The sequence below is a fragment of the Mustelus asterias genome, chromosome 5, assembly GCF_964213995.1.
Source record: "Mustelus asterias chromosome 5, sMusAst1.hap1.1, whole genome shotgun sequence".
Taxonomy (NCBI): domain Eukaryota; kingdom Metazoa; phylum Chordata; class Chondrichthyes; order Carcharhiniformes; family Triakidae; genus Mustelus; species Mustelus asterias.
Window position 1 is genome coordinate 115,726,757 of NC_135805.1, and position 144,179 is coordinate 115,870,935.

General features: G+C 42.5%; 1 protein-coding gene across 1 annotated transcript; it reads left to right on the plus strand.

The window, feature by feature from the left end:
* Window positions 1-858: 858 nt before the first annotated feature.
* dlgap2a (discs, large (Drosophila) homolog-associated protein 2a) lies at window positions 859-119,650 on the plus strand. The gene is made up of 11 exons (XM_078213757.1): window positions 859-1,875; window positions 26,613-26,818; window positions 43,665-43,812; window positions 53,559-53,778; window positions 54,370-54,372; window positions 92,961-93,319; window positions 96,830-96,924; window positions 98,120-98,535; window positions 103,691-103,782; window positions 113,541-113,693; window positions 119,424-119,650. Exons 1-11 carry the CDS (start codon window positions 874-876, stop codon window positions 119,640-119,642), a joined length of 2,913 nt encoding a protein of 970 aa, XP_078069883.1. The 5' UTR covers window positions 859-873; the 3' UTR covers window positions 119,643-119,650.
* Window positions 119,651-144,179: the final 24,529 nt, after the last annotated feature.

Below are 144,179 nucleotides of genomic sequence, written 5' to 3' on the forward strand. Positions count from 1 at the left end.
GGTTTTGCACTGCAGTGAAGAAAGGGGCAGGGGTGTTGCATCTTTGGGGGAAAGCCACCAATGCAGAAAGGGCAGCCCCAATAAAGTCAGTAGCCCCTTTCCTTCCTGTCCTTTTAAAAGCTTGTTGAAAGAACAAGATGCCTGCTTCCATCTCCCTGTCCATATCAACCATTTCATGGCATGGGCTGCATGATATTGAGGGTCTACTGGCTTGTAAACAAGCTCCATTGACTCTTAATTACTGAGCTACATATGGCTGTCCATTCCACACCTACCCATTCCCGTATTATAAGGACAACTTGGAGGTGACCGAGAGGGTAGTGGGTAAGCCATCCCTCCTACTTTACATAGTCCTCTGTCGAATACACGCTGTGGGGGGGTGGGGCCTTTGAAATCCAGACCAGGGTATCTTGATCACTATGTACTTTAAGTAGATGATTTTCAGATATATGAAAAATTGATTGTTATTTGTGACACCAAAGATGTGCATATTTTGAGACCTGCTATTTACGAATTACAATCATTTGGACATTTATTGATAACAAGACCTTCTTTAAAATATCTAGGCCAATATTTTTGTTGAAACAAATGAGACATAATTCCCATACTTCAATGAACTGCTGAAATAAAATCATGCATACAGCATGCATTAATTTTTATTAGAGTATTGTAGGATATTAAATCAATGGCTTTGTCCAGGTTGCATTGATTTATTTGCATTCACTGGTGTTTAATAAAATGCAAGGCCATCAAATCCTTTAATGTTGTTTATATTAACTCGGTTTTTGTTGTCTTTTGTTGACAGACCAGCAGTTCTCATGGTCACCTTCACAGCACTTCAATGAAGACATATATTCGCCTTCATCAAGGACCATGAAAGGATTAACTAGTAGCCGTACTCATCCCCAGCTCAGCTCAGCACACACTTGTGGCCTGTTGTCTGATGACTGTGAGCATTCTCATGACCATATGCACCATGGCTTGGATTCTAGGCAGTCATACTTGCTCAGTCCAACTGACAGCTGCCAAATGGACCATCACCGTTGTTCGCCTAGAAGTTCAATACATTCTGAATGTATGATCCCCATGATGGTAGGGGAGCACATGTCAAGCAGTACTTTCCCAAGAATGCACTACACCTCACATTACGATTCCAGGGATGACTGCACCAGTGTCTCGCACACGGGCAGCAAGATCAACCGCATTCCGGCTAACCTGCTGGACCAGTTTGAAAAGCAATTGCCTCTGCACCGTGATGGCTTTCATACACTGCAGTACCAACGAACATCCACTGCCACCGAACAGCGGAGTGAAAGTCCTGGCAGAATACGGCACCTCGTGCATTCTGTCCAAAAACTTTTCACCAAATCGCACTCTTTGGAAGGGACCTCAAAAGGAAACATGAATGGCACGAAAGGCGAAGGGCGCCATTCGGATGATCACCATCATTCCCACCATCCCAAACACGGCAAGAGGAGTAAAAGCAAGGAACGGAAGCCAGAGCCCAAGCATAAGTCTTCGATGTCTGCCTGGTGGAGCTCAGATGACAACTTAGACAGTGATAGTACTTACCGTACGGCAAGTGCGATGAGCAGACACCACATCGACCATATCTCTCAGTACTATCCAGAAAACATTCAGGGGGCCTTCAGTGATCTTACTTTGAAGACGTCAAAAAGCAACAATGATGTTAAATGTTCTGCTTGTGAGGGGTTGCCCATGACACCCGAGGGGAAATATATGAAAAGAAGCTCCTGGTCCACACTGACTGTCAGCCAGGCCAAAGAAGCTTACCGGAAGTCATCACTTAATTTGGAGAAACCCCTCATCCATCAGGAAATAAAATCATCTCTAAGGCCGTGTCATTACCTACAAGTAAGTAGCAGTCTTCTAATATTGGCAATAGAGTCATAATTTCCATTATGTTATTGATGTCTCTGATAAGAAATTTTAGCTTATAATAGACGTTAATTACTGCACCAACTTCATTACAAGCCACACATCTACTACACCCGAAATGTTCCATGTACTTACTGGGCATTTTATTGATCCTATAATACATTTTTTGACTACTAGTAAGCTGTTGTAACATCCAATTTTAATATCGAGCATCCAGCAGATCAAACCGTGTAGTATAAAGAGATTGGCAATTCCATTCGAAAAGTGCACACACACAGGGACCTAGCAGAGACGCTAACCAATTCACTGAAAGCAGTGCACAGAATAAATTAGATTCCCAGGTTAGCACAAGATATATTGGAACTTGAAGTTGTCAGTTGGCATTTACAGCGTTACCCACTAGAGGTAAACAGTGTTCCTGTTAAAATTTGAAGAGTTTTCGTTTAATGCTGTCACCACCACTCTCTGTTCCCATGAAGTAATGTACTTTTAGTAACAAAATGTACTTGAACAATGTCTTATACCCATAATGCTGGACTTCAATGAGCATGTTTGCTAAACAGTGCTGATCTAAGTGGTGGGTGGAGATAAAATGGATAAATGGATGGAACTCACTGTTGGAGTTTAACTAAATAAATGGCAGGTGCTGACAGAGGTTTGCAGTGGGATGGGATCATTTCTGGAATAGTTATCATTTAGAAAGGAAATGGTGGCAATGGAGATTGGGAGACACTTGTAAAGTGAACCAACAGTGGCAACTCTAGAAGAGGAACAGAAGGAATCAGACTTGAAGGGAAATAATGTAAAGCAGCAATAACTCTGGAGGCAAGTTTTTGAAACCTTGAATATTTAAGATTGGGAAATTAATCTGTGGTGTGCTGAAGGTGGTTGCAGGGGAACAATGATTTATAGATGAAGATGAGAGTACTTAATGTGATGCTTAATGGAAGAGAAAGCACGTTAGGGTTGGCAAGGACAGAGATGATTGGTGAATGGAACCAAGCATGAACCTAACAAGATGCGAGTGAAAAAGGTTTAGATTGGTTGGGTAATGTTTGTGACTTGAAGCCTGCAAGTGAGAAGCAGCTTGCTGATTTTGAATTAACCTGTGCTGGGATTACAAATGGTTATAAATACTTTGATGCCAACAGGGTATACTTGAGCAGTGGCCTTAAAGGAACAGAGGAGGCAAGAAGCTGAATGTCACATTCATCCGACAAAGTACCCAGGGACAATGCCAAAAGAAATAAACTAATGATGAAAATGATCAAAATCTTTCTGAATCAGATTATTTGTGTTATATGGCATCAATCTCTGTCTATTGTTTGAAACATTGAGTCATCCCTCCCAATTAACATGGGAAAGTGATAGCCCACAGGAATTACAGGAAATAAATAATTACTTACCTGCCCTCTGTTCGGGGTTAGAGGTTAGGGAGTGGATAGTGGAGGTCAGAGGTCAGCTGTTATCAGGTCAGGCCGATGGTTTGGGGCACATCAGGGGGTTCGGGTCGGGTCCACAGCTGGATAAGGTGATGGTTAGGTCAACAGGGCGATTGGAGTTTTGGGGGAAGGGATCAGGTCCAAGGGAGGGTCGGGCCTGCACTGCCAGGGTGGTGGAGAGGGTGTAGTTGAGGGTGTGGTGGGAGACCCGTTGGTGCAGTCTGGTGTTTACAATAGAATGTAGAAGAGGTTTTAATTCTTCTAACTTTATCTGGATAATTATTGGTGTAAGCCTGGTAGAACCATTTGAAATTTGCAATTTAAGTCACATTTTCGGATGGTTCCCCGCGCAGGACAACTTTCCAGAGGAAGTTAGCACTTCTGGGCAATTGCCAATGCTTACCTGGGAACTTCCGAGAGGGATTCTCCAGCACATCTTTGGGGTCCTCACCAACACTGGGGAACTCGAAAGTTGCCGCCAATTATTCTTTCAAATGCATATATTTTTATTTATACCAACTGAAAAGCATGGGGCCCGATTTTACCATCACATTGCTGGTTCCCCCTTTACCAAGGCCCGAAAATGGCTGCGATCGGGACAGCGCCCGAAACAGGCACGACGGCCATTTAATTGCATTTGCACACATTTAAAGTGACTTCCCCCTTTACTACTGCATTCGCCCATCCGCTATCGGTGTGAAACAGACATGCTCCATATCAATCCGATTCGGGCACTCCATCAATGAGGGTTAGTGAGGAGGTAAGTGCCTAGCGTCTGACAGCTCTCTGCTTGAGATTGGCGGGGCGGGGGGCAAGGTGGGTTGGCTGCCACTCTGCCTGTGATCAGTGAGGGGGGGAAAGGGGGGGTCTGTTACAACTCTGCCTGTGATCATTGGGGGTAACGTGGGGTCTGCTGCCACTCTGCCTGTGATCACTGGGGGGGGGGGAGGGAAAGGGGGTCCACCGCCACTCTGCCTGTGATCAGTGGTGAAAGGGGATCTGCTGCCACACTACCTGCGATCAGTGGGGGTGAAATGGGGTCCGCTGCCACTCTGCTTGTGATCAGTGGGGGGGGAGGGGAAGGGGGGTCTGCTGACACTCTGCCTGAGATCAGTGGGGGGGTGAAAGGGGATCCACTGCCACTCTACCTGTGATCGGTGGGGGGGAAAGGGGGGAGGGGGTCCACTGCCACTCTGTCTGTGATCAGTGGTGAAAGGGGGTCCACTGCCACTCTACCTGTGATCAGTGGGGGGGAAAGGGGGGAGGGGCCTGCGATCGGTCTGGGTGGCAGGGGTGGGGTGGATAAGGGGGTCATTAATGTTGTGGGGATGAGGTAATGTCTGTGGGGGCCAGGAGGAGGCATTATCCGGCCCGGGAGGGATGAGGCAGGAGAGCAACATTCTATCATTTTTTTTTCTGTGCATGCACAGTTGGAGGCGCCAATCGGAGCTGCAGGGTTTCGGGCAGGTTAAGCCCCGCCCACAGGCTTGTACAGCGCAAATCGGACCCGCTGATATTTTTTCAGGCAGAGTGAGTATGGAGGCCCCTCAAAACAGATCTAAAAGTCGATCTGAAACACTCCCAGTTTCAAGTCCGCCCAGCACTTAGAATCAAAGTGGTAAAATAGGCCCCATGGTGTTCAGCTTGATAATTCACAGTTCCAAAAACCAAAATACTCGCACAGATCTATAATGATTTGAGTTTGTTCAGTAGCTCACAATAACAGTACCAGCCTTGAGTTGATTTGAAGAAAGTGTTAACAAGCCATGAGATAAATAGCAGCAAATATAAGAACTTAAGGAATAGGATCAGAACACAACCCAGCAAAATGATGAGAATGCCACCTCAGTTCAGCTATTTATACCACTTGCTTCCTTGGCACTTTGACACTTTCTAATATTCTCATAGCTCAGTCACTCTTTCTGATACAAAGATGTGATTTTCTTTTGCATATCCGGTCAATTTAAAGCACTTGATGATAAATATGCAGATTTATGACCAAGTAGACCAGAGCAAAAAGCGCAAGTAAATATTTCAAATGGGTTCCACACAATGTGGAAGATAGATTCGAAGAACAACTATAAAATAACTTCATAAAGTTACCTTGTCAATTGCCAAGTACAGTTTCAAGGTTTGGATGGATGCAGATGATAAAGTCACAGTCATTGTCATTGAGCTCAGACACTGGTGTTACTTTCATGCTGTTTCACAGCTGTTTGCTTTGCCATATGTCAGGAATATGTTCTTCCACTTGTACCTCTGATGACTCAACTGATGAAAACAGTGATGAGCTTTTGAGACTAGAAAGATCTCAGGTTTGATCTCCCGGTATTTGCTATCTTAGTTTGTCGCTGCCTCCTTAGCAGCGACCCCAACTACCTCATTGTACTTTCAAGTTGACCTTTCTCCCTAGCACGTGTGCTGGAGAATAACCTCATAACCTCCTTCCAATCCAGCTCACCTGATCTACTGCTGCCTCCTGGGACAGCCAGCATGTTATTAATCAACATCTGCTCTGCATTTCCCTTCAAAATGTCCATTTGTACGTTCACAAGGCCCTAAATCACCCATGGTTGTATTTTGGATGATTGCATTGACATCCTAACTTTGACTGAAACATGGCTCACAAATGGCAATATACTTGTCCTTACCAAGCGTTTTATCTGGCTACCGTTTCTGCCATTGCCCTGTAAAAAAGCCACAATGACATTGGTGTGCCATAAAATAAAATCATCTCCTCAACCTTGGTATCTCCTGCAGCCCCTCTACGTCTGCAGTCTCTGTCACGGGGGAAGCCATCTCCAATGAGATTCTCGTATCCCTCGCCTACCCACTTCATCTTGTATCTCTTCCAATGCCACTTTATTCTGCATCCACAGTTGGAAGGAACACTTCCCAAGTAACTTACAATTGCATAAATTAGCCTTCCATCGTCAGTTCTGGTTGAACCATGTGGGCGCTATTGAGCCTCAATTCCCTTTGCCGAAACCAACTATGTGCCCCAGGATCATCCCAAAAAGCAAAGGAAATCCCCGATTTCTCTCTGTTAACAACCGTCTCAATAACCACTGCTTCCTCGAACACCGAGCCAATACTTAAATAGTCAACATTATTCTATCCCATAAATTAAAAGATGAATATTAGCAGTTCCTTCTTTGGCTTGACATCAAATTGTTCATCATACCTCCATATATATTTCAATAAATAATGGTTCCAATTTCTCACTGAGTGGCTTATTACATAAATGCATCAATCAGAATAAAACTGAGCTGGGAAGGAGTTCACTACCTAATATATAATTTAGTGGATCGTGGTTAGAGCAGCATGGTTGAGAGAAAAAAGTCAGAAATGATAACCTGAATCACTGCCCCATAAGCCCATCTGTAAAAAGCATGCGTGGATGAAGCTCGCTTCCAGTGTCTTCATAAATTACAGTGTCCGTCCTCTCAAATAGCACCTTCTCAGATAAAATCTGTCGCACTGTCCGTCTTCACCATTCACACTTACTGTCCTTCTTCCCAAATAGCACACGCTGTTTACCTTCTAAAAGGACACTTAGGGTCAATCTTACTGCATTAGTCTCAGGCACAGTGGCAGGACCATGCTCTGGACACAAGCCTGACCTCCAATTAGCGAGCCTTCCAGTTGCCCTCCCTGATGAATTAGTGGAGTGGGCAGGATGACATGGTCCATTCTGTCAGAGGTAGGATTTAAAGGGACCATGGCATATTTCAGGCAGCAAAGCTAACGGGAATGGAGAGGAGAACTGGAAAGGCTGTTCCCCAAGTTTCTCACTCTAACCCTCTTATCTTTAAGTCCAGCTGAGGGACTCCAGTGGGTTCTCCCAAGGATAGGAATAAACGGGCAACCTTTCCTATAAAGCAGCCTTTGTTGGAAGTGGCTGAGGAAGTCAGCAGCTGGAATATGCTCCCTCCAACCTGGAGACAGAACAATAAGAGGAGCCACGATGTCAGAAGGGCAGGAGGAGTGAGTGGCATAACAGTTCCAGGTGCCAAGCTCACATTCTACCTTACCCATCACCATTCTCCTGCCAACACTCCTCAGGTCAACACACCTTGCAGATCCACTCATTCCTATCTCTCTACGCACCCCAAATGCCCATCTGAGTAGCCAACACACATGCTCACCCATAGTCTATTGTTCCTTCTCTTCCAGGCCTCATACTCACCCTCCACAAATGGTATCCTTCTCCCCTCTGTACACAAACCATTATGGGCAATCAAACCCTTTTGTTTTCTTTCCTCACAGGAGAAGAGGGCACTCAAATTGTTGAGAAACAGAGACTTGAGGACGGGGTAGGTGATGACTGGGGAGTCTGGGGGTGCAGGTGACGATCCTACTATGGCAGGCACTTTACTGACCGTTGGCAATTCATGCCCACCCAGCCCACTGGAGGAAAGGTCTTGTCCAAGAGGCTGCAGATGTCAGCCTGAGCCTCCTGAGGCACTGGTGCTCAGACATGCTGTGAGAGCTGATCTTTTGCCTGTTAACCCTGTGTTGGAGGACACCTCTTTCCAGCTGGATCTCAGTTTCTATCCCCGGCACCCTACGAAATGGCTGAAGGGAGGACATCTGGTGCTGCTGTTGGTGTGGCTTCTGCTGCTACTGGAGTAGTTGGTAATGCTTCTTGCCCTTGGCCCTTGTCAGAGATGGAAGGTGGAGCTACATCAGCTGCTCCCATACCCTCTTGATGGCTGGCAAGAGGGATGTGCAACTGAGAATGAGTGAAGTGCTCAGTGGGAGACGTGCCTTCCAAAAAGTTGGTAATGCCCAGGAAGAAGCATTTTGAATAGCAGTCTTTCAATGGCCATGGCTGGAGCTCTTCAGAGTAACTGTTCAAAGCTTTCCCAACTTGTCAGTTTCACTCAAAAATTTCTTGTGGCTGTGCACTTGCCTTCTCCAGCCTGCTAGGTCGCAGACAGAGTGTGGGACTTTTACACTATTTAGAAAGAGAGAATCCATGCACAAAATTGCTCCAATTGCCTTTTTAAGTATCTCAAATGGTTCCATAGGTGACCCGAGGGATTCCCCGCCACAGTCATAACTCATCCCTGCGAAAGCCAGAAGAGGACAGAATCACATGGGTGTCATACATGCATAGAAACATACCCAGAAAATAGAAGCAGGAATAGGCCATTCAGCCCTTCAAGCCTGCTCTGCTATTCATTATGATCATGGCTGATCATCAAATTCAATACCTTGACTCCACCCTCTCCCCCCCCCCCCCCCCCCCCCCCATGTCCCTTGATCCCTATAGCTTTATCTAATTACTCCTTGAAATCACACAATGTTTTGGCCTCAACTACTTCCTGTGGTAGTGAATTCTATAGGTTCACCACTCTCTGGGTGAAGAAATTTCTCCTCACTTCAGTCCTAAAAGGTTTACCTCTTATCCTCGAGCTATGACCTGTAGTTCTGGACTCCTCCACCATTGAGAACATTCTTTCTGAATCTACCCTGTCTAATCCTGTTAGAATTTTATAAGTTTCTATGAGATCTCCTCTCACTCTTCTAAATTCCAATAAATATAACCTAACCGACTTAGTCTCTCTTCATGTGACAGACCTGCCATTCCAGGAATCAGCCTGGTAAACCTTTACTGTAGTCCCTCTATAGCAAGCACATCCTTCCTCAGATAAGGACACCAAAACGGCACACAATACTCCATTTGTGGCCTCACCAACGCCCTATACAATTGCAGTAAAACATCCCTCTTGCTATAAAGGCCAACATACCAGTTGCCTTCTTTACTGCCTGCTGTACGTGCACACTTACTTTCAGCAACTGATGCACGAGGACACTAAGACCTTCCTGAGCTACCGAAGTGGATAACCTCACATTTATCCACATTGTACTACATCTGCCATTCATATGCCCACTCACTCTGTCAAAAATCAGTGTCAAAATCACACTGATGCATCTCTGCATCCTCTTCACAGCTCACTTTCCCACCAATCTTTGTATCATCTGCAAATTTGGAGACAATACATTTAGTTCTCTCATCCAAATCATTAATGTATAATGTGAATAGTTGGGGTCCTGAGCTATCTTTTTTGTTACTTTCTCACTGTTTTGTTACCTCCCTCTTGTTGTCTGGGAAAATCCCACTCGTGGTATCCATCTGATAAAAAAACACACAGTTTTTATTCTCTCAATTGGCACTTACTATCCAGATTCTCAAACAAAGTCCACTGTCCATCTTCTAAAATGACACTTTCTGTCTTGTCAAATAACACTCACTGAGAATCTTCTCAAATGCCACCCACTGTTGATTTCTCAAGAGGCAAACACTGTCCAACCTCTTAAGTAAACCACTTTGTTGATGCTTTCCAAAGACACACTGTCTAAATTCTGAAATAACACACATTGTCCATCTCCTCATATAAGACACATTGTGTAGCTTCTCAAAGGTCACACACTTTTATGCATTCTTGGGATATGGGCATCGCTGGCAATTCATTGCCCATCCCTAATTACCTTTTGATCAGCTGGTTGTGAGTCACCTTCTTGAACTGCTGCAGTGCAGTCCATGTGCTGTCCGGGAAGATGTTCCAGGATTTTGATCTAGTGATAGTGAAGGAACAGTTCCAAATCAGAATGCAAAGTGACTTGGATGAAAACTTGCAGGCAGTGGTGTTCCCATTTTTCTGCTACTCTTTTTATTCTGTGTGGTAGAAGTCATGGGTTTGGAAGATGTTGTCGAAGGAGCCTTGGTGAGCTGATGCTGTGTGTTTTGTAGAAGGTGCACACTGTTTCCACTGTATACCAGTGGGGAGGGAGTGATGTTTAAGGTGGTGGATAAAGTGCCTTGTTTTTGGATGGTGCTGAGTTTCTTGAGTGTTGTTTGAGCTGTACTCATCTGGACAACTGGAAAATATACTAACTCACTTCTAACTTGTGCGTTGTAGTTGGTGGATAGGTTTTGAGGAGTCAGAAAATGAGTTATTCACCACACAATTCCCAATTTCTCTTGTAGCCACAGTACTTATATGACTGGTCCAGTTCAGTTTGTGATCAATGGTAACCCCCAGGATGTTGAAGGTTGGGGAATCAATGATGATCATGTCATTGAACGTCAGAGAGGTGGTTAGATTCTGCCTTTTTGGAGCTAGTCATTGCCTGACACTTGTGTGGCACAAATGTCATTTGTCACATCACATCCCAAGTCAGAATATTGTATGCAGGTGCAGACTGCCTCAGTATCTGAGGATAAGCAAGGAAACATGCCTATTAGGATTTCCATCCTTTCATCTAACGCATACTGTCCATGTCCTCAAATGGCACTTACTGCCCAATCTCAAATGATACTCATTGTCTATATACTGTAACATAACATACAGTATTCCTCCTCTAAGATTACACTCCCTGTTCATTTCCTCCAATATAATATTCACTGTGCATCATATCCAATGACCCTTACAGTGGAGCCTCACTGCACAGGCTGTCAAATGAACTAAAGCTGCTGGTATGGAAGAACTGTCCTCCCAGTTTCAATCACAGGCTTCAGCTGAGGAAGGGAGTAGAAAAGAACAAAAAGTCCCACTGCTCTCTGTTCGGAAGCACTGTTGGGTAAATTGGAATCTAAAGAGACTCTTTGAGCAGTACATCTTAGATGTTATATGGTTTCATCAAGTTTTAGATTAAAGGTGTTTTAGATTGAAGGTGTTTACCTTCCAGAAATGTTGTTTTCCTGTGGTATAAATCTATTCATTCAAATCATATTTGAGCTTAGTTCACAACATTAGATTGGACATGGTCCAATTGCCAAGATAATCTGTGGATTCTGAGAATGCTCTTTTAGTTTTGGCTATGATTTTACATCAGAGTTACATCCTTTATTAGTAAACCACACACTGCATTACTTGCTTATCTAAAGAATGTACAGCATAAATCATGCCTTGCATTTATGAATACAATAATGCCACTTTGGATTGACTTTTAAAGTGAATAAATATTTAGTGAGGTGGTGGAGCTTCCTTTGATGTGTAATTCTGTGCCCCACAACAAACCGGTGGTTATATGCATGTTCTTTATCTTTGAAAGATTTGCACAGAAGGCCAGCTGTCAAATCAAAATGATGTTGCATGGGTTCGTTAACAAATTTTTGTACATCAATTGGTTAGATTTTATTTAAATAGTTAGTTCTTATAAATTAATTTTCTCTTTTAAAATAGAGATTTGTTAATAGAAACATTTGCTGCGATTTTGCACCTTTGTCGCCAACAGCAACACGGGCACAAAATCTCATGCGATGCAGAAGACAGAATTTTAATATAATTAGTGGGCTTCCCCAACATGTCGTACATTTAGAATTCCCCCATCACGTCATGCTTTTTAAAAATGCAAATCAGGCAAAGGGAACCCACCAGGGGCACACGGGTAAGTATAGCCCCGAGAGGAGTGGGGCATGGCCGGGTTGTACCCTGACACTGCTCCTGGAACCTAGAGGGGGCCCTATGGGGAAGCCCCTTTTGCAGGGGGGGGTTCCCCTTATCAGTTGGGGCAGGATTCCCCTTGTGCATGTGATGTGGGGGGTAGTAGTCCCTGTGTCCATGCAGGGGAGGCGGGGGGGAACAGTCTCTTAAAGTGTGTGTATCCAGATCGTGGAGGGGGTTCCTGTGTCCATGAGGGATGGAAGGAAGTGTGTGTGCGTGCGTGAGTGTCCATCCATCCGGAGTAGGTGGGTATCCTATGTTTTCTATTGCAGATCAGAAGGATGCCCAGATCTTAAGATTCTTGGGTTATTCCAGCCCGCCAGTGTGTTTCCAGTTTTTTTTTTGTGCACAGTGCTGGTTCACCTGGAGAGAAAGTCCTGCAAGCTGCACACTTGTTTTCTCACCTCAGCCTGCACTCTGTGCTGAGAATGTAAAATTCTGCCCACTGGCAATAAAATCTACCCACGCCCAAAAGTATCCCAACAGACGTGTTTCTCTGCATATTTATCTGTAATATTGTGAGGACCAAGATTGAGAGAACAACACTCATTTTGACATCATGACTAGCACGGGGCGGCACGGTAGCACAGTGGTTAGCACTGCTGCTTCACAGTGCCAGGGACCTGGGTTCGATTCCTGGCTTGGGTCACTGTCTATGTGGAGTTTGCACGTTCTCCCCGTGTCTGCATGGGTTTTCTCTGGGCACTCCGGTTTCCTCCCACATTCTGAAAGACGTGCTGGTTAGGTGAATTGACCTGAACAGGCGCCAGAGTGTGACGACTAGGGGAATTTCACTTCATTGCAGTGTTAATGTGATTAATAAATAAACGTTAATAAAATAAACTTTTCAAAGCTCCCGAGCAAGGTTTGAGATTCCATTTCCTAGACAGTGCTTGAATAGACATGTCCACTCATGAAACAATCCTCGTCCCACATCCCCCATTTTGCCTTGACCCCAGCAATTTGTTTTCTCTTCAGAAAAGTATCCAATTCTCTTTTAAATTTCACAGTTGAATCTGCCTCCTTCACACTCTCAGGCAGAGCATTCCAGATTCGAACCGTGTCTGCATCAACCTCAGGTCACGGTTACCTCATTTACCAATCACCTTAAATCAATGTCCTCTGGTTCTCCACCCTTCAGCCAACAGGAACAGTTTTTCCCCTAATGACTCTGAAAAGCTCTGTCAAATCAAGGAAAAACAGATAAACTTTCCCCCCTCCCCCATGCCCCGCATGCTCGCCAATCTTTATCTCTCAAGAGTTATCACTGAAACAGAATTATGTTGACCATTTCACTTTTTGCTGTTTCTAACATATTACTGTGCAAAAAATGGCTGCTCCTTAAACACTTCAAAAGTATCTCATTGGTTGCAAAGTTGTGACAACTGGGTGCTATATAAATGAAGGCATTCACTTTCTGTAATATTTTAAAGGTTTATTATTGATTGCACATTTCCCTTAAGCATGATACTTACTTCCTGTTCAAGTTTAACATATGCACTGATTCGCTTGTAAAAAATGACATCTATCTGGTAAGTAAATCAAAATACAATGAAGCATAAAGCAATAAAGATCTATTAGGCACAAAAGAATCAGACCTTCCACAGATTATATGTAATCTATTCAAACACTATCTGTTTAATATTGATTTTTAAAAAGTTCCGCAGAAAAGTTCACTGCTCCTCAAATGTAATTGAGCACTCCTGCAAACAAAACCTAGATCCACACTACAATAACTCTTGTTGCATTGAAGATTTGATCCTCTCAGTCTATACCTAATCCTTTATATTATTTTCAAAAGGAGTTGGCCATTACACCCTCAAGCATTCTTGTTGGATTCTGTTCCACAAGGAATAATTGTTATAGAAACCTCACATAATACTTCCCCTGACTATGAGTGTGTCTCATAACAAGTATTAGCATCTTGAACACTGTCAGACATGTGTTGTCTTTATAATTGCCTTTACACTTATCCATTGTTGCCCCATTTAATACCTCTGGCAGTTCTGAGCATTGAACACATGGTGAGAATGATACAACCACATGTTAATTTCTCAAATATTCCCAATGAAATTTATTTTAATCTATGTGAGTAGAATTTTTATCAATCTAATTCAGCTATCTACTTGATTGAATAAATTCACATATTAAGCGACAAATTATTTACAAGTGGAAATTCAAGCTTCAAACAATCTAAATTGGAATAAAAATAAAACTTCACTGTTACAACAAAGTTTTAATTTACTTAGAAACATGGGAACAATAATAGATTTGTTGAATAACAATAGCAATCAATCTCTGTCAATTAGCCCACAACAAACCCTGGTATGAGATGAGAAAAACTCTAGTGGTGAAAAGGTAGATAGGCTTCACATATATGTCCTGTATCAAATTGTTTGGGCGAGGGTGGGAGGAGACAGTACATTTAAAATATCAATATTGCCCAACTTTATCCCATTTCTGGCCACTGTAATATTTGCTAGATGTGCCAGACTCTAGTTAAGGTTCTACTAAAAACAGCAAGAACCAACTGAAAATAGACCAGTTGCAACATGGTGATGCAATTTATTCCAACCACACCGCTCAGGACTCTATCTGTGGCGGGTGGGAGGAATCGATTAGTCAGGGAAGAGCCAGGTAATTTTTGCATTGTTGCCTGGTTTTAAGTTACTTGTGGACTAAGAGGAGCAGGAACACACTCCTCAATCATCACAAAGATGTTTGCAGCCTCTCCACACCTGACATCCCCATCACTGCCACAGTTGCATCCACTCGCATCCACCAACCCCCTCCACTGATTCCCCCAAAACCTTCTTTCCCTGCTTCTCACTCTGTCCTATCTTAATAGTGATTTGAGACTTGCCTCGATGACTGCGATCGATTCCTATAGGTGTGCACAGGCTGTGCAGCTGAATGCTCATTTCCCTCCAGGAGCCGGATAGTCACTCCAATCGGCCATCAGGAATCTGCACAGAATTAGTTCTGTGAGGCTCTGCTGTTAAGATACTGGGTTCCTTGTCTTGTCTTCTCTTGGCTCCCCTACACATTTTCCATTAACATTAGTGCATTTTTGAAGATTAGAATCTTAGAAGAATCTTAGAAACCCTACAGCACCGAAAGAGGCCATTTGGCCCATCAAGTCTGCACCGACCACAATCCCACCCAGGCCCTACCCCCATATCCCTAGATATTTTACCCACGAATCCCTCTAACCTACGCATCCCAGGACACTAAGGGCAATTTTTAACCTGGCCAATCAACCTAACCCGCACATCTTTGGACTGTGGGAGGAAACCGGAGCACCCGGAGGAAACCCACGCAGACACGAGGAGAATGTGCAAACTCCACACAGACAGTGACCCAAGCCGGGAATCGAACCCAGGTCCCTGGAGCTGTGAAGCAGCAGTGCTAACCACTGTGCTACCGTGCCGCCGTGCTGCCATTAGTTTTGAATTTACTCTTGCCTCACCTCGCCACCTGTACCACATCCCAACCCACCCCCCTTTCAGTATGGGTCCTCTCGCTCTGCTATTCGGGACAAGGTGAAAAAAATTGTTTAGCACTTGGGTGAAATATTTTCCACTCATCGTGAGACACTGCAATTCATAATATGGTCTCCTATATGAGCACCTCTGATGAATAAAAAATAATATATTATTGGAGTCATGAATCAATATGTTCTTTTTATTGTGTGATTAATTATAGGTGTGCAATCTAGGAAATGAACTGACTTGTAACCAAACTCATGTGGTAGCACTGCTGCCTCACAGCACCAGGGACCTGGGTTCAATTCCGGCCTCGGGTGACTGTGTGAAGTTTGCATGTTCTCCCATGTGGATTTCCTCCGGGTGCTCTTGTTTCCTTCCACACTCCAAAGATGTGTGGGTTAGGTTGATTAGCCATGCTAAATTGCCTCTTGGTATTAGAGGGATTAGGAGGGTAATTCATGAGGTTACAGTAGTAGGGCCTAGGTGGGATTTTTGTCAGTGCAGGCTTAATGGGCCGAATAGCCTGTTCTGTAGGGATTTTGTGATTCATGCTAAACTCAAGCCAATGCTCAAGTTGTCTCCAACATGGTTTGTTTCTGTGCTGCACAGTTGAGGAGTGACATGAGAAGAAATTGTACTCCATTTTAGTGAAGATCTGAAGATATTGTACAGCCCTATATGAAGCAACAGCAGAAATAGGAAAACAGTCATTATATATCGGAGTCGTTCAAGTGGCCATTCAATGCATGATTGGAAAATCTGCATCTTTTCTCACTGGCCACATTACGGCAGATTTTCAACTCTTGATTGTTGTCAAGCACGAAAAGAATTTCTGAATGTCGTTTACAGAGTGTGTTCATAAACTGCATTAAGGTGCAATTGTCCATAAATCTCAATTCTGTACAGTAAGTCTAAATCAAATCATACTTGAGTTGATTGGAATGATGCCTAATCCTCAAAAGAGATTTGAAAGGCAATTTTTGCTATCTCCAATTCTTATGATGGGATCAACCTTTAGAAATATAAACGTTTTTACTCCAACTTATTATAAATATTTTGAAAGGTTTGTATTTGGCTTTTTTTTCCTGTCTCCGATTTCAAAGCAGTTACGATGTTTGCAGTTCAGAATATGCTTCTCCTCTGAACAAACCCAGGCATAAGCCGAAAGGTCAAATCATGGTTTAGAAAATTTGCTGATGCAGATACAATGGGGATTTGATTAAGTAGAACTGCAGTTTATGACCATGGGTTAATTGGGCATTTAAATTACAATAGAACTTTAATTATTCACCATAAAGGAGGGACATAGATTTTGCCAGCAAATCATGGCAATCAGTGAATCAAAGGTGCCCAATGTTTTGTGTAAAACAAAGTTTATCTTTGGTTTGATCTACCTAGATTCCTTGTTGAAATCTCCAGCAAAAAAGTCCCGTATTTAGAAGGAAGTATTTTTAGGGGGACTACTGGTAGTCCATTTCCACTAGCCCTTTGCACCTGGTGACCTCTTAGAACAAAGCTGAAAAGTTTTTCAAAGTTTATTTACTGGTGTCACAAGTGGGCTTACATTAACACTGCAATGAAGTTACTGTGAAAATCCCCTCGTCGCCACTCTCCAGTGCCTGTTTCGGCACACTAAGGAAAAAATTTAGCATGGTCAATGCACCTAACCAGCATGTCTTTCAGACTGTGGGAGGAAACCGGAGCATCCAGAGGAAACCCATGCAGACATGGGGAGAATGTGCAGGATCCGCACAGACAGTAACCCAAGCCGGGAATCGAACCCTGGTCCTTGTGAGGCATGATGTGGAGATGCCGGCGTTGGACTACAGTGCTAACCACTGGAGACACATGGATAGTTAACCCTAACCATTGGACATTACACAATGACTGACCTGTCACTGCCCCCACTGATTTCATCAATACCAGAGATATAAGTAAAAACATTCAAAGCATAAAAATACAGAAAAAAAAGAGGATTGTTACTGTGCGTTCTTTTTTTAAAGCTCTTCATATTTTAAACGATACAGTGAAAGCAGTGGCAGCCTGGCTGCATTGTAAACCGAAAAATTTCCTTAGTGTCAAACCTCATCCATTGCTCAATTCACTGCACCCTTATCACCCACCTCCTCTGCGAATGGCTCCATCGCTCTTGTCAGAGACCTGGCTGAAAGTGAGGTTGCCTCTAATCACAGTAACATGAAAGCATCATCTTACTGAAGGAAGCGGAACATACTTTATATCAATAAATAATGTCAAATTGCTGACGTGGGGAAAAGTGAAGCTGAATGGAGCACACTAATTATTTATATCAAATGCGTGACTCGAGTAGTATTGCTGTATTCCCGTGGTTCATTTCTCATTCAAGATTGTTTTCCAGGCAATTATTCACGTTACTGAACCATCAACGGTAGCAGTGTGAGCGGAATAAAAGAGATTAATTCTCAGAAACGAGGATTTTAATCAGACTGAATAAGATTCAAGGTTTGAGCTGTGATTTATTGACCAGGAGTCTCTTGCCACTGCATTATGTCGACTGCTGTCTTACTCTGTCTTTCTGCACTCACGTGATATGATTCTGGTCATTGATACATTTCCTAGTTTTGGAAATTACAGTCACATTGTAGTTATTGTTTAGTATGGATTTGTGAATTAGAAATTCAACTGAATTAACAGTATTCAAGCTGCTCTACATCATTTTAGGATGTTACTTGCACTCTTTCATTTGCACAATGGATAGGTAAAAATTTGTAATCATTAATTACTTTTTGTAGCCATATTTTATTTATCTGCTAAGTTACTTTTCCATTTTTTTTCAAATGAAGAGCCACGTTGTTTAGCTCTTGGTTTGGCACTTCTGAGGTTTGTCCTACATTGCTCCTGAATATGGAAATGGCTGTTAGCAAAAACCTTTGGACCATGCACGTTATTATACTCTCATTACTGATTATTGCTGTGAAGAGAATGGCTTCTCGGTCCACAGGAGTGTGATGGAAGGAAGCCACAGATCAATTCAAAGCAACAGTAAAGGGGCATCTTATTGCAGTGAATAATACTATATCAGAGGTTTCACACCGATGAGATTCATGCAGTTCAGGCTTGAATTCTAAACTCAATTTCAAGCTTTGTATTCCGGGCCCTTGTGCATTTTTAATCAGATCTGAGTACTGAACATTATAATCACCCAGTGTCAGCACTTGGCAGGTCTAAGTCAGGTAAAGCATAAGCTGTTCCAGTAATGAACATGGCAGATTACATCGACCGTACCTGCATTTCTTCACTTCCCCTGACAACAATGCTTTTTAGTTTGTCCCAGAATAATAATTTAACTTTTGTGCTAGGTTAACAATCATTTGGGACATAGGCTTGGCATTAACTCTTACTCTCAATTCAAAGGACTGTTCGAGGCCAAAGTTAAGTTCTTCTTTGGAATCATCCATAGCTTCCAGTGATGGGGCACATGCGCTGAGGACTGTAGCACACTGGTTCTGGGTTAGGGTGAGCTGAAGGGTTATGAGGCATCCACTTAACCTACAGGGGCAGTCTCTGAGACAGCCAACTCACTCATCTTTAATGGTGAAGCCAATCCCTTGGAGATGGCGGAGAAAGTGTAACCACAAGAAAGTGCAACAAAGCACCAGGAAGATCCACACTGATAAGAGAAGCATATTCAGCTAGTGTCTTATTGCCAACCTGATGACGTCCAGTGACCCAAAGATGCAGGATGTTCATTGCCTCGTCTATCCTCCAGGTTTCCACGATCGATACCTGTGGAGAGACATTTGGCCACTCGACCAGGAAACACCAAGATTTGTTCAATAAGAATGACCAGATGATCCACGAGCTGATGAACTGCAAGCATAAGGCTTTTTTGAAGCTGAAGCAGCAAACCAACATGAGCAAGAAAGCAGCACTACAGAAGGCTGAAGGCTCAGATCCAGAAAAGAATCTGCAACCTAAACACCAGATATTGGGTGGTGGAAGTGCAGGAGGTCCAGCAATTAGCCGACAACCATGTTGCACAAGGCTTCTTCAGCACAGTCAAGACCACCTAATGCCCAAACACCCAAGGCCCCACCCCACTGTTGGCCAACAAAGGAAAAGTGTACATCAAGGATAGAGAGGCAGTCAGCATTCACTGGAAGGAGCATTTTGAAGATCTCCTTAACAGAGACTCTATTTTCAACACAAGTGTGCTACCCACCACCAACTCAGCACAATGCCAACATGGCATGAGGGAGAAAAGCCCATGAGACCACTGAAAGAAACAAGGCATCAGGAGCAGATAGAATCTCTGCCAAAGCACTAAACATGGCAGCACAGCACTACTGGTGCAAATGCATGACCTCATTTCCCTTTCTGGAAGAAGGAGAACATGCCTGGAGATCTCAGAAATACCATAATCATGACTGTCTTCAGGAAAGGTGACCAGTCCAACTGCAGTAACTGCAGAGGAAGTTCGCTGTAGTTGGCCACAGGGAAGGTCATCACAAGAGTCCTCCTTAATTGTGTTCCCCTGTGACTGAAGAGTTCCTCCCAGAGTCCCAGTGTGGATTCTGCCCACTCAGCGGCACAACGGACATGATCTACCCTGCGCAGCAACCACAAAACCCTCGGTGACACCGTTCTCCAATCCATTTAAAGAGTCTGCTGGGTATGGGCACCACTTCAACAGCAGCATTAGATATTGTTCAATCCACAATCCTTTGTTCTTCCTGTCTTAAGTGTCTTGTCCTTTCCAACTGTAACACACACACAGTAACACAGTCTCTTCTATCAGAGATCTGGTTCAACATCAGGTTCTGTACAACAACTGCCATACAGAAAACAGTTCCACTTGGAGAGAGCTTTGCATGTTTTCTCCATGCATAAATTCCCAGTGTTCTGAACTGCCAAACAGGAAAAAAAACAGGCTGACTGCACCCCACTGCAATTAGCTTTCTATTTACCCATTGCTTCTTAGTGGTTCATCCCCATGGCAACCGAAAGCATTTTTTTTAACCTAATGGTGTCATAATCAGAAATTCAATAAACCCTCCTTAAAATGTCCCCCAGCCTATTTGGCTCTTAAAGGGACATGGCACAAAAGAAAATCTAGGCTTATTCCATCTGATGTGTGATTACATAATAACGAATATTGGATTAATCAAGTAATCAAAACCACCAGAAACACATGTAGATTGGATAATTGAAGCAAATACCTAAAAATAGAAAAGATCTGAAAGCCTCTTATTTTATGTTAAACATTGATCGGGAAAAGTTATGCTTGCACTCAGAATCACACTATAAATTCTAAAAAGAACAGACGTCAAAAGTGTAGCTCTTTATTAAATTCAGATCTGAACCTTACTTTATCTTTAGCAATATAATACGTAAAAATAATAGATGCTTTGTTGCTATAGTGACAAAATTATTTTGAATGATATCGCTACCATCAGCAGCCCTGAGTTGCCTTGCCTTGATGGGTAATTAGTTCTTCAAGGTTGATACTGATTGCAATGCCTTGAGAAAAAAAAATCATGTTGTCACTATTATTATCAATCAAAAGTTTGATAAATACTGCAGTGTGGCATTCCCTGTGGTGCTCTTGTCAAAAGGTTTGGGACATTCCTATGAAGTTATCACCAGTCCAGTCATAATCTTTTTAGTGCTGAGTCACTTGTTCATGCATATCAGGTCTGAGGAATAAATGCATGGTTGAACTTTGAGTTCATTTGGCTGCTCTTAACTGAATTGCTGGCTTTGTACTTTTTGTTCATGCCTGGATAAGCCTTCGTTTAGTCACATCGAATAATAATATATGTACTTTTTAGAATCTTCCTCTGCCAAGGAAATGACAACTCCTTTTCCCTAGAGTTAAAATATGCAGATATTCATAGCCTACAGTCAGAAGCCCAGCTATCTATAAATAATAACTTGCATTCAAAGTAATGGATATTTCTAGCACTTTGTGTGAAAAGTCTTCTTGCTTGTCTCAGTTCGAATGCTCACCAATCAAAATATTGACTAGCAGTGATGGTTTCTGGGAGGTCAGAGGGTTGGGCGGTGTGTTAGAGGGCCATGGAGGTTGAAAAGTCATGGGGTTGGAGGAGAGTCAAGAGAATGGGGGAGTCGTGGTGGGGACCAGGAGGATGCAGTGAGCATTTGGGAGTGGAAGGGAAATCAATTATGCAGTTACCCAGGAATTAGATGTCTTTTATTCCTGTCAAATATTTCCTGGATAGCTGTGCATATATGTGAGTCGGAACCCTCCAATATCTGCAACTTTGTGGCAGTCTTTTTAGGATGTCCCAGAGCACAAGGAAATTGCCCATCAGAGGTTGAAGGCTGGCATGGTGGCACAGTGGTTAGCGCCAGGAACCCAGGTTCAATTTTGGCCTCGGGTGACTATCTGTGGTGAGTTTATTCTCCCCATGTCTGCATGGGTTTCCTCCAGGTGCTCCAGTTTCCTCCCACAGTCCAAAGAAGTGCAGGTTAAGTTGATTGGACATGCTAAATTACCTCTTACTGTCAGAGTAAATACGTGGGGTTACAGGGGTCAGGGCTGGGTGGGATTATTGTTAGTGTAGGCTCGATGGGTGAATGGCTCCCTTCTATACTGTAGGGATTCTATGGATTCTATTGAAACTTTGGTTCAGTCCTTGCACTGGGACTTTTGAGTGGTCCTGTAGTGCATCTTATTGGGTACTTCTGAGGTACGACCATCCGGAGACCTGAAGATCTGGCCCAGCGTTTCAGTTCAAATACCTTTCTTCGATAGTGGAATGGCACATAACTAGACCACCAACCTTGATACCCATGTTATAATGTTCATTTTATGTTCCACAGGCATTGAAACCACCTGTTGATTGGTTTGAAATGTAGAAGGCTTCATGAGTTGCTGTGATATGTCCAGGAGAGAGCTTTTGATTGTTTGCTATCTAAATGTAGTATTCTCAATTTACAGATCAGTGGATATCTTGCAATATTAGATGGTGTTGTGGAAAGCTGTAGTCGTACTAACCAATAGACTCATCAATTTCCATGATTGACGAATACCTTCCTTTCGTTATATAGCATTAAAGTCTTTTTCAGGAGATACCTTTAAATGTTCTTGGCAAAATGACTAAGTATATACAACACCAAATGAATAAATGAATTTCCATATCTAACAAAGCCCTATATTTTTATATGGAAACGGAGGAGACATGTGCACTGTATATTCAGCGGATAATTGTTTCACGTTTTAGACAAGTTGAACCCAAACTTAATGGCTAGCCAGAAAATAATTGAACTGATTCTCGTAAATGCATGAACTTCAACTAACAAAGCAGTGTTCTTAATTCTGGGACCGGAACTACAAAACCAATCCAAAAATCTGATAGGGGCATGTTTGTGCTTATAAATTTCAAACTGCAAACATTGCAAATCTCAAATACAGACAGGAATTACAGAAATACACAACAGATCTACATCTGTAAACAAATAATATAAATTATCATTATGGGTGTTGATAGACTATCGCCAAAGTCTTCCAACCTTTACTCTTTTCAGAACTCTTATGCATTCTCTCTATTCTCTCTTTTCATATTGTTCTCCATGCCATAATAAGTAATGGATAACACCCTACCAGCTGCTTGATTGCTTATGAAGGGAGGAAGTTATTTTTAAACTATCATTTAACTGGTAATTATCTTGAAGTTGGTGAAACCTAGAAGATAATGTATGCCATTGTGCTTCAAGCTAATCTTTTCTGAGCAAGTTCACTTACCTCTTAAGGCTCATTGTTGGCTAAAGGTGAGTTGCTGAAAGTTGACTCAAGACTGAGCATAAATTGAGAAATGGTCTACATTGGATTATTTGTTTTTATTCCATATAATCCATCCTCATATAATGCCTCTATGGAAACTGTATGGCCAACATCTAAAATTATACCATGACACCAGGCTAAAGGAACATTGCACAAAATCTGCTACTATTAGAATAAGAACATAAGAACTAGGAGCAGGAGTAGGCCATCTGGCCCCTCAAACCTGCTCTGCCATTCAATAAGATCATAGCTGATCTTTTCGTGGACTCAGCTCCACTTACCCGCCCACTCACCATCATCCTTAATTCCTTTACTGTTCAAAAATTTAACTATCCTTGCCTTAAAAACATTCAATGAGGTAACCTCAACTGCTTCACTGGACAAGGAATTCCACAGATTCACAACCCTTTGGGTGAAGAAGTTCCTTCTCAGCTCAGTCCTAAATCTGCTCCCCCTTATTTTGAGGCCGTGCCCCCTGGTTCTAATTTCATCCGCCAGTGGCAACAACCGCTCGGCTTCTATCTTATCTATTCCCCTCATAATCTTATGTTTCTATAAGATCTCCCCTCATTCATCTAAATTCCAATGAGTATAGTCCCAGTTTACTCAGTCTCTCCCCATAAGCCAACCCTCTCAACTCCAGAATCAACCCAGTGAATCTCCTCTGCACCCCCTCCAGTGCCAGTATATCCTTTCTCAAGTAAGAAGACCAAAACTGTACACAGTACTCCAGGTGTGGCCTCACCAGCACCTTATACAGCTGCAACATAACCTCACTGTTTTTAAACTCCATCCCTCTAGCAATGAAGGACAAAATTCCATTTGCCTTCGTAATTACTGCTGCACCTGCAAACCAACTTTTTGTGATTCATGCACAAGCTCACCCAGGTCCCTCTGCACAGCAGCATGCTGCAATTTTTTTACCATTTAAATAATAGTCTATTTTGCTGTTATTCCTACCAAAATGGATTACCTCATATTTACCAACATTGTACTCCATCTGCCAGACCCTTGCCCACCCACTTAGATTATCTATATCCCTTTGCAGACTTTCACTGTCCTCTGCACACTTTGCTCTGCCACACATCTTAGCGTCATTTGCGAATTTTGACTCGACACTTGGTCCCCAACTCCAAATCATCTGTGTAAATTGTAGAATGTCCCGTGGCTCTGTGATTCATTGCTCCTCATGATATATTTTCCATGTCAGCAATGTTCTTTGACTTTCTTGGGGTTTAGAGGTCATATATGATGGTACATCACAGTTTGTGCAATTTGGTTTTTCCACTTTTTCAGGTTGTGGGCCAGTAATCAGTTGTTTCTGAACAAAAATGCTCATCCCAAGTTCTGTAATTGAGTTTAAACAATGGCAAATGCAGCAATCCATTCACTAATGTCAATTGCTGCTTTAAAAACTTGCAATTTAAAAATACCACTTACGTTTTCAGATTTTAATAAGATATTTTTGTTTGCCCCAAGTCAAATATCACTCATAAATATGACTTCATTCCCTATGAACTGGATTGTGACCAGAGTACATAATATTGAGTCATGGACAGAGTGGATAGTCAGAAGCTTTTTCCCAGGGTGGAAGAGTCAATTACTAGGGGGCATAGGTTTAAGGTGCGAGGGGCAACATTTAAAGGAGATGTACGAGGCAGATTTTTTACACTGAGAGTAATGGGTGCCTGGAACTCATTGCCGGGAGAGGTAGTGGAAGCGGATACGATACTGACCTTTAAGGGGCGTCTTGACAAGTACATGAATAGGATGGGAATAGAGGGATATGGTCCCCGGAAGGGTAGGGGGTTTTAGTTAAGTCGGGCAGCATGGTCAGTGCAGGCATGGAGGGCCGAAGGGCCTGTTCCTGTGCTGTAATTTTCTTTGTTCTTTGTATACCCGAGTCAAACATACTGGACAAGGCATCAATCTTCAGAAGAGGTAAAGTTAACATTCTATCTCTTGGCTTGGGCTACAAAATATGAAAAATGTTTATTCGAAGTACCAGTACTAATTACAGAGTACTGTGGTCTGCATAACTTAATTATTCTCGTTTTGATTTAGGAAGTAACAGGGGCAATACTTTACTAATTCTGTCACTCAATACTTAGACAATAGGTTCCTTTAACAATAGTCTACAAAGTTTGTGTTGAGCATGATTGCAGGAGTAATGCAGCTCAAAGGTGGAAAGGGTTGAGCGCAAAGGTGGAGAAGAGTTAAACCCCAAAGAGGGCAGGTTCAGATTTGTGGCCAGCATGAATAGGTTTGACTGGATTATCTCTTTAGGTTCTGACAGATTTTGACCCAAATCAAACCCACTGTCAGAAAAATTTCCAGACAGCTTTCTGCTGCATTGATTGGAACTGAGTTAACAGCAGAATCTAGTTGACACAAGGCTGTTGAATAGAGTTTAAAAATATTCAAGTGCAACACCGAAAGGAATAAATAGTGATGGAGAACACAAAAACCCCATGCACAAAATCAGCTTCCTTGCTTTCTAACAGTTTTGTAATATAATCCTAAAACAACAATACTCAAAAATTACAGAGGATGAAACAAATAAAACGTGTTATTGATTCCTACTTACAAATGTTATTGCATTTTCTTTAAATTGGCAATTTGACTCGTGTCTAATTTCAAACTATTGCTGTGTATGGAATGTATTTTTTCTTCATTTCAGCTGTTGACGCATCTGTGGTTTCCGAAGTTTACTGTTTATTCTTCAAATTTCCAACAATCACAGTTCTTTTACAAATCATATGTATCACTAACTGGTGCCACATAAGACAATTTAGGGTTTATTTTTGGGTAGTAATCCAGATGGTCTTTTTTCTTCATTTAGAATTTTACAGCACAAAAGGAATCCCTTCGGTCCATTGTGTCTGCCCTGGCCTCAAGCACCTATCTAATCCAATCCCATTTTCCAGCACTTGGTCTGCAGCCTTGTATGCTATGGTGTTTTAAATGCTCATCTAAATGCTTCTTAAATGTTGAGAGTGTTCCCACCTTTACCAACCTTTCAGGCAGTAAGTGCCAGCTTCCCACCACTCTCTGGGTGAATATGTTTTCCCTCCAATACCCTCTAAATCTCCTGCTCCTTACCTTAAATCTATGCCCCCTGGTTATTGACCTCTCTACTAAAAGGAAAAGCTCCTTCATATCTAGCCTTTCTGTGTCCCTCATAATGTTGCATACTTCGATTAGGTCCCCCCTCAGACTTCTCTGGTCAAAGGAAAACAGCCTCCACTTAACCAGAAAATTGTTAAATATTTTGTTTCATTTTGCACCAGTTCAGCTTTTTTAGGTTTAATATTAATATAGTGTCTCATTTCCTCTTCATGTCGCAACATTAAGAACCATTTTCATCTTTGAATTTATTGAAGCTAGAGCTGTCAAACCTCTGATGAAGGGTCAAGCCCCATGATGAGCGATGAGCTGCTCTGTTGGAAATGACCAGAGAGTTCCCAAGTTCAAAGGATCCTGCATCCGAATGAACTTACAACGATTATTAACTGTTGTTATTGCATTTTTAATGTTCCAGGTCCCCCAGGATGAATGGGGAGGATATCCACTGGGAGGCAAAGATGACGAGATCCCTTGCCGAAGGATGAGAAGTGGCAGCTATATCAAAGCAATGGGAGATGAAGAAAGTGGCGAATCTGACACCAGCCCCAAAGGTTCCCCCAAAGCTACTAGTCTGCATGAAACGCTAATGAAAGCTGCTGGTCAGAAAATAGATCATCAGAAGTAAGCATTCCTTTTATTCTCAGTTGCGTGCGCATGTGTGTGTGTCAAGTAGTTATTGCATCCCATGCTTCTTGTTACGTTGAATCGCTGAAGTACTTTAGGTGCAATATATGTAACTTATAACTAAGAAGGTAGAGTGAGGAAAGAAAACTTTGAAATTTACATGACATTGTAAAATTGCAACAAAAAAAGGATCAGAATACAAACTGAGCTAATTGTAGCTGAAACACACTTTGTGTATGGGTGTGAACAGTGATGTACTGTATTCAGTTGTGGGCAGCATGCCTCAGGAATGATATATATTGGACTTGGAGAGGTTGCAGCCCACATTCACCAGAATATTAAAACTAACAGAATTAAGTTATGAAGGCAGATTGCATAGACTGTCCTGATTTATTTGACTATTCAAGGTTTAAGGGTGCAACCTCTCCAAAGTGTTTAAGCTGATGAAAGATTTGAAAGGGTAAATAGGAACTATTTCCCTGGGTGAAATAGTCCAGAATGAGTGGGCATAACCTGAAAATTAGAGCTAGTCTGTTCAGGGTGATGGCAGGGGGAAATCCGGAACATTCTCTCCCAAAATGCTATTGAGGCAAAGTCAGGATTGAAAATTTCAAAGCTGAAATCGATGGCTTTTTCTTAGGCAATGGTGTCAAGCGATATGGAACTAATGCGTGTAAAATGGAGCTCTGATACAAATCCACCATAATCGAATTGAGTGACCAAGCAGGCTCAAGAGCATAATAACTTATTCCTGTTCTTACATTCCGATGTTCCTATTTATTAGTGGAATTGAGCATTAGGTTTACTGATAGAGACACTTGAAACCATCACATGATTCATAAAATGCTGCATGATGGAGGGTGTGTGGCACATGGTCCACTAAACGTTGAATTTGGTTGGTGGAAGGTGGTGCTCCTGAATGATAGGTGGTAAGTGGTACACAGTGGCTGGAGGGGAAACGATAACAAATGATAATGCAGAAAGTGATTTTTTTTTTCAAATCCAGTACTTTTTTCCCATTTTCCTGAAGTGTTACTGAGTTTGTGAAAGAGGGTGAGTTACATCGAGTGACAGCAATAACTGATCCGAAGCTAAAATAAATCCACTTCCACCCAGATTGCCAAATGAATAGTCTAAGCAAAATATCAATTGAGGAAGTTCTGATATTTCTGCCTAACACTGAAACAGTGAGCACAGGATATAAGATCCAATTAATATTTCAGTGCTGCAAACCTGAACTATGACGGTGCAGTGATTGAATTTTTTGAGTTGTCCTCATTTAACACTTCAGTGAGTTCAACATGGCATATAATTAGTGAGAGAAAATGTGGTGTTTATTTTAATGAAAATATGTGATAAATACTCCATGTATATTTATGCATTTTGTCAAAAACAGCAACAACTCGAGTATAGAAACAAGAATTAGAGGCAATGCATGTCAGCATTTGAAAGGAGAAACGCAAGTTTTGGGTAGGATCTGTTAAAAAAATTGACCTGCTGTGCATTTTGGACTCTCTTTTTATTTGAAACTGAACTTACACAAGGTATGTTTAACACACTGAAAAATGCTAATGTTAAACTTTGCTGTTATTGCATCCATAGATATCAAGAAATCATAGTTTTTCTTTTTATATCTACAAGAGCCAGTGCACATTGTTTGTGATAGGCTGCTTATCTGCTATCAAAAGATTCAATATCATCCATTTATTTGTTTTTCATAGAGAAGATATGTCATAGTCAGAACTGAAAGATGCTAAATATCTCAAGGCAGCAGCTCACCAGAAAATTCAGCAACAACAAGATTGTAAGTTAGTTATGGGCAGTCATTTAAGTGGCGCAGTTCACTATTAGACATAAGTTGTTGGCGGCCTAGAAATTGGTCCATAATGCACCCATTTCCAGGATGTTACTAAGGCCTTAATATGGTGGGCGGGAATTTCATGTGCACTCCTGACCAGAAATTGTCAGACCACAATTTTGGATAAAGGCAAAGATATGTGGCCTTTACCCAAACCAGAAGCAGATATTATTCCTACTGCCCCAGGGGGTGAGGTTCCTTAAAAGTTACTGATCTGGGCGATGCACCCTGATTTGTCACCATTCTGCAAGGACGCCCCCCACCCAAGGTTTACAAACCTAGATGTGGAGAAAAGACTAGCTCCATGTCTTTATTCAACCCACACTCCGTTGATAGCAACAAAAGTTTCATCTAATAAGGTTCCCTTTCTCTTGGATAGTTTTTCGTACTCAATAGTTACGCTTAAAAAGGAACCAATTTAACCATGCCTTCTTAAGTTAAGATGTATATAAACTATTAAAAGAGGAGAAATGATAAAACACATGTGGCTGCATTCATCAGGTTAGAGATGAGAATTGTGCTCAATAGTAAGTAAATATTTTTAAAAAGTTGCAATGAACAATCCTTGAGTTGCCAGGAATAGATGATCATGTGTTGCAGCTGTTATGATTGTTTTCAGGGATTGTTTACTTCTATTGATGAATAGTTAATTATTTGGTTCCAGTGTCCTGTCGTTTAGTAGAGATTTCAGTTCTTTTCCAGCTGCAATGCTTCTGTTGGCTTGTCGGATTTCATAGAGAGAAAGTTTTAGATGTTCCTGCAAAAGCTGGCTATCTTTGCAGGGGCCCTGCCTGTGTTATGGTATTCCCTTTAGTGTTGCAGCTTTTCTCACATCAGAGACATAAGTCAACAGACAGACAGAGCAGTGCAGGCTGGTAAAAAGTAGGCTTTTAACCCCCAGTATGTGTATTCCAAGAGGAGTGGATTGTTCTAATCTGTCTAGGCCATTAGACCCATGGTCTTGGAGATGAGGGGCTAGTATGAATCTTTGTCCTTCCCGAAAATGGATGGTTTTACCCATACCTTGTTTGAAAGCACAGAGATGGGGTCCATTGTTCCAAAGAGAAACCCCCGGAGCCATTCACGTCAGTGACTAATTATAAATTGTTAGCCATTTTCGGTGCCTATGTCCATTTTTAATAATAGAAACTCGCGTCTTTTGTTTTAATGTCCAATATTTCCTTGTATAATTCCAGGGTTTTTATCCATCATCGTAACAATGTATTGAAAAAAGGGGCCTGTCACCATATGCACTCTTAAATAAAAATGTTAAAAGCATTGCTCTGCAAAAAACAGCTCTTATCTGTGGTGTAAAAATGGAAATTGTTCATTTGCTTTTCAGCAATCATCATGCACATGAAGTGGGTCCTTCTATTGTAAGGTAGAAACACCCCTCACACATTGCATCGAGAATGTTTGGATAGCTTTTGTCTTCTGAATATGTTGTTATTTGACAGGAGTGTTGTTGAAGCAGTGGAATCAGTTAGGTCAATGCTAGCAGATACAGAAACCACCAAGTGGTGATTGCGACCTCCTTTGGCCCAAAAGTGGTACTACAGCACTATTATGATCTGCACTTTTGAATTTTTCCAATTTAATCAAATCAAATCCAATTCAGAGTCTCAACAAGTTGAGACATTTCCGATCCAGGCTGACAAGACAGGGTATGCGATCCTCTACCCTGTCTTGGGCCTGATCTACATGAGCCAAGCTGATTGTAGTAGGCAGACGTCTCCGCCCCCCCCCAGGCTTGATCTTATTTGCATCTTAGCCAAAAGGCCGAGATACCGCTTTTAAAAATTGCTTCATATGAAACATATGAAGCTTAAATGCAACCCAATGGCCACTACCAAGTGCAGCATCCGCATAACTAGACTTGATCTTAGCCAAAAGGCTGAGAAGCATGGAGGAGTGAAACATCAACATGGGAACAGGCTAGTCAGCCCCTCAAGACTATTCTTCATGAGATCATGACTGACCTCCATCCTAACTCCAAGCAGCTGCATGGTTCCATATCTTTTAATACCCCTGGGCTAAGAAAAGTCCATCAATCTCAGATTTAAAAATTAATTTAAAAAGCTATCATTTATTGCTTTTTGTCAGAGAGACTCCCCCACTTCTACCAAAGCTCTCATCTGAATGGTCTGGCCCTGATTTTAAGGTTATGCTCCTCCAATCTCTCTATCCTTTCAATTTCTTTCAAAATCTTTGATTTGATTTATCATTGTCACGTGTGTTGGGATACAGTGAAAAGTATTGTTTCTTGTGGGCTATGCAGACAAAACATACTGTTCATAGAGTACATAGTGGAGAAGGAAAGGAAAGGGTGCAGCATATAGTATTACAGTCACATATAAGGTGTAGAGAAAGATCGGCTTAATATATGGTAGATCTATTCAAAACTCTGATGGCAGCAGGAAAGAAGCTGTTCTTGAGTCGGTTGGTACATGTTCTCAGATTTTTGTACCTTTCTTCTGCCGGAAGAAGGTGGAAGAGAGTATGTCCGGGTACTTGATTATGCTGGCTACTTTTCCAAGACAGCGGGAAGTTTAGACAGTCAATGGATGGGAGGCTGGTTTGCATGATGGACTGGGCTACGTTTACAACCCTTTGTAGTTTCTTGCAGTCTTGGTCAGAGCAGGAGCTATCCCAAGCTGTGATATGTCTGGAAAGGATGCTTTTTATGGTGCATCTGTAAAAATTGGTGAGAGTCGTAGCAGACATGCCAAATTTCCTTAGCCTCCTGAGAAAGTAGAGGCATTGGTGGGCCTTCTTAACTAAAGCGTTGGCATGGAGAGACCAGAAAAGATTGCTGGTTACCTGGACACCGAGAAATTTGAAGCTTTCGACCATTTCCACTTCATCACCGTTGATGTAGACAAGGGCATGTCATAGAATCATAGAAACCCTACAGTGCAGAAGGAGGCCATTCGACCCGTCGAGTCTGCACGGACAACAATCCCACCCAGGCCCCATCCCCGTAACCCCACATACTGGCCCTGCTAATCCCTCTAACCTATGCATCCTAAGAGGCAATTTAGCATGGCCAATGCACCTAACCCGCACATCTTTGGACTGTGGGAGGAAACCGGAGCACTGGAGGAATACAGAGAGAGTAGGAAAGAACTCAAACGGGGAGTTAGAAGGGCAAAACGAGGTCACAAAATGTTCTTGGCAGACAGGAGTAAGGAGAATCCTAAGGCATTTTATTCATATGTTAGGAACAAAACAGTTGTCAGGGAAAAAGTCGGACCTCTCGGGGACAAAGGAGGGGAATTATGCTTCGAACCCAAGGGAATAGGGGAGATCCTAAATGAATACTTTGCATCGGTATTCACAAAGGAAAGGGACTTGTTGGCTGGGAGTGTCTCAGAGGGAGCTGTTGACTCGTTAGAGAGAATCTCCATTACAAGGGAGGAAGTATTAGGTTTTTTAGGTAACATGAAAACTGACAAATCCCCAGGGCCTGATGGCATCTATCTTAGACTGCTAAGGGAGACAAGAGATGTAATTGCTGGGCCTCTGATGGAAACCTTTGTCTCTTCATTGGACACAGGTGAGGTCCCTGAGGATTGGAGGATAGCGAATGTGGTACCGTTATTTAAGAAGGGTAGCAGGGATAACCCAGGTAATTATAGGCCACTGAGCTTGACGTCTGTGGTAGGGAAGTTATTGGAGAGGATTCTTAAAGACAGGATGTATGCGCATTTAGAACGGAACAATCTCATTAGTGACAGACAGCATGGTTTTGTAAGAGGGAGGTCGTGCCTTACAAATTTGGTGGAGATTTTTGAGGAAGTGACAAAAACGATTGAGGAAGGAAGGGCCGTGGATGTCGTCTATATGCCTTTTCAGTAAGGCATTTGACAAAGTCCCTCATGGCAGGTTGGTTAAGAAGGTTAAGGCTCATGGGATACAAGGAGAGGTCACTAGAGGGGTAGAAAACTGGCTTGGCTACAGGAGACAGAGGGTAGCAGTCGAAGGGTCTTTTTCCGGCTGGAGGTCTGTGACCAGTGGTGTTCCACAGGGCTTTGTACTGGGACCTCTGCTATTTTGATATATATAAATGATTTGGAAGAAGGTGTAACTGGTGTTATCAGCAAGTTTGCGGATGACACGAAGATGGCTGGACTTGCGGATAGTGATGAACATTGTCGGAGAATACAGCAGGATATAGATAGGCTGGAAAATTGGGCGGAGAAATGGCAGATGGAATTTAATCCAGATAAATGCAAAGTGATGCATTTTGGAAGAAATAATGTAGGGGGGAGTTATACAATAAATGGCAGAGTCATCAGGAGTATAGAAACACAGAGGGACCTAGGTGTGCAAGTCCACAAATCCTTGAAGGTGGCAGCACAGGTGGAGAAGGTGGTGAAGAAGGCATATGGTATGCTTGCCTTTATAGGATGGGGTATAGAGTATAAAAGCTGGAGTCTGATGTTGCAGCTGTATAGAACGCTGGTTCATCCACATTTGGAGTACTGCATCCAGTTCTGGTCGCCGCACTACCAGAAGGACGTGGAGGCTTTAGAGAGAGTGCAAAGAAGGTTTACCAGGATGTTGCCTGATATAGAGGGTCTTAGCTATGAGGAGAGATTGGGTAAACTGGGCTTGTTCTCCCTGGAAAGACGGAGAATGAGGGGAGACCTAATAGAGGTGTACAAAATTATGAAGGGTTATAGATAAGGTGAACAGTGGGAAGCTTTTTCCCAGGTCAGAGGTGACGATCACGAGGGGTCACGGGGCGAGGTATAACTCAGATATCAGAGGGACGTATTTTACACAGAGAGTGGTGGGGGCCTGGAATGCGTTGCCAAGTAGGGTGGTGGAGGCAGACACGTTGGCATCGTTTAAGACTTACCTGGATAGTCACATGAGCAGTCTGGGAATGGAGGGATACAAACGAATGGTCTAGTTGGACCAATGAGTGGCACAGGCTTGGAGGGCCGAAGGGTCTGTTTCCTGTGCTGTACTGTTCTTTGTTCTTTTGTTCTTTGTTCACCCAGCAGAAACCCACGCAGACACGGGTAGAACGTGCAAACTCCACACAAACAGTGACCCAAGCCGGTGTCCTTGGAGCTGTGAGACAGCAGTACTAACCACTGTGCCACCACGCCGCCCCACTATGTCCTCCACTATATTGTCTAAAGTCGATGACTATCTCCTTCGTTTTACTTGACATTGAGGGAGAAATTATTGTCATCGCACCATTTCACCAGATTCTTTTTCTCTTTCCTGTACTCTGTCTCATCATTGTTTGAGATCCGACCCACTACGGTGGTGTCATCAGCAAACTTGAAAATCAAGTTTTCCCACGCAGTCATAAATATATAAGGAGCATAGTGGGGGGTTAGGATACAGCCTTGTGGGGCACCGGTTGAGAATAATCATGGAGGAGGTGTTGTTGCTTCTCCTTACTGATTGTGGTCTGTGGGTTAGGAAGTCTAGGACCCAGTCACAGAGGGAGGAGCCAAACCATGGGCCACGGAGTTTGGCGATGAGTTTAGTTGGGATAATGGTGTTGAAGGGTGAGCTGTAGTCAATAAATAGGAGTCTGACATAGGTGTCCTTGTTATCCAGGTGTTCCAGGATTGAGGGCAGCTGATCTATGCAATGAAATCAATATTGGGTCCCATGCCTCCCTACCAAACACATAAATTCTGGAGGGGCTAATTGGACCCAGTTATTGTGAGGGTGGGAGAGTAGTCTTGCCTCTCTGGACTCCTCAGGGTGTTTTTTTGTTAAAACATGATAAATCATTAATTTTCCCATGGCAGCTGCAGGGAATTCAGAAGGGAGCAGGTTCATCAGCGACTAATTTCTGAATGGGATCCTTCATAAGGCTCCTAATTTCTATATTTAAGGGGGCTATTGCTTGTTTTCATGAGCCGGTGAGCTCAGTTGACTAAATGGTGACCGTGTGGCTCAGAATAACATCAAAGGCAATGGTTCGATTTCCATTCTAGCTGAGGTAGATTTGGTACCTGCCGCCTGGCCCTGCCCCTGATAAGGGAAGACACTGACACACCACCACTGACAAAACCAGCCAAGAAAACAGCTCAGGCTGAAACATCAGCAGGCAACAAGCCAAGGACCTGAAGCTACTTAATCATGAAATTGGTGCTACATGAATTTGCGAATCTGGAAGTAAAAAAAAATTCTTCCTTTCTTTGTGACCACACATGACATGACACGAACGTTTGTTTTAGATGTCCAGAAAGCCAGGCGCAATGTACACCAATTTCTGTCCTGCTGCATTGTAATCCACCTCCACTGTACAACAAAAATAGAGTTGTGCCTTTGTTAAATTAGCAGGTAAAAGAATTCCTAACAGATCTGCTAACTCACTTGTTACTAATGCTACGCCGCCCCACTTCAACTCAATTATATCATCTTGATTTACAGAATTTCTTTACAACAGATTACAGCTAATTTTTTTATTGTAGCTTCAGCGTTAAAATAATAATATTTAATTGACCTACAATTTAAAAGGAATATCAGTGCTCATCAGATTGAGGTCCAATGAAGCAGGCATGTTTTGAAGTTGTTTTTGAATCTCACTGTGGTACTTGGGGAAGGCAGGTACAGGTTACTGAATTGGTTGAGCAGCCGGATCATAATGAATGGCGGAGCAGGCTCAAAGGGCCAAATGGCCTACTCCTGTTTTCTCTGTTTGGATGTTTTAGTCCACTGTTATTTTTCTGTGTTTCTCTAATTCGATTTAAACTTGAGATGTCTTCTCATGTTATTGTCAAGTAACGCCTGAAGTTATCAAATAATGAATTTGGTGCAAGCAAAACAGTTAAAAGATTATGAATTTGTGAGTCTCGAACCTTTCTCCATGACTCCACTTTCTCTGTAACAGTACTTTCTCTATTCCTCATTTGTGTTCTCACCAGAAAGCTCTTGGGAAATTAGAATAAAAGCTATCCGTGTGATAGGACAATGTGATTTCTTCTTACAGATGTTCTGAATCAGATACTACCTGTTACATATCTTTGTGCCATTTATGAGTGGCTGTAACAATAGCCCAGAATTCGTAGGCTTTAGAGTAAATGAGGTCAGGACATCAGTAAAGGGCAATCCTGGCTTTGGAATTTAGACAAGTAATTGATAAAGCTGAAAGGATAAAGAGAAAAGTCAAAAGAGAAGTAAACACACAATTGCCTTGAGAACAAAATTCAAATTTAAATAAACCTTTTCAGTATTAATCTCTCCCAAACATCCATTAAACCTCATTGTAAATTGCATACTGAAGAAAGGGCAGCTTAAATAAGGACTATATGATAGATAGGAGAGCATTAATCTTTGTGCTAGTGATGCTCCTCTCTTTGGCCATTAGAATAGAAAAGTAGAATGTTTTTAAAAGGCATGAAACTTATAAATGATGATGTTGAGAGAGAGTTGGGTATGCTCATACAAGGAACACAGAAAGTTAGCATGCAGGTACAGCAAGCAATTAGGAAAGCAAACTTCTGGTCACCCATATTATAGAAAGAATATTATTAAACTAGAAAGAGTGCAGAAGAGATTTACTAGGATGCTACCAGGACTTGGTGGTTTGAGTTATAAGGAGAGGCTGGATAGACTGGGACTTTTTCCTCTGGAGCATAGAAGGCTGAGGGCTGATCTTATAGAGGTCTATAAAATAATGTTTGGCATAGATCAGCTAGATAGTCAATATCTTTCCCCAAAGGTAGGGGAGCCTATAAAACTAGAGGGCATAGGTTTAACATGAGAGGGGAGAGATACAAAAGGGTCCAGAGGGGCAATTTTTTCACACACAGGGTGGTGAGTGTCTGGAACAAGCTGCCAGAGAAAGTAGTAGAGGTGGGTACAATTTGGTCTTTTAAAAAGCATTTGGACAGTTACGTGGGTAAGATGGGTATAGAGGAATATGGGCCAAATGTGGGCAATTGAGGCTAGCTTAGGGGTTTAAAAAAAAAAGGCAGCATGGACAAGTTGGGCCGAAGGGCCTGTTTCCATGCTGCAAACATCTATGACTCTATGACTCTGTGTTGAACTTTATTGTGAGGTGATTGGAATACAAAAATAAAGAAGTATTGTTACAGTTGTATGTGGCTTTGGTCAGAACACACCAGAAATACTGTGTACAATTTTGAGCCTTATATTCAATATATAGTTTAATTGGCAGCAGTAAAAATAAGGTTCATTAGATTGGTCCCTGGGAAAAGAAGGCTGTTCTATCATGAAAGGTTGAAAAAATTAGGTCTCTGTTCTCTGGAGTTTAGACGAATGGGAGGTGATCTCATAGAAACATTCACAATTATGAAGAGGCTTGGCAAGGTAGATGCTGAGACATTGGGTGGAATCTTTTTCCAGTGACTGAGACCTGTACATCAATTCTTTCTGGGAATGTCCACATGGCAGAACTTTCCCCGGAATCAGGACCCCATGGCAGACGATATTGGCTGATTTCCTGGATACTTGTAGCTGGTAGTTACCTCAATGTCCACACCATAAATTCTCACAGGAACAATTTCATTAAAAGAGCTTTTCTCCAGAGTCAGCAACTGGTTATCTTGTGTTATTTTCGTCCAGTTTGAGAATTGTGATCACACCATTTTACAAATTTCATCGCTGAGTTCCTACCGTTTACTTTGGTATTCCTTATAAGATCCACAAGCACTATATCATCAGCATATTTCGGGATCATGAAGTCATCATGTTCTGATTGACAATTATCTGTATAGAGGGTGAAAAGTAAAGACGGAAGTACACAGCCCTGAGGAGATTCCATATTCATTAACATGGGCTCTGTGTAAATCCCAGAGGAAAACATCCTTTGGATCCTGTTGGGAGGAAATCACTGATCCAGAATGATCAGTGAGGGATTGATGTCAAGGTTTTTCAACTTCTCAATAAGTTTGAATAATTGCATGGCATTAAAAGCTGAAGAGAAATCAACAAAGTTATCATGTGCAGAATTGCCTAAACTATCCGCTGTTACATCAAATGAAGGCCAGAACAGCTTCAGACACTGACTTACGAGGTTAAGAGGCAAACTGTACCATCAATATGAGGAAGAAGAGGATCAACAAGACACTTTGACACAATGCTGTCAAAATATTTTGATTATTGATGGAAGGGCAACTGGTCAGCAATCATGCAGCTCAACAGGCCACGACTTCACACGACCAGAATGATATTGGCTGATTTCCAACAGCCAAGTACAGTAAACCTGTCAAACAATTTCTCAAAGACCTGAGAGAAGGGAGCTGTCAACTGATCAGCACATTCCTTAAGAATTTTCCACTGGGCGGCATACCGCTTGAATTGCTTCTCTGTTTCCCATTTGTTGATGATAACACAAGATCCTTCTCATTCAGCAAGCGAAGCATGCTGTCAAATCACATGTTCCTCAAAGTCGTCATTTTCAAACCAACCAAAAAATCAGTTTAATGCATTTGCAACATCACGAGGATTATCTGCAGACAAATATGGTTAATTTATCTATTTTGATGTGAAGCCTGACATTTTTTGCACACGCTTTCATGGACCTCTAGGATTCAAGGACGTGTGCCGCCATTGGAAATTCATGGCCAATCCTCAGTATTTCCTGACGGTATCTCAGATGGGACTACCTACTGGACCACTGTCTACTCTTCATGACAGATAGGTGAAGAGTTTCATTTCCTCATCAAAGCCTCGTTCTTTAAATACTAGCTCTCCGAACTTCCTAAGCTTCAGCTTCAGTCTCGGACATCAGTGCTAATTTTTTTAACACTGGGTCAGCTTGCTGAACCTCGACCAGTGAAGATCTGCTTAACATTTCCTTTGACTCATCTGCATTATGACAGCAGTTTTGGTTAGCCAGGCTGAAGTTATCCATCTGCATCTTGTTCAACCTCCTCTGACCGAGGCTATTTTTGGCCAGGAAATGGCCCAAATGCCAGCAACCTTCTCTTTTAATTGCTTTGTTTCCTTGGCCTCATTTGGCTTCTCTAAAACCACTGGGAACCTAGCTGCCACCTGGTCAGTATGTAAGAGCAGGTTGATTCCTTCCACAGGTCACCCTAGGGACAACTCCTACAGTGACTGGAGCCCTGAAATAAAGTTTCACTTCAGGTGCATATGATATCAAGTGACAACATATATCCTTTCAATATCTTTACTACAACCTTTGCATTCACTGTGTTTTCGGGTGAGATGTCTTTTCCCAGTAGGAGTGATTGGATGGGCTCCATATCGCTAAGTAGGACACAAGGCTTACTTATCTCATTTGAGTGGTGTGGGGTCACTTATCCTGGCAACCTTGAAGAATACTGTACTCACAGCGGTACATTTCAAGGGTTAACTGCTGTAATTAGAGACACAAAATCTATGGATTTATCCTTGATTTTCCAACTGTCAGCTTGGAGATGACTTGCTTTGTTGCAGTGAAAAGACGTAGGTTTTTGGACATCACTCCGGTTCTCAGCAACTTCCTCTTTCATCTGAGAAGGGCTGCTCGAGCTTACATTTTTACTTTCCCATCCATGACTGCTTACTCTCACTCCGGTCTCTGATGGTGCTAACCTCGGATGTGGACATGTTAAATATTCAAGGACCGTCAACCAGAAAAAAATCCAAAATGGAAGTTTTAAATAATAATTCTTGGGATGAATTGCACGCTTCAATTTTTTTGTTGTCTTAGGGTCCTATCTCAGAGCTGAGCCCCCAGATTTCTGTTACAACCAAGTGAAGATGGGTAAATTGACTTCCTTCTCTTTCTACCTCGGTTTAAATGCTGTGAGTATAAAAGGCACACACAGACAGCTTTTCTTATAAATTGTACTTCACACCTTGCCTATAAAAAACTATTTTTAAAAATTCTCCAATTCTCACTCATATGCTTTCAAAAGAGTCACACGCGCACGCACGCACACACATAGAATATGTTACACAGAATTAAATTGTATGAATATCCAAAAATAAAGTTAATCATATATGGATTTTACAGGTTGATGTGTTTTAGGCCTTGTTTAATGAATTCTTTTCCAGATTCTGTACAAGACAATTTAAAGGCTTGATGGATGAGTCAGTAGCTACTTGGTTTACATTGAAGATGCTGCCTGTGGTGCTTTGGCTGGTTCAGTACAGACGGGGCATAGGCTTGCAGTATGGCTGGAGAGAGAGAGAGGGACTGTGAGTTCTTGGCCTGCTGTCACCAACTCATGGGCTTTCTGGCCCTGATTCACTGACCCTGGAAAAACAGTTTCTTTAAACAGAAAGCGTTAGCTTGCTCATCACATGACCTTCATTCACAAATGGCCAGTTACCAAATATAGTTGCAGCAAGCTGGGGAACCCTCATTCCAAGTCCATCATTTAAAGTAATTAGGTTATGTAGCCAGTGGAGTCCCCTTCTCAGCCAGGATCCATCATCCAAAGTAATTGAATCTGATGGCTTAGTCCACACCCACCGGAATAACAGATTATGTCTGGATGACTGTATGGTTCAGGGATGGACCATTTACACTTGTTTAAATTGATTGTCTCTGGCGGGTTATTTCCAGACAGCCCAGCTCCTTTCTGATAGCTTTTTAATTTGCAGGATGAAGTTATGTAAAAGTTTGGCCATTTTGGAGATGTTGTTTTTATGGTCACTTAAAATGTTGTTGGCAGACTTTTTAAACTTACCCTGGGGTTTCAGCTCTCTCAATAAATAGTCATTTTCAACATAAAACATAATTTTATAACAATGGGATTTTATTGTCCAGTGTGAAGCTTACATTTTTGGTACTTTTAGTTATTTATTGGGCCGTATGGCACGCATATACACATTTCATATATTGAGAGGAGTTATGATGCATACTGTTTAAGATCGCACAGGACTCACTGATTCAGCATGATAGATAGTTACATGTACCATGACTCATTTGGATGTGCAAAGTAAATACATTTCAGTGAGTAGGTCATAGAGGTGAACAGTATGGATTTAACATCATCTGGTCACAGGGTATACTTTTCCCTTCAAGATGACACCAGGAGGAGGAGGATCATGTAAGCACAGTTTTGCGCACAGTGCAAGTTGTTTATGGTTGCACCTTTTAGTTCCATTATCATGAACGTTATTACAGATATTCAGGCATATCTCATACTGCATCAACAGACCTTGGGAATGAATCCATGAGAGATGACCACCGCTGAACAGATGACACAGGAGAAGCTCTCACAATAGAAAGGTTCACCCCGTGGCAACAATATGCTGTGGGTGGCAACAACAAGAAAAGTGTGGGATTTCCACTCCTCACAGGGAGAAGATCCTATCTTTAGGAGATACCAGCCAATCAGATTGATTGGCACCTCTTGCAGTCCCGGCAGTGACAAAGCTCAGTATTGGGCATTACTGAACTGCAAGCAGGCCAAAGATGAAGGGCCCAATGGACTCTGCATTCAGGTAAGTTGGGGTATTGTAAACAAATTCAAATGACCCTTAACTATTTCTTCATATATGGTGGGGCGGACTGCCGATTTCGGCTTCCTTGCACCTCCCCTACATATTATGGGGACAGTTTGGAGTGGGCAAGAAGTTGGTGGATGTGCCCACCTCCCCACCACCATACCAAATGGCGCATGGCATAAAATCCAAGTTCAAGATGGAAAGGCAAGGAGTGGGAAATAGAATGTCTGCACTTCAGATTCCCATGAATCCTGTTTTGTCCGTAACTTAGGCAGAAGACAATTGCAACAACATTTTTGCCGACCAAACTGGAGAGGGAGTCACTGTTCTATAACCTTTGTTTAGCTAATTATAATAAAGGCTATGTGGATCCAGAGCAGGCAGCTTGCCCTGACTGGCCAGAAAATCTCATCTCATGAAGAAGGATAAAGGGAATATTTAACAAGATATAGCCACTTGTAGGTAAGTGTTTCTGAGTCTTGGAGTTGGATTTACCCATCCTGACACAAGGCCAAATCGCAAATTGGGCAGGATTTTAAAATTGCAGATGGGACCCGGTTTTGGGATTCTTGTCCCCGTTTCCAACATCTGCAGTTTTCATAGGCGTGGGAAAGGGGGCTGGTCACGAGCTGCATCCAGTTGTCTTGGCATTGCCAGCTCCATTGCAGAAGTGGGCATTTCAGATCTTCCATAATTTTCAAGGAGTTGGGTCTGTTTCCAAAGACAATGGGTGGGATTTTCCGGCCGCGCTCGCCCCCAAACCGGAAAATACCACCTGAGGTCAATGGACCTTTCAATGGTCTGCCCCTCACCCGCTATGAATCCCGCAGCAGGCAGATTGGGAAAATTCACCCCAATGCTTTTCACACCAGCCTAAAGGTATCCTGAACCATAGGAAAAGTAAGTTCGAAAGATATTGTCAACTTCACGTCATAATGAAATATTGTATCTTAAGTTATATGCATTTTCTATAGCAAGTGATGATAGAGCTTTGTTTTAAAAGACTAATGACCATTAAATGGAGAAGTCTTCAGATGCATTTGAGTACATTATTAATTGACTGAAGTGCTACTCTGCATTTTATGATAGTGAAATTTGGATTTGATTGTGTGAAATGTACCCCTTGCTTTCATGGTTTCCTTGAAGTTCAACTCAGTCATCTGCTTGTCTGTTTCAAAGCTTTAACCTTTGGCTGAACTTTCACTATCCTAGAAGTTCAGCTCAGCCATCCATTTGACTGTTCCATCAAAGGCTTTAATGTATTCAACTTGGGAGGGTTTGTTAACAGAATTGTTAATGGAAGCTTATTATGAATGCTTGGCTGAGATACAAACCTATTAATGATTCATTTCAGCAAGGAATATTGTCAAGGGGAATGTGAGTTATTGTTGACAGATTTATGGCTGGTGTGATGAAAGTCAGGGATGCGCAAGATATCCACATTGGAGGAACACAGAGATCTTGGACGGTTGGAGATGTTCACAGTGATTGGGAGGGGCCAAGGAAGAGTTTGAAGAAAAGTTAAAGAATTTTAAAGTTGGGTTATTACTGTCAATCACAGCCAGATTATAATTGCCTAACAGTATAAATGAAAATTTCAGGGTGGGATTTTCTGGCTTTTTCTGCTGGCTGGATTTTTTGGTTCCACTGAAGTCGACCCCTACCTTGAGTACCCCACGCAGCGATGGGACCGATGAGACATGCAAATTACCGTTAACTTCGGCAGGACAAGAAAATCCCACCGTCGGCTAATGGTGAGCCACCCCTGCCGCCGGGAAACTGTGCTGTGGGGGTGGGCAGTGAGGTGCTGGTAAATTCCAGCCAAATTGCTGAACGGTTATCAACTCAAAGCTTCACTTCCTGCCCAGAGATGTTTTCTCCAATATCATACATTTGTGCTTGCCACCAGGGCAAGTTCATGCTGCAGCTAGCCAGCTACATCTCTCCACGTACAAACTCTGAATGTGGTTATTATTCATATGAACAACTTCTGCTATTACAGTTAACTTTGTAAATAATGGAATTACATCAATAATGATCATTCAGAAGAAACAAGCAGATGCAATCAGAGTTCTTGGTAATGGTTTAATTTTTCCACAGGATGTTGATGCATCCAAAAATGGTGTAATGATTTCTTAAAGCAGCAGAATAAAGGAAATAAGCATTTTATTAATTAGATAATATAATATTTAAGGCAGTGAAAATGTAAAGAAAATGAACAGATCCAGTATAGCTGTTTTTTTAATATAAAACTACATAAACCTGCAAAGCAAGAAATCTGATAGTGTTTCTATTTTTCCACTTTGAGTTTGAATCTGGATTTATTGAGATTATTGTTTTCATTCAGTGTTATATTACAAATGTATGGATTTCATTTTTGATGAGACTTTGTAGAAATGGAATTGTTATTTTACAATCCTGCATTACCATTGTGACTACATTTCAGAAGTCATTGGCTATAAAGCACTTTGAAGCTTACTGCAGAGGTCAAGAAAAATGCGATGCCAATGCAAATCTCTATTTTTCTCTTTTCCTTCTCTGACTTTGTGGTTCTACATGTTTTCTTTTTACTTGCAGCCAGAACTACCTACAATCTGCAATTGAAGTGACCATCAACCACAGTTTAGATCCTACCGGCAATGAGAACTCTCCCAAGTTCCGCTCGAGAAATCAGAGCTATATGCGAGCTGTGAGCACACTGAGCCAAGCTAGCTGTGTCAGTCAGGTGAGATCCAGCCCTCGGAGAAAAAATAAATCCCCACATTCTCAACATCTTTACGTGATGTAACATCAGAAGTAATTTTCTGCCCTGATCTGTCTCAACAAACATTAAACATGGACAGAATTAAGACTGTGAAGGGAAAGCTTTGAACAATACAACAATATGTAATTGTGTGCATTCAAAATCAGCTATTAGCAGCAAAGTGAAAGTTATCATCTGTCATTTTAAAATACGTCAGTGCTTCCTCATCTAAATAGTCGTAAGCAAAAATCCATTTATTATCACTTGTAATTACATACTGTTGCATTAACCTCTACACTTGTACTAAAAGAATCTGCAGCTTCTAACGAGGGATGAGATCAGACCAAGGCTGATTTCAATTAATCCGGATTAGCTAGTTTTATTGAATTAAATTCAAACCATGTTTTGATTTTAATAAATCAGTTTTGTTCCTTTTTTTTTAAAACAATACTAACAACCTTGCGAGACCTTTTGTACTTTATTAACTAAATAGTGAAATCTTAAAAGATTCCCTTTTATTTTGAGTGATTGTGGAAATGAGAACATCATGTTATCCACCTGGAAGAAAATGGCAGTCAAGAAGTATAAAGAAAATTGATTATCTGTCAGGCCCACGATCTTAACATTCATGCGGGACAACCAACAAGATTGGAAAGCTTTTAGCCCATTCAATAAACCTGGAGACTGGACTGCCAGCGAATTTCTTCATTATTTCGAGAAGCCTAGATTAAATCATAGAATCCCTACAGTGCAGAAGGAGGCCACTCGGCCCACCGAGTCTGCACCCAGGCCCTAATCCCATAACCCCACATATTTACCTGCTAATCTCCCTGACACTCGGGTCAATTTAGCATGGCCAATCCACCTAGCCCGCACATCCTTGGACTGTGGGAGGAAACCCACGCAGACACGGGGAGAACATGCAAACTCCACACAGACAGTGACCCGAGGCCGGAATTGAACCTGGATCCCTGGCGCTGTGAGGCAGCAGTGCTAACCACTATGCCACTGTGCCACCCCTAGATTTGAGATAACTTTCAGTTTTCTCATGAAGCCTGAAAACATTCTCAGAGGTGTGCTATCAAATATTCATCTTATTACCTTTCAATGAAATAAAGGCCCAAATCTGCCAGTTTCCAAATCGCTGGAGATTGGACGTACTACCCAAGATGCCATTCAGACCCATTGGAGTCACAGCGTGCTGACCTCCATGGGAATTAGCCAGGAAGTTTGAACTTCTGCTAAGAAGTTCTCCTGCTCCCGGGGCCCTCCAAGACTATCTCCGATTCTGACTGAATGGAGCCGATGAAGAGTTCTGTGGGGCTTGCCCAAATTGTTACCCAGAAAATACTAGACAGAAAAATCCTAGTTTAACACATAGGTAATTACAGGTATAGCCCCCAATCACTCATACTGACCCCCTGGCCTGCCCAACCCAACTCAACTGCCCACTTGACAACTCCCAGTCCTTCCAAACAATGCCGTCAAACCCCCGACTACTTCCAACCAGACATGATTATACCCCACAACCCAACCTGACCAGCCCCTGACCATACTACCTCTTCAAACCTGACTACCCACTGAACCACTTGCCCATCCACTCATCATACCCATCAGCTATCCTACTCGCCTGCCACGTTATCCATCTGCCACCCTTCTTACCTGCCCCCTACCCAGCTACCTCACCTACTCTACCCACCCACCTATTTACCTCAACCACTCTACCCATTCACTGACTCACATACACACTGGGACCGGGATTCTCCCCAACAAATTCTAAGTGTTAAATTTGCGTGAAAACTGGAGTAAATCACGCTTTTTTTTCAGTGGGAGTTTCAAAAGGTATCTCCCGCACCCCGTGCACTACAGCGTGCACTAGCGTGAATCCCATTGAAAATCAGTGGGAGGGGCCCATTCCCCATGGGAGAGGCCGGCAGAATAGTGCTGAGCGGGCCACTGTGCATGCGCTGATCTGTGGCCCCACACTGCAGGCCTCTCGATTGCTGGCCAGCCCCACAACCCAGCAACACCGGCTCATCGACCGCACACAGCCCGTTGCTGGCCCCCTGACCATGTCCAGGCCCAGCCACGAACCCGCCTACCCCCATCCCAGGTGACCCCAATTAACAGCACCACCCCAAGCCTCGCCCTGACAGTTCCGTCACAGCCCCTGCAGTGCCAGCCCAACTGCCTCGACCGCACCCCTGCACTGCCCCGACTCCCCCAGCAGGCTGACTGCCCTTCCCCCCACCCCTCCCCAGTGGCCAGCCCCAATCGCTGATCTCCCTCCCTCTCCCACCGATCTCTATGCAGAGTGGCAGTGGGACCCCCACCTCCACTGATCACCCCACCAGATCCTGCCCCCATTAGGCTTGGCCACCATCAGGCCCCGCCCCCCCCCTTGGCACTGCCCCTTGCCTGGTGGGCAGTGCCAAAGGGCCCCCTGAGCTTTGGCACTGCCCCTTGGGCACTGCCAGGGGGACCAGGCTGGCACTGCCGAGGTGCCAATGCCCAGGAGGCATCCCCCTGCTCCCTGACCCTTTGGGGGGCCCCGATTGTTCCCCCCCCCTTCACTCCAGCTTGCTCCCCGAAAGTGAGGAGCCACTGTGGACCCCACTGGAATGAAATACCCTCAGCGGGGTGAGAAAGGCTAGCAGGCCCCGAGATTTCAGTCCCGAGCCCGCTAATCACATTCAAACAATATTTAAATCAGCCCCTGAATGTGTAATGCAGCTCCGCGCCTATTTCCAGTGTGTAGCTGACAGCACCAGAAATCTGGCATTGAGAGAGGCTCCCGGGGCCGGACACCGAGTGCGGATTACGCTAATCCGGCCCCGCTGAAACCTCCCGGCCTACTGCGCTAATGTTTTAGCGCAGCGAGATGGAGAATCACTGGCTGGATATTTTAAACTTGCCTTTTGGTGGCTCGTGTCATAAAAAGAGGTTGTGTGCACTCTTCTCCGATACTATTTCACCGCAACGGCTTTCTCCGAGGACTGCTGTGCTCTGTATTTCTGGAGAGGCTGGGTCTGGAAGACTCAGCCAGATGTGGAGCTGCGTCAGGGTACAGTAAAACATGGTCAGAGCGGCAATCCATTGGTGAAATCTGGGCCTATAGAGTGCTGTCTCTCGAGGAATGTCTCAATTCAGCAAGTGTGGAAGACTAAACGCAGTCGGGGCAATTTTAGTCTGTCTGAGACCCTATCAATGTTGATCAGAAAAGAAGTCTATAACAAAAGCCCACTATATGTGAGGAATCATTGATGTGAGACATTTCCAGTGCAAGTGTCAAGTGAAGTTTACCCAGGTGCCCTGTCATAGAGTCATAGAGGTCTACAGCATGGAAACAGGCCCTTCGGCCCAACATGTCCATGCCTCCTTTTTTTTTTAAACATCTAAACTAATCCCAATTGCCCGCATTTGGCCCATATCCCTCTATACCCATTATACCCATGTAACTATCTAAATGCTTTTTAAAAGATAAAATTGTACCCGCCTCTACTACTATCTCTGGCAGCTTGTTCCGGACACTCACCACCCTCTGTGTGAAAAAATTGCCCCTCTGGACACTTGTATCTCTCCCCTCTCATCTTAAACCTATGCCCTCTAGTTTTAGACTCCCCTACCTTTGGGAAAAGATATTGACTATCTAGCTGATCTGTGTCCCCCATTATTTTAGAGACCTCTATAAGATCACCCCTCAGCCTCCTACGTTCCAGAGAAAAAGGTCCCAGTCTATCCAGCCTCCCCTTATAACTCAATCCATCAAGTCCCGGTAGTATCCTAGTAAATCTTTTCTGCATTCTTTCTAGTTTAATAATATCCTTTCTATAATAGGGTGACCAGAACTGCACACAGTATTCCAAGTGTGGCCTTACCAATGTCTCGTACAACTTCAACAAGACGTCCCAACTCCTGTATTCAATGTTCTGACCGATGAAACCAAGCATGTTGAATGCCTTCTTCACCACTCTGTCCACCTGTGACTCCACTTTCAAGGAGCTATGAACATGTACCCCTAGATCTCTTTGTTCTGTAACTCTCCCCAACGCCCTACCATTAACTGAGTAAGTCCTGCCCTGGTTCAATTTACCAAAATGCATCACCTCGCATTTGTCTAAATTAAACTCCATCTGCCATTCGTCAGCCCACTGGCCCAATTGATCAAGATCCCATTGCAATTGGAGATAACTTTCTTCACTGTCCACTATGCCACCAATCTTGGTGTCATCTGCAAACTTACTAATCATGCTTCCTATATTCTCATCCAAATCATAAATATATATTGACAAATAACAGTGGACCCAGCACTGATCCCTGAGGCACACCGCTGGTCACAGGCCTCCAGTTTGAAAAACAACCCTCTGACAGAAGCCAATTTTGTATCCATTTAGATACCTCACCCTGGATCCCATGAGATTTAACCTTATGCAACAACCTACCATACGGTACTTTGTCAAAATACAGATGCCCTGTATTGGAGGTAACTGTAGATAGTGGGACCATTCCAGGGAGAGTTGTACCTCAAATGTCTAGAGTGTTTTATGGCTTAAGTTGGTTTCAGCTGTACCAAACTAAGTCATCCAATAAATCACAGCCACCATAACTAATGCTACAACGTGTGGCGTTATGGGGATAGGGTAAGATACTCTGTCACAAAATTGGTGCAGACTTGATGGGCTGAATGGCCTTCTTCTGCACTGTGGTGGAGTTTCTGTGACCAGTTTGAAGGACAAACCAGTCGGAGTTTTATCTGGTGAAAAAGCAAGTTTATGTTTTTTTTAAATTAAGATGCTACAGCGAACTCTGTTGGAGCAAATATTTTTCTTTACCATGACACAATGGTTAATAGAGGACTTTAAACTTTCAAACCATTAAAAATAATTTCATCTATCACCTCGAGTTTCTGCTAATGAGTTTGACTTCAGCTGTGAAAACATAATGAATGATTATTGCATAATGCAATCTGACTTAAGGATCATGTGGTTGATGTTGTTAATGTGAACTATCAAAAGATGTTTCACAAAGTAGTTTTTCTATGTTTCTATGGGACTTAATAGGATGGAGAGTTATAGGTAGGCCTCAAAGGTAGGGATATGTTCGGCACAACTTGTGGGGCCGAAGGGCCTGTTTTGTGCTGTAGTTTTTCTATGTTTCTATGTTTCTAAAGTGCTACATAATAGATTTATTAGCAGAGTTAAAGTCCGCCGTGTTAAAGAGACAGTGGTATCATGGATACAAAGCTGGCTAAATGACAGGACGGAACAAACTGGAAATACTCAGCAGGTCAGGTAGCATGTGTGGAGAGTGAAACAGACTTAAAGGATGGATCATGCAAAGGTCTGTTGACCTCAGGCGGGATTTTCCAGTCTCGGGGTGAGCATGGCCAGAAAATCCCACCCAAAGTTTCAGATCTATGCCATCGTCCTGAAAGATTGGGCAAAAGTTTCCTAGTTTTGTGTCAATTTGGACAGCAAAAGCGGTGTGTAGCCAACCAGCTGTGCTGCTGGCTTTTCCCATCAAACTTCAAAACACTCTGGGAAAGAAAAACAGAAGGTAGATCACGATACCATGTTGGCGGGGCAGGTCCAACTTAAGCTCCCCAGAGATCAGATGTAAAAAAAATAAAGAAATGAATCAGCCCATGGACAAGGAAACCCCACCCCCATGGACATGGACTCTCCCCCACCCCCCACCCAACTCCACAGACATGGAACCTCCAATATTGTCCCCTGGCACTGGTCTCTGCCAGTTTCCCCTCACACTGTCCCCATCATCAGTTCCTGATACAGCCCAGGCACTGGAACCTAGCATGACCCCCCCATCATTGCATGACAGGAACCCCATTTTTTCATGGGGTGGGCAGAGACAATTGAGCGGGTGAATTCCTGTCAGCACAACAGCTGTTTCAGGATTCCCCCTCGATTCTCTGCCCCACCGCCATTCCCGCCCACCAAAAATGGGGGTGTAAAATCTTCCCCCGCTAATTCTGTTTCTCATTCCACAGATGCTTCCTGACCTGCAGAATATTTCCAGTTTTTTCTGCTTTTATTTCAGGTTTCCAGCATCCACAGTTTTCTGCTTTTCGAATAGTGGGCTCGGTTGTTTGTCAGGCTGCAGGGAAGTATGCATTTTTATTCCCCAGAGGTTGGCTTTAGGACCACTGTGCTGTTTGACATATATTAATGATCTGGACCTGGATATGTGTTAGGAATGGGTTATCTGCAACCTTCCACTTTAGACCTAATCCGTATGTTAAATGTTTTAATAGTACTCACTGGGATATATAAACGGGTTACAGGTGGCACTGGGTGTTGGGTGTGTATGTGGAGTTGTAATAGAGAATGAAGTGAGTTTATGAAGAAGCTGGACTTGCACCATCTTTTATTACTGGACTGCAGCTGAGAGGCTTAACAATATACAGAGCATCGTATCAAAGTTTGTAGATTATACAAAACTTAGAAAGGCATTAAGCAATGAGGAGGTTAGAACATAAGAACATAAGAAATAGGAGTAGGAGTAGGCCATCTAGCCCCTCGAGCCTGCCCCGCCATTCAATAAGATCATAGCTGATCTGAAGTGGATCAGTTCCACTTACCCGCCTGATCCCTATAACCCCTAATTCCCTTACCGATCAGGAATCCATCTATCCGTGATTTAAACATATTCAACGAGGTAGCCTCCACCACTTCAGTGGGCAGAGAATTCCAGAGATTCACCACCCTCTGAGAGAAGAAGTTCCTCCTCAACTCTGTCCTAAACCGACCCCCCTTTATTTTGAGGCTGTGCCCTCTAGTTCTAGCTTCCTTTCTAAGTGGAAAGAATCTCTCCACCTCTACCCTATCTAGCCCCTTCATTATCTTATAGGTCTCTATAAGATCCCCCCTCAGCCTTCTAAATTCCAACGAGTACAAACCCAATCTGCTCAGTCTCATAATCAACACCCCTCATCTCTGGTATCAACCTGGTGAACCTTCTCTGCACTCCCTCCAAGGCCAGTATATCCTTCCATAAATAAGGGGACCAATACTGCACACAGTATTCCAGCTGCGGCCTCACCAATGCCCTGTACAGATGCAGCAAGACATCTCTGCTTTTATATTCTATCCCCCTTGCGATAAAGGCCAACATCCCATTTGCCTTCTTGATCACCTGTTGCACTTGCAGACTGTGTTTTTGCGTCTCATGCACAAGGACCCCCAGGTCCCTTTGCACAGTAGCATGTTGTAATTTCTTTCCATTTAGATAATAATTGTTAGCAACCAATGCTGAAGTGCATAGACAAATAGGAGTTGAAATTACTGCCTGAAGGAGTAGTTCAGCCAGATTAAGGAAAGATAATTGGATAAACATGTGAAAGGAGAAAATAAAATGACAGGGTTGCAGGAAAGAGCGGGGGTTGGGGGCGGGGGTTGGGGGCGGGGGTTGGGGGCGGGGGTTGGGGGCGGGGGCAGGGCAGGGGCAGGGAGGAGGTCAGGTTGATTGGAATGCCAGCGTAGGTACAATGGGCCAAATGACCTCCATCTGTGCCACATCATTTTATTGATTCCAATTGGATCAATTCCCATTGAACTTAAGTGGTACTGTCTTAAACTACTGAAATTCCTTTTCCCTTCACTAATTAAGTATCAGAATAAAACATCCAAATTTTCATCTTGCTGTGGAAGAAGGAACTTTGAATCCAAATGCAGTAACTTTAAATCTAATGAAGCATCTTTGACTTGATTAGGTTAAGCCAACCATATCAAAATAAAACCAAGTTTGTGCTGCACCTCTCAGCATGTCAGAATGTGCATGCACTTGTAGACATACATGTGGTGGAACATTTTACCCTGTGTTTGTATAAAGGAGCTAAAAATCTTTTCTTTGTAAAACTGGAAAAAGTTAACAACGGGCTTTTCTGTCCAGGTTTCCAATGTCACCGCACCCCTTTACCCACTCCACCTTCTCAAACATGCAGGTAAATGTTACAGTTCCACTCGCCACGGGAATCGTCGGAGGTGGGATGGAAAGTTTGGTGGACCATTTAAAGGTCTATTGACTTCGGGCAGGAATTTACGGTCTCGGGGCTGGCAAGAACAGATAATACAACTCATGGTTTGAGGCTTGAAATCACATGTGGACGTTTGTCACATATTCAGCGTCTTACTAATGAGGCAGTTAGTTTTCTCAAATTTTAACAGAAATTCCCACATCCTCTATTTCCATTGCTTCATCAATCAGTAATGCCCAAGTGTCTTGTGGCAACAAATTAACTGCAACAGTCGCATGTTTGGTAATCATCTTGATTGAAATTGAATTAGCACTCACACTTTGGGGCCACTAGGAAGTTAAATCTTTAATTTAAAGTTGTTTAATGTTCATTAGCATGTTAGCAATAAGAGCTCTGAAATGCCTGAGGAGGCTTTGGGGACAGAGATGTGAGGTAGAACAGAAGTTCCCAATGTCCACACTGGAGAGAAAACTAATTCTAATGCCAGGGTCAAAAAAGTTTAAAGTTTATTTATTAGTCACAAGTAAGGATGACATTAACACCGCAATGAAGTTGTTGTGAAATTCCCCTAGTCGCCACACTTCGGTGCCTGTTCAGATCAGTGCACCTAACCAGCATGTTTTTCAGACCGTGGGAGGAAACCGGAGCACCCAAAGGAAATCCACGCAGATACAGGGAGAACGTGCAAACTCCAAACAGACAGTGACCCGAGGCCGGGAATCAAACCCGGTACCTGGCGCTGTGAGGCAGCAGTGCTATAACCACTGTGCCACCCCCTACTGCTTAGAGTGGGATTTTCCAGCCCTTCCCATCAGTGGGATTTTCCAGTCCCACCAGAGATGATTCCTTGCAGTGGGTTCCTCGGCGGTGGGACAGGCGAGCCACGCAAAACGCCATAGACATTGGTGGGACTGGAAGATCTCACCAGCGGCCAATAATAAGCTGCCTCTGATGCCAGAAAACATATCAGGGAGAGCGGGAAAATCCCACGCTTAGTATAACTTGAGCAGACGCCTGTTCTGTTTCTGATACAACTGGGTAGAGGGAGGAGTTTCACTTGTAGCATCTTGTTGCAGTATCAGTACTTCCCAGAGTTTAATTTAGAAAGTGGACATACTGTTTGTATTGCTTTTTGTCTGTTAAACAATTCTGTCAATTGCAGAGCAGACTCAACCTGGAAATTTCAGAACTCCACTGGACCACCTTCCCAGCCCTAGCAACACTTAATTACAGGGACTCAAAGATGTCCACTGCTGCTGTGGAAGTAAATAAGCACATTGATAAAGCAATTTTCTCTTTGCCTTCTGTTTAAAGGTGGAAAATAAACTTATCCGTAACTTAATTATCCTCAAATGTGCTGAGCTTTAAGATGGCACTAAAGGGGACAGAAGCTCAGCAAACTTTCTTTTTGACACAATTTCCAACACGGGCGGGATTTTCTGGCCTTGCTCGTCCCAAAATCAGAAAATCCCGCCCGAGATCAAGGGACCTTTCCATGGTCTGTCCCTCACCCGCTCCAACTCCCGTGGCAGGCGGGATGGTAAAATTCACTCTGATGTCAAGTATCTATTAAAATCCATTTAATGTACTTGGAGACAGCACAGCTTTCATTGAACCAAGGCAGGTATTTAACTGGGGTAATAGTGGTCCTGATGTCCACCTTGTATATTTCCAAAGCAAGGAGAAGAGGCTTTGAATTGATGGCTTCTATTTAATCATTGATTTTGTTCCTCAGGTCAGTGAAGCAGAGGTCAACGGGCAGTTTGAATCAGTTTGCGAGTCTGTTTTCGGAGAAATTGAATCACAGGCAGTGGATGCCTTGGATCTTCCTGGCTGCTTCCGCACACGAAGTCACAGTTACCTGCGTGCCATTCAAGCTGGCTACTCACAGGATGATGACTGCATCCCTGCGATGTCGTCTGCAATAATGGCCTCCTCCATCAGATCCACGACAGGTAACTCAAATCATCTTTCACTTCTGTTGCACCTGATTTGTTCCCTCGTTTTAGAAGGGAAGATCTTGGTCATTCCAGAACACATCCGGCAGCAAGACCACCCGGCTAAGATACATTTATGCTAGGTCCAATCTTAAGACAGAGTTTTATGTATGGTCTGGGAACAGAGCCTCTACCGACCTCTGCAAGGCCATTGATGTCAGGGGACAAGGAATATCCATCCCTAAGTTGGCAGTTTGTGTGCCCCAGTTCGAGATTGAGTTTGAATTGTGGGCATTCTAATGTCACCTTGCATCGACCCTATAGACCTGGGTCCCACCTGCTGGTTCAGGCTGGAGGTGGGAAATGCCTGGAAGGCCCCTTCGCACCCGATTTAGGGAAGGGCAGAATTTAAAAAAAATTTAAAACAGCTCCCTTTGTAAGCAGGGAAAAAAGCAGTTAAGTTATTTTTTGCGAAGGGAGATGGGGGAATCCTGCACCAACCCTGCCAGCCAGCTGGCTTCGAGTGGCATTTCCAGTGTCTTTAGCAGGAGGGCACACCCAACACCAGTGAAGGTTCGAACTAGAGACCTAACTCCTCCTCCTTCTGAGCAGGTCTGCGGTTTAATTCTGAAACAGATAATATCCGGAATTGCGCCTTTCGGAATGTATTCACCTATTTTCTATGATAGCTGTGATTAAGAAACTTGACCACACTGGTTCTTCTTTCTGTTCTATGTTTAGCTAACTTTCTTGCTAACATTTTTAGCATATGATGACCCAAGAAATTGTACGTAGCACAAATTTTGGGAGATTTCCTTTAGGTCCAGGTCTTTGTTAAACTGGGAAATCTGAATAAAAACCCTTGCATTCCCGAACCGTTTCTGGTTGGTCAGTTTTCCGATGAAAAGTCATCAGCCTGAAACATTGGGTGGAATTTTTCCCTCCTGCCCACCATGGAATCATATAGGGCGGGATAGGACCATGCAAAGATCCGTTGACCTCTGATTTTCCGGCCTTGGGGTGAGTGCGGCTGGAAAATCCCACCTATTGACTCTGTTTCTCTCTGCTCGGATCCTGCCAGACCGGCTGAGTATTTCCAGCTTTTTCAGTTTGTATATTAAAAGATTACTTTGTTCACCTGCAGTAATATATTGAGCTAACAACTAGAACTTTCCTATTTATTGAAATCCTTACCTCTTGTGTTCATAACTGCACTCTGTGCCAACTAATAACTATAATTACATAAATAGATAATTTTATTGTTTGAGGTTTTTGTACTCCATTCTAGTCCTCTCTTGCAACTGATCTTTTGCTCCCTATATCCGAGTTATTTTCTTATTACCCGGAATCCAGGTAAATATAGCAAGCTTCACTGTACTCCATATACCAGGATGTTTCCTCCTCAGCTTTGGAAAAGTTGAAGAGAAACTGACTTTGGGCTACAATTATATCAACCTGTGATGATGTCAATCAGAATGAGTGAATGCTCATCACTCATTGACTGCACAAATATGGCAGATAACTCACCCATAAGATACCCCCAGAGTGTTCATCAACTCTATCAATGTGCAGCTGGTGTCCAACCACGTAAAGATCTGAATGCAAGTATACTTAGAATTCCTGGGCAGCTGCCATGATGCATTCACCCTGCAGCAGTGCACCTTCCCAGCCATCTTTGCACCTGGAATCAGAGTTACTGGCTGGCTGGAGACAGGAGATACCCATTCAAAATATGACTGATGGCACCTCTCTGAAAGCTGTTGTGTGAGGCATACTGGTGCTACAATAAATTCCACGTTATCACCGGATGCATCATGGAACAAGCCATTTACCTGTTGAAGATGAGTTTCTTGAAACATGAAAGGGATTAGAATAGATAGTTGTTTGATGGCTGGCACAGACACAGTGGGCTGAAGGTCCTTTTTTGTGCTGTAAAACTCTATGACTCCATGGTCTTTTCAGTCATTTGAATACAAATGTGGAAGAGGATTATCATTGCACTGGCCTGCGACAAGGTGCCAGTCATGTTGGAGGTAGATTCTGCCAATCTCTTTATGTGCCAGGACATTGCACAATCTCTGCTGTTGCTCGATGACTCTGCTCTTCATAGAGTGCCCTCAGTTACAGCATCTACATCCAGATGAATGGAACTCGGAGAGTCGTGTGTGCTCCTAATGCGGACTGTCCACTACTGTCATTGACTCTACCATCTGCTCCTTCTCCCATGTAATGTGCGAGACACCAAATGAAAACCCAACTCTCTCTGTAACTGGTTCCACTGGAGTACTATTGTCTGAGTTGGTGCATGTATTACCTAGGTCCTGTGATGGTACACCCTCATCATCTCAGCAACGTCAAGCAACCCCTACTGGACACGTGAGAACCTTGTGGGACTTTAAAAGATTTGAATGAGTGTTGGCAAGGCCAGAATGTTGGAAGTTGTCATGATGAAATGACAGCAAGCTAACATGACTGCTGAGTATTGTATGCCATCTAGCTGGCTAATATTTGATTCTGTCATCAGATAGTTGGAGCTCTCCAAATCTCCCCACCTCTGATTACCAGGCTTCTTGAGACACCATTGGTCTGCTGTGCCTCCTCCTCTGCAGCTGCTAATTTCAAGATGGTTGGAGGGGCAACTCCAGTATTCTGTCTCTCCTGGTGCTCCAGCGACACTATCCTGCAAAGAGGGAAAGAAGAAATATATGAAGGAGAGAAAAGGATTTTGTTCCCTGATCGATGGAAACCATTTGTTGAGAGTGACAATGATGGAGGGGCATAATGTTAGTGTGAGTGTCAGCGGTGGAAGGATAGATGGAGATTGTGGAAGTGTCTCGACAGAAAAGGATGGTTGTACCTGCTAAGTGGGTGTGAGGAGTGATACGCTGGAGATATCTTCAGATTCTGAGATGCTGGAGTGAGCTTGGGAGGGCGTTTGAAGGGGGTTGGGATGATGTGAGGATATAGGTGAACGTGCCGTTGCTCTCCTCATTCCTGCCTGCTTTGGTCATTGAAGTGCTTCTTGCATTAGATCCAGCCACCTAGCAGCGTGCTCCTGCTGCAGACCTCCTCAGCAAACTCCATCATCTTGATTTCTCCACTGGGTTTCTTTCTCCAGTTGCTAGAGAACAGTACCTCCTTCTCGGTCTTCACAGCCCCCAGCAGCACACCAAGAGGGGTATCCATGGAGTGGGATGCAGACTTTGACCATCTATCTTCCATAGCAACATTTCTTTCTCTCAACTACTAAGCTTCGATTGCTTCAACTTGCATGTTTGGAGTGTTCCTTGAAATATGGAAGTTGAGACCTTCTGATGCTAATTGGATAGGAAACCTGGAATCAAACAATAATGATGTAGCTGCATTAAAAATTCACTGACAGGCGCAATTAACATATTTCTAGCTTCCCTGCACTAATACAGTACCGACGCCCCCCCTCCTACCCGACCCCCCCCAACCCAACCCGAGCTCCCCCAACCGAGCCCCCGAACCTAACCTGAGTGCCCCCAACCCACCCACCTGACCCATCCTCCCCAACCCGACCCATCCTCCCCAACCCGACCCATCCCCCCCAACCCGACCAATCCCCCCCAACCCGACCCATCCCCCCCAACCCGACCCATCCCCCCCAACCCGACCCATCCTCCCCAACCCGACCCATCCCCCCAACCCGACCCATCCCTCCCAACCCGACCCATCCCCCACCAACCCGACCCATCCCCCACCAACCCGACCCATCCCCCCCGACCCAACCCACCCAATCCGACCCATCCCCCCCAATCCGACCCATCCCCCTTAACCTGACCCATCCCCCTTAACCTGACCCATCCCCCTCAACCCGACCCATCCCCCCCCGACCCGACCCATCCCCCACCAACCCGACCCATCCCCCACCAACCCGACCCATCCCCCCCAACCCAACCCCCCCGACCCAACCCACCCAATCCGACCCATCCCCCCTAATCCGACCCATCCCCCTTAACCTGACCCATCCCCCTTAACCTGACCCATCCCCCTCAACCCGACCCATCCCCCCCCGACCCGACCCATCCCCCCCCGACCCGACCCGACCTCTCCAACCTGACCCATCCCCCCCAGCCCGACCCATCCCCCCCCCCGACCCGACCCGACCCATCCCACCCCATCCCACCCCGACCCATCCCATCCCACCCCGACCCGACCCATCCCCCCACGACCCGACCGACCCATCCCCCCCCGACCCGACCCATCCCCCCCCCGACCCGACCCGACCTCCCCAACCCGACCCATCCCCCCCCGACCCGACCCATCCTCCCCCCCGACCCGACCCATCCCCCCCCCCGACCCGACCCATCCCCCCACAAACCGACCCATCCCCCCCCGACCCGACCCATCCCCCCCCCGACCCGACCCATCCCCCCCCGACCCGACCCATGCCCCACGACCCGACCCATCCCCCCCGACCCGACCCATCCCCCCCCCGACCCGACCCATCCCCCCCCGACCCGACCCATGCCCCACGACCCGACCCATTCCCCCCCCGACCCCCCCACCCCCCTCCCCAGCTCCCATCTGTCAACACATCAAACCCCAGGCCAACATTTCAGGCTGGTGACCTTTCTAATAATTGCAGCTTGTTGTGATCCTTGCAAACAGCATGATGTAAACAGGTAGCAGTTCATCACTCGCGTACCTAACAGAATACAGCTGTTTTACAGTGAAATACTGGGTTATTTACTCATCGTGTTATGATCCAGTTTTTGCCCTTTTTTTTATTATCCCTGAAATAGATCAGTGTGAACCTTTGTGAAAATAGATGTGTGGTTTCGATTTCTTTTCTACTTATCACTGAAGTACCAGGTTTTATTGATGAGGTTGACTGGTGAGCATTGAGAACTAAATTGACAAATGTGACAAGCTGAAAACAACACAGTCTACTTGACAAAGTCCCCCGATCGTTCCTTAGATCTGTTTGTTGGGGGAACCAATCGTTAGACAAAGTGGGTTTTTTTCGGAATTGGAGAACCCTGCAGATTTTGAAGTAAAAAAGTTTAACAACACCAGGTTAAAGTCCAACAGGTTTATTTGGTAGCAAAAGCCACACAAGCTTTCGAGGCTCTAAGCCCCTTCTTCAGGTGAGTGGGAATTCTGTTCACAAACAGAACTTATAAAGACACAGACTCAATTTACATGAATAATGGTTGGAATGCGAATACTTACAACTAATCCAGTCTTTAAGAAACAAAACAATGGGAGTGGAGAGAGCACCAAGACAGGCTAAAAAGATGTGTATTGTCTCCAGACAAGACAGCCAGTGAAACTCTGCAGGTCCACGCAACTGTGGGAGTTACGATTTTGAAGTAAGCAGCTGACTCCATTTCATGCTTGGTGTTCACTTCGTCTTCTCAGAAACCGTTTCATGCCATAAATTAAACCTGCTGCTTTATTACTTTCATTATTGTTTCATCCTCTAAAATTGTCAGAATAAAACAAAATGAATCAGAAGTTACAGCATTATAAGCTGCTGGACCATTATGTGAATAGCGTAGGGAAGAGGCAAAACAATTTTAAAACGTGAATTCACTTGCAATCTGCTTCTATCTGACCATCCAAAGCTGAAGTGGATGACAGACATCATTTAACATTGTAAACCAAAATCTGATTTCTATCTTAAATGGTCAGGGAAATGACCCGATATTATTCTTAAATACAGCCAGGTTGAAATACATTCAGTTTGTAGTAGGAATAATCAAATTCCTGTGGCACAGACTATAGATGCGAGAATCAATGCCATTGTTTTCTGCAGATTACAATCACTGTTGGCAATTAAGACAATTAGCTCACTTGATGACATGGTTAACTTCTGCAAACACAATGTTTTCTGCTCTTGAAGGTTTCAGCAGTTCCTATGCAGTAGAGTTTTCACTTGGTTGCGCTGTTTGTGTTGACATAATTTGCTCAAAACCAAAAACCAGTTTGTTTCGGAGATTTCAGAAGTTGAAACACAAATTGCATTCAGCACAAATTGAGTTTCCACGATCTTCTGCGCTAGTCTCAAAAAATATTGTGCTAGAAGCCCGTTGGGCTGTGGGCCGGGTGCAGGAAGGTGGGATTAGCAAGGGTGACTGTGTGTCCTGGGGCTGGCATAGACAAGATGGGCTGAATGGTCTCCTCCTTTCTATGGTTCTAAGTCAGCTCATAAACCTAGCCAGAACCGCAGATCGAATTAATCACCATTGGAAGTTTCCACTAATTGTGTCTGCTTGCAAGCCTCCCCACTCCAGGAGGCTCGTAACATATAAGCTGGTTCTTTGGGGCACTTAATGGGCACATGTTAAAAGCTTTTGATTTTTGTTTAATTTTCTGAGAAACTGACTGCTGTACACCAGTGTAACTAGCAAATGTCCAGTATAGTTTTTAAAAGCCATTGTCAGTCATTTCAAATCAAGTTGGTGGATTGGTGTTGTGACTGAACATGAGATATACCCATTTTCAGCTATATTAATCAAACTGGACAAAGTTATCATTCTTAAGTATATCAAGGAATATTTTTAAAGATAATTCTATTTTTAAGTTTTAAAAAAACTGTGCCCAGAACAAAAGAAATAGTAAAAATGGGGAAATCTTTTATTTATTTGTGAGTCATGGCCGTCATTGGCTGGCCAGCGTTTATTGCCCATCTAGTTGCTCGAGGGCAGTTGAAAGTCAACCACATTGCTGTAACTCTGGAGTCACATGTAGGCCAGACCAGGTAAGGACGGCAGATTTCCTTCCCTAAGGGACATTAGTGAACCCGATGGGTTTTTCTGACAATCGACAATGGTTTCATGGTCATCAGTAGATTCTTATTTCCAGATTTTTTTTATTGTGTTCAAATTCCACCATCTGTCATGGTGGGATTTGAACCCAGGTCCCCAGAATATTAGCTGAGTTTCTGGATTAATAGTCTAGCGATTATACCACTAGGCCGTTGCCTTGCCCTGGTCCGAACTGCTCTTGTATGCCCTAAAATGCAGCACCAGTACAAACTGGAAAATAAGAGCACTGGTCTGGATTATTTTTCATATTGGATGGTTCATGGCAACATTTGTTTTTGGTGCCATATAAATGAGTTTGAGCAGAAATGTGGGAGAAAAAAAAGCACTTCTCAAAAATGGTGCGAATTTAGGCTCAGTTTGCACCCAAATGGTCAATCACACTTAAAGTGGAAACTATCCCCATATTCTTAAGTTCCTAGTTCACCTGCAGAGAGCAGTTGTCATGATGCAATGCTGTGCCAAGGAACTGGTTAAAGTCACCTGATGAAGGGGCAGCGCTCCGAAAGCTAGTGGCTTTTGCTACCAAATAAACCTGTTGGACTTTAACCCGGTGTTGTGAGACTTCTTACTGTGTTTACCCCAGTCCAACGCCGGCATCTCCACACCAAGGAACTGGGCCAGTGGGCTGTCCAAAATGGTCATGACCACAGATTAAATTAATCATCCTTGGAAGCTTCTACTAATTGGGCCGCTTTGTAGACCTTTGAGGAGATTCACAAAATCAAGTTGGTCTTTAAGAGTGCAAGAGACTGAAAGGCACATTTTAAAAGCTTTTGATTTTTTTAATTTACTAAGGAACTGTAAAATGTTATAACCAACAAATAGTATACTCACCTGCATAACATTCTGCATGTGGGAATGCCCAAAGGAGGTCGATCTGCTGGGAGAGACAGTGGAATAGCGGTAAAAGTGTGAGAGAATGCTCCACGCCAGCACCGCAAAAGTTGCTCATCGGAAAATGGCAGCTGATCTTTCAACGCACCAGTTTTTATTTGTTCATTGGCTTGGAAAATATTTTAATTTTTAATTTCAAGCCAAGGTGACAATGTGACTTGGGAATGAGTCTCCAAAAAAGAGGTTTGAACTGTAGTTACATGAAGTTCAGTAAAGAAAAGATCAGGCTTTGTTAAAAAAAATCTACTACCCATTTCATACTGTTGGCATAGACCAATTTCAGCCCTCTCATTCCTGTGTTTAGTCAACTTCCAAGCAATGCCTTAGCTGCTGCCTAGCAATGTATTTTTTGTAAATATTAATTGATGACAGCAGGCCAGAGAGAGGAAAGCATTCCTAAGTTAACAGAATGAGTTAACCAGCAAAATATCCAGTTCCAATGTTTGAAGGGAAACATTTTTTGTTTTCAATCAGTTAGAATAAGCTATTTAGAACGATCCAACCTGAAAACATTGGCCAGCGAAATCGATAGCTTGTTTCGCATGGGTACTAATTAGATAGATTGGCTGGGTGGGAAAGTTGCTGATGAACAGTTAAACCACAAGATGATACATGTTGTCAGGTCAAAGAACACAATACAGAATAGGCTGTGAAACAACAATCAATATTAAATTGAAGGAACGCATAGAAGGATATGAATTAATTCTGCCAGATTATCTTCTCAATTTCAGAAATGTGAACTTTATGTTCTTTAATTCGATGACTTCCTGCATTGTGTTTTATTTAATTTGATCCCCTTGTTAAAAAAATGACTTTTTTCCCCTTTATTTAGCATTTCCCCTCTACGGCATGCAGTATTCCTCGCCGAGAAATCGGGAATTCAGCGCGTGGGGAGTTTCAGGCATGGCAACACGTCCTAACACTCCGCAGCATATTGGTACACCAGCACTGAGCGCTAGCTCAGTGCTTTATTCTCTCTCTGTCTCCGTCTGTCAAATCGTGGCGTGATTTATTTCTGTCTCTGGGTGTTAGTGATGTGGTTCTGTGTCGTTTCCCTAATCAGACAGGAAAAAGGGGGTGAAAATGAAACTGGAACCAGGTTGGGCAGGTCATAGATTAGAATAGGAGACACTGGGGGGGAAGTAACAACAATAACAACAACTTGCATTATATAGCACATGTAGTGTAGGAAAGCATCCTTCACAGGAGCGCAACCCTTGACACTGAACCAAAGAAGGAGATATTAAAAGAGATAAAGAAAAGTTTGGTAAAAAAGATAGGTTTGAAGGAGAGGTGAGCATATAAGTGGCCAAGAAAATGACAGAATCTGTGATAAGGGAACAGAGTTTATGGCAATGGCCAAACACAATGACTTCAGCCTTTCCAATAATGAATTGGAGGAAAATTGGCTCTGTCAAGACTGGACATTAGGCAAGTAGGCTGACATCTCCATGGCAGCTCATACAGGGGTAAAGAGCTGCATTGCTGAGCGTTGAGTGGTTGTGTAAGATGGTAGTTTTGAAGGCACTGAAGAAGAATCATGAATTTAAAGTGAACAAACATGAACATATCGCATTTGGAGGATGGGAATACTATTAATAAGGAATGATGTAAGCTAGGTAGGCAAAGGCAAGTATGTGACAACCATGCAAATGCAGATTGAAACGGAAAACTACAAATAATTCTGTTAGGTAGAAATGGAATAAAACAAGAAAAGAGAGAGAATTAACTCCACACAAAGAAACATCATTTGTCAGTATTGTCACAGACATTAGTGCCAATATCAATATTCATTGTGCACCACAGCACAAGATATTTACCTGCTGGGTTATTGCACACGACTTCTCCTACCTTTCACATTCATAAACCCTTGTTTGAATTTACTTCCTTTACTACTTCAGCTGATGTTGGTGTCCTGCACTGAAGGGGCCACAGAACAATCCTGGCTACAGAACAAGTTCAAAAATAATCAAAAGATATCTCTTGGTTACTTTATCTTCCAACAATGGTCTTTCTGACCGTTCACTTCACAAATCCTTGTCAAGCTACTTCCTCATTTCCTCAATTTCTTAAATGTGTCTTCAATGTAGTTTATTCCATATAATCACCAACCTCTACCTTAAGTTCTGTTGGCTTAGTCTGTGAAACTACTGTGAATTTTCATTGTGAGACTGACTTTACTCATGCTTAATTTGGTGTCTGGCTATGAGTTTGAAAAGTGATTGCTGGATATGGGGATTTACAGGTTTAAAATCTGTGATCTAAAACTTGAATCCACGTGAGTACCAACACACCGCACCATGCTTTTTCTGTATCTTACTGTAGATGTGGTGAATATTATTTTTTAATATTCTCAATTCAGAAACTACTAACCCTGAATTGATCAATTTCTTGGTTGAAAAGTTGGCACTTGTTTTAGCAGAAAGAGACAAAATTCATTTAAACTTATTCAAAATACTTATGCTGAATGTATTAAAATGATGACACAGTTCAGTGTCACTAGGTATAATACAGCACATTAAGCTGGGAGGAGCAGAAGGATGCCAACTGAGATACAATGACGTATAACACACACTGTTTTCATAGCACAGGTAGCTCTTGCAGCCAAAACAGATCTTTTTTGAGGAACCCCACAGCTAACAAAGTGGAAATGCTTATTAAGAGGCTGAAGAACAGAGTAAGCTGGCACACAATATAAGATTGCAAAGCTGTTAAATACTGTACTGATGTTGCACATGATCTGCTATTGTAACTTCTTCAATCGCTGACATTTCATGGCTGTTACACTGTTAGACAGAAAAGCTTTTCAGGACTTAGAGAGTTCCAGGACTTTGGTTCGCATTGTGGTTTCATGGAAACATTACAAAATAAAACATTTGAATCTCAGAAGCAACATAATAGAAGAGAAATGATTATGAGCTCATTTACCCTCTGGTTTGTTGGGCTTTGTACCTATAATGACACCAAAGCTCACATTGGCGAATCTGTGTGCCCGTCAAGACAATGGTTAACGTTGCTAGAAACTGGGACTTTTGCTGCCATCCAGCTTTCACGTCTAGCATTCCGAGGTCAGGTGCAGCGCTTTTAGAGGGTATTCACACTGCAGTTACTGGTCTTGAGGCTGACAGCAGGAGTCAACATCTCTGTTGACATTGCTTGTAATTTTCCTATCTGGTGCTCTGGGCTGAATTCTGCCAGCCCTCAGATGGTAGAAATGGAGCCAGTGAGGGTACCAATAAAATAGTGAGGAGCTGTGCCAGGACAGCAACCCAGTTCTCTCCCACCACCAGGGTATTTACCAGCTGCGGGCTGTGAGGAGGATCCGTTTCCCACTCCACAGAGGCAGACAGCTGATTTTTACAATTAATGCCCCAGTTAAGGGCCATTATGCAAGGCCGCCAGCACTTTGCCAATCCTGAGGCTGTCTCACATGTCCCCTCGCTCACGTGGTGATGGTCTCCCTGTGGCAGCCTGGGGGGGCATCAGAGTCTGAGACCCCATGGCACAAAGGTAGGGCTGCAGAAAAGATTAGTCACCTCAATGACCCCATTCTTCAGGGCCTCTCACACTTGGGCCCTGCAAATTTTAATTGTACACAGCTGTCTGAGGGTGTCTCATTGTTGGACATTTATTAGGAAGCTGCTGGTGGTTAAATCACTGAGCCAGCCCCACTGTCGACAAGTGCGACTTTAGGATCTGATTTCCAGGTCTCAGAGCCAATTGTAAAATTCTATCTCTTAACTTCCTATTCGACAAGGTTGGAAGCATGTAATTTTGCAGCATGAACTCAGAATGTGCATCATTGATGCAAAAGAAGAGCTTTTATTCCATAATGTCTAAATTCCTTCCTTTCAAAAAAGAAAATTAGAAATAATGGAGCTGCAAGAACAGCAGGGCTCTGACGAAGGGTTATCCAGACTTGAAACATTTGCTCTGTTCTTTCTCCTCAGATGCTGAGGTTTTCCAACATTTTCTGTTTTTGGTTCAGATTCCAATGTATACCCTCACTTGAGACCCAACTGCTGGTCCAGGTGGACTGCATTGGTCACTAGATGGGTCCTTAATTTAAATAAACCAGGTGGACGCTCGTAACATATAGGGTGCATCTGGCTTCTCCCAAAGGAGACCTGGAACCTCAACTGAGGTAGCTGGGTTTGAATGGGGAGGGAGTTGTAGGGCACCCAACCTATGAAGATAGGATAAGCAGAGATAAATCTTTTATCCTTTGGGGGTTTGTGCTTCAACTACATTGCATGGTGAGATTCATTTCTTCCCCATGGCTATTAATACCCCTAATCTTACTCAGTGTAACACCTAGTCACCAATGCTGCTCCTGGTGTATCCCTGACCAGGCCACAAAATCCTCTGGCCTGAACTGGCAACCCTGAGCCACCAACTTCCATCAATGCCATGGGCCCTATTTGGAGTGGACAGAGGCTCCATCCTCAGTAAAGTAACATTGGAAATGTTATAACAGGAGCAGGGTGTAGTGTATCCAGGTCCGCGCCTAATTTCCAACTAATCTGTCATAAATGTACTGGAGATACAACTGGAGATTGTGAATAGAACTGCACAATTTGTCTTCTAGGGTAAATACATTAAATAAAAAATACATTAAAGTTTTGAGTATGACTTCTATGAATAGTTACATATTATTGAGATAAGTAACTTTTCACTTTTAACTGAAGTATTTAGTGTACTGCCAGCATAACACACACCTTCCATTGCAATATTTTATAGACTGGTGAGAGATGTAAAAGGATTTGGGTGTCCTAGTGCATGAATCAGAAAAGCTAGTATGCAGGTACAGCAAGTAATTAGGAAAGCCAATAGAATGTTATCACTTATTGCAAGGGGAATTGAATGTAAAAGTCAGGAGCATACCCTTCAGTTATACATTGGTAAGACCACATTTGGAGTATTGTATACAGTATTGGTCTCCTTATTAAGGAAGGATGCAAATGCATTGGAAGCAGTTCAGAGGAAGTTTACCAGACAAATACCTGGAACAGGTGGGTGTCTTATGAAAAAGGTTGGAAGAACAGGCTTGTATCCAGTGGAATTGGCAACTTAATTGAAACATAAAATCCTGAGGTGTCTTGACAGAATGTGGAGAAAATGTTTCTTCTTGTCAGGAATCTAGAACTGGGGCCATTGTTTAAAAACAAGGGTTGCCCATTTAGGACAGAGATGAAGAGAATTTTGTTCTCTCTGAGGGTTGAGTCTTTGGAGCTCTCTTCCTCAAATGGTGATGAAAGCAGAGTCTTTGGATATTTTTAAGGCAGAAGTAGATCGATTCTTGATAAGCAGCAGGTGAAAGATTATAAGACTTTGACGAGAATGCAGAGGTTACAGTCAGATCAGCCATGATCTTAATGAATGGTGGAGTAGGCTTGAAGGGCTGAGTGACCTGCTCCTGCTCCTTGTTCGTCTGTTCGTATGACTGATGTCGAAGGAAGATTTTTGCTACATCATGTAGCATGCTTTTAGCCTCGCAATTTAGTTTTATTTAAAAGAACATTGTCAAAGTGTTTGCATGAATGGCAACTTGAGGAGAATATCACATCTGCTTCTCGTAATATATTTTCAATGTTTATGTTTCACATGTGTGGAGCAGACAAATCAGCTGAAGATATTAAGTCTTAATCAGTCAGCAAATTTTGGTTACATTTTGTGTAATGTGATGGTTAATTTAAAGAGATAGAAAATTGAGTATGCTGTGTAAGAGGCAAACAGTCTTCCTGGTGCAATTGTGTAAAAATGCACTTGCCAGCGATGCTCTGTATATCAACACGTCAAATGTCCTCTTGAGCATAGCATACATGTGCTCCTGTTAACATTGGTTTCCTCTAATTGCTAAAATATTTAAGGAGAGCCTATATGAACTATATTGTAGCCCATATAAATTAGTTTGGAATAATGCTAATTATTAGAACTTTACATAGTAAATCAGTGCTGTGAATCCATTTCACTGCAATCTATAAGTGCAGTTACATCGATCCCAGAAAATGTAGTCAATGAGCTCGAGGGTGCATTTACATTGATAGGTGAGGGGGAACAAATGGCCGTGCCAAAGGAGAGGTGACTTGGCTGGCAAAATGACTGCTTTTTTGACCTTACAAATTGCAACACTACGGGAGATGGTAGCCTAATGCATCTTGCGCCTGTTAATATCTAGTGGTAATGCAGATGAAAGTGCTTTCATTGCTAACCAATGTGAAGCTCACCTCTTAATACATCTCTGAACAGCGCGTTAACTGGCACTGCAGATGATTGCAATGATGATTTGGAAGGAGTTGGAAAATGATGCATTTGAGAGTGACGGGAGTCTTCAATGATTCATAACATCACCTCTATGTTGCAGGTATTCTTGCAACAGTTAAGAAATTTCTGCAGCTTGCTCTCTGTGTTGTGGAGTTTGACGAGGAAATTAGTGGTCATTGTCAAGAATGTGTGCCAGGGTCTGGCGGCATATTGATGAATGTGGGCATTCAAGCTCCAGAGTCAAATTAACTCTCTGGCTGGTATCCTATTATCTTGCACCACATCGACCATAAAATAGTGGGGATAATTTTAAGTTTTGGAAATAATCTAAAACGGGTGATATCAGATCAGACACTGATTAAGCAATGCTTCCCTGTGAAGGGAAAGGAAAGTAGTGGAAATGTATGATCGATCTCATTTTGTCCATTATGCACAACACTGAAAAATTGAAGTTGACCAGCCACATCTGCACCTTCTTCAACACTGCCTTTGTCACTTATTTTACTTTGCCAACTACCACAAGATTCTACGGCTTGCAATTATTTGTTTGAGTGCCCGAGCTACCACAGAAGTTATATTCTAAGAAATCCATCTTGATAAACCCATTCCTTTAACAATCTTCTTGTCCTCTCAATCTCTGTCAATTATTCCACTTGACCTTTCAATGATTTTTCAGCAAATATTTTGTGGCATTTAATTCTACATAACAATCTTTCAACATATTCTCGTGTTAAAAAATACATTAAAAAGCCTTTGGAAGAAAAATGAAATGATATTCTTTGCCCCGTTATTTTTTTTTACGAACGATATATACCCTTGGGCTTACTCTAGATGGTTGAACAAAATATAATTTCATCCGACCTGCACCACTGCACAGTGTTAGGGCTGATCTTGCTAGCTTGAAAATACATAACAATACATCAATTAACGTTAAAACTTCAGTTAAGCTCCGTTGAGGCATTTGTACTGCACAATGCTTACTGATGAAGATTTTTTAACATTCCCTTCATTCAAATGACCGAATGCAATAAATTATTTTCTCAGCATCTGAGTGAACATAATTGCTGCAGAGATTCATTGCAACCTCTCAACTACTTCTTGGAAATTTACTTTGGTAAGCTGCTCATTTGCACCAGGTGACCCAAACTTGATGAATGGAGCCGCTATCACTCCAGAGCCAATGTGTCTTTGTCTCCCTTCTCCGCTTTTTAATATTTAATATTGTGGATCTTCATTTTTAATTGCTGGCCTCTTCTAATGGCTCCTGCATGCAATCAGTTTACTTCTGTCAAGCGAGATAACAGTCCACTCCTCATGGGCAATGCCAAACAGAGATACATTGATTCATAAGAAAAAGCCATTGCTTCTTGTGATTAGATCAACACCTATAGTTGATTCAAAAATCTGGGTGACAGTGCAAAAGATATAAAAAAGCAAAAGTCTGTGTATTTGTCTTATCAGCTCATTGTCCCCGTATAGATCGAAAGGTGAAATTTGTCTTTCATAGGTTGAACCAAAATCAACCACTATAACAACTCATTTTCAATATACAACCAATTAGAACCATAAATCATCTCAGATTTATGGTTCTAATTGGTTGTATATTGAAAATGAGTTGTTATAGTGGTTGATTTTGGCGCATGACCAGTTACTCCAATCACTATTCTGTTTAAAACAAAGCTTAGCAGGAGCTGTGCAGCAGAATATCTCCACTCTATTACGTTTACAACCTGGAATGAGATTGTTAAACTTGGCAAGAAAACCATTCATTATAATAACAATTCATATCATTCCACAACTCGGCACTCCCAGCAGGAAGCCGAGCATGTGGGGAGTGCATCTCAGGAAATCACGAGCATCATTTCCTGCTGTGAATGCCAGGTCATGGAATCAACCCTGTAACGACCTCTATCATCAGAAAATTACAATATACATTTTTTTTCCCCCCTTTCATTGTTTCCCATTTTATCTCACGTGTTCCAGCTCAAAGCACTTCAGTTAGGCAGCATGACAGCTCATTTATATCACACAGCTTCTGCCAGTAGGATTCTGTAATATAAAACTTGTTGCCAAATTTGTGCTGCCAACACTGCAGGGCAGATTTAGTGACGAGAGATAACTGCTTATGTACTTAACAGACTTGTGCAATATTAGAAGGAGAAAACAAAATGACTTGCATTTATATAGCACTTGTCACTATATCAGTATGTCCCAAGGTAGCAGAGTGGTTAGCACTGCTGCCTCACATCGCCAGGGACCCGGGTTCAATTCCCGGCTTGGGTCATTGTCTGTGTGGAGTTTGCACGTTCTCCTCGTGTCTGTGTGGGTTTCCTCCAGGTGCTGTGGTTTCCTCTCACAGTCCAAAGGACATGCTGATTAGGTTCATTGGGCATGATAAATTCTCCCTCATTGTACCCGAACAAAGCACCAGAGTTTGGCGACTAGTGGATTTTCACAGTAACTTCATTGCAGTGTTAATGTAAGCCTACTTGTGACACTAATAAATAAGTTTAAAACGTAAGGTACCTTAGACCCAATGTGGTAGTATATTTGAGGTGTAGTCACTATTATAATGTAGGGAGTGTGACAGACAATTTATGCAAAGTAAGCTTCTACAAAAGGTAATGAGGAAAATTATCCATTAAAATAGTTTAACTACTGGTGAAAAAAGAGCCATGCTGTCAAAGCTTTTCATCTTGTACTCACCAGGGCAGATGCAATAATGCCAAATTTCAAAGGGAGCAACAATTTATACTGACTGATAAACGGGTGCTGATTGGTTGGCACATTGATTTTAGTTGGAGTGTTGCAATGGAGAATGCACCAGGGAACTATTGTCCCCCAAGCTTTAGTTCAGTTCAAAAAACGGTGCAGTGCCTAGACATATTCCTTTTGCCTGCAGAGTACAGGCCATGCATATGAGTAAATGTAGCTTCGAGTCAGCATGAGTAAACCACATTGTGAACCTGACTGATAAATTGGTTGGTTGTGTAACTCTTAGCGTGCTCATGAGTAGACATCTCATTAGAGGTATTTGTTTACCACCTCTAGCCTGCTCTGGGAGTTGGCAGATCTGAGTTAAGCCTGGGTCTGCCTCCTCTGGATGGAAATATGGCGGGCAGGCATTGTCCAGACAGAGGCAGGATTGCAAAGTGAAGAAAATTCCCCTCTCCGATTTCCGCCTCAAAGACAAAAATCTGGTCCCATGATTGCATTACAATGAGGCCACCTTACATTTTTCCCAGGACATCAATGGTGGCACAGTGCTCCCCACAGCACCAGTAACCAGGGTTCAATTCTGGCCTTAGGTGACTGCCTGTGTGAAGTTTGCGCATTCTCCCTGTGTCTGCCTGGCTTTCCCCAGGGTGCTCCAGTTTTCTCCCACAGTCTAAAGATGCGTAGGTTAGGTGGATTGGCCAAGCTAAAATTGCCCCTTAGTGTTAGGGGGATTAGTGGGGTAAATATGTGGGGTTACGGGGATAGGCCCTGGGTGGGATTGTTATTGGTGCAGGTTCAATGGACCGAATGGCCTCCTTCTGCACAGTAGGGTTTCTATGAATGTCATGCTCCCCCCTTAGAGGCAAGTTTAGAGGTGGACTCCTCCTGATCAAACTTTGGGCAGGAAAGGTGGTTGGCCACCCTCTTGCCTGGAGCCAATTGAGGCCCTTAAGACACTTCCAGGCACCTCCCTGCCATCCACCGGGTTTGCCTGTGGCCTAGTGGGTGGTGAGGAGCCATTCTCCTGCGCTTTTGTTCAATTGAGGACCTGCTATCAAGGAGAATAGATCCCCTGGGAAGGCACCCCTGTTGCCCTTGCTGTTCACCTCTCAGTCCTTGCTGGCTGGCACAGCCCTCTCTCTTTCGTACACCCTTCCCACCCCACTTACCCATATCCAGGGATCCAGTAGCAAATCCCGGTTGAGGCCCAGTGATGATACCAGATGGCTGCTAGCCTCTGGTCAGCCCTGGAGCTCTAGGGGTAGTGGGTTGGGAGGGAGTGATTACAACCTTGTGTAGAGCTAAACTTGGTTGGTGCCCTGACACTGTCCAAGTAAGTGCCAGTTTTTTTTTAAATAGCATCCCGAAAATATTTACCAACCACTGTGCCACCACACAGCCCCCAAAGTGATAGTGAACAGATAAGCTGTTCTAGTGATGAATAGTGGCCAGGACACTGAAATGAACTGTCATGCGGAAATTTCAAAAGATCTGTAACATTCATCAAAGAAGGAAGATGAGGTTACAGTCCAACTTGTCATCCTAAAGATAGAACATAGAACATTACAGCGCAGTACAGGCCCTTCGGCTCTCGATGTTGCGCCGACCAGTGGAACCAATCTGAAGCCCCTCTGATCTACACTATTCCAATATCATCCATATGTTTATCCAATAACCATTTGAATGCTCTTAATGTTGACGAGTCCACTACTGCTGCAGGCAGGGCATTCCCCGCCCTTACTACTCTCTGAGTAAAGAACCTACCTCTAACATCCGTCCTATATCTCTCACCCCTCAATTTAAAGCTATGTTCCCTCGTGCTAGCCAACACCATCCGAGGAAAAAGGCTCTCACTATCCACCCTATCTATGATCATCTTGTATGCCTCTATTAAGTCACCTCTTAACCACCTTCTCTCTAACGAAAACAACCTCAAGCCCCTCAGCCTTTCCTCATATGATTTTCCCACCATACCAGGCAACATCCTGGTAAATCTCCTCTGCACCCTTTCCAACACTTCCACAACTTTCCTATAATGCGGCGACCAGAACGCAATACTCCAAGTGCGGCCGCACCAGAGTTTTGTACAGCTGCAACATGACCTCATGGCTCTGAAACTCAATTCCTCTACCAATAAAAGCTAACACACCGTACGCCTTCTTAACAACCCTATCAACCTGGGTGCCAACTTTCAGGGATCTATGCACATGGACACCCAGATCCCTCTGTTCGTCCACACTACCAAGTATCTTACCATTAGCCCAGTACTCTGTATTCCTGTTACTCCTTCCAAAGTGAATCACCTCACACTTTTCCGCATTAAACTCCATTTGCCACCTCTCAGCCCAGCACTGCAGCTTATCTATGTCCCTCTGTAACCTGCCACTTCCCTCCGCACTGTCTACAACTCCACCGACTTTAGTGTCATCCGCAAATTTACTAATCCATCTTTCCACGCCCTCATCCAGATCATTAATAAAAATGACAAACAGCAGTGTCCCCAAAACAGATCCCTGCGGCACACCACTAGTAACTGAACTCCAGGATGAATATTTCCCATCAACCACCACCTTCTGTTTTCTTATAGCTAGCCAATTCCTGATCCAAATCACTAAATCACCCTCAATCCCATGTGTCTGTATTTTCTGCAAAAGCTTACCATGGGGAACCTTATCAAATGCTTTGCTGAAATCCATATACACCACATCAACCGCTTTACCCTCATCCAAGGTGTTGGGGGTGATTCTCCCAAGAAAATTCTAAGTGTCGAATTCGTGTAAAAACTGGAGTAAATCGGGCTGGTTTTTTTTAGTGAGAATTTCAAAATGAATCTCCCACACTCTGTGCATCGCAGAGTGCACTAGCGTGAATCCCTCTAAAATTCAGTGGGCAGGCCCTATTTCCGCTGGAGAGGCTGGCAGCACAGCGCTGAGCAGGCCACTGCGCATGCACCGATTTGTCAGTGCCGAGATTGGTGCGTGTGCAGTGGCCCCTGTGTGCCAACCTCCCGATCGCTGCGGAGGTGTGGGGGGGGGGGGGTGGTTTGGGACTGCTGGCTGCTGCTGGCAGGTGATGGAAACACTCACTGGAAGCCTGTCAGGCCTTTTAATCTTATGTCACACCAGTGAGAATTCATGTCAGTGTCTAACCCGATTGCTACTGAGTGACATGCACAAGATGGTCATCACTTCACCAGAGACTTTGGGGTGAGTGTAACAAGTTTCTGAAATAGTGCAGCGTGGCTACTGTTGCGCTGTTCACACTTCCCACCTCCATCTCCAAGCTGGTCTTCATGGACAGCACTGTGCTGCTGGACCCATGGACCTTCCTGTGTCACCAACTTGGACCAGTATTGCGAGGGGCACAGGGGTCTTTCTTGCCCCTGGTGCCACACAGCAGTGTCGGAATTTCAACCAGGGGTGGAATGCGAGGGGTGGTGTGGCCTAATGAAGACAAAGGGGGGTGAAGTATGGAAGGAGAGCTGTGTCAGGGAAAGGGGGCAGAGGTTATGCAGAGGGGCAAAGAGGTAGATGAAGAAGGTGAACAATGGAATGCAGAAGGAAGACTGAGGGAAGCTGAACCCAACAAAGCTGCATTAAAAGTTCACAAACAAAGGGGTCAAAAGGATACCTCATTGTTTACTGGAAGGGGATAGTGAAGACTCCAGGTAGGAACAGGCTTCCTCTTGCTAGCCTTTTCACTCACCGTGCTGCGCCAGCGCGGGGACCGTGCTGCGCGAATCCAAAAGAGAAAATGCTGGAAAATCTCAGTAGGTCTGGCAGCATCTGTAAGGAGAGAAAAAAGTTGACGTTTCGAGTCCAGATGGCCCTTTGTCAAAGTGCTGTGTGAATGTTGGCTATTGCGTTTCCCTCAGCTGCAACGGGGATTAAACTTCAAAAGTACTTAATGGGCTATGAATTGCTTTGGGACATTCGAGCTCTTTAAAAACCATTATTTTAAATGCAACCACATTCTTTCTTTGAAAGCCAAATAAAGAGATTAATATCTCAAAAATAGTGGCAATAGGACTCTCACTGCAATGTGTAAGGCACATATCAAACAGTCTGCAATCATAAATCAATCAGCGGTACCAGAATGTTCTAATCATCTGAACTTGTATATTCCTTTGTGATTTGTTATCAATTTAATTATCTGTCAAATCAGGATTGCTAAGTCTGTGTTCTGCTAAGTGCAATTGACTTGAAATGCTCAAGGTACCAGCGTTGCATTTTTGTTAGGCACTAAGAGAATTGTCCAAGTTTGATAAATCTATATGGCAAAAAGAATTGAGATGAGAATGTGTCTGGTTGAATCTTTATTAGATCTGATCATCATCTCCATATAAAACTGAGGAAAACGTCTTACACATATGGAATCTGCTATTTAGGTCCTAGAGTTTAGAAATGATTTATTATAATGGGGTACATGTACCTTACTCATTTCTATGTTATTGCTGTTTCCACTACTTTGAGGCATTTATTGGCTTTCAAGAAAGAACAAATCTGCATTTATCTAATGCTTTTAATGACCAAAGATGGTCCCAAATCACTTTACATATTAGGCATGTTTAATGTTTAATTACTGCTGCTGTGAGGGGAGCACAGCAGCCAATATACACATAGCAAGGTCCCACAAGCAAAACTAAAATTAATGAGCAGGTCACCCATCTTACTGATAGAGGTTAAGGGATGAATGTTGAGCAGGACAATTCCCTTGCTCTGCATTGAAAGGAGTCGCAGATTCTTTTCACTTGAGCACATTTTCTCTCAGTTTCTGTCTCATTCAATTGACAGCACCCTCTCAATGCTGCTGTCAAATGCCAGCTGAGATTATGTACTCAAGCCTGTGGAGTGGGTCTTGAACCCACAACCTTCTGACTCAGAAGCCAAGATTGACAGAGTGACTTTAAATGGCTGTTTGTAGCAAGGGGGTTGAAGTAGAAGTGATGATCAGACACCAATCTGGAGAAATGCATTCGGTCTCGGACCCCAGACTTCAGGAATAATGGGCCAGATTCTACAACCTTGGGTGGCACAGTGGTTAGGGACCTGGGTTCAATTCCCGGCTTGGGTTGCTGTCTGTGTGGAGTTTGCATGTTCTCCTCGTGTCTGTGTGGGTTTCCTCCGGATTCCTTCCACAGTCCAAAGATGTGCGGGTTAGGTGGAATGTCAAAAATAAGTTACCACTTAGTGTCAGGGGGACTAGCTAGGGTAAATATAAAGGGTTAAAGGGATATGGCTTGGGTAGGATTGTGATCGGTGCAGGCTCGATGAGCCGAATGGCCTCCTTCTGCACTGTAGGATTCTATGTTCAATGAACCTCACCTACAACCGGGGTCCTCTCGTCCCGCTGCAGTGACAAGAGATTTAGCTGAGCATCAAATTCTCTGTCCTCGCTGAGAATTCCAGCCTATATATTGACCTTGGAGAGGTTACAATGCAAATTCATCGCATTGATACCACAATTAAATTATGGGGACAGGCTCCAAAAAAATTGCTTTGTATTCCCTTGTGTTTAGAAGGATGAAGAGTGACTGAATCTAGATAATTAAAATGAGAAAGGAATTCAATTGAGAATGTACAATTGAGCTATTTCCACTACAGGGGGAATCCAGAGCAACTGCCACACTCATAAAATTACTGCCAGGCCTTTTAGGAACAAAGTCAGGTTTCACTTTTTCACCGAGAGATTGACGGTAATCTGGGACTCATGCATCCAATCGATGCTGGGCCAATGGAGATTTTCGAGACTGAGGTTGGTAGATTTTTGTTCAATAAGAGTATCATGGGATGTGAACCAATGGCAGATAGGTGGAAGAAAATTACAGATCAGCTAACTGAATGACAAAACAAACTTGTTTAAATTTTAAGTTTATTTATTAGTGTCATAAGTCGGCTTACATTAACACTGCAATGAAGTTACTGTGAAAATCTCCTTGTCTCCACACTCCAGCGCCTGTTCGCGGACACTGAGGGAGAATTTAGCATGGGCAGTGCACCTAACCAGCACTTCTTTCGGAGGAAACCGAAGCACCCGGAGGAAACCCACGCAGACACAGGGAGAATGTGCTGACTCCGCACAGACAGTGACCCAAACCGGGAATCGAACCCAGATCCCTGGTGCTGTGAAGCGGCAGTGCTAACCACTGTGCCACCATGCTGCTTGAGGGCTAAATAGGCTTTTCCCAAGAATCTATGAGATCGTATATTGACTTTATCTTAAAAAAATAAATTCACATCTGGAATAAATAGAGAGTGCAACAAAGTGATCCTGTTATAAAAGTTGGTCAGGTGGTTCAGTGAATAAATGCAAACCTGGAAGCACTCAGATTTAATGGTTGATCAGTCTTGAATTAGTTGTTCTAAGCTGAGTTCAGTAGAAGTGAAAAAAACTGTCCTGAGCCCCTATAGAGAAATGATTAAGAGCTATCACTGCTTTCTTTAGGGATGAATTAAATCAGCCATGTCCTTAATTGACTAAGAATCTTTGAGATGTCTGAAATGGTTGAAGGAAGTTGCAGCTTGAAGGGCCACTCATCTTCCCTCATGATTTAGCAACTTTATCCATTAGCATAGTGAGCGTTACGGAAAGCAGACATGTCATGATTCAACTGCAATCTGTACCAAGTAACTTGATCTCAGTGCTGGGGGGTTTCGACAATTAACCTCGGTGACCATGAGGGTAGAATAAAGTTCATCCAGCATTTTCTTTCCTGATCATGGGAGACCACGTGTGTGCATGTCTGATGGGGACACCCCTACAGCGTTCAATGTCCTGGTAGATTCATAAAGGATGATTACCGCCAAGGGTTACCGGTCCTATCAATATTGGGAGCTGAAATAAGAAACAACAGTATTGTTTGCAATAAGTTCACAGCAGATAACACAGAAAGCCAAAGTAATGAAAAAGGTGGGAAAAACTGTGTGATTGTACAGTCTCCTGTCTGTGACACTCTAATTGAATCTGTAAGTAACTGTAACATCTCAAGTTTAAAAAAAGCCACTAAATGTAAGTCATAAATAATTGTGAAACTGAAATTTAAGTGCATAGCAAAATTTGAGAATGCTGTTAGATCCAAATATAGTCACTGCTACTCTTAGTGAATAAATCCACATTATTTTCATGCTTTACCAACATAAGGGCGGCACGGTGGCACAGTGGTTAGCACTGCTGCCTCACAGTGCCAGGGACCTGGGTTCGATTCCCGGCTTGGGTGTCTGTCTGAATGGAGATTGCACATTCTCTCTGTGTCTGCTTGGCTTTCCTCCGGGTGCTTCAGTTTCCTCCCACAGTCCAAAGATGTGCGGGTTAGGTGGATTGGCCATGCTAAGTTGCTCCTTAGTGTCAGGGGGACTAACTAGGGTGAATGGGTTGTGGGGGTAGAGCCTGGATAGGATTGTGGTTGGTGCAGACTTGATGGGCCAAATGGCCTCCTCCTGCACTGTAGGATTCTATGATTCTATGAAACGTGCAGGTGAAATTGCAGAAGAATGTTTTCCTCAGGCTTCAAGGCGAAGGAAAGTCAATCCAGTGAATGTTAGAAGAATGTAAGACTGTGTGATTGTGGCTAGGAATGATTTTGTTTAAGTGAGGCAAGACTGATATGGGAAGAATGGTCAGTTTATTATTTAATATCACTTTGCGAGAAAGCGGTGTATACATTGAACTCAATGAGGCTCATCATAACTGTAGCTCTGTAGGTTTACTCGCGATGAAATAAAGCAGCTTAGTGAATTGTACCTAACCTCACCTTGCCAGATGTTTTCTCAGGTTATCTTCAGAAAACCACACGTGCGTGAGACACAAATATCCAGTTCTTACCACAAGGAACATTGTGGTTATACAGCTGAGTTAGAGAAGTAGAGGTACACCCCTGAGTAGAAGATGCTCAAACTACTTATGAGAATCGCTAACACCACTGTACCCACCGAATCTTGTAACCACTGTTTTACTTACAATTATAAAGATCTTCAGATAAAATAATAATGCTTTACACAGTTGTGCTAGAATGCTGATGCTCCATTTCATTGAATGACTGCATTGGAAGAGATGAAGAATGCATTCTCACACAAAATCTGAAATTAAGATTGGTGACCAAGGTGCCAGGGGTATAACATGCCGCACCCATGAAGAGTGGAGTGCAAGGCTCGCCTCCAGTGAGTCCTAAATTCAGGCAGATTGTTGGAGAGGTGGAAAAGCTAAAACTGTCCAAAGAGGTTGAAATTCAAATCTGAGGACTCCGGCAGCATGAGTGCATTTCCACAGGCAGTTTTGAACTGCTGATGAAGTGGCAAGATGTCCATGGATCATAAAGGAATTCAAGATGCAATTTGCTTCCTGCCCCCAGAAGGGAGAATTGGAATTTTGTGGGTAGATGTAATAGTCATATGCAAGAATCCCTAATACAGCAAGTGCTGTTTCCATAGTGACAGATTTTGTGTGTTGATAGGAAGTAGGACTTGAGCTGAGTGCTTCGAATAAGAGCAGTGCAACAGTATAATTAAAACTAAAGGGGAATAAATGGCACCGGCAGTTTGTGCCAGGGGACCAGCAGGTAGATAGCTCATTTTAACAATGCTGATGAACTTTTTGGTGCAAAGTATGATATAAGACAATTAGAAATTTCATGAGATTCACCAGGTTAAGCCAAAACATAACAGGATAAGAATTTATTTTGAGTGACAGTGTAAAATGGATGTTATCACACTGGTCGCCTGTTAGCCACCTGTTACATGCCCCACTCCATTTTCAATTCGGTTGTGCCCCAGTTCTGTTTTGTACAACTGCCCGAGATGAATTTCTTCTCCCTTCTGACATTAACAATCTGATGCTACCAACAGAATGCATAGCTTAAATTGTGGAGGGAAGAAAACATTTTGAGGATTCAGTTCAATATGTCGAAGCACAGGAGAAAACAATTCACTCTCCTGTGCTAAACATAAGCTGGCACAAACTGATAGAGGATCATAAAGTGGCAAGCTGTTCCTCTTGTTGCTAATCAGTTCATGGAAATCAGGTCCTGATAAATCAGTGAGACAACTTGCATTGCTGTGTGAACCTTTGCTTCTATCTAGAGGTGAAAGATTTCACTCTATTGGCACCAAAGCCAGTAGACGACTGTTACTGAATTCACCCTAACCTTTATTTCCCACACCAACTTTCAGCTTTTTTGAAAGCATGAACACCATGATACTATGACATGCAGGGTCAAAATTATGGAGTCCCTCCCTACAGCACTGTGGGTGTACCTACACCACAGGGACTGCAGTGGTTCAAGAAGGCAGCTCATCATCACCTTCTTGAGGTCCGTAAGTGGTGCACAACTAATGCTGGCCCTCCCTTTGAGATTCATATCACATGGATGAATATTTTTTAAATATCCCTTTCTAAAATTTAGATAATGGATATTAATTTGACGTATATACTTCCATTTTAGATTTTTATCTTTCATACCAAAAATAATTCATCCTAGAAGAATTAGGAAAGTTTTAAATATTAAAAAAAGTTCAGGCATTCAGTATAACATGACAGGATCAGTTGTTTCATTGCGACTTTAATCTAAGATACAGCTGGATGATTTGTGAAATGAATCACTTGACTACACTAATGTGAACCAGTGTGATCTACCTTTAAGAACCCCTGTAGCTGTCCCTGTTCTAAAATCCACTGTGACCAAAGACAAGCAAACATCACTTGGACTGAGTTCATTTAAATATTTCAAATAACAATTGTTGTTTTGAAAAATAAAATTAATAATACCTTCAGGAGTGAATAAGGTCAAGTCAAATCTTGGGAATTGCAAAGGTGCAATGATGGAAGTGGTCAAAGCAAGCTATTAATAGTCATACCAAAAAAGGTCAAAAAATATTGCAACTAATCTTGAAGAAAATAAGGCTTTGTGTAGGAGATGGTCCTTTGAGAAAAAATGAAAGCTGTACCTTAGAACCTCATTTGCTGTGTGTAACCTTTTTTGTGAACCAAATGTGAAAGAGTTCGGAGTTGCGAAATCCGTTTGTAAACTACTGTGGGGGAAATTAAACACTAATAGGCCATATAGCAAATCTCATTGAGGCAATGGTTTAAGAATTTAGCTCAAGTTTTAAATTGAAGGTAGACAGCAAACCTCAGAACAAACACAACATGGTCTCAAGCGATGCACCTGAGGCTTTGAAACACTGCAACATTTTCCTAAAGTGCAACTTGTTTTATTAATCCTGTGGAGTTTCTTGGTTTTCTGCCTACACTTAACACAGTTTGTATTTTTTTAAGTGTTCCTTTTAATGCGCGTTGCATTTCAGTTCAACAACTCAGGCTTTGTACCAATACTTTCTTGCCCCCCATTGAAAGCAGTGGGAAGCCTCATGAGCTTCCGAGGATCATCCTGCCCAGAGGCATGATGCTGTTTTCCCATCCTCCTGAGATCGCGTCATTCTCTTAATGGGCGCAAGCTGACTGATGTGCTGCACCTTCATAACCATAGAATTTTACAAACATTTCTCCTTTGAGAGCTGTAAACTGACGAATGATTCTCACATTGCATTTGACACTCTATAATAGAAAGGAGTTGATCTGCAGAGTTCACATGGCATTACTAATGCTTCCAACTCTCCTAGTTTCCCTGAATCAGTTACACTTCTCTCAAGCTCTGCCTCTGGCAGCCCATGAGATCAACTATTTTACTTTCCCACCACAGTGCTCCCAACACCCCGCCCCCACCGTTCAAAGCCCCCAACCTCCTTCCACTCTATAGCAGTACTGGATGTCATTAAAACTTCAGGCCTTGCTAATGTCAATTGGTTTCCCACCCATTCTGGTTGGAATGGGACGCCACTGGAATGGGGGAATTGGTCTACCAAGTGCTGCCTCCAGTGACACTGAGGAAACGGTTCTGTAAGGGCAATTCTCTGCACTGGTGGCTTGCAAGGAAATTGTGCTCTCTGAGCCTTGCATGATCCCCCTCTATTTGAAAAACACATTGCCGTCACTAGTTGTGAGAGTAACAGCATCAGAGACAAGGAAAATCACCTGGAAACCCAAAGAATCCTGAGAGAAGGCAAAAATCGGGAAATAAACTGGAGGAGGATAAGTTGGAAATTTGGGAGGGAGAGAGCAACAATAAATGGGGAAAGGGAGGGAAAGTTCAAAGAAGCAAAATACTGCGGATGCTGGAATCAAACAATAACAGAAATGCTGGAAAATCTCAGCAGGTTTGACAGCATCTGGGGGAGAGAAGAGAGCCAACTTTTGGAGTCATGATGACCCTTCGTCAGAGCTCTGACACATCTAGATTCTTAACATTGGTTCTATTCTCTCCCCACAGATGCTGTCAGACCTGCTGAGATTTTCCAGCATTTTCTGTTTTTGTGTGAGGGAAAGTTCATGTTGTCCTTTGCTGTTACAGAGTGTGTTTTATTCCAGCAGTCGCGCAGTGTTAGTGCTACTCATTTAGGACTGAATCTCATCTCCCTAAAGCTGGGTTTCCACAGTGGGGCGTGAGAGTCAGTGTATTGAACTAAGTTTGATTTTTGGTTTTACTTATTCCTTTATAACCCACTGTGTCTAATAAAAAGTTATAAAATTGTATGCAAACTGTAGAAGTATTTATCTGTGAATTATGTTTTTTATTGCATAGTGAGTGCTTCTCATTTTTTCTCTGGAGCTGAGGGGTGATCTTATAGAGGTCTATAAAATATTGAGGGGCATAGATCTGCGAGATAGTCAATATCTTTTCCCAAAGGTAGGGGATCCAGAACTAGAGGGCATAGGTTTAAGGTGAGAGGGGAGAGATACAAAAGTGTCCAGAGGGGCAATTTTTTCACACAGAGGGTGGTGAGTGTCTGGAACAAGCTGCCAGAGGTAGTAGTAGAGGCGGGTAAAATTTTGTCTTTTAAAAAGCATTTAGACAGTTACATGGTCAGATGGGTATAGAGGGATATGGGCCAAATGCGGGCAATTGGGACTAGTTTAGGGGTTTAAAAAAAAAAGGTGGCATGGACAAGTTGGGCCGAAGGCCTGTTTCCATGCTGTAAACCTCTATGAATCTATAAGTATTGTTTAGCCATAAAATCATTCTACTCCTCTCTGTCTTTTTGTTATTTATGAATATTATTCATTCCATTCATGCCCTATAGAACAAAATGTCAAATCGTTATTCCGGGATTGTTGGTTCTTTAACATTCAACCAAGGTAAATGCAATAACGTGCAAACAATGGGGAAACATGATTAACCATCACATGATCAGTATCATGTGGTGGAATGTCATGTGATCAAAAATCACATGATCCAAACTCCAGGAAAACATCAAACTAAATTTGACAAATCCATATCAGACCCCGATTTGCTTCATATTATGTCTCTTATGTTTATGCTTCAAAATAGAGAGAACTAATGTGTTCCAAGCCTTCCATGTGATGCTATTTGTATTGTGACACAAGATGCACGAAGTGGCTTTACATCAACTTTCTGGCAAACCTTGCATGTGCTTGTGACTTGGCACAATGAAACATCTGAACACTCGCTTTGTTGTGATAAAAATATGTAGTTTAAAAACACAGCCAATGACGTCTTCAGACTATGGCCTTGAAGTTTAGCAGCATTATCATTCTCCCATAATTCTGATAGGAGACCACCAGCACCAATTCCTCAGGCTACATTTTAAAGGAGGAAGTGCTTTATTTAGGTTTCTAACACTCTCTGACATTTTTTCCATGGCTGGAAGAATTATCCAGCCTGTGTGAATTAATGCCTACTACTGTCACTCTGCTGCACAATTCATTTTCTTTCCTTGCTTCCTGCTAAGCTTGTGGAGAGTGAATCAGGTATCAGTGCTGAGGCTGAATCCAGATGGGGTGAGACCATCTCATCCACAGTGTAATATTCCTCTCTCCTCCGGTGTTTGGTCTGACTTCAGGTTAAGGCTGCATTTGAACTTTGTACCAGCATTGCATTTGCAGTGTACAGTTCACATTTACCTCTCTGATTGTTATGTGAGTCAATCCAGCATCTGTTGAAATGAGCTGTCTTGTTAGCATAAGGGATAATCATAATCAGCAAACTGTTTGGGAGATTTGGGGTTGAATTTTTTGCCATGTAAATGGGAACAGGAACTGAGTTTAAATTAGGGTCAGGAAACCACCTAAAGTCATGGAGGAATCATAGAAACATAGAATCCTACAGTGCAGAAGGAGGTCATTCGGCCTTTCGAGTCTGCACCGACCACAATCCCACCCAGGCCCTATCCCCATAACCCCATGCATTTACCCTAGCTAATTCCCATGACACTAAAGGGCAATTTAGCATGGCCAATCCACTTGACCTGCACATATTTGAACTGTGGGAAGAAACCGGAGCACCCGAAGGAAATCCATGCAGACAATGGGAGAACATGCAGACTCCACACAGACAGTGACCCAAGGCTGGAATTGAACCCAGGCCCCTGAAGCTGTGAGGCAGCAGTGCTAATCACTATGCCTCCATGCTGCCCACCCCTGGTGGGAAACCTACTAAAGTTCTGATTTTCACAGGATGAGCCTTTAATTAATAAGGAGATTGCTTTCCTGCCCACTGAGAGCCAGTGGAGATAGGAAAGGAGGTAAGTGACACTCCATGGCAGCCTTCACTAGTGTTGGGTTTTTTTCAGAGGTTAAGTATTGAGCTCAATTTTAGCTCATACAAAGACTCGCAACCACAGTATCCTGGTGAAAGACATTCTTTATTGAACAATGTATGCTGGGAGAGAAAGGTTGGGCAGTCCAACTCTTCTCTGAAGTTACATCGCAGTGGCAATACAATTATACATCTTCCAAAATACATTTTACCCGTCCTCTGGCTCATCCCACTTAGAAATGAACCAATCATCATTTGTACAAGTCAATCATTATTAGTAAATTTCATATTCCTTGACCAATTACAGATATTCTTTGACAACATGGGAACAATAAATTCTAGCGGTTTCTGCCTGACTTTCCCATGGCCACCTGTGACCGGTTCCAGGCTCTCTTATCTGGTTGAAGGCGTTATCTATTCATTGGGCCATCTGAGTTCACTAGCTTTGCCCTTGCCTTATGAATTTTCTATTCATAAGGACTGTCTAGAGTCCATGCCTAGAGAGCTATGCTTCTATGGGTGTATTGTTATAAAGAATGTAATTCACTTTACTGGCCTATTTCCCAAGATGCCTTAGAACTCTGTGCTTTTAGCCAAGCTGTAACACACTTTTCAGAAATACATGTTTAAAATCTCTAACTGTGGTTATATGTGTTTCTATGCAGACAGTACTTCTGTAAAATATATGTGTAAGGTAGTCTGTGATTCTTAGGCTAAATTAATCCACTCTGTTTTAATATCTTTGTTAGTGTTTTAATCCCAAGGTATTTCAAATTCCTCTAACAACTGGTTTCACCGCCCCCCCACCCCCCCTCCCCAACCCTGCAACATCTAACTAGTAATCACTGCCGGCACCAGGATCAGCCTCTGACACATCGCCTGGTGCCAGTATCTTCACCCCACTTCCATCCCCAACTTGGATAGCCCTGAAAATTTATGTTTCAGTTATTAGCATTTGGTTGTGTTAAGATATCAAACCAGGCTTTCTGCATATAGATGGCAAGTTATCTGATTTTCATTTCAGTTTTAATTAGTAGCCCAAGTTCAAAATCAGCACTTGGTTGTCTTGAATCCATTTATCAGAATATCCTGACAGATCATTAAGCATTTCATATGTCTTTTGATTAAAGAATCAATCACACTGATTGAATTCTAACTATCCTGAACTGTGTCCTTCAGAATTAAACTGTATTGTAACTTCAGGATTCTTAACATGAAGAGCCATCAATGTCTGAACTCCAGACATTGCCACTACTTGAAACAAATTTCCAATATTAGAAGTTTTGTTTTCTGCTCAAAGCTACTTATTTGTGATGCCACTGCAACAAAGAAAAGGTCCAGTTCATTTCAAAGGCTAATGTTATCGTTCAGGTCAGAAACTCCAAAGTGAGATCTCTTTGAGCCTCCTCCCCTGTAAACTGTACAGGTTAAATTTCTCCAATAGTTCATTGATATGGCATTCAAAATGCTCCACTGTCAAAGATATTCACTGCACGCATGTCTCTTTTGCTGAAACTGGAATTGTAAGCAGTACTCCATATTTAATTTGACTATTACTTTATTAAGCCTCTGCTTAACATCCAGAAACTTTTATTCCAGTCTTCTGTCTATATATCCTGACATTCTACTTGTATTTTAAACTGCTATTACAAAATTTTGTCAATGAAAGTGACAAGTTTATTACCACCCTTCAACTCCTTTCCAGTTACTCAGTTTTCCTCGTTTCATATGTCCTCCTCCTTTCTTTGGAATCAAATAAACTTGGTGGACTTTAACCTGGTGTTGTGAGACATCTTACTGTGCCCAACCCAGTCCAATGCCAGCATCGCCATCTTTTTGTCCCTTATCCTTTCATTGAATAACCAATATTTTGCATTTATCAACAAATGAGTAAATGTATACATGTCCAGTCAGTCCATGATAAGAACACATCACAAACACAGATGAGAAAGGCCATTAACTCAGCCAGGGTAGGCAAATGCATCAATAGTTCCATCTCATCATCTAACTGCGGCCTCTAGAACATTGGTTCCCAACCACTGTGCCACAGAACAGTGCTGAGAAGAACCCTCAAGTGTGTCGCAAAAAAAGATTCAGAATGATTCAAAATTCATGTAATTAAACTAAAACTGACCTTCATCTTCAGCTCGATGATCGGCAGCTCCAATACCCGATGAATCTTGGGCCTCGCGAGCATGCGCTGGCAGAGAAAGAGCTGCACATGTGTAGTTTAGATTTTTTACGATGGTCAGGCCCATGCACATGACCCACGGGACTTGACTGAAGACAAAGGTCCCATGTGCCTGCACAAAAAGTGAAACTTTAAAAGGGCGCATAAACTATGGGGGAAGCAAGAGAGAGGTTAAGAAGAACAAGGAGAAGTTAAAAACGAAATTCCCAGTATGGGAAGAAGACAGAGAAAATGCCTCAATTATTTTTAAAGTATTGAAGTGTACCATGACATTTAAAAGATTGGGAACCACTGGTCTAGAATATACAGAAGATTTCGTCTTTTCTTTCTAGAAAATCATTCAAATTTGGCTGGCAAAAGCTTTTCCTGACATCCTTTAGTTTATTTTAACCCCTGGCCTCTTGTTCTAGTATCCAGAAATGCTCTGTATTTACCTGATCTGTGCTGAATAATTCGACATTGCTTGAATTCGTCCTTTGTTTTTTGGTGGCCATGCTTTGATATGGATTGCCCAAAGTACTGTACAACTTTGGCATAATATCTTTTGATTTTTACTCAGCTAACATAGCAATATAGTTTAGCATTCTACTTACTGTGTTGCTATTTGAAGTTATTTGACAGGCTTGGTTTCAAATCTATGATCAACCCAGGTCTGATTTCTGGGTTTACCTTCATATATTTTTGGGTTTACCTTCATATATTTTTGCAACCTCTAAGATACTTGTAGTATCCATTTTCCTTCTAAGGTACACTTATCAGTAATTGAATTTCATCTACCATGGATTATCCCACTTTCAGATTTTATATATCTCCTTCTGAAGGTGTTTGGCTGTTGCTTCTGACTTCACTGCCCCTATTTTAACAGTATTTGTAAATTTGACCCGTTTGCTTTGGGACTCCTGATCTCGAAAATCAATACAGATAAAGGGCACTCATTTCCATACTACCCCTACCCCAACCACCAAAACATCATTCCCTTAACAAGATCCCCTTGCGTCCTATCCTTCAGCCAATTCCTTATCTCCGTCCAAGTTTTATTTTGAAAAGGACTTACATTTAGATAGTGCATTCATGATCTTCAGATATCAAAAGCAATTTACAACTAATTGCTTTCGAATTGTGATCACTGTTGTCAAGTAAAGCATGCAGGTTCCCATGAAGAGCAATGTGATTTATCTTAGTGACATTAGGTAACGAATACATTTTGGCCACAACACTGAAGCTTATCCTTGAGAAGGTCCATGGGATCTGTGACATCCACCTGAGGGGCAGATGTGGGTGTTTAAAGACTCATTCAAAAGACAGCAACTGCAACAGTGTGGCACTCCTTCAATATTGCCCTGCAGTGCCAACCTGGATGTTTTTTAAAAATTCATTCATGCAGGCATTGCTGGCTGGCCTGCATTTATTACCCACCTCTAATTGCCCAAGAGAAGGCGATGGTTTGCTGTCTTCTTTAACCATTCACTTTAGCAGGAAGAATAAAAAGCACAACAATACTTAAACAAATAGCCTACTTCTGCTCCTATTTCTTATGTTTTCGTATATGTTCATATGCTAATTAGAACCCATCTGTCATAGGAACAGCTGCAGTTCTGTTAGGAAGGAAGTTCCAGAATTTTTAACATAGAAACATAGGAAAACTACAGCACAAACAGGCCCTTCGGCCCACAAGTTGTGTTGAACACATCCCTACCTTCAAGACCTACCTATAACCCTCCATCCTATTAAGCTCCATGTACTCATCCAGGAGTCTCTTAAAAGACCCTATTGAGTTCGCCTCCACCACCACTGACGGCAGCCGATTCCACTCGCCCACCACCCTCTGTGTGAAAAACGTACCCCTAACATCTCCCCTGTACCTACCCCCCAGCACCTTAAACCTGTGTCCTCTCATAGCAGACATTTCCACCCTGGGAAAAAGCCTCTGAGAGTCCACCCGATCTATGCCTCTCAGCATCTTATACACCTCTATTAGGTCTCCTCTCATCCTTCGTCTCTCCAAGGAGAAAAGACCGAGCTCCCTCAGCCTATCCTCATAAGGCATGCCACTCAATCCAGGCAACATCCTTGTAAATCTCCTCTGCACCCTTTCAATCTTTTCCATATCCTTCCTATCGTGAGGCGACCAGAACTGAGCACAGTACTCCAAGTGGGGTCTGACGAGGGTCTTATAAAGCTGCATCATTATCCCCGGCCTCCTAAACTCAATCCCTCGATTGATAAAGGCCAGCACACCATGTGCCTTCTTAACCACCTCCTTCACCTCCGGGGCCGATTTTAGAGTCCTATGGACCCGGACCCCAAGGTCCTTCTGATCCTCTAACCTGTGATATGAAGGGACGGCAATATAGTTCCAAGTCAGGATGGTGTGCGGCTTGGAGAGCTACTTGCAGGTGTTCCAATGCATCTGCTGCCCTTGCTCTTACGTGGTAGATGTCACAAGTTTGGAAGCTGCTGATGAAGGAGCCTTGGTGAGTTTCTACAACGCATCTTGCAGATGGTAGACACTACTGCCACTGTGCATCGGTGGTAGAGGGAGTGAATGTTGAAGTTGATGGATGGGATTCTAATCAAGTGCGTTGCTTTGTCCCGGATGGTGTAGAGCTTCTTGAATGTTGTTGGAGCTGAACTCATCCAGGCAAGTGGAGAGTATTCCATCACATCCCTGACCTGTGTCATGTAGATAGTGGACCGGCTTTGGGAATTCAGGAGGTGAGTTACACACCACAAAATTCCTAGTCTCTAATCTACTCTAATAGCTACAGTATTTGGCTGATCCAGTTCAGTTTCTGGTCAATGGCACTACCCAGGATGTTGCTTCTGGGAGTTTCAGTGGTGCTAATACCATTGAATGTCATTGGGAGATGGTTAAATTCACACTTGTTGGAGATGGTCATTGCTTGACATTTGTGTGGTGTGAATGGTACTTGCCACTCATCAGCCCAAGCTTGAATTTGTCCAGATCTTTCTACATATGGACACAGGCTACTTCAGTATCTGAGAGTCTTCTAAGAGTCACGAATGCTGCTGAACATTGTGCAGTCATCAGCGAACATCCCCATTTCTGACTTTATGATGTAAGTAAGGTGTTTGATGTAACAGCTGAAGATGGTTGGGTCGAGGACACTACCCTGAGGAAGTCTTACAGCGATGTCCCAGGGTTAGGATTATTGACTTCCAACAACCACAACCAATCTTCCTTCGTGCCAGTTTATGATTCAAACCCATGGAGTGTTTTCTCCTGATATCCATTAACTTCAGTTTTGCTAGGGCTCCTTGATGCCACGCTCAATCAAATGGTGCTTGATGATGGTGCTTGATGTCAAGGCCATTCATTCTCTCCTCACTTTTTGAGTTTAGCTTTTCTGTCCATGTTTCGACCAAGGCTGTAATGAGCTCATGAGTTGAGTAACCCTGGCAAAACCCAAACTGATGATCAGTGAGTTAAGTAAGTGCTGCTTAATAGCACTGTCAATGACACTTTCCATTGCTTTGCTACTTGAGAGTAGACTGATAGGGTTGGTAACTGGTCAAATTGTGTTTGTCCTGCTTTTTGTGAACAGGACATAGCTGGGCAATTTTCCACTTTGCCGGGTAGATGCCAGTGTAATGTTTCCTAGAGGTGTAGCTAGTTCTCAAGCACAAGTCAGTACTATTCGTGGAATGTTGACAGGGACCATAGGTTTTGCACTATCCAGTGCCTTCACTGTTTTTTGATATCAGGCAGAATGAATCAAATTGGCTGAAGACTGGGATCTGTAATGGTGGGGACCTCAGGAGGAGGCCTGGATGGATCATCCACTCAGCACTTCTGGCAAAAGAAGGCTGCAAATGCTTCAGCTTTTTCGTTTGCACTGACGTGCTGGGGTCCCCATAATTGAAGATGGTGATATTTGAGGAGCCTTCTTCTCCTGCTAGTGCTCAAGTCTCTGGAGTGGAATGTCAGACCTTCCTACACAGAGGCAAAAATGCTACCAACTGAACCATGGCTGTTACATAATTTCCACTACTTTCAGTTTCAGTTATTACCTTTCCTAAACATGCTTATCAAAAGCTGAGTGCATTAAGCCAAATGATTTTTCATTGTTATTTGGATGTCACTTTTTTAAGAAGTCAAGGAGGTTAGGCATGATTTTCCTTGTCTAGTGTCATTTGACTGCTATTAACAAAGCTTTGACAAAGGATCATCTGGACTCGAAACGTCAGCTCTTTTCTCTCCTTACAGATGCTGCCTGAGATTTTCTAGTATTTTCTCTTTTGGTTTCAGATTCTAACATCCGCAGTAATTTGCTTTTATGAAAAAGGGAACTCTGTTAGCTTGTCTCCCATTTTCTGATAACCCCCAACAATTTTTAAATCAACATGTGAGCACACAAACCAAACCTTTCCATCAAACCCCATTGGAATATTCTCAACTGCACACAACTTCGAACGTTACTTAAATTAAATCCCTTAGGCTTTCTTACAAGAGATTTTAAGAGCTGTTGACAATATGTCTAACTGACACGAAGATAACACCAAAAAGGAATTGCAGAAATGGATATCAGAAATGTAAAAAACAACTCGCTGAATTTTTATCTTTCACTCTTTGAGCCTGAATACTAGATTGCCAGAGCTAATGAAAATTCAGTAAAGTTGTGTTTTTAAGACAAGATTTTAAGACAAAATTCTCTTCCACAAGATTCTCTGTGAAAGAGAGTTTTATAGTTACTTTCAGCTAACAACCTGTCTAATTTTCTACTCATTGTTAGCTCCTTCTACAATCCAAATCTTTTATGGTTCTCCCATGGTTACGCCTCATAAGGTGCTTTGCAATGTGACTCCTCAGAGTGATGTACTGTACGGTTTCCAGAAAAGGTAGAATAGAGAAAAAAATACTTGCATTTATGTAGCACCTTTCATGATTACATGCTGGCCCAAAGTGCTTTGCAGCTAATGACGTACTTTTAAAATTTGGTCATATTGTAAGAAATGTGGCAGCTAATTCATACACAGAAATTCCCTTCAGCATCAATGTGATAATAACCAGGTAATCTGTTTTTCTGATGTTGATTTAGGGATAAATATTGGTCAGGACACCTCTACTGCTCTTCTTCAAAATATACCACAGGTTCTTTCATATCTACCCGAGAAAGCAGATGGTGCTTCCGTTCAATTCAACTTATCTGAAAGATGTCTAGACGGCATCTCTGACAGTCATTTTGAAGACACTGATTCATATTTTCCTGTCCTGTTGTTTTTAATAGAAAATATAAGCATTCTAATAACTGATTCATGTGAGGTAGACAAGAGTGCAAAGTTTAGCGTGTGGAACCTAATGAATTCCTGCCTTGGTGGAGCAAAATACCATGATTGTTTCCCTTTCATTTAAACTGCATCCTGATAGAGGCCGGAAAGTAGGACCTCCCAGCATTGAACACTCCTATCCCTGCACCACAATCAAATTCATTGGCCTGTTACGGGGGAATGGTGAAGATTCCATTCTTCACAAACTCAAATGGGAAATCCAGGAATCAAAAGACACCCTGCAAAAATGGGAGGTCTGGGTTACTAATTTTACGAGGGAGGTGAATGTGGTTTTCTTTTAATTTAAGAATTTTTGAAACATATTTTAAATGTTGTTATTGTCACTTGGAGTTGTATATATGCTAACCCAGAAAGGATGGGGAAAATACTGAAAGAGTCGCTCGAACGCTTTAATTAGATTTGCTTTGTGATGCTTGCTGTTTCTATATTGCTAGATTCCAAGGAAGTTCCATTAATACAATTGGTTGGCCTTGTTTCTTGCCGGCAGTTGATTAATAACCTATCTTGGGAATGAAGTGTTTAATTCTGTCACATTTAGTTAATTGGAGATTGGGTTAACTGGTTTGAGCCAATCAATCTTTTGACATGGGATGACCTGGAGATGTTACCATACCCAAGAATTTATAACAAATGTAACACTGCAGAACGTTGAATATTATTGGTTGGAAAATTATTTTCTCAATAGAATGCACGTCAAATCTTTGGCCCAGAAATTCGATGGCACGGCACCTATTTTTCGGTTGCACAACGGGTGCCCAGACATCCAATATGGTGGGTGGGCATCTGTTTATTATGTGCTAGAAAAAAGGGACAACGAGTGTCTGTATCTGAAGCTGGCATTTGTCTTTTCATATTGCAAATTGGGGCCTTAACAACTGATTGAGGTCCGTTTGCAAAATTGAAATGTGCTGGACAGATCTGCATGCAGCCCAATGAGCAATCTTCAACGGGACTGCTGGAGGCTGTATATTTTTATAAAGTTACCAGCATGTGAAGCCTGGAGGAGCAGTCCATTGCTGATTGGCCTCCCAACCCCGCAGGCCCACTTTCCCAATTGCTCCTGTCCTGGTTCCACCCTCCCTCAGCACCACCTTCTCAATCCTTCGATCGCTCCCCACTCCATGCAGTTTTCCTACCGTCTGATTGTTTTCCAATTCACCTGGGACCTATCTGACATTGAAATCTTCTTCACTGACGATCTGCCACGAAATGGTGTAGCAGCCATCAGCAGCTCACCACTCTCATGCAGTAGAGATCTCAGGCCAGTTATCAGGAGTGCCTTGGGCAATAATGTAACCAGTTTCTCGGCTCATTTGTCAAGTGCTCTGTGGCAAACTTTCCCCAACCTGAAACTCGGTGTGTTTTTCTTTGAGAGCTTTATGGTCAATACAATAACCTCCCTTCTTTTTGTTCACCACAGTAACTTGCACTAATTATAAAAAGACCCCGCCACCTGTACCACCACGAACTACATCCAAACCAGTGATTTCAGTGACAGCTCAGAGCAGTACAGAATCAACTCAGGATGCATATCACGAGAGCCGGGGTCAGCGGAGCTCCCCATGGCCCCAGGAAGGCAGGATCATTTATAACTCGATGGACAGCCTGGACAGTACAAAGGCAGTGAATATTGCACTGGAGTCTACGGCTGCCCAGCATCATGTTATCAATAACAGCAAGAGCAGCACGGTTTTAACCAGGGACAAGGCCATCTTGACCTTAGATGTGACAAAGGCAGAACAGTATCTGAAGAATCAGCGGTCCTCCATTGGGATTCAGGTAACCTGTCATTAATGTTTCTTATCTGTGGCATATTGGACACAACTACTGCAAATAGTACTGAATGAATCATGCAGATTAGTTGTTATTCAAATATACACCAGCGTGTATAGTAAGATGCATCATAGAAAAAAACATTGGCACAGAATAAGAAAAATGAAATTCAATATAATAACTGAAGGGAATAAAAGTTAATCTAAAATCACATTTAATCAGAATCTACCATCAAATGGAGCATAATAGGAATCTTTAGTTAGTGTCTTCTATATAATGTTTCAGCCAGTAATTATTTAACTAGTGTTTTTAGATAAGATTTATTTTAACTTTTTTCCTCTTTCACTATCATTAGTTTTTTCTCATCCACTCATAATTCATCTAAACCTGTGCTGTTGCTGCAGCAGCTCCACAGGAAGAGAAGAAAAATTGCAAATTTTGTCACACTGGTTTAATTTTATGTACCTCTTAATCTCAACAGGATTTGGTGAGAAGACAGAGAGCAGGTCAGGAGCCTGCTCTCTGTCCACCAATTGCTAAGGCACAGATTGTACATCCAGTAATACCAGCATTTCTCATTTCTTCCGTTTGCTCACTCAATGGTTAGGATTGTCACCTGAAGCGACATAATCATTTTGAAATGCTGAAATGCCAAAGCATTTTCAAAGTTAGATTTCTTTTTCAGGTGGTTGGTTTGTAAAATTCTTGCGCTTTCATGAAAAAAGAACAATTAGAAACATGGAAATAGTTTTCCAGTTTCTAGTTTGTAGTGAATTGTTATTATTTGCCATTACTGTCTGTGTGGAGTTTGCACTTTCTCCCCATGTCTGCATGGGTTTTCTCCGCGTGCTCCAGTTTCCTTCCATAGTCCAAAGATATGCCAGTTAGGTGGATTGACCATGCTAAATTGCCCCTTAGTGTCCCAAGATGTGTAGGTTAGGGGGATTAGTGGGGTAAATGCATGGAGTTAGGGGGTTACCTGGCCTGGCCTGGGTAAGATGCTCTGTTGGGAGAGTTGGTGCAGACCCAATGGGCCAAATGGGCTCTTTCTGCACTATAGGGATTCTATGATTCTACTTGTCATACATAGGGTTACTGTATATCTATCACTTTCCTGCATTAGAGTCCTAACTATCAAAGTCTGAATTGCTGATGGAGTGTGTTCTGACTTGAAAGCACATTAGAGATGGGAACAGTGCGATACTGAAGTGAGAATGTATGATGTCAAAGTGAGGAGACAGTGCATTAAATGCAATCAAATTGTGTTGCATGGGTTTGTCAAAAATGCTCAGCATTTTCTGAGTTTGTTCAAAATAGATACACGCAAGGAGAAATCAGAAATAAAGATTTTGGACTGAAATGAACCCATTTCAATGCCATGAAAGTGGACCTCAGCTAAATTATTTTTGGCAAAAAGGCAAATGGATGCAAACAATGGACACAAAGGAAAATAAAGATAGATGAAGTTTAAGACATGTCAACTCGGATTATATTAGATGCATCAAAAGCTCGAGATCTGTGGGTAACATGAAAAGTTGACAGCAATTAGTTTAAAAAGAAATAATAAAGAGTCACTGAGGCATATTCTAAACAGAGAAAAAAAACAAAAAGGCAGATTGAGAAGACAAAGAGGGTAAATGCAAGATGATTGACAACCAACAAAAAGGGAAGTATCTATATTATCTTTTTAAGCTTCGGAGCGGGGACTTAATATTTGATATTTGAGAGTTTAAAGTTGAAAAGTCACCAGGCCCAACTAGAATGAATTGCAGCGGAGGCAATAACAGAGACATTCTTCGTTGTTCTCCAAAATTCTACAGAGGCAATGATAATGTCTGAGGACTGAGTGGTTGTAATGTTATAAAGCATACTCAAGGCATAGGAAAGTAATAGCCAAAAATTATAGACCAGTTAGATTACCTGGTCTGTAGATGAATCTCCAGGATCCATATTAGTGGATGATATTAGTGAACCCTAGGGCATGCATGGGCTAATTAAAAATAGTGAGCATGGATTTGTGAAGAGAAGGTTTTGATTGATTGGTTGAGTTTTTTGAAGAAACCATATTACATAGATTAAATGTGATGGATATTATATTCATGAACCAGATCATAGAATCCTTACAGTGCAGCAGGGGGTCATTCAGCAACAATCCCACCCAGGTCCTATCTCTGTAACCCCACGTATTTACCCTGCTAATCCCGTGACACATGGCCAATCATCCTAACCTGCATATCTTTGGAGCATGGGAGGAAACCGGAGTGGAAACCCACACAGTAACGGGGAGAACATGCAAACTCCGCACAGACAGTCATCCGAGGCTGGAATTGATCCTGGGTCCCTGGTGCTGTGAGGCAGCAGTGCTAACCACTGTGCCACCGCATAAGATAAGATAACAATGAAGTTGCATGGTGATAAAGCAAAGGTGTCTCAAGCCCTGACAATGTAACTGCTCTTTGTGCTTATATTCTGGATGTACTAGTTTGCCCTGTTTGAATTTTGTTAGGTTGAAGGTTTGAAAATGGGTGTTTGTTGTGCTGGTGGATTAATCCCAAATCTGAACACCAAGATATGTTATCATCAGCTGCATGAAACATATGTAAACTGAATGGGAATATGGATGCAACCCTTATATCTGACCTTTAAAGGGTCCATGGTATTATTCTCTATTAATTCATGGGAGGTGGCTGTTGTTGAAATGGCAAGCAGGTATTATCTATCTCTAATTGCCCTTGGAAAGGTGGTATGTCATTTTTTGAACCATTGCAGTCCATGTGAATGATGGATCCTCACAGTGGTTTAGATACAACTGAGTGACTTGCTAGGCCACTTCAATGGGCAGTTCAGTGCCTTAGATGTTCACTCATGAAGTCCACTGAAACAAAAGTCAGAGACCTGAATTCAAGCTACTTGGATGGAAAGGTGTCCAAATGATTGGAAGCAAAGAGTTGAGTAATTGGAAATTGTTTGGATAGTGACAGTGCAGCTGGGATCTGTGCTGGGAGTTCTTCCATTTCCTGTGTAATGAGTTGGACTGACGTGGAAGATTAGCCATGTGTCACAGGATTGTTGTCGGTGCAGGCTAAATGGGCTGAATGGCCTCCTGCTGCACTGTCGGGATTCTGTGATCTGGTTCAGGGATATAATACAGTTTGCTGATAAATTTGGAAGCTTGGGAAAACTCAGGAAGAATTAGTGGCAAGGGGGCATTAATTGGGAGATTATTATGAGAAGATTGAAGGCAAGGTTAGCTTTGTTTGTTTGACACTGAAGGTTATTAGAACATGGAATGTTTTAGTAGTGTGACTGTTGAAGCAGAGTTGATGAGATTATTTAAACTGGAATTGGATAGTATTTGAAGAGGAATGTATAAAGGTTTAGAGAATAGGGATGAGAGTAGGTAGCCCCATTTAATGAGCTAGTATTGATGAGCATGATGGCCTGAATGAATTTTCTCTCTGCTGCAACTGTCCCGATTCTATCACTTTTGCAATCTGACTGTGTTTATTTGGCCAGGTGGATGCCGTGGAGACTGCAACAGACTCAGATACAGACAGCAGAGGCCTTCGGGAGTACCACTCGGTGGGAGTGCAGGTTGAAGATGAAAAACGGTAATTCAAGCAAGAAATTAGTGTTGCTGCAAATTAAGCAATCTAGTTTTTATTTAAACAAACAACATGGTAAACATCTGGGAAAAAAGACTCAGTTGCTAAGGAGAATTAGCAAGGAAATGTAAATGGGAGCTAGTTAATTCCCAGTTGTGTTTCATTACAGCATTAATACAGCCTCATGCTGATCGGGAAAGATTCTCAATTAAGAAGTTATGGTCAGTGCTTTTTTGTTTCACGGGTTATTTGCCATATTGAGTCAAACTCAATTACATCACCGAAGCAGATGTTGTTCACTGTATACACGCGAGACGAATGGAAGAAATAGAGGGGAAGAAAGAGCCACTGAGGCTGAAGCAGACTGTTCACAATCTCGTTGTCCGTCGAGCTAAGCTTCTGACCCTAGGTCCACTCTATCACCAAGACCGACTACTTCCCCTTCTGTAACATTGCCCATCTCCACCCCTACCTCAGCTTTTCGGCAGCTGAATCCCTCACCCGTGCCTCTGTTATTCTAGACCCATCTATTTCCTGGCCAGCATTCCACCTTGCACCCTCCATAAAACTTGAGATCATTCAAAATTCTGCCTGGATCTTGACTTGCATCAGTTCCATTTATAGTTTGTTCACTGATTTACATTTGGCTCCTGGTGCAGCAATGCCTCAATTTTAAAATTCTTGTCTTTGTTCCAAATCTGCCCATGGCCTCCCCACTTCCTTTCTCTGTAACCTCCTCCAGTCCCACAACCTTTCTAGTTCTTTGCGATTTTCCAATGCAATTATGCAAATATGTGGTATTAAGCATATCCCTATTTTAATTGTTCTGTCACTGGCAACTGAACATGCACCTGAATCCCTCACCCACGCCTTTGTTACTCCAGACCCAGCTATTACCAGGCTGGCATTTTACCTTGCACCCTCCATAAAACTTGAGATCATTCAAAATGGCCTCCTTCTGCACTCTATAATTCTGAACCTTCAGCTGCCTCAGTCCTAACCCCTGGAATTCCCTCCCTAAGCACCGAATAAAATTGTGTAAATCAAGTGGTAAATTCTAATTGTAATGAGGTGCAACATTCTAATGTAAGAAGTCGGATTTTCAAATCCAGTAGATCCATTTATACTATATCAGGTGCCAGAAGAATAAAATTATTTCCTCTATTTATTTTGTAGCTTATGTGGTCATTCTGTTTTCCAGACGTGGGCGATTTAAGCGTTCAAACAGCGTGACAGCCAGTGTGCAGGCTGACCTTGAACTAGAAGGATTTCCTAGTCCAGTTGCCATGGAGGATAAGGCACTTCAGTTTGGTTCCTCTTTCCAGCGTCACTCTGAGCCCAGTACCCCTACCCAATACACTGCACTCAGAACTGTGCGCACACAGGGCCCACTGGGCTACAGAGAGGATTATCGAACACCCATTGACACATCCAATTTCCCACCACCGGATCCATGGCTGGAATCTACCCATCAACCTGTGGAAGCTGGCCGAATGTCCCCTTGTCGACGGGATGGACAATGGTTCATGAAGCTGCTGCATGCCGAAACAAAGAGGATGGAAGGATGGTGTAAGCAGATGGAGAGAGAAGCAGAGGAGAATGATCTGTCGGAAGAAAGTAAGAATACCAGTTTTTGTTTTCTTCTCAAGAATCTGTGTAATTTTTCATGAAACATGCCTCAAATTGGGTCAGGATGTGCAGGATTCTACAGTTCTAGCACTTTGAGGATGGATAGGGAAATAAGATAGAGAAAATTGGAAGTGGTACTACTTAAAAACTCTATTATATAAAAAAGTCACCATGTTCCCTTAATTTATGCACTGTGATATACAGTGGAACCCCGATTTTACACGCCCCGATTTAGCGCGAAATCGGATATGACGCGATCACGCGATGGACTCTCTTTTTTGCTATTTCCGGTTTAGTGATTTAGCGCGACCCCGATAACATTTGCGATAACATTTTATGGACCCCAACCATCGCGTTAAAACGAGGCTGCACTGTACCATAGACTCATACCATAGAACCACTACAGTGCAGAAGGAGGCCATTCAGCCCATCGAGTATGCATTGACTCTCTGAAGGAACATATTACCCAGGCCCATCCCCGGCCCTATCCCCATAACCCCATGTATTTACCTTGACTAATCCACCTAACCTACACATCTTTGGACTCAAAAATTCAATTAATCAATCACATTCTTTGCAATTCTAAGAGTTCACTAATGTTATCTAGTACTACAGACTCTAGAAGTTCATCCACAAACAAGGTATAACCAATGTTCACCACCATTCAATCCTGTGACAGATTCCGAATTCAAAAGATTAATGGGGCATATTTATCAGTGCCTCTGTTATCTCCTCATCTGCAATGTTCTGAACTTCATCCTATCTGATCTGGTGAATTTCCTATTTTACTCTCAATAACTTGTTTAATGCATTACCCATTTGAGTGTTTATTTCTAATACCAACTCCTGTATTTACTCTGTTACTCCTTTCAACTTCCTATATAAGCACCAAGACTAAACACTTTTGAAGCTTCTCTGCTAGTCTTTCACTATAAAATACAAGTTGCGCCGTTCATTTAGTTTATCATGAGTCAGTTCATCTCTCGTACTTAACAAATCTTTAAGATATTCCCTTAATCTTTAGGATGTTTCCCTTTGTATTCGTTGCTAGTCTATTTCATTATTTCTCTTAACCTTCTTAGTCTGCCTTTTTGCTTTCTTTCTGTCTGTTATACTATTTACTGATATTCTTTTATAAATTAATTGAAACTGTAACTTCTCTCAATTTACAAATGGATCTCCAGCTTTAGCGCATTGCCTTTCATCCCAATTTTTCTGTATTTAACCTGTACCTTATCCAGTTTCTGCTTAAATTATTTTCACTGGCGCACCATTCATCTTCTAAGCAATTAATTTAGGCTACGTGATCTTTACTTCATATAAATATTTAAAAGTAGTTCAAACAAAATCTCTTTGCATTAAACCAAAGAATGGCAAGGAATTGGTCACATTGCCTGAGGACGTCTATAGATCATGAGCTCGTGATAAGGAAGAATTGTAAGATATTACTTTTCCAAAAATGCTGGGATAGAGAAATATTAATGATGGGACAGAGAAAGCTTTCTTTTTGCCAGGCGTTTCCTTGGTCAATGTGCCTTAACTTCTGAGCTCCAGAGCTTCATATCTGGGGAATATCCTAAAGAAGCACTGGGGAACCCCACCTTGAGGCTTCTAAATAAGATTTGCATGGCAATTGTCTTGGCCTTAGATAATGGAGAGGGAATAATAAGTATCCTAGCAGCGAGATTAACAGTGACCACAACATAGTTAGGTTCTTCATAAGAACTGAAAAGGAAAGAGAAAACTTAGTTTTGTATCTATAGCTCTAAAATTAGAAAACAAGGAAGTAATTTGGAACTATATAAGACCTTACTGCAGCTGGAACATTGTGTGCCATATCACAATAAGAAAGGTATTAAAGCATTGTCATGTTACCAGGGATGAGAATTTTCCGTTAGAAGAGATATTTGAGAGATTAAGGTTTTTTTTCCACTGGAACTGAATTGGTGACCTCATTGATGTCCAAAGGTAATGAAAAGCTATGATAAGTCAAATAATATTGGAGTGCTTCCATTAGTCAGGGAGACACGGATGGTACAAATTTAAGATGATGACGAAAAGATTCAAGAGGAAGGTTGGAAGAAAATCTTTATACCGTGACTGTTACAATCCCCGTAGAAACCAATCACTTTTCAAAATAGATGTTCCCAGTGACCAACTCAAAAGATCATGCAACAAGATTTTGTGTTTTAAAACTTTTACTGTAACAAACTAAAATCAACAATGATTAAACATTACTAAGTAGGCAACACACTAAACTACAGAAAAGGTATTCCCTATTAACTTCTTAACACAACCAAAAACCCCACATTTATACATGTCACCACACCCTCAAAAGAAATGTAGGGGCAATTCTCCCACCCCATTGCGCTGATTTTTTAGTGCAGTGGGCCGGGGGATTCAAGCGGCACCTGATTTGCACAATCCGCGCTGGGCGTCTGGCCCTGAGCACATCTCCCAGTGCTGGATTTCTGACACCATCAGCTCCACGCCAGAAATTGGTGCAGAATTGAATAATTTTTTATGCAGCCCCTAATTTTAATGTTATTCGAATGCAATTAGCGGGCCCCGGACTGAAATCTCTGAGCCCGTTAGCCTCTCCACCCTGCCAGGAGTATTAGACTCCAGTGGGGTTTACAGTAGATTCCCACTGGCCTGACCCCGCTGGAGTGAAGGGGGGGCAGTTGAGGCCCCCCCCAGAGAGTCGGCTGCCGAGGGGGGTGCCTGCTGGGCATTGGCACCTTGGCAGTGCCAGCCTGGGCACCCTGGCACTGTCCAAAGGGAAAAGTGCCAATGCCCAGAGGGCACATTGGCACTACTCGCCAGCCATTGGGCAGCGTCAAGGGGGAAAGGCCAATTGGGGGGTGGGGCCTGATGGGGCAGAGCCTCTGGGGGATGATCGGTGGGGGTGGTGGGTCCCGCTGCCACTCTGCAGTCGGGATTGGTGGGGGAGGGAGGAAGGCCAACGATCGGGGCTGCCAACCGGGTGGGCAGCGGGGTAGCCTGCTTGGGGTGTTAGGACTACGGCGAGCGGAGTTTGGGACTGTCAGTGTGGGGGGGAAATGGGGGGGTGGGGACGGGAGATCAAGGCTGCCGGTGGTGGGAGGGCGGGGGGGGGGGGATGGGAGAGACTTGAGGCTGCCCTTGACATGTCTGGGAGACCTGCGATTGGACCATGGGGGATCACACGGGAGGCCGGCAAACAGGGGCCACTGCACAGGCGCCGATCTCGGCGTTGACAGATCGGCCATGCGCAGTGGCCCACTCAACGCTATGCTGCCAGACTCTCCAGCAGCAATTGGCCCCACCCACTGGTTTTTGACGTGGATCTCGCTAGTGCATTCAGCATGCACAGAGTGTGGGAGATTAATTTTTAAACTCCTGCTGAAAAAAAAAGCGTGATTTACTCCAGTTTTTACACAAATTCAACACTTAGAATTTTTGGGGGAGAATTGCCTCCGTAGCATTACATTTCCAAGTCCCAAGTTCCTCCTGCTTTAACAGGATCTCTTCTACCTGCCCCCCACCTACGGTGAATCTCCAAGTGTCCTTTTAAACAAATTCCTCTGCACTCCATCTTCTGAGCATACTCAAGTGGACTTCCAGTAGCAAGGTACCGTCTGGTGATGCCATGTTCTTTGACTCTCCACAAACTTCATTCATTTCTTTCCGCTCACCAGCACTCTGCTTGGTGATTAACCTGAAAACCATTGTTTTTCCCAGCTTGGCATTACCACACCGATAGTGAATTTTCTTCCCCAAATGTGCCAGGCCGACTGCCTCTATAGAGATCAAGAACTCTATCTCCCATTTGTGCTAAGGTGCTTTAACTTGCCCCTTACTTTCAACAAGTCTCAACCAGGGGCCCTGTCTCCATGGTAACCAGGTCACCATTGTTTATTTAAAGCCAGGTTTTAGGTCCAAGAAGAAGGTGTAATTGTCAGCTGCAAGCCATTGGTTTTGTGGAGTTTATAAGGTATTTGAATTAGATATTCAAATTAGATAAGTGTTTGAAAAGATATGTTTATTAATAGATATTGGGTGCAAGTGAAGGATTCGGATTATGCTAGGTGGCTCATATGATGGATACCAGCACAGACCTGATGGTCCAGTTGGCTGCTTTCTCTCTAGTAATATTCAATTATTCTAAATTCTTGCATTATATGGCAGTGGTCAATAATATAATGTACAGGAAAAATTCCTTATATTTAAAGCAAAAATTTCTAAAACTTAAAGAGGGCGACACCAACTGGTTTTAAGAGATGAATAAGTTAGAAAAATTGCAGGAAAATCATTCGCAATGGGATTGAATTGGTAGATGTTGTTGATAACTAAACTTTAATGAATTATATGATTGTAATGTGTGTTTTTTTTTCAAAATAAACTTGTGAAAGAGAATGCAAAGTTTTGAAGATGAATAGATGATTTAAATTTGAAATGTTCTGCCTATTTGTGTAACCTGATTAGTCTGTAATTAAGAAATTCTTGCAGCTGCTTGTAGCAGGAATATTGTCCAACATCCTGTCTATGAAGAAGCATAGGCTTGGAAATGAATTAAATGCTGCTCTATCAGACATACCTACAGCTTTGTGAAGTCTAATTTTGAAATAACATTTATTATTCCTTTGTCCTTTGTTTCGTACATGACACGCAAATTGTCAATGCATGCGAAATAATGGAACAAATTTTTAATTAATTTCCAGCATAATTTGTGGCACAGCTGTGAGGTAATATTTGCTACACCTTTTGAAGTGGTTTGTTTTCATTGAGAACTGGATAATGATCAGCTATGAAAAGGCAGAAACTTGCCAAAAACTTTATCTGGGATTAGCTACAGGAGAATCAAAGGAAGACACAACAAGAGAGATGAATTACATTAAAAACACCATGGGTTCACGCACATTTTATACATTGTTGTGGTCAGTCAAAGAGTGAAATAAGGTATTAATTATAACGCTAGACCGCGGTTCTTACTCCAAATAGTTTATTGTGCATTGTAAAGCACGAAATCAAGTTGATGCTCTGATGGAGCAGCAAAAAAATCATTAATTCGTCATCCCGCAAGCTAAGGAAAAAAATAATTTAAACCTCACTGGAAAGGGGGTTCAGTGGCTTAACATGTTGTTTTTTATTTCATCTTCAGCTTTAGGGAAAATTCGGAGTGCAGTGGGCAGTGCTCAGCTTCTTATGTCTCAGAAATTCCAACAGTTTTACTGGCTTTGTCAGCAGAATCTGGTAAGTACTTCTATTCTTTTCAAAATAAACTTGTCAAAATTTACAGTTCTGTCAGCAATTGCAAAGTCTGAACATCAGACTGTTCTCGTATCAGATTTCTATTTCAAATTGTTTGCACTGTCTGATTATTTCTTCATCACAAGCCAAGTGTGGTTACGATATATTAGGGTCTGTAGTTTGCCAGATTCACAACCAAACTAATTTACTGAATGCAAGCATTGATTATTTAATAACAAACAGATTGAGTATTGGACCTGAGATCAATATCACTACTCTGTACTTGAATTGTATACAGCTAACACCAATTGTTAGTTATTGTCATTTGAAACACAAGTGGGTCAGTTAGTTGGGGTGTCATTTCACTTGTCATCCAACAACCATGCCACTAATGACGATCCAAGACACTCCAGGAACACCCCTTCTCCAATGAAACATTTACTTCAGAATATTTCTGAGCCTTGTGTTAAGTTTGTTTTCAACATAAACCTACCAATCAAACATAAGGATTGGTGAAACAATAATGTGACTTCTTTATTTAAAGACAAGATTGGTACTGTTAACTGGGAGACTCTCGATAAATATCTGACCTCAACTGCTGCTGCTTGTACAGTGACTACAAGTCTTGGGACTAACCCATCACATCACATCCTGTCAAGGTAGTAAAAATTAATAACAGTTTAAAATGTGCCTCATTAAAGGTACATGCACATCATATCACAACACCTTGAATCTCACTTAAGCAACCAGGTGCACTACATTCCAGTTTCCTATCCAATGGTGCTTGCTTGATGTTTGAGCTTTAATTTCCACCAAAAGATTTCCAATCCCATTGTTTACTTCATAACAAGTAAGAAACTGGTTGCAATAAAGGTTTATTAAGTGTAATCTATCTAGCTTTCACATGATTGGTATCATACATAATACTGCACAATATTGTAAATCCACACATAGTTTGCTAGTGTATTTTAAATTCAATTTTTGCTGCACTGTGCCATAACTTTACAGTACATTGAAGAGAAGTTGCATGAGGAACTGCGGTGCAAGGAAAAGAACCGATAGTTGGTGATGAATATAATTTTTCAACTAGATGACATGTTGTACAATGTTTAATTATCACAGGTAAAATCCAAAAAACAAGTATGATCAACATGTATTTAACTTAAGATTTTCCGAAGTGATTTATACTTCCAGGCTGACTACTATAAATAGGTACATTACTGTCATACATGCAGCAACTGATAAGAAAAGTATAAATACTCCAGGAGTCGGCTGTAAAGGAGCAGTGCTTTATTGCACAAAATGAAGTAAAGCAAAACCACAAGCCTGTGGTGAACACAAACAGGTCTCAACCATGACAATGCAATAATGGACCCACTCAGGGGCCTGCTTTATACAGGGCTCGGTGAACAAGCTCCACCTGGCTGGTTAATTACCAATCACAGTAAGAAGTTTAACAACACGAGGTTAAAGTCCAACAGGTTTATTTGGTAGCAAAAGCCACACAAGCTTTCGGAGCTCCAAGCCCCTTCTTCAGGCGAGTGGGAATTCTGTTCACAAACAGGGCTGTTTGTGAACAGAATTCCCACTCACCTGAAGAAGGAGCTTGGAGTTCCGAAAGCTTGTGTGGCTTTTGCTACCAAATAAACCTGTTGGACTTTAACCTGGTGTTGTTAAACTTCTTACTGTGTTTACCCCAGTCCAATGCCGGCATCTCCACATCATAATTACCAATCCCCAGGGAGCACGTATTTAACAAGTCCGACAGGGAGGTCAATCAGTGATTCCCATGCAAGTCCTGGAGGTTATCATAAAAAGAAATTAGAAAAGCAAAAGTATATAGACTATGTAATCAATAGCTTTTATTGCCTAGTCACCCAACAAGACAAACCCTGAGAACTCCTCATCAGTGACTGCAGTCTTTAGAAAATTCATCGAAACAGTCTTTTTCACTTGATTCAGTTTCTTTGTGAACCCAGCTTCTGAATGCTGTATCGTTATTCAAAGTACGGACTACAAAGCAAGACAATTAATTTGCTGCTTAGCTGCAGCAGCTAACACTCTTTGCAATGAATGTTTGCAGATCTTCAGACGTTCCATAAGCAAAATGATACTGGGGAATGTCTAAAAATGTCAGCCTCCTCTCGTCTGTTTCTCCATAGATGATGCCTGACATTTTCAGTGTTTCCATCGTCGTCTATACTTGTTTATTCCCCACAGCTTTCTGACAGCATTATTGAATATCCTCCCAGCTGTTACATCGTGTGACTAAAAGAAGCAGTTAAACCTCTTAACTATCCGAGCTGTTGTATTTGTTCACTGTATAACACTGCCAAGGTAATGGCCTCCCGTTCAATCTGATGCCAAGTGCACCACACCTCCTCAATCCATGACAGCATCAGCTCTTCAATTGGCTGACCTTTTGAGTTTTACCCCACACTATCTTTTTTTTCCTGTCTGAAAGTAACTTCAACTTACCAACATCAACCATGTAACTGACAGTAAATGGACTGACTTTACTGCATTAGCACCGACATTAACTGTTACCTTTGATGGTGCACAGTTCTGTTGTCCGTTACACCAAAGCTCATTGGAGCTTGGTTCACTTTCCAGTGATCTGAAAACCTTGCAAAGTTCTCCTGATAGTGAGCCAGCGCTGTCTGATCTGCTGCTACACTGTATTTTGAATCACCCTCCCCAACCGAGTTTCATTTCCATGAAGTATCATCCCAGGTCAAAGGATGGACCAACGGTGGGGTGGGGAGGGGATCACTGACAGCTTTTCCTGTCATTCTTCTCATTGGAACCGATGAAGCCGTTTTTTTTTGTAATTCAGGCCACTTGGCCTTTCTACCACTTCAAGCTTTACTTGTGGAAGAACTCATGTGAATTTGATCTTACTCCCTTCCCCAATCTTGGATGATGAATCTTTATGATGGTGTACAGTGATTGCATTTCTCAGCAGCCTCTTATCACATTTAACAATAAAATATGGTTCGGAGTCATCAGCAATATTATATGCACTCTGTCCTCCATTTTATTAGTTAATAGTATGAAAAGAACAGACATGCAGAACTCCACCAGTTCCTCCTCTCCAACCAGAGACTGTCTGTTGGCTATTGGCAAACAGTTTCCAATCTAGCATCTAAACTCTTAAGCCCTATCTATTTTAAAGTCTGAAACAAGGAACTTTATTAAATACCTTTCAAAAATCCAATACATTTTCCTCACACACTCGATCTCAGAAATTCTATTGGTTTAAATCTGCAGTGAACAATTCTGAGTGCTCCAAAAACTTACCTCAGTGACTTACCTCACTGCTTATGTCAGGCTTAGCTGCTGTATAATTCCCACATAAGTTAATATTTCACTCCTGCACTTATCCAGTGTAGTTGTTGTATCTGTGGTGCTCCTAAAATGATCCCTATAACCACAGTTTCTTCACTGTAACCTGTAGCAATCATCCCCCCTGTTGCATAATGTCTGTATCTGAGATCAGTGAAATCACCACAGATACGTGGGCTTTGAGTTTCTATTATAGTTTACCCACTTCACCCATTTACCCACTTTACCCACAAAACAGTTTAGTGTTTGTAAAATGTGCTTGTTTTAGAAACCATTTTCTAAAGCAAGAGTGTGCTCACCACATGGCTGCATTGTCAGAGGGTGATATTTTGGAGTGGTTTGTGTGGCGGACTCTTGATAATTGACAAATAGATTTGAGTTTTTCAGAACTCAATGGCCTGTGAATTTTGGCGGTGTATCAATCATGGACATTTGTTAATAGGAAGCCTCAACTCTTTAAAAAGAACTGAAAGAGAAATAACTGTAACACCTTGCTTCACATTGACATTGTTATAAAAATGGTCATGTAAATGTACTTAATCTCACATGATGTTTCACAAGATTAGTTAAGTGCAGGTATATCCTTCAGGCACCTGAAGGATAGAGGTAGGGAATAATTGATGACAACATGCATATGAAATTGAGTGCCTATTTTAAAGTTATACATTCTGTCCTTACTTTTAACTTTCTATGATGTATTCATCATTAAAATACGATATATTCCTGTATTTGTACTTATGCTGGGAATGGCCGATATAAGCATATTACACTTACATTCAGACAACAGTGGCTATAAAGCACTACTGACTGGGGTAAGGTAAAATTATATCATGACAAAATTATATTGGATGTTTCCATGTGGCTGTTGAAATTAATAATGAGAAAAGCTGACAGGAAGTGCATAAAGATGTGAGATTTTAAATAAATTACTGATCGATCTTCTGTGGTATTGCATCAAGGAAGCCAAGACGAAGTGTAGTCCTTAGGTAATGCAAGATGAGTGATATGAAACCAGATCATGTATCATCCCAATTTTAAAGTCATACATTCAGCTTTTGCACTTGTATTTCCATTACAAACTATTATATTCGTGTATATGAAGTGACCAATTATATTCCCATGATTATTCCATAGGCGGTTTCCTAACTCCCTGCTTTCTATCAACATATTTAGATATTTGCCAAGAAGCACATCATTGCATACATTAGAAATCATTTATCTCATGGGACATAAAGAAGAGTCTTAATGGATCATATTAGAGTCATAGCCATAGAGGTTTATAGCATGGAAACAGGCCCTTCGACCCAACTTGTCCATACTGCCCTTTTTTTTAAACCCTTGAGCTAATCCCAATTGCCCGCATTTGGCCCATATCCCTCTATACCCATCGTACCCAGGTAACTATCTAAATGCTTTTTCAAAGATAAAATTGTACCCGCCTCTACTGCTACCTCTGGCAGCTTGTTCCAGACACACACCACCCTCTGGACACTTTTGTAACTCTCCCCTCTCAACTTAAACCTATGCCCTCTAGTTTTAGACTCCCCTACCTTTGGGAAAAGATATTGACTATCTCGCTGATCTGTGCCCCTCATTATTTTATAGACCTCTTTAAGATCACCCCTCAGCCTCCTACGCTCCAGAGAAAAAAAGTCCCAGTCTATCCAGCCTCTCCTTATAACTCAATCCATCAAGTCCCGGTAGCATCCTAGTAAATCTTTTCTGCACTCTTTCTAGTTTATAATATCCTTTCTATAATAGGGTGACCAGAACTGCACACAGTATTCCAAGTGTGGCCTTACCAATGTCTTGTACAACTTCAACAAGACATTCCAACTCCTGCATTCAATATTCTGACCGATGAAACCAAGCATGCCAAATGCCTTCTTCACCACTCTGTCCAGCTGTGACTCCACTTTCAAGGAGCTATGAACATGTACCCCTAGATCTCTTTGTTCTGTAACACTCCCCAACGCCCTACCATTAACTGAGTAAGTCCTGCCCTGGTTCAATTTACCAAAATGCATCACCTCGCATTTGTCTAAATTAAACTCCATCTGCCATTCGTCAGCCCACTGGCCCAATTGATCAAGATCCCGTTGCAATTGGAGATAACTTTCTTCACTGTCCACTATGCCACCAATCTTAGTGTCATCTGCAAACTTACTAACCATGCCTCCTATATTCTCATCCAAATCATTAATATAAATGACAAATAACAGTGGGCCTAGCACTGATCCCTGAGGCACACCACTGGTCATAGGCCTCCAGTTTGAAAAACAATTCTCTACAACCACCCTCTGGTTTCTGCCAAGAAGCCAGTTTTGTATCCATTTAGATACCTCACCCTGGATCCCGTGAGATTTAACCTCATGCAACAACCTACCATGCGGTACCTTGTCAAAGGCCTTGCTAAAGTCCATGTAGACAACACCAACTGCACTGCCCTCATCTACCTTCTTGGTTACTCCTTCAAAAAACTCAATCAAATTTGTGAGACGTGATTTTCCACTCACAAAGCCATGCTGACTGTCCCTAATCAGTACTTAGTTCTCTAAATGCCTGTAGATCCTGTCTCTCAAAATACCTTCCAACAATTTACCCACCGCAGATGTGAGGCTCACTGGCCTGTAGTTCCCAGGCTTTTCCCTGCAGCCCTTTTTAAACAAAGGCACAACATTTGCCACTCTCCAATCTTCAGACACCTCGCCGTGACTATCGATGATTCAAATATCTCGGCTAGGGGACCTGCAATTTCCTCCCTCGCCTCCCACAATGTCCTGGGATACACTTCATCAGGTCCCGGGGATTTATCTACCTTGATGCGCTTTAAGACTTCCAGCACCTCCTCCTCTGTAATATGTACACTCCTCAAGACATCACTATTTATTTCGCCAAGTTCCCTAACATCCATGCTTTTCTCAACAGGAAATAGTGATGAGAAATATTCATTTAGAATCTCACCCATCTCTTGTGGATCCGCACATAGATGACCTTGTTGAGCCTTAAGAGGCCCTATTCTCTTCTTTGTTACTCTTTTGCCCTTTATGTATTTGTAGAAGCACTTTGGATTTTCCTTTGCCTTATCTGCCGAAACAATCTCGTGTCCCCTTTTTGCCCTCCTGATTTCTCTCTTAACTCTACTCCTACACCCCCTATACTCTTCAAAGGATTCACTTGATCCCAGCTGCCATGCCATATTAATTGAATGTAACTTGCAATGCGCCTTAACTCTCACATAAAAGCCCTTGAAGTGAGATTAATTATTAGGAAAAGAATGTAATAAAACAACTTTCACATTTGAAACAACAGGGACAAAGCAGATGGACATATATTTAGAAATGCCAAAATTCATTTCACACCAATAAGAAAACTGACACTTTTTAAAATGGATGTATGCATTTGCATGATGATATGAATTTGTAATGACCACTGTAACTTACAGTGATTAAATGATGAAATTGGAGCACATGTACCCTTTTTTGTTTAATTTGCAAAGCTTTTAGTACTTCATGGCAAATGATAAAAGATTTCTTACTCTGAGAGCCGACAGGAATATTACATACACAATGAATTAGAGTCTGCTTCGTTTTTCGGAGAACACTCGGAGGAAGGGTGGTTTGTGAATCTCAGACTAAATATTCTGATATTGCCAAAACAAGCTAGCTGATTATACACCATATACACTAAACCAAATACTTTCAAATTAGGGCAAGTATTGAGTAACAGGATTTCACAGGTCTGACATTTGTTCTGCGACCAAATTGAAACATTCTTTAACCAAGTAAGTATCCCCAGGTTAGATATCCCTTCAATATTTTGTCTTTGTTTTGCATACTATGAGATTTTGTTCTCCGAATACGTAGAGGCCACATTTTTCTGTGGAACTTCCTGAATTCCTTTACCTTTACTCTCGCCTTATTTATAAAGCTTAAGGAACATGATCACAGAAACTGTCAAGCATTTGGCTCTTGTATGGATATATAAAAGACTACAATTCCCATTTTCATAAGAAATATAATGAAGCCAAATGCACTAGAATGCCCATCAGATAGATTAGCATGTCAAGCATCATTAAAATAAGCAGTGCTTCTTCTTTGGGTCAGCTATGATGGCACCTGATAGAACTATAGAAAAGTTGCAGAGCAGAAAGAGGCCATTAAGTCCATCATGTCCAACCAAAACTGAGCAAAAAGAAACTAGCTGCTCATTTTAATCCCATTTTCCAGCACCTACTCTGTAGACTTCCAGGTAACAACACTTCAGATGCAAATTTGGGTACCTTTTAAATGAATTGTACATTTCAGCCTCAACCACCAACTTGGGCAGTGAATTCCAGATTTGGGTGAAAAAGACTTTCCTCACATCCCCTCTCATCCTTCTACCAATCACCTTAAATTTCTGCCCCGTGGTAACTGACCTCTCATCCCCTCATAATATTGTACACCTCAGTTAGGTTACCCTTTACCTCCTCTATTCAAAGGAAAACAACCCTAGCCTATCCAATCATTCCTCCCAGCTGCAATTTTCAAGCCCCAGCAACATGTCTGTAAATCTTCTCTGCACTATTTCCAGAGCAATTATATGCTTCCTGTGATGTGATGACCAGAAATGTTACCTCCCTGCTTTGGTATTCAATACCCCACCCAATAAAGGAAAGCATTCCATATGCTTTCTTGACCACCCTTTCTACCTATCTCACCAACTTTAGGGATCTGTGGGCATGCACTCCAAGGTCTCTCACTTCCTCAACCCTTCACAATATTGTCCCATTTATTGACTATTTCCTTGTTTTATTTGCCCTCCCCAATTGCTTTACCACACTTTTCCAAATTGAATTCCATTTGACAATTCTCTGCTCGCTCAACCAAATCATTTGAATCATTCTGGAGTCGACAATTATTCTCTTCGCTATCAACTACATGACCATTTTTTGTGACGTGCAAATTTCTCAACCATGCCATCCACATTTAAATCTAAATCATTGATATATACAACAAACAGCAATTTCCCCAACGCTGAACCCATGTGGATCACCACTGGAAACTACTTTCCATTTTCAAAAACATCCATTGATTTTGGATCCAGTGATGGGAAACAACCTACCTCTCTCCCCTGTATCCCATGTGACCTTACTTTACTGATCAGTCTGCCATGTGGGATCTTGTCACTGCCTTACTAACGCACATGCTTTCCTGGGTGCAAATTTTGTAATAATTTCTTGCCCTTAAAACATCCTGTACTTTGGAGTATTTCACACACTGTTTTCTGAGGAGAAGATATCTGAGTGGCTTTTCTTAATTTGAAGTCTTCAATAATTGGAAAGGTCTCGCTTTGGAGAACCTTGTGATTTGCACAAGGCAACAATGTTCCAGAAAATTGTCTTCAGCAATACATTTCTTTGTGCCCTCCTGCAGACAGGATTCCCACTTATTATTGAAGGATATGCTTTAATTTGTAGTTGTGCCACAGCTTCCAAAAAAGCTCAAGGTTGAAGACGTCAACACTAATGATAAATTTAGATATGTTTGTGTCATATTTTACCATGTTAGGTTCTGCAATAGAAAACAGGTAAAACTTATGAAGAATTTCAGGGTCCCCACATTTAATATTTAACACCAACAGCTGATGTTCCAGAACATCTTGCCTGACTAATTGACTTAGTAATTTCATTTCTGGCACATTGCCTTGCAATTGCCTGTATTTTAATTATGTCAGAGAGACATAGCCACTCATTTTTAAAAAAATCCAATGCTCATTCTGCCTCCCTGATTCATATTTCGAAACACCACAAAAATTCAAGACTATGATAAGATTTTATGAGAAGATTAAACATCGTTTTCAGAAAAACGGTGCCACACGAACACTTTAGCATCATTTAGTGAATCATCACCATTTATCTTCAGAAGACCAAGATCAATAGCAAAGATAATTGTTCAGAATGAAATGCAGTTTAAAACATTGCAGCTTATTTTCCTGCTTAATTATTTTGCTCCCTCATGGGATACTCTGCTGTATAGAGATGAAAATGATACTGTAATGGTTCAGTTCTCCATGGTAAGTATTCAAAGGGAAAACTGTCGAGCACTCATAGATAAAAAGTATTTGAGTTATTGTGCAGTGGAAAGGGCGAAATATTATTGAACAAAAGGTACATTTTACAGTTAGTGAAGTTAAAATCTTTGCTATGTCTGTTTAGATTGCCTGGCATTTCTTTGCTCTCTTATTTCTAATATTAATGTCAAGCCAAAAAACTTTCCAGTATTTTGGCACATGTAGAACGAGTCTTGGCTCATGAATATGCAATAAGGTAAACAGCAAAAGTATTTTAATATCCGTAAATTGTGAAATCTGCAATTTCAGAGGTGTAATTTTTTTTCAAATGTATGTTAATGAGTTGACTTGGTTTCTGCTAGGATCCCAGTGCGATGCCAAGGCCTACGTCCCAGGATCTAGCAGGATTTTGGGACCTCCTGCAGCTTTCCATTGAAGATGTCAGCATGAAGTTTGATGAGCTGCATCAGCTGAAGGCAAATGATTGGAAACCTATTGAGCCATTTGAAAAACAGGTGAAGTAAAGTGGTTCAGTGAAATAAAATGCAGCCAATAAAATTAAAAACAGCTAATATTGCCTTTCTCCAGAAAGGCCACAATTCCCTTCAGGCCTTGAAGTCAGGACCAAGTCTGCAAAGGTAGGCAGCAGGATTCCATTGGCAATCTTCCTAGCGATGGCCAATCAAGAGACCCCACCACACTCATCAACCAGTTGAGGACAGAGCGTTGACTCTCCATGCCGCTGGCCAGTAGAAACAGGAGTAGGCCATTCAGCCCATTGAGCCTGCTCTGCCATTCAATACGATCGTTGCTGATCATCCACTTCAGTGCCCTTTTTCCCACAATCCCCAAATCCCATTATGTGATTGGTAATTAGAAATGTGTCAATCCTTTCTTAAACATACTCAATGACTGAGCTTCCAAAGGCCTTTTGGGTAGAGAATTCCAAAGATTCACAACCCTCTGAATAAAAGTATTGGGCAGAATTGATGAGTAACTCCAACAGTGGCATCAGGACTACGAGGACGCCCATTGGTATCCAGGCACAACTGTCCTACACCTTTGTGCCATAGGTTATCAACACCTGCCAATAACATATTTTGCCATTCAAGTAGTTCAGGATTGATCTGCACCCCAATTCTACCTACATGCCATTGTTCCATTTCCCTTAATACCCTTGCTTAACAACAATGTATCAATGTAAAATCCCTTTATCATTCTACATATCCCAGATCACCCCTTAACCTTTAACTCAGCGGAATACAGTGGTACAATGTACTTAATGGGATCACCATGGGAGACTTCCAAGTGAGATTATTTCCCATCAAGGGTGAGTGGAAGTGCCATGTAGTATGTTGTTGGAGCAGTTTGGAAAAATATCTTTGAATTCAGAGGGGAGTGACACTGGACTTGGATAAGAAGGTGAGAGGGGATTCTCGGCCCGTCAGCAGCCTACTGTCTCTAATTCATTCCTTCTTGGGCTGCAGCATGACATAGAAATGGGACACAGTTAGCCGTGAGAACACGGTGTGTGCAGATGTATGCTGTGGCTCACGTGCCTCAGAGTGAGGCTTTACTGGTTGTCCAAGCAGCAGCTCTTGGGTATCTGAAAGCAAAAATGCCAAAGCGCAAGGTTGGAGTGAGCTGGAAATCAAACTATCCCTGGTCACACCATCTGCAGCCTGCCGTTCATACCAGACAGCAGGATAAGAGTGAAGTGGGAATTGGAATTGCTTAAGGCAGGAACATATATCATCATCTTGAAGGTTCTTGGCAACACTGAATGCAGCAACCTCAATCACTGCTGGCCCTATAATGTGGAGTACCGTCACCGCCAAAGGGTTGAGGAGATGTGGTTGTGCTGCTCCCTCCTGTTGTGTGTCACCTAATCCTAAAAGGGAGAGGGAAGAATGTAAGTGAGCCTTGGCACTGTGTTTGGGGTGATGTGCCTGGCATAGCTAAATAGCTGGAAGCTGGAGAAACAGCGAGAGGTGGGTGCGAGGCTGCAGCACTGGTAAGTGTTGAGGGATGGATGGGGCATCTGAATGTTTAGCATGAGTCTGATTCCTGATGGCTGGTTGATGGGATGTAGTGCACGAGATTGTCGGTGCAGTGGGATGAAGATACATTCACTGACCTTGACCAATTGTGTGAGGTCTTTGAACGTTTTCCAGCACTGCAGCCAGATTTACATGGGCCAGATTCCAGGAATTAATCTCCACTAAATTGATTCCGGAGATGAAGGTGTTGACGTATGAGGAGAGATTAAATAGTTTGGGCCTGTACTCGCTGGAGTTTAGAAGGGTGAGAGGGGATCTGACCGAGGTATATAAAATTTTAAAAGGGATTGATAAAGTAAATGTAGACCAAATGTTTCTTGTTATGTGGCAAATGTTTCTCGTTATATCTGAAACAAGAGGTCATAGGTATAGGTTGAGAATCGGTAGATTTAAAACTGAGATAAGGAGAAACTACTTCTCGCAGAGGATGATGAATTTGTGGAACTCACTGCCCCATAGTCTGGTTAGACCCCATTTGGAGTATTCTGAGCAGTTTTGGGCCCCATATTTGACGGCACGGTAGCGCAGTGGTTAGCACTGCTGCTTCACAGCTCCAGGGTCCCGGGTTCGATTCCTGGCTCGGGTCACTGTCTGTGTGGAGTTTGCACATTCTCCTCGTGTCTGCGTGGGTTTCCTCCGGTTGCTCCGGTTTCCTCCCACAGTCCAAAGATGTGCGGGTTAGGTTGATTGGCCAGGTTAAAAATTGCCCCTTAGAGTCCTGGGATGCGTAGGTTAGAGGGATTAGCGGGTAAATATGTGGGGGTAGGGCCTGGGTGGGATTGTGGTCGGTGCAGACTCGATGGGCCGAATGGCCTCCTTCTGCACTGTAGGGTTTCTATGATTTCTCTGATGATATCTCAGGAAGGATCTGCTGGCCTTGGAAAGGGTCCAGAGGAGGTTCACAAGAATGATCCCTGAAATGAAGAGCTTGTCGTATGAGAAATGGTTGAGGATTCTGGGTCTGGACTTGTTGGAGTTTAGAAGGATGAGGGGAGATCTTATTGAAACTTACAGGATACTGCGAGGCCTGGATAGAGTGGACGTGGAGAAGATGTTTCCACTAGTCGGAAAAACTAGAACCAGAGGGCATAACCTCAGGCTAAAAGGACAATCCTTTAAAACAGAAATGAGGAGGAATTTCTTCAGCCAGAGAGTGGTGAATCTGTGGAACTCTTTGCCGCAGAGGGCTGTGGAGGCCAGGTCATTGAGTGTCTTTAAGACAGAGATAGATAGGTTCTTGATTAATAAGGGAGTCAGGGGTTATGGTGAAAAGGCCAGAGAATGGAGATGAGAAAATATCAGCCATGATTGAATGATGGAGCAGACTCGATGGGCCGAGGGGCCTAATTCTGCTCCTATGTCTTATGATCATAGCACGGTGAGTCTGAATCGTTGAATGGTTTCAAGAGGGAGGTAGACATATTTCCAATTTTTAAAAAAGGGAAAGAGGGATATGGGTAACAGGTGGGGAAGTCGATTTGAGACCAGGGAGAGAGCAGCCATGATCTGATTGAATGGCGGAGCAGGCCTGAATTTGCCTACTTCTGCTCCTAATTCCAATGTTCCTATAACAACTGGCTCCTGTTTGCTTTGGAGCATGTGCATTGTATGCCTCTTGGCCCATTGTGAAGCATAATCTCTCTTCTCCTCTGGATCACCTGGACTAAGGTTTTCAGCAGCGCATCAAATAACCTGGAAATTCTCCTTCTGGAGTATAGATCCATTTGCAATCTTCTTCCTTCACTCAAACATTTTATTACACAGTTTCAGAGGCCTGAGTTCACCTCCCCTTTAAGAGGCACAGCTTTCTTTCAGTAATGTAAGTCAAACTAGCCACACAAGCAGGCATGGAGTTTGCATTGATAGAGCACAGGGTAATCACATGTGATGATCTCTGCACCTGTTAACAGGCCTAATAGAAATTTTAGCCTTTGTGTCTGAACTTTATTCCCACAGCAGTCCAGTGTTGTACTGAATATACAAATCAAGAAAATATCTGTTTTGACCCCCAAAATGCACTGAATTATCCAATCCCAACTCTACTGACAGTGGACAAACTTGCCATCATGCTTCAACCTATTGAAAAAAAATACCGTCCTCCCATCAGCAAGAAAGAGAAGTGTGGTTATGTAGGCAACCAATAAAATTAGTGCGCATTTCGCATGTATGGGGAGATATATGAAGGATGAGACACCTTTGGAACTAATAAGTCCACACCTTCAGAAAGGAGAAGCAAGAAGAAAAGTTAGCAATGAGAAGATTTCAATGAGAAACGATGAGAAAATAAGTCTTCAGTTCTGTTAAATGGCTTCCACTAAAGAGGCTAGCTCCATTTTATAAAACATTGCACTACGTGTGTAACATTGATTATGCACAGATTTAACAACTCCTAAAATTAAAAATACCAATTATTCATGCTTTAAATTTTATTTTTGCACATTCTACAAGCAAAGAATACATGGCATAAATGTTGACCGCAATGATGTTTCATATTTACAAAATCTAATAAGAGCTTCATAGCTTTGCACATATCACACACCGTGTTATATTCTGAAGCAGCAACAAATTTCAGATGGATGATGATGATTAATAATATGGTTGATTCACTACCTTCCTCATTTAGCCTCCAACCAGGTAACTCCTTCTCCTCAGTTATCTCCATCTACATCTCAACTCCTCCTGCTCCCAGTCCCCTGACATCTTTATCCCCCTTTTTCCACTGAGCAGTTTGGAAAGAAGAAAGACAATGTTAAAATAGAGGAGTTGCCAGGCCAAGCGACACTGCAGGTTAGAAAGCACAGGGTGATGTGTGAACGTAACTTGATGAGAACTCAAATATATTCACCAGTTTATATAAGTTGGAAGATAGGGGGATTGGTCAAAAGAGCATTTACAGTCATGTTTAGAGTTGACAAAGGCATGACTGAAGATTTCAGCAGCAGGTTAACTGAGTCAGCAATAAAGATGGACACTGCCTGGTTGGTAGGGGTTGCATGTTTGGGAGGTGCTATCACAGAAGCTTTAAGCTGAAGTTTCTTCAGTGCATCATCCAGATAGTACACACGGTAGTCATGGTACTCCAGTGTTTAAACTTGTCAATCCAGCTGGATTGACAATCCAAGACAAGATTGCTTTGTCTTGGATGGTATTGAGGTTCTTCAATATGAATGCAGCTTCGTCCAGGCAAATGGAGCATATTCCATCACTCTTCTGACCTGTGCTCATAGATGGTGGAGGTGGCATTGGGGGGTTTAGCATGTGAGTCACCCCCACAGAACTACATAGTATAAAGTCTCAGAGCGATGATTTGGCAATCTCTCGTCAGGTATAGTCATTGTTTGGCACGAGTGTGACTCACCTGGTCTGTTTTTTCATTTTTAAAAAATTGTTCATGGAGTGTGGAAATCACTGGTAAAGACGTTGATTGTTGTTCATTCTGATTTATCCATGAGAAGGTGGTGGTGAGCCTGGAGCCACCGCAGTCCATGTGGTTTAGGTACTTCCACATAACTGTTAGATAAAGAGCTATAGGATTTCAACCTAACAACGACGGAAGGGGGGTGATTAATGTCTACATCAGGGTGGTATGTAGTTTGGACTGGACCTTGCAGGTAATGGTATTCCCATACAACTTCTGCTGTCCTTCTAGGAATTAGAGGTCACAATTCATAGTGTATATGAATGTGTGTAACTTCTGCTCTTCAGTCCTTGAAATAAACTTTTTTTTTACAATCCTGTGTTGAATGGTTAACATTAGTTCCACCTGTTAAGCATTTTAGATGAGAACACTTATTGTCTCTCCACATTAGGATTTTATTTTCAGGGGAATCAAACTGTTCCCCACCTGCAGTTAATACGAAATTGAGGAGTATTCATTTCATGTCCAAATGAGAGCAGGTATATCAGACTGCTCATTGCCAGGCTCTGTTTGCTGCCAATGTCTGTGGCTCTAATTTCAGATTTGCGTACCTTAGTGGCACAACTTAATAAGATTGGCTTCATGAATCAGATTAGCCCAAATGTTCTGAGACTGTGAACCTTTTATATTCAAAGGCCAGTAATAAGCGCACAGCTTTCAGGGGAGTTTACTGGGGAGCTCAGAATTTCTTTTTAAAAAGTGGCTGTCATTTTATTTTTGGATTTTTTCTATTTAACATTAATGACAATTATTTCATCATTTCTCAGGAGGAAAAGAAGATTCCGCCTCCAGTACCAAAGAAGCCACCAAAAGGAAAAATCCCTATCGTGCGAGAGAAGTCCCTTGACCTTCCTGATAGGCAACGACAGGAGGCGAGGAAACGGCTAATGGCTGCCAAGCGAGCGGCTTCCTTTCGACAGAACTCGGCCGCAGAACGTGCAGATAGCATTGAGATTTACATCCCAGAGGCACAAACCAGGCTCTAAAGACAGTTTCTTGCCTAGTGTCCTTTTTAATTTCTGTTTGCCATCGGCTCTCAATATTTGTCATGTACATTTCACGAACCAAGCCCGGTGGAATTAGTGTTGGGATTTCCATGGTAATTCTTGTCCCAGCCTCCACTGTGTATGCTCTTGCTGTTGTGTTCATTGTGCCATATATCACAGTGGAATGATTATAAATTCTGGGTTTTTGAACTCGTTGCAAGAATTCTCATATTCTGTGAGAGGAATCAATCCAAGGAGGTCACACTAAATATTCCACTTATCCATCAAGCTCTCTCCCTCAGAAACTATTAAAGTGGAGGACCTCTAGAGAAAGAACACAAATTCAGCTAACCACACTATTTTCTATGAATTGGTTTGCTCAATGGGTTTGAGGGAATGGCTAAATAGTGCTCTCTGGAGAGCATTGGAGCTGTGAACTAATGAAACCAGAAGGTGCTGTGGTTTCAACGGAAGAAAATAGGGGGAATGAATAATGTGCCAACACAATTTCTTATCTCTTAGCATTATAATTGAGCCTAGCTCCTATGAAGGGAACAAAAAGGGGCTATGCCCTGTGCTCAGCAGAACTGTTCCTCACTCAAAACTATTCAGGGACTGAACTCCAGTATGCTTTGGGGAAAGTATAGGTAAAAAGGTAAGAATTATTTCTCCAAAATAACTCTTACAGGATATCAATCTGCAGAATCTATTGGGACACCAAGTAATTTTCATCTGCTGAGACAAAGTACTGAAACCCCTCAGCGTCTGAAGTATTTGCCAAAATGTTTTAAGACTTGAAAGAGGAAAAAAAAGTTTTCTTCTTTGCGAGTGTGCTGAAATGGTTTTCGGCGCAGTGTTATGTATCTTTTAAGTAAAATGGGTGGGGGGAGGGGGGGCAGAGTGCTCACCTTGTACGGGTGGCAAATATGTGCAATAGTAATCAGCCTCATATTAAATGTGTGCAATTACAATCGTGCCAATGCAGAGAGTGGAGTCGAAAGAGAGAGACTGAATGTAACTTCCCCACGAACGCTTGCCTTACTATAGCCAGATACTGATAGTTAGATCTTTCAGCAAAGGAAATTCAGAAGTAATCTCCTGATAGTAATCACTCCAATATCCCCTTCAACTAATATTTATTATGCTCCTTTAAAGAAACTTTTTTATTTATACACAGTTGCGGTAACTCTTTTGAATTGGCATGCTGTTTCAATTTTTATTTTCAAAAAACTGTACTAAATATGCTAGCTATGAGTGAGAACATTTATAAATAATACACGCTTACAGTGAATATGTTAACTATTATTTACTGATTCCTTTTGGTAAGAATTATCTTTAAGCTTTTGTATGTGATTGGACTGAGTGCTCCTGAACAGTGTGTGTGTCATGTCAATGTAACCAACAAAAGATTTCTTGAATGTGAGCACTAAGATTTCAGTTAAACTGTTTGGACATGTATAGAGGTTATTTTACCTGAAAGGTGTTTTTCTTTCATTTAAAAAAAAGTTACTTTTTTTGGTTATTGTGAAGGAAAAGTGACTGTTTAAATCCAGTGATGTTTGTGGAAGCATTAAATTAGTCCAGTTAAATCGGCCGTTTCAAACATAATTCAGAATGCAGCACCCTCTGCAGTAGGACGCCCTACAGCACCACCCCATATACACTTGCACCTCATGTTTCATTCATATTGTTACCAAACAGCCTTAAACTAAATTTGGAAGCAAAAACGTGGATGAATGTACAGCCCCCAAATTTGCAAAAAGAAACCCAAGAAATTGCTTGTGTTGTAAATAAATACGACCTAAAGTTAAGAAGTGATTTGCAACATGTTTAGACAACATGAAACAATATTCAATGGCCATCTGAGAAATGTTTAAAAGAAACCTCTTGTTCACTCAGCTCTGTAGAAAAAATGTGAAATGTTAGTATCCATAGCCCAAGTTTCTAAAACAAGTTTATTAGAGAACTCTTGGCAAAAAATCCTACAAAACACCAGCAGTCTGGCAGCATCAATGGAGAGAGAATCGGAGTTAATGGCCCTGATTTTACCAGCACGGCCGCCCAAGGCTCGTAAGATCGCACCGGAGGCCAATGGGGAATGCCGTTCTGTGAGCGTCGCCCACCCCAACTGTGGGGCGGCCTTGCCAGTCAAATCAGGGCCAATGTTTCAAGTCACATATGACTTCTTCAGAACTGAAGGAGAGTCATACGGACTCAAAACGTTGGGTGGAACTTTCCAAAGAAAATGGCAAAATGACAGTTTCAGGCTGAAAACTGGTATGTTTCTCTCTAGAAACACAGCTAAGTTTTCTGACCAGATCTTCTGACACTCTTTCAAAAAAGAAAATCGGGGGCGTTGTCCCCTCCAGCGCTCTGACGGGGCTGAGCCTGATAGAGCCAGCAAGGCCAATACCACAGAGCCTTTAAAATTGTCACCCCAATCTGCAAAACGAATAACCTCACTCCCACCCACCCGCCCCGCGGCCGTGGAGGGCCCCCCACAACAAACCCATTAACTCTGTTTCTATCTCCACAGGTGCTGCCAAATCTGCTGACTTTTTCCAACACATCCTGTTTTTATTTCAGATTTCCAGAGTCCTCAGCATTTTGCTCTTATTCTTATTAAAGGACGAATCTCCCTTTAAATTCTGTTTCATCAAGACCCAGTTTTCTTTTCAATAAAAGCAGGTTTTTTTTTTCAAATCAAAACCTTCTGTTATTTGTGCTTTCTATAGAGAGCTGACTTGTTTTTTTAGTGTATTATTTGGCTTGCTTTATTTAACATACAAAGTGCTGAACTATTTCTCAACTGGTTGGTGCTGGACTGACTTATCACAGCTTCATCCAGCAATATTCACTTCCCTAACACAGCATACAGGTACAACTTCATAACTTTAGAACATGAACTCTATCAGCAATTATTACTGACTTTCCCAAATTCAGAGGTATTTCTGTGTTCTTCCCCCTTCCCTGCTATTCAGTACCAATGCATTGATTCGACACATGCTAGGCAGACAACTAACTTAAAAGTGACAATGATTATCTTTTTATACACGAAACAGATTTAGTAAATAGATCAAGTATAAAGCAAAACATATCAATTTACAGATATCTTAACGAGACAAAATTGTAGTTTTGATGCTTTTGTTATCACCACCCAAATGCCAATCAGTGTCGTATCCTACATAAAGGTATTGGTTTTGTTCTTGTTGGTAAAACGTTACCTTTACTGTTAAGTTAAAACACCTATACTTATAAGTGCAATATACCATGTATATCGTTGGTGTTAATGGTAACGTCAGGGCAACTGAACAAAAGGCAATATTTGTTTTTTTTTTAAACTCTCCACATTTCTCTATTAGGCCAAGTAAATATCAATGCTATTTTGTACATGTATACTTCTCATTACAGACTGAGCTTGTATTTGATAGCAAATCGGAAACTAATGCAAAGAAGTCTGGATGTTCTCTTAAGTACCATTAACTTTAACTGCACGTTAAATGAAGCAACATTAGTTGCATTTAATGTAAAATCCATGCTGTCATTTTAACTAAACATGCTTTATAAATTGAACATAATATTTACTCAGAAGTGTGTTGAAGTTTTTTTTTCCTTTTTTTGTGGCAGGGTTGGGTTGTGGCGGGGGGGGAAGATGTTGGCAGGTGTTTTTTTAATACATGGTCTCATTATGAAGAACAAGTATCAATTAGTTCTATCCAATAGAAAAGAAACATGGGCCAGAATTTGCTGGAAAAATAACACCAGCTTTAATGCATACATCATTATTAGTGTGTAAGTCATTCAACAATTTGCAGCGAGGAAGAGATGGTCTCTGAATTGCTACAAGTTGTTGGACAATTTATACTGCTGCTTCATTAGCCTCACATAAAGGTCAGCTCACCACCATCCTCTTTAAAAACTGCAAGAAATTGCTGCAGTTGCACATTAATTGCCAGTAAAACTTCCTGCAGAAAATTGGGGCTGAGATTTGACAGTAACTTTTTAATGAAACGATTTATCTTCCTGCAGCGTCGCTCAGCTTCTTCAGCCCAGAAAGGAAACAATTTAAAATTTACAGTCTCAATACTACAGGTAACAAATTGTAGTTAGAGATTTTTTAAAAATAATTTTAAATGTTTTTTCTTACTTTCCTTTCTATCTCAATTAAATCATTCCCTCTTTTTATTTCTCTTTCTGTATATGATTTGGCTCCAATTCTATGTTGTTCCTCCTTTATTTTCTCATTTCATAAATCTCATTGCTTAAGGAGATATTGACCCTGTCATTCACCAAGATTTCAGGTGTCCCATTTCCCTCACTGTACCATTACTAGATCACACACTCAGCACCAACACTAATGGGTTATGTCATGTGATGTCCCATTCCAGGAAGTTCTGGGCCCATATTTCCCTGCTAGTGATATGCAAACTGGATAGAACTGCAATTCTTCACAGAGGCTAAGCAAATAACAGATATTTCAGGTGTAACTAGGAATATAATTATTTAATTTAAAATATTGTTAACTAAACAAACAGAAAAATAATCACATCTGTAGAAAAACAGAATCGAGTGCCAATTACGATTTTTTGCACAGTAAAGTTCTTCTAAGTCAACAAATGATTGTCCATAATTCTATCTATTTTGCCTTTCATGTTTCTTTTGATATGCACTATTTATCAGCATGCAGGATACAGGTATTAATATTGAATGTAAAGTGCGCTCTTTTGCTGAACGTGATTCCTTGGTACTTGCTAATGCCTTCTTTAGCAATTTAGTAATTTGTTACTTTTTGGAGGACATGTTTGACATTTTATTTGCACTACCTTTTGAGTTGATGATTGCTTAAATTTGTAGATGACGATCGCAAGATGTGTTTATTAGAGTGTCATTCCACTGCTCTTTTGACAGAGTTCTCTCACACTGTGTATCGCTGATGCCCATTTACCAATTGTAAATACTTCTGCACTTAAAACTTTTGTTTGGGGGGAAGTCTCTGATGCTTTTGTCCACTGGAAAAGCTGTTATACCAGTGACAGAACTGAACCCTGAAGTGGATTGATTTTGCTTCTGATTGTACAGAAGGAACACTGCCCTCCTCACATATGTTTATTTCCCACATTAACGAAAGAAATAATATTTTAACATGGATTACTCTGTAAAGGAAACTTTTAAAAAAATCCAGTCGTGACATACTTCCAGTGAAATATGAGCTGAATGTTTGATAAACTTATGAGTTGTTTCAAAATGATGGCCTTGTGTGTTGTATTATTGTGAGGCTAGATCTTCTCTAAGTCTCCCTGCTGGCTCATTGGATTTACTTTTAACATTAAAAAAAACACATTTTCGAAGCAGTCAGCTTTTTGTGGCTGGTGGGGTTTGCAAGCAGAATAACGTGGTCTTATCCACAATGCAGGTGGAAAGGAATTGCTTTTGTTATAATGCTGTTACTATCCACGTTTACAATGTATCAAAGGAGATATTTGCTAAGATCTATGTTTTGTAAAAGCTCATAGTGATGTTTCCTAATGAGCTGAAACAATGTAGGCCTAGAAATTGGTTTACTCTCATGTCAGTACAAGGAAGCTCTCGTCACCACTCGTAGCCCCAGAGAAATCATACTCCAGCCACAGGGGAAAGTGAGGGCTGGCAGGGGGGGGGGGGGGGGGGGGCGATCAGCAGGGGGATTGAGTGTTGGCTGGCCAGCAGTATTAAAGTGAGCATGCACAGTGCCTTCTCTGGTCATTCATGATCCAATTTGGCAAAAGTCGCCCAGTCCCCACCCACCTGATTTTCACACTGAATGAGTCAAAAGCCAGATTTAGGTCTGCAGCTTGGACATGCTTTGAGCAACCCGAACCAATTGGATGGGTTGTGCACTTCCAGAGGAAACTCTGGTCAACAATCAGAATGGGGGAGGGGAGGCTGGAGATCAAGCTGAGGGAAGTCCAAGGCTGCTTCTTTGAGGACAATGGGGAGCACCTGTGCTCCCCCTGTATGACACAGAGTGCAAAAGGAGCCACTTACTTTGGGGAGCCCGAACTTCCCACTTCCCTTTTACTATTGGGTTTCCTGATCCATGGTTAATTTGAAATTGGATTAACTACTGCACAGAAGGAGCACACCATAAATAGGTTCAAAAGCATCTCACTTCTTATCAGAATAGTTGGTTACCCCCTATATTGTGTGTGGGTGCAGTTTTTTTTAAAAACAGTGCCACCCCCAGGAGATTCCTCATCTTAGATTGTGGGTTCATTTTCAGAGCATTATCTCTGTGTTTCTTTCTCCACAGATGCTAACTGACCCGCTGAGTGTTTCCAGCATTCACTATGTATAATATATTTTGCTAAAGATGTTTTGCTTGCTGTAATGCGGCTGGTGGGATATTTATTAGTCACAAGTAGGCTTACATTAACATTGCAATGAAGTTACTGTGAAAATCCTGTAGTCGCCACACTCCAGCACCTGTTCGGGTACACTGAGGGAGAATTTAGCATGGCAATGCACTTAACCTGCACATCTTTTTCGGATTGTGGAAGGAAACCGGAGCATCAAGAGGAAACCCATGCAGACACGGGGAGAACGTGCAAACTCCACACAGTGACCCAAGCCAGGAGTCGAACCCAAATAAGCACTCTTTGAAGCGATTTCTGAGAAACTAATCAATAAATAACATAAAACACTTATTATTAAACTATTGGGGTACACAAGTAGAAATTGGATACACAAATTAGATACACAAGTAGAAATTTAAGAAAGGGAAATCATGCTTGACAAATCTATTCTTTGAGGATGTAACTGGTAGAGTTGATAAGTGGGAACCAATGGATATGGTTTATTTGGACTTTCAGAAGGCTTTCAACAAAGTCTCTAAGAGATGAGCATGTAAAATTAAAACACATGAGATTAGGGGTAATATATTGAGATGGATAGAAAACCGATTGGCCAACAGAAAACAAAGAGTAGGCAGGCAGTGACTAGTGGGGTATCTCAGGAATCAGTGCTAGGACTCCAGGTATTTGCAATGTATATTAATGAGGGAACTAAATGTAATATCTCCAAATTTGCAGCTGCTACAAAGCTGGGTGGGAGGGTGAACTGTGATGAGGACGCACGCTTCCCCCCCCCATATCCTTTGATTGAGTTGGTGAGGATTATATTCATTGAAGTTTGGAAGGATGAGGGGGGATCTCATACAAACCAATAGAATTCTAACAGGACTAGATAGGCTAAATGCAGGAAGGACATTCCCGATGGCAAGGAGTCCAGAACCGGGATCACAGTGGAAGGGTACAGAGTAAACCATTTAGGACTGAGATGAGAAATTTCTTCACCCAAAGAATGGTGAGCCTGGGGAATTCTCTACTGCAGAAAGCAGTTGAGGTCAAAACATTGCATGTTTTCAGGAAGGAGTTGGATCTAGCTCTTGGGGCCAAAGAAAATGGGGGAAAGTGGGAAAAGGTTACTGAGTTGGATAATTAGCCATGATCATAATGAATTGCGGAGTAGGCACGAAGGACCAAATGGCCTACTCCTATTTTCTATGAAGCAGTCTTTGTCCATATGCGTAAGGAGCTAGACTCAGGGTTGGATTAAGAAGTGGCAAATAACATTTGTGCCACACAACTGCCAGGCAATGACCATCTCTAATAAGAAAGAATATAATCATCCTCCGAGACATTCAACAGCATTACCATTGCTGAATCCCCTACTATCGACATCCTGGGGTTACCTTTGACCAGAAACTGAACTGGACCAACCATATAAATACTGTGGTGACAATACTTTGCTGGTCAGAGACTAGGCATTCTACAGACAGTAACTCACCTTCTGAACCCCTCAAAGCCTGTCCACTATCTACAAGGCACAAGTTGGGAGTGTGATTGAATACTCCCTACTTGCCTGTACGGGTGCAACTCCAAGAACATTTAAGAAGCTTGACACCATCCAGGACAAAGCACCCGATTAATTGGCATTCTACCCATCATCTTCAACATTTGTTTCCTCCACCACTGACGCACAGAGATAGCAGTGTGTGTACCATCAACAAAATTCACTGCAGCAACGCACCAACGTTCTTCGACAGCACCTTCTAAATACACAACCTCTGCGACCCAGAAGGACAAGGCTAGCAGTTGCATGGGAAGACCACAAACTGTAAAGTCCCATCTAATGCACACATTATCCTGACTTGGAACTATATTGGGCCTGATTTTACCATCAAGTTTTCGGGAGGAAAAAATTGGTAAAGTCAGGCGTGAGGTGAGTGGCGCAATCCACGCCCACCTCCACACCGGTTCCCCCTTTACCAAGGCCCGAAAATAGATGCAATCGGGACCTCACCCAAATCGGGCACGACGGCTAACTTTACCAGCACTTTCCCATTTACCACTGCGTTTGCCGATCCTGCATCAGGGCAAAACAGACATGCTCCATAAAAGTCCGAATCAAGTGCTCCATCAGTGAGGAGGTATGTGTGTAGCATCCAACTTTCATCCTTTCATTGCGGCCATTTTCTTTCTCGGGTCGGTGGCAGCTCTGCGAGTGTGTGAAGGGTGGGGGGGCTTGTTGCTCTGCTCCGATACCCCGATTTACAGCACGGACCTGGGTCTCAGCACTGACTTCGGGTCTTGTGCTGCTGCTGGGTCCTAGTGCACTCAGCTCACTTCCAGCTGAAGGATGTGCACAAAGCCTTGCAAATTGCACTGCAGCCTCACAACTTTGCAAGGAGCTGTGTTTGTGGGGAACATGTGGCTGGGGGAATTGGGGAGGAGTTGTGATTGTGAGGAGCATGTGGCCATGGGCTGCAGAACCTCGAGAACCCTGTTCAGTCCCTCAGCTGTGACCCGATGTGACTCAGCCACGGCCCTCTGGGACTCTGCTGTGGCTTGACCATCGCTTGGAGCCTACCACTCATGGTGAGGATCCCCTGCCCCAAGCTTTCCACTGCAGACGCCACCTTTGCAGTGTTGGCCTGGGAAGCACCAAGACAGGCTATAGCTGGTCCATCTGAAAGCTTTGGGACTCCTCCCAACAGCCTCGCGGTCGGTCCAGTGTGGCCGTCAGCCCCTCCTGCATTCCCTGGCTCTGTTGCTGCATCTCCAGCAGCTGAGGGAGAAGTGATCTCAGAGGCCCAGCATGTAGCCTGGGGCCAGCTGAGTCCTCATCTCCGACAGGCCCCCATGGGCCAGAGGCCTCGGACATTCCGTCCTCCACCTGATGTACATTATCAGACGTGTCGTGCTCACCAGAGAGTGACCCAGAAGCCTCACCACTAACTGGGCCCACCGCGTGTCAGTATCCGGGATGGTGAGTTGTGAGGTGGAAGCTGACGCCAAAACAGTGCCACGCTCGGAAGTCCCTTTGTCCAGATCCTCCAAGGACTCGTCCAAGCTGTCTGGACGAGAATGGACAGGAGTTGCAGTACGGGCCTGGAGTCCAGAAGGCCCCGAGGCGTCCGGATGTGTCCCTGCACCACAGGACACAAGGTTAAGTGCAAAGGAGGGAGAGGAATCTGGGATGCCAAGCACATGATTCACATTTCTCCACCGAGCATAGAACAAAGCACCAAGAAAATTACATCACAGGAACAGGCCTTTCGGTCCTCCAAGCCTGCAGCAACCAGGCTGCCCATCTGATTTGTAACCCCCTACCCCTTGAATGCGAGTGGAGGGAGCATTAAGCACAGGTTAAAGAGATGTGTATTGTCTCCAGACAGGACAGCCAGTGAGATTCTGCAAGTCCAGGAGGCAAGCTGTGGGGGTTACTGATAGTGTGACATAAACCCAAGATCCCGGTTTAGGCCGTCCTCATGTGTGCGGAACTTGGCGATCAGTTTCTGCTCAGCGACTCTGCGCTGTTGTGTGTCGTGAAGGCCGCCTTGGAGAACGCTTACCCGAAGATCAGAGGCTGAATGCCCATGGCCGCTGAAGTGCTCCCCCACAGGAAGAGAACAGTCTTGCCTGGTGACTGTCGAGCGGTGTTCATTCATCCGTTGTCGTAGCGTCTGCATGGTTTCCCCAATGTACCATGCCTCGGGAGATCCTTTCCTGCAGCGAATCAGGTCGACAACGTTGGCCGAGTTGCAAGAGTAGGTACCGTGTACCTGGTAGATGGTGTTCTCACGTGAGATGATGGCATCCGTGTCGATGATGCGGCACGTCTTGCAGAGGTTGCTGTGGCAGGGTTGTGTGGTGTCGTGGTCACTGTTCTCCTGAAGGCTGGGTAGGAGCGGAGAAGCTACGGCATCTCCTCCGGAGCCTTCAAAATGTCATTGATGAAGATGAACATCTCGCCAAGGCCATCCCCACACCCCCACTTCTTGCCTTCAAACAACCGCACAACATCAAACAGACCATTGTCCGCAGCAAACGACCCAGCCACTACCCTCAGAGAAGAAGTTCCTCCTCAGCTCTGTCCTAAACTGACTCCCCCTTATTTTGAGGCTGTGTCCTCTAGTTCTTGTTTCCTTTCTAAGTGGAAAGAATCTCTCTGCCTCTACCCTGTCTAGCCCCTTCATTATCTAATATGTCTCTATAAGATCTCCCCTCAGCTTTCTAAACTTCAAGTACAGGCCCAATCTACTCGATCTCTCCTCATAAGCCAACCCCCTCATCTCCGGTATCAACCTGGTGAACCTTCTCTGTACTCCCTCCAAGGCCAATACATCCTTCCGCAAATAAGGGGATCAAAATTGCACACAGTACTCTAGTTACGGCCTCACCAGTACCTTGTACAATTGCAGCAAGACCTCCCTGCTTTTATACTCCATCCCCTTTGCGATAAAGGCCAACATTCCATTTGCCTTCTTGATCACCTGCTGCACCTGCAAACTGAGTTTTTGTGATTCATGCACAAGGACCCCCAGGTCCCTCTGCACAGTAGCATGTTGTAATTTTTCACCATTTAAATAATAGTCCATTTTACTATTATTCCTTCCAAAGTGGATAACCTCACACTTGTCAACGTTATACTCCATCTGCCAGATCCTCGCCCACTCACTTAGCCTATCCAAATCTCTCTGCAGACTTTCCGCATCCTCCACGCAATTCGCTTTCCCACTCATCTTTGTATCATCCGCAAACTTTGTTACCCTACACTCGGTCCCCTCCTCCAGATTGTCTATGTATATGGTCAACAGTTGAGGCCCCAGCACTGATCCCTGCGGCACGCCACTAGTCACCAACTGCCAACCAGAAAAGCACCCATTTATTCCAACTCTCTACTTCCTGTTAGATAGCCAATCCTCAATCCACGCAAACACTTTACCCCCAACTCCGTGTACCCTAATCTTCTGCAGCAACCTTTTGTGAGGCACCTTATCGAACGCCTTCTGGAAATCCAAAAACACCACATCCACCGGTTCCCCTCTGTCAACTGCACTCGTTACATCTTCATAAAAATCCAGTAAATACGTCAAACACAACTTTCCCTTCATGAATCCATGCTGCGTCTGCTTGATCGAACCATTTTTTTTCCAGGTGTCCTGCTATTTCTTCTTTAATGATGGATTCCAGCAATTTCCCAACTACGGACGTTAAGCTAACCAGCCTGTAGTTACCCGCCTTTTGTCTACCTCCTTTTTTAAACAGTGGTGTCACATTAGCTGTTTTCCAATCAGCCGGCACTTCCCCAGAGTCCAGCGAATTTTGATAAATTACAACCAACGCATCCGCTATTACTTCTGCCATTTCTTTCAGTACCCTGGGTTGCATTCCATCCCGGCCCGGGGACTTGTCTACCTTTAGTCCCATTGCCTACCAAGCACTACCTCTTTAGTAATAGTAATCGTTTTAAGGACCTCACCCCATACAGTCCCACGACCGTCAATTTTCGGTGAGCTATTTGTGTCCTCTACCGTGAAGACCGACACAAAAAAACTTGTTTAAGGCCTCGGCCATGTCCTCTTTTCTCATGATTAAATCCCCCTTCTCGTCTTCTAAGGGTCCAACATTTACTTCAGCTACTCTTTTCCTTTTTATATATTTGTAAAAACTTTTACTATCAGTTTTTATATTTTGTGTTAGTTGAGTTTCATAATCTATCTTTCCTTTCTTTATCGCTTTCTTAGTAGTTCTTTATTGTTTTTTAAAGCTTTCCCAATCTTCTAATTCCCCACTAGTTTTGGCCACTCTGTACACATCAGTTTTTAATTTAATACTCTCCTTTATTTCCTTCGTTATCCATGGCTGGTTATCCCTTTTCTTACATTCCTTTTTTATCACAGGAATCTATATTTGGCTGTGCGTCAAATGCTTCATCCTCACTTGCAGTAGCTGCGGGGCGTGAACGGCTGGAAAATTCCAGCAATATAGTAGGGCACTTAGAAAAATTCAAGACAATCAGGCAGAGTCAGCATGAATGGGATTGAGGGTGCAAGCAGATCAGCCATGATCTTATTGAATGGTGGAACACACACATGCACGCACGCATATCTGCTCTAAATCCTACCAATATGCCTGATGGTAAAAGAGCTTGAGGGTTTCCTGGTCAGCCGTACTGCAGAAGGCAATGGCAAACTACTGCAATACTTTGCCAAGCACAATCATAGACCAATCCAATGGAACTCCCTGTTCACCAATGCCCTCTTAGGAAGGAAGGGGATCTATGTGGGTTCCAAACATAGCTGACGGTTGACTCAGATTGAAGAACCTGCAAGATGCTGATAGCACACAATGTAAATCTCTTTGAAATCTGACGAGAAGAAATGGGGCCAATATTAACCCAAATAGTGTTTCTATTTTTTTTTTAAAAACAATGGTGTTCATTTGTAAACCAATGTACAGAATAACAGACGGAACAATAAAATCAAAGAAGGAGAAAGCTCACGTCAGAATTTAACTGGTTACAACAATCACGGACATGCAACAAGTGCCCATTATATGAACACCTCTCTTCCTACTGCCAAAGTTACTAAGTCAATGCTGACATAACTTTTTTTTAATTGTCAGGTCATCAGGCTTATAAATGCAACTAGTGTTGCGGTCATCACTGTATAGTTTGCCATTCTATTTTCCATCTCTGTCTGTCGACCTAACAAAAGGAAAGGAGATAAAGGGCTGATTTATATTTTTTGATGTATTCTCTACATTTGTCCTAAACACTAAAATCAGTGAAATGTAAATTGGTATTGTGCAGCTCTCATATTATATCATAATTTAGCACAAATGGCTTGAAGTAAACATGTCGCATGACGGAATCAGATTCGTTTTTGCTTTGTCTGTTTTCCAAAAACATGATAAGCAATCAATTATTTTTCTAAATTCAAATTCAAGCAGAAATGCCTCAGCTACAATTTATTGTGTGTGCATTCTGTAAGCAGGAGTGATGACTGACACTGTCACGTAAAATAATTATTTAAAGTATGGTGAACTTAACTGTTAAAATGTCAACACAAAAACATAGATATTGTGTGCATTCTAATAATAGACCAGTGAATAAAGGGCAGCAACAACACTTGACATTTCACTGATATATCCTCTCATCCATGTTACCAATACATTTAAGCTGGATGGTTGGAGGAAATGGAGTAATAAAATGTGTCGTAACAGAAGCACATCACATATTCCTCATTTATATATTGATTGGGTTTTAATGAGATCTATGCTACCCTCACATGTTTCAAAGGACTGTAAAGCTATGAGAACATCTCACTGAAAATTGAGAGAAGAACCTATGCCACAAAAGATATCACCATACCATGATCCATGTTTTAGCTTCTGAAACAGTCTAGTGCCATTGCTCTTTGGAACAGTCTGCTTGGTACCAAAGCATTTCATAAGTCTAAGCATGTCGTGCAAAATGTGTTTTGTGACCTTTATTTTTATTGGGGAAACCCACAGTTAATTTGACGCTGTTTTATTTGCATTTTAGTTGGTGTAGGAGTTGGCCTCGAAAAATTCCCTCATAAAATAAGGGTTGACATATATGCCAAATATAAAAGTGAACCGCCGTCGGCCTGGATATGGTCACCCACTGATATGTAGGGTCTGCTCTGTATGGGCATGTCTTAAACTCCTGTGCATCTTTGCAACACAGTCCTGCTTGATTCCTTGCACCCAGTTGCCAAGCACCAATAAATAGAACATCCATTTGTGGGTGAAAAACTGACGCTGACTATTAATACAAGTACAATAGGTTATGACTGAAAAGGGGAGTCAGTTTATATGCCAAGTATATGCAAAAGTGTGATTTTTGGGGCCAGAAAATGGGTTTGTCTATATGGCAGGTTGATTTATATGCTGCGATCCACGGTGACTTAAATATAACCAAGCAGCATTTCCACTTCACACGCAGTTGGCAATCTGGGAGACAACTTTGCACAAAATTGCGTTAATTTTGAGAGGTTTCTGCTCAGACTTATTTGCATATTGCCAAATATTAAAATCTGCTATGAATCAGCAAATGGGCAGCACATTGGCATGTAATTCTTTTTCAATAATTTACTTTAAAAACGATACTCCGATAATTGTAAAGAATGGTAACCTGGTGGTGCAGTTTTATTAAAACAGCTATAAAAAGCTTTTGAAGTATGTCCATGAGTGAGTGACCTTGAGCCCAAAAGAATCAGCTTCATTTAAGAGCCACGAAGTCAGGAAACTGGTGCAATTAACACACCTTAACTCACTTGGATTTGAGGGTGTGGGCGGAGCAAAATGTTTCTTAAACCAGGGCAAAAATTTGCTGAAATACTATTGATGGGGCCTAATGTTTGCTTATAATGTCATGATCTTTTCCACTGGTTTGGCTGATTTTGATTGAATTGCTCAAATAAAACCTCTTGGATCACATTCTTTCGCAAATGAGTTCAGTTTTTATCTGGATTCAAATAATCAGCCCATAACACAAGGAATTTCCTTTCTACATTGGGGATTCTCTGTGATCTTGCCTTTGTGTCTTTTCACCCTTAAAACACCTGTTTGGAACTGCATCAGAAGCAAATGTCTCCTATTTTTTCCCTGTGCCAACTTGACTTTGTTCCCAGGCAATTGCCTTTCCAGAAGTGTTCATTAGAGTGCAAGGCAGCATGGGATCAGTGCCATATTCCCTCTCCCTTGGAAACTACCACCTGAAAAAAGGGTAAAATCTGCAACAAGAACTCAGTCACCAGCCTCTCAAAGCACTTTTCAAAAAATCAGCAAAGTAACTCGTAACTTTGTGAATTCTTAAACACAGTTTTGAATTCAGGAGGCACACAGGTGATAACTTGCTAATTTGTTGACTGAGCCTGATGACAGTTTGTCAGGGTGCCATTAACACACACGTTACTTTGTGAGGTGTCATATGTCAATTCTGCACTGCCCACATTGGATACTGGCTGAGTTCACATGAGGAGGGCGGGGGGTATGATAGGCACATCAGGTATGGAGGAGACATGGGGTGTATGGACATGATGTGGAGATGCCGGTGTTGGACTGGGGTAAGCACAGTAAGAAGTCTCACAACACCAGGTTAAAGTCCAACAGGTTTATTTGGCAGCACAAGCTTTCGGAGTGCTGCTCCTTCATCAGGTGAGTGAGGACTTGTGTTCACAAACAGAGCATATACAGACACAAACTCTATTTACAAGATAATGGTTGGAATGCGAATCTTTACAAGTAATCAAGTCTTAAAGGTACAGACAATGTGAGTGGAGAAAGGGCCAAGCACAGGTTAAAGAGGTGTGTATTGTCTCCAGACAGGACAGTTAGTGAGATTTTGCAAGCTCAGGCAAGTTGTAGGGGTTACAGATAGTGTGACATGAACCCAAGATCCTGGTTGAGGCTGTCCTCATGTGTGCAGAACTTGGCTATCAGTTTCTGCTCAGCGATTCTGCATTGTCGTGTGTCGTGAAGGCCGCCTTGGAGAATGCTTACCCGAAGATCAGAGGCTGAATGTCCGTGACTGTTGAAGTGTTCCCCGACTGGAAGGGAACACTCCTGCCTAGTGATTGTCAAGCGGTGTTCATTCATTCGTTGTCATAGCGTCTGCATGGTCTCCCCAATGTACCATGCCTCGGGACATCCTTTCCTGCAGCTCACTAAATCTCACGAACTGTCCTGGCTGAAGACAATACACATCTCTTTAACCTGGACTTGGCCCTCTCACCACTCACATTGTCTGTACCTTTAAGACTTGATTACTTGTAAAGCTTCGCATTCCAATCATTATCTTTTAAATGGAGTGTGTGTCTGTATATGCCCTGTTTGTGGACATAAGTCCTCACTCACCTGATGAAGGAGCAGCGCTCCGAAAGCTTGTGCTGTCAAATAAACCTGTTGGACTTTAACCTGGTGTTGTGAGACTTCTTACTGTATATGGACATGGCATGGAGAATGGGTGGGAGTTGAAGGTTTGCGGCCCCTAAGGGTCATGATCAGAACTGAGCCAATGTCCATGTGAACGGAGGTGGGCCTTCTATATCTGCCCACAATGATATTCACTTTTCTCCATTACGATCTGTGTCTTCCTGCCTCAGGCCTGTTATGCAAGGTAATGGCCTCCAATTCCAGCTTGTTCTCACCATTTACTTGGGCACAAAGGTAGGATGGCGATGTTGGAAATTGGCCTGACTTGGGAATCCTGCCTCAAAAGGGGAAATTATGTCCCTCAGCATCTGAGGAATGAAGTCTGATAGATAGGGAACAGATAGGAATAAATATGACCCAAATCCTTTAGCTACAGTAATATGCATCATGCTGTCTATGAAACATCAATAATTACTATTCTTACCCAGCTCTAATGTTATAAGGTCCATTTAAATTGACTTTGTTAAAGTATTTTTACTTGTTTTGCATTTTTAAGAATTTGGTTGCAGTAGTCAGAACTTTTTTTCAGCTATGATGGAATTTAGTTACTTATTTATTAGTCACAAGTAAGGCTTACATTAACACTGCAATGAAGTGACTATGAAATTCCCCTAGTCACCACACTATGGTGCCTGTTCAGGTCAATGCACCTAACCAGCACGTCTTTCAGACTGTGGAGAATACCGGAGCACCCGGAGGAAACCCACGCAGAACGTACAAACTCTGCATAGACAGTGACCCAAGCTAGTAATCGAACCCGGGTCCCTGGCGCTGTGAGGCAGCAGTGCTAACCCACTGTGCCACCGTGCTGCCCCTTTACAAACATGACAATCCATTCTCATTCTAAACGTGGTATTGCACAGAATATTATTCCTTGTGTAGGTAAAGACACAATTGTGTTAATCAGTGGTCGCTGAAGGTAAGGCTCCCTCTTGCAGAGCAGTAGAGGAAATTGATGGTTAAATTCCATTACTGTCTCTCTGGAACATTGGTTCTACAAAGCCATTGGTTTTCATTACAAACTGAAGCCTGAAATTGATCAATTTGAAAGGGTCAAGCATACTTGGTCTTTTTGCATTGTGATTTAGTACATGGTATGTGATTTTTAAAAAGAGAACCTAAATGGCACACCAAATCATTTCCAAATGGGAGGGAATATAAAATAATTAAATATCTATATATATCTCATATTGTCTGTGTGAGAGACCTCTGGAGTTCTGCACCTGGTGAGATTACAAGTCCTAGCCAAGTAAGATGAGTACAAGCAGCAATCAATATGACAGCATTATTTTATAACCATTCATTAAAACATAAATACTGTAATAATGGAAATTATACTTACAGGATGTACAAATTTACATTGGAGCCCACTTAAAGTCAACTCAGATAAAAATAAATCTCTTGTAAGAGAACCCATTGACTGGAAAATTTGCAGAACTAATTTTTTGTCACTATCTGTCATGGCATGTCATTAGTGTTGTACAATGGAGATAACTACAACCTGAATGAGTAATTTGGTGACATGTACTCATTTGGGTAATGGTAGCACAGTGGTTATATTACTGGATGAGTAACCTAGAGATGCTGGACTAGTCATCTCAGAGATGTGAATTCAAATCCTCCCATGGCAACTTGCAAGTAAGTTTAAAGTCACTTAAAATAAATTAAACCAAAAACTAGTATCAGACAGGTTGCCATGAAATTATTGGATTGTCATAAAAACTAATGTTTCACTAATTTCGTTTGGGAAAGGAAATTTGCTATACTTATTTGGTCTGGCCTATATGTAACACAACAATCTGCCTATTAATTAGCGTAGGCCACAGGCCCGCTCCCCAATTCCATAGGATTATGGCAAAACTTCTACAAGAACTCAACTTTCCCACAGTATCCCCATATCTCTTACTTTCTCTAACCTCCAAAAACCTATCTTGAATTTACTTAGTGATTAACATCCACAGCATTCTTGGATAAAGAATTCCAAATATTTACAAGCCTCTGAATGAAGAATTCATCCCTCACCTCAGTCCTAAAAAGCTGATCTCTTATCCTGACGCTATGTTCTAGGCTTATCCGCGAAGAGAAGTGGCCTCTCAGGATCCAAACTGTCAAGCCCTTAAAGAATATTATATGTTTCAATTAGATCACTGTAATATAAGGGGTTAATTTACTAATATAGCGTCATAGGGGTTTACAGCATGGACACAGGCCCTTCAGCCCAACTTGTCCATGCCGCCCTTTTTTTAAAAAAAAACTCCCAAGCTAGTCCAATTGCCTGCATTTGGCCCATATCTCTCTATACCCATCTTACCCATGTAACTGTCTAAATGCTTTTTAAAAGAGAAAATTGTACCCGCCTCTACTACTACCTCTGGCAGCTTGTTTCACTTACCACCGTGTATGAAAAAATTGCCACTCTGGACTATTTTGTATCTCTCCTCTTAAATCTAGGCCCTCTAGTTTTAGACCTCCCTACCTTTGGGAAAAGATATTGACTGTCTAGCTGATCTATGCACCTCATTATTTTATAGACCTCTATAAGATCACCCCTCATCATTCTACAGAGAAAAAAGTCCCAGTCTATCTAGCCTCTCCTTATAACTCAAATCATCAAGTCCCGGTAGCATCCTAGTAAATCCTTTCTGCACTTTCTAATTTAATAATATCCTTTCTATAATAGGGTGTCCAGAACTGTACACAGTATTCCAAGTGTGGCCTTACCAATGTCTTTTTTTAAAATACTTTTCCAATTCAATCAAATCAAATCCAATTCAGAGTCTCAACAAGTTGAGACATTTCCGATCCAGGCTGACAAGACAGGGCAAGCGACCAAACCACCCTGTCCTGGGCCCGATCTACATGAGCCAAGCTGATTGGAGAAGGGGGAGGTTCCTCCTCCAAGACTTAGAACATAGAACATAGAAAGCCACAGCACAAACAGGCCCTTCGGCCCACAAGTTGCGCCGATCACATCCCCACCTCTAGGCCTATCTATAGCCCTCAATCCCATTAAATCCCATGTACTCATCCAGAAGTCTCTTAAAAGACCCCAACGAGTTTGCCTCCACCACCACCGACGTCAGCCGATTCCACTCACCCACCACCCTCTGAGTGAAAAACTTACCCCTGACATCTCCTCTGTACCTACCCCCCAGCACCTTAAACCTGTGTCCTCTCGTAGCAACCATTTCAGCCCTTGGAAATAGCCTCTGAGAGTCTACCCTATCCAGACCTCTCAACATCTTGTAAACCTCTATCAGGTCACCTCTCATCCTTCGTCTCTCCAGGGAGAAGAGACCAAGCTCCCTCAACCTATCCTCATAAGGCATGCCCCCCAATCCAGGCAACATCCTTGTAAATCTCCTCTGCACCCTTTCAATGGCTTCAACATCTTTCCTGTAATGAGGTGACCAGAACTGCGCGCAGTACTCCAAGTGGGGTCTAACCAGGGTCCTATAAAGCTGCAGCATTATCTCCCGACTCCTAAACTCAATCCCTCGATTAATGAAGGCCAGTACGCCGTACGCCTTCTTGACCGCATCCTCCACCTGCGAGGCCGATTTAAGAGTCCTATGGACCCGGACCCCAAGGTCCTTCTGATCCTCTACACTGCTAAGAATGGTACCCTTCATATTATACTGCTGCTTCATCCCATTGGATCTGCCAAAATGGATCACCACACACTTATCCGGGTTGAAGTCCATCTGCCACTTCTCCGCCCAGTCTTGCATCCTATCTATGTCTCGCTGCAACTTCTGACATCCCTCCAAACTATCCACAACACCACCTACCTTGGTGTCATCAGCAAACTTACCAACCCATCCCTCCACTTCCTCATCCAGGTCATTTATGAAAATGACAAACAGCAAGGGTCCCAGAACAGATCCCTGGGGCACTCCACTGGTCACTGACCTCCACTTGGGCTCATTTGCATCTTAGCCAAAAGGCCGAGATGCCGCTTTTAAAAATTGCTTCATATGAAACATATGAAGCTTCAATGTAACCTAATGACCTCAACCAAGTGCAGCATCCTCTCCATCCTACACTTGATCTTAGCCAAAAGGCCGATGTACAACTTCAATAAGACGTCCCAACTCCAAATATGATTTGCTAATAGGACACAGTGTACATCATCACAGAAATGATGCAATATCACATGATCTTTCTCTTTCATGTTGAATCTCATGGCACTATGAAGCCACGGTAAGCTGTTTCTTAATAAAGTTAATGTCTTTCCTATCTCAGCAAACACTGTAAATATTCTATGTCAGCACAGTGAGACCAAAAATATGATATAGTGGCAGCAAGTGAAAGAACATGTATGGAAAAGTCTCTGTCATTACCAGAAAGTTTCAACAAGTCTCAAGTCTAAACCAGGCAGGAGAGTGGCTGAATCAGTGTGAATGATTTGCCAGATATCACACCGCATTGGACTCCAAGGCAAAGCAGAGTGGCGAGCAGGTCAGTATATTATTATATGCAATGGGTGACTATGCAGATGATACCTTAATCAGGGATCAACAAAATAAAACCCATGCACAGGTAACAAAATACTTGCTGCCAATTTCAATCTGAGAAAGAATCCCATTGTTGAGTGGGCTAAATTTAACAAACATGCCTACTAAAAAGGGGAAAGTATTGATGCATTTAAAAATAATCTATAAAGACTTGCAGAGAACTATGAATATGGCATCTTAAAAGATGAACTAATCAGGGACGGAACTGTTATTGGAGTCTTGGATGAAGCATTGTCTATTCACTTGCAGTTGGTAGATGGTTTAAGTTCAACAAAGGCAATTCAACTGAGCAGACAAGTAGAGGTCAGGAAGCAAAACCAATCAGTGATTTGGGCTGACAGAGAAGCATATCTCAAAACTGATAGACTAGGTTAAATTAAAAGGCAGGGAGGGGCCATATGAAAGCAGGGCAGGCAGGAGTCCATCAACTGTTAACGGTTTTCAATGTTGTTGAAAAATTGTCCTGCAAAAGAGGCTGAATGCCATTTATGCAGAATAAAGATTCACTTGCAATCTGGGTGTTGCAGGAAGAAACTTGAGGAATAAGCAAAAAAAAAGAAACCTTTAAAAAGGTGACAACATCCATGAAAAAGATACAAATTATTTTGAAATGCCTTTCTTTGAGGAGATCCAGGAACCAAGTGGAAGCTACCGGAGTGCTGATAACCTAGTCGAGGGAAACAAGACACGATTTAAGTTAGATATCGATGCAAGTTTGAGTTTTTTCTGATGTTGAACCATGATTGCAGCTGGTTCGCATCAGCCATCGTGCAAAAAACATGGGTCAGGATGCATGGAACTCAAGGTTCAATGAACACCAAATACAACCCTTCAATGTAGAGTGAGACAAATCAGTAATGTCTTACATGTGATACTGAGACAGGATTGTTCACTCTTCAGCTGGAAAGCCTGTATTGACTTATATCTGATTTGCAGAGTGCAAGAACTGGAAGATATGAAAATCAGCCTAAAAACCTCAGAGCTGAATTTCCAATGGTTCCCCTTCATGATCCCCAACATGCCCCCTTTGTGCTCCACCCCTACACAACCACCACCCCCCCCCCCACTCCCCGGCATAGCCCCCCCCATCAAGGAACTGGGGTGATTGAAAATCGTTTGGTGCCAGATGTTAAACCAATTATTACGCCTGTACGCTATTTCCCAGGATCAGTGCGATCCGCATCAGACACGGTGAGGTCAGAAAATCACTCCCTTGTTTCAAAAGAGTACCTGTTGGCATCACAGCAGCACTGGAAATCTTCCAGAGGACAATCTCAAGTATTCTGGAAGGATTGGGTAGAACTGTGTGTTACATGGATGATGTCCTGATCCATGGATCCTCTCAAACAGAATGACACCAGAGTCCAAGCTGTATTGCAACACCTACTGGAAGCAGTACATATACTCAACGACAAATGTTAACTCATAGCTGACTGTCCAGTTCCTTGGGCATATTGTGGATGCATTCAGAATTGATCCAGAGAAGACCGGAGCAATCAAGGAATTTCCAGCTCTTCACAACGAGTCTGAGCTCCAGAGATTCATGGATGTGGTAAAGCAAGTCGGAAACTTCTTGCCCAACCTGGCGGTTGTCAGTGTGCGACTATATCAGGGACAAGACAATACATGGTGCTGGGAAGAACAACAGAGCCTTTGAGAAAATCAAAGAGATGATATTTTAGCTCACTATAGCCGTGAGCTACCCACTGTCATTGCTAATGGTGCACCTTCTCCAGGACTGGGAGCTGTACTCTTTCGATACAGATAGGTGAAAAGCATAGACCAGTTTACTATACATCCCATTCATTAACAAAGACTGAACAGAGATCTGCATTGATAGAGAAAAAAGCATTAGTGGGTAAATGACTTGAGAGAACTCTCAGATTGTGTTCTTGGTCTCCACTTCAAGATTAACTACAAACCTTCAGTGACACTCTTAAATTAGGAGTCAGCTGCAATGCCTCCTTGAGCACAAGGATTCAAGCTAAGGATGATGAGGTTTGATCTAAAGACTGAGTATGTTCTGGGAAAGCAGCAGACCATAGCAGATGCTTTTTCCTGTATCCCAGCGGCAAGGCCTAAACAAACTGATATAATCCTTGTTGAAGAGATTGTTGCATCAACAACAAAACACAACCCTACCAGCAACAACTCAGCAACTGAATGAAATCAGAGATGCACAAAAACCTGATACAGATTCTGAGAGGTCACTTAAGCCGAGGTCTATTCAGGTAGACTAATGAAAACCGTTACAGACCTTGTCCTTTTAAAAAGTAAATGAAGTCAGAGATTGGGGGAGTTGTAGTATAACAGGTCAATTCTAACTGTGAAATGCTAATAAGACTGTATACATCATCACCGGAAGTGATGCAACATCATGTTATCTTGCTCTCTTGTTGCAACTTCATGATGAGGTGAAGCCACAGTAAGTTGTTTCTTAATAAAGTTAATGCTTTCCCGACCTCCGCACACTGTAAATATTCTGTGTTAGCACAACAAGACTCCATGAATATTATATTATCTTTCTCAGAAATGCCGAAGAATATGCGCCCATCTATCGCAATCTCTCCTCCTAGGACAACTCTCATATCCCAGGGAACAATCCGGTGAACCTTAATTCTAACCCCTTTAAGGCAAGTATATCCTTCTCTAGATAAGAAGATCAAACTACTCCAGGTGTGGTCATAACAAAACCCTATAATGATTGCAGCAAGACTTGCATAGTTTTGCACTCCAAACATATTGTAATAGGGTGGCGCAGTGGTTAGTACTGCTGCCTCACAGCGCCAGGGACCTGGGTTCGATTTCCGACTTGGGTCTGTGCGGAGTCTGCACATTCTCCCCGTGTCTACATGGGTTTCCTCCGGGTGCTCCAGTTTCCTCCCACAATCTGAAGGACATGCTTGTTAGATGCATTGGCTATGCTAAATTCTCCCTCAGTGTACCCGAACAGGCACCAGAGTGTGGAGACTAGGAGATTTTCACAGTAACTTCATTGCAGTGTTAATGTAAGCCTAATTGTGATATAAATAAAAATGAATAAAAGCCAACATAGCCTTTATCTTCTTAGTGCTTTCTGTACCTGCATGTCAATTTTCTGTGATACATGTACAAGGACTTGCAATCTCACTGAATCCTGAAGTTGTTAATCTCTCACCTTTTAACAATCCTTTTATCTCATTGTTATGCAACTAGTTTCTTTATTTAATAATCTATATGTACCCATCATTTCAGTCTCCAGCCTTAAAATTCATTGTCCTCTGATATTATCAACATAATTGAAGCAAAAAGACAAAATTCATAAGAATATAGGTTAAACCTATTCTGTTATTTAATGTCTTTACTCTGTATTAGTATAATGTAAAAGTATATCTATATTTTTACACGAGTCAATCAAGAACTTTTCATTGAATTCCTACAAGAGGCTATTCAGCCCAATGAGTCTGCACCGACCACATCCCACCTCGACCCTATCCCCATAATCCCATGCATTTACCCTAGCTAGTTCCCCTGACATTAAGGGGGAATTTAACATAGCCAACGCACCTAACCCACATATATTTGGACTGTGGAAGGAAACTGTAGGAAACCCATGCAGACACGGGGAGAATGTGCAAACTCCACACAGACAGTGACCCAAGCCGGGAATCGAACCCGGGTACTGGCGCTGTGTGGGATCCCACCTAGCGATGCAAGTTATGGGGTGTAGATTATGAGGAGAGATTGAGCAGATTAGG

What these genes read in the sequence shown, in the direction of transcription:
- dlgap2a (XM_078213757.1), top strand. Translation starts at nt 874, where the DNA reads ATGAAAGGATTAACTAGTAGCCGTACTCATCCCCAGCTCAGCTCAGCA. An exon ending in GGTCCTCCATTGGGATTCAG is followed by an intron (nt 93,320 to 96,829) that starts GTAACCTGTCAT and finishes TTATTTGGCCAG; the next exon opens with GTGGATGCCGTGGAGACTGC. An exon ending in TTGAGCCATTTGAAAAACAG is followed by an intron (nt 113,694 to 119,423) that starts GTGAAGTAAAGT and finishes ATCATTTCTCAG; the next exon opens with GAGGAAAAGAAGATTCCGCC.